The sequence below is a fragment of the Ictalurus furcatus genome, chromosome 2 (assembly GCF_023375685.1).
Source record: "Ictalurus furcatus strain D&B chromosome 2, Billie_1.0, whole genome shotgun sequence".
Classification (NCBI taxonomy): Eukaryota; Metazoa; Chordata; class Actinopteri; order Siluriformes; family Ictaluridae; genus Ictalurus; species Ictalurus furcatus.
Window position 1 is genome coordinate 22,618,024 of NC_071256.1, and position 122,706 is coordinate 22,740,729.

The following is a 122,706-nucleotide window of genomic DNA, read 5'->3' on the forward strand; positions in this document are numbered from 1 at the left end:
AGAGCCACACACAACAGAATCAGTGATGCTTCTGAAGTGTGGTGAAGTCAAATTCAATGTGGCATCAGCATCAAAATAAAGCTGAAAATAGAGGATGTCTTTCACTAGAGCTAGTTAGGCCAGTGTGAGACAGCTTCAGGCAGTTTTTATTTGTGATCATCCGAAACGGAGAGGGCATTTATTAATTATTAATATTACAACATTATGTTTATACATCATTGTGATGGTCTCACAACTGTCTGAGCATCCTGTGGGTGTTTTGTCTTACCTGGTATTAATGCAATCTGAGTATTCTGTGTGTACGTGTGTTTGAGAAAGCTTATCTAATGGGCTGTGGTGAGCTGGGTGTGTGTGTGTGTGTGTGTGTGTATGTGTGTGTGTGTGTGTGTGCACGTGTGTTGTATTGGATGGAGCTGATACAGCTGGGTCACAGCAGGAGGGGAATCACACAGGCCAAACCAGCAGTTGTGGCACCATGATTTTGCAGACACACACACACACTCACACACATTTGTCTTTTTACCCTTGTGAGGACCCCCCATTGACATGATTATTAATGCAGCTAATTAATGCTATGCTAAACCTTAACTTAACCCTAACGTTAACTTCAGGAACCAAAATGAAACCTCTGGATCTTGCAGTTTTTTTTTGTTTTTGTTTTTTAAATAAAATCTGCATTTTTTTTTATTAATAAAAAGGCAGTTTTCCTCAAGGAGACCAGCCAAATGACCCTACAAAGTCGAAACTATCAGACATTCCTATACTTGTGTGGACATTTGGTCCCCACAAGATATAAAAACACCCAGCTACACACACACATACACACACAACACGGGTATGCTGGCTCAGCATACTCATACCACTGCACTAGCTGCCAAACGCACGGTCACCAGCAGTTCACTGCTGGACTCCATCCACCCCACTGCACCTGTGTCTATCTGACTGTGCCATTTTCACACACCCTGCATGTGCAAATGTGGGCATACAATTGTATAGAGGACATCTGTAAAACCGGCTAAGCAAGCTGATCTTCCTTTTCGTACTAGTAGTACAAAAAGAGGAGAGGACTCTACAGTGGGCCGTGCTACACAGTAATTCCCCAATGTAATCCAATAAAAAGCTGCCCCAGAGATGACCTGAACCCTGTTGCTGTCAACAAAAAAAGCATTCACCACAACCAAACAGGAGGATACAGCAACTAGTTAACCTAAATATAGCACAGAGAAAGAATATAGAGATAGTGTATATAGAGAAAGAAGCATAGTGGTACCATCAGGATGAGTATCCGTTCTTGTGTGCCACTTTTATAAGACAATGCCATAAGATCTTGGGCAGTTTCTGTGGCAGACTATGCAATATCAGTTATGTTCATGGGTGCTGCAAGTCATATTATAATGAATTATAACTTAAGATTTTCTTATGACAGTTTTTTGTTTTATGGAGACTTTGGGTGTGTGTGTGTTTGGGGGATTGTGAGAGTAAACAAAACATGCCAATGCTTTGAAGGATGTGAACTGGAACAGAGTAATGTTATTCAATTGCGAATCTGTTTTTAGAGGATTTAAACCTAACATGGTGAACAAATTATATAATAGAATTCAGGCAATTTTATTGGGGTTATCTCATACAGTGTGGCAAGTAATAATCTGGAAAGACCTTTGTAATATCACAGTCTAAAACTGGATTTAAAGAGAAGCGAATCAGTAAATGAATCACATGAAAATGTATCACATGAAAAGGAATTACATGTAAATGAATCATATGAAAATGAATAAATAAATTAAAAGGCAAAAGAAATGTGCCTTTTAATACTTAAAAAAAAAAAAAAAGATTTTCTTATGACAGTGCTATGATGCATTAAAGTGATGACAATTTACTACTGATGACTTAGATGTGCACTGTAGCAGCAAGCACATTCCAACATTTTGGTACAGATATTTGGCACTGCCAGAACTTAAAAAGATGCTAAATAAGCTTGCAGTGAGAAAGTTTTTAAGCCACTAAGGCACCAATGCTGATTTGTGTCTGTGACAGCATCAACATTATGAAAATCATACACTGTAAAGCAACCTTAACTCGCCTGTATTATTAAGCCAGTAGGACGTAAAAACTTTGGTCTTGTAGTCAAGGATTAAATTAGGGCGGCAACTAACGATTATTTTGATAATGGATTTATCTGTCGATTATTTCTTCAATTAATCGAGTAGCTGGATTAAAAGGCCAATTTTTATTTTCTGTATTTCTTCAAGAAAAACAGACTTTATTTCATATTCTGCCCGATGTTGGGCAGAATATGTGGGCTATGCTATACAAGGATTTGAAATATATTATATATATATATATATATATATATATATATATATATATATATATATATATATATATATAAACATTATATTTTGAAAACAAAAAAAAACAACTGATTGTCCACAAGCTTTAAAGCAGAAGTTAAATCACTATATTAAAAATGCTATAAAAAAAAAAAAAAAAAAGAGAAAAAAAAGAAAAACAAAAGCAAAAGCACAAACTAAGTGCTAACTGGTAGAGGTTGAATTCTGCAGTAACACATTCAGTCTTCTGAAGTAACATGTTACTTTATTCTGTAAATTTATGACACTTCTTACATTTATATACAATTACATGCTCTAACCCCATTACAGTTACAGCTTTCATAAAAACTCAATTACTGTTGTTTCTAAAAATAGCTAAATATAGCATCAAACAACATATTTGATCAAAATGAATATTTTAGTCAGAGTTATTGCGGTTCTATTGCGCGCTGTTTGATTGACGTGCATGTGTGACTCACGCTCATGCATTGAAGTTTAACGGAAACTCACTCGCTGTCAGGACAAGTCTTTATGTAAAATGGAAATACTGGCATGAATTTCTAACATTTACAGATAAGGATATAAAGGTAAAAATGTCATTTCTGCACTGAAGAAAACATGTCTGGAACACATTAAACAGCAAACGCATCTGTCGCAGCATCTGACATGACAAGCCACGTTAATACACTTATGAGTTTGTTTGACATGCTTAATATAAAACATTCTCATGTTTTGAACAACCTGGATCATGCACTCTTCCCACAGCAGCTCGCTCTGTGACCTCCGCTGTTTTTCGGATGTGTTTTATTCATAGAAATGCATTTTTCACCATCGTGAAGTGACGTCACTGACGGGGGTATCCACAGTGACATCACAGACCCAACTAATCAATAATGAAATTTGTTGTAGATTATTTTAATTATCAATTATTAACGATTTTATCGATTGGTTGTTGCAGCCCTAGATTAAATAAAACTGGATGCATTCAGGGTGGCACGGTGGCACCACCACTGTCTCACAGTGCCAGGGTCTGCCTGAGGGATACTGAGCTCTGGTTACTGTCTGTGAAGTGTTTCGCATGTTCTGCCCATGTCCGAATGGGTTTCCTCCCAATTGCCCTTAGGTGTGAATGAATGTGTAAATGTGTGTGTGTGTGTGTGTATGTGTATGTGTATGTGTGTGTGTGTGTGTGTGTGTGTGTGTGTGTGAGAATGGTGCCCTGCAATGGACTGGCATTCCATCCAAGGTGTATTCCTGCCTCACGGCCAATGTGTATAGACTCACCAAAATCCTGACCTGGATAAAGCACACACACACACACACACACACACACACACACACACACACATAGACACACACACACATTCATTCACACCTAAGGGCAATTGGGAGGAAACCAGAGGAAACCCAATCGGACATGGGCAGAACATGCAAAACTCTTCAGAGACAGTAACCAGAAAAACAGTTATTAGAAGTGAGTGAATGAGTGAGAGTGGACAGTCAGTTGCATAAACAATAAGTAGGCATAGACGAGTCCGAGTCATTTGCAGCAACAGTAAGATGAGACACATATAAATCTGATATACTCAAGGTAACCTGGAATAAAATGCATTTTATCGGCTATTGCTACATATTACCTGTATATTATCTGTATATTACTGCTTATTATTATTCAAAGAAACAGCTCACACAGTTCATGTATCTTTAGACTGGACATTAGAAATTGTGGTGTATTCAGGTACAAATCTAATGCATGGAATGATACACACCTAACTATGAGGCCTACTACAAACAGTTACATCGTTCTTATTTACTCTAGGTTCGGTCTCCACAAGACATCACTTCACACTGTAGTATTCCAGAAAAGTAGAATTCTAACCTGCGATTAAAACCTCCATTTATAATTAATTTTCTCCGCCATGATGGATTTGCCATTGACAACATTGTGGCAGCGTGTGTGGATTTCATAAGACTGGAAATATATTAATTCTCCAGTGTAACTAAACAGCAACAATGTAACTCTTTCACTTCCACTTGAGTGACTATAAAGGGCTCGTGAAAGTAAAGGAACTTTAAACTTGAATAAAAAAAAAAATTAAATTGCCGTTATTAACCGCTCATCTGCATAACCGATACAGGCTGAGAAAATGGTGCAGCATATTAGAAGCTCAAATTTTACAAGCCATGAAAAAATTTTAAAAATTACTATATTATATATATATATATATATATATATATATATATATATATACATACATATATATATATATATATATATATATATATATATATATATATATATATATATATATAGGCCCATTCTGCAGGCAGGGAAACTGCTTTTTCCAAACACCGAACACCCTCTCGACAAGACCTCTTGCTACAATGTGAAAGGTGTTGTTTCTCAGCTGGTGTTGAAGGATTCAGTAGGGGGGTCATCAGGTAGACACGACATGGGTATTCATTGTCACCTACTAGGTGGCCCTGAAATGCATGTCTTTCAAGAAGAGTGCAGAGGTGGTTGTTATCAAAGATCCTGCTGTCATGTGTAGATCCTGGCCATTTAGCTACAATGTTGGTGATTTGGGCCTTCTCATGAACACACAACTTGAACGTTGATGGAACAACAGTCCTTTCTGTTGTGAAACAGCTCTCCATTTTCTCCACCTAAGTTTTGAATGGGAATGTGAGTACAGTCAATTGCTCCTATAACTCCTGTAAAACCAGCTCGTCTATATGTTCTATATATCTTGCAGATGTTTCTCTTGTTGGGGCAAATCTTAAAAACTGATTTTTCAAGGCTGCAATTGCCCACGATATTCTTCCAACAATTCGGTTCACAGTTGATTTATGTACTCCAAAGAGGTCCCCATCCACCATTTGGAAACGACCAGTAGCGTAAAAGCGCAAGGCTATTAAAAGCTGGAGCATGGATGATATGGCTGCATTTCGGTCACTGCCATGTCTAACTGAAGGGTTTTTTTTTTGTTTGTTTGTTTGTTTGTTTTTTTTATCTAAATCACAGTTTCCTTGCTGAATGGGTACCTGTTTGAAAATTCAGCACCATCATAAAACACAACAGTTTTGAGATGGTCCCTTATTTTTTTACGAGGAACTCTTTCATTTTCTCCATGCCACCAAATAAGTGCTGCCATATGGACAATATAAACCTCCTCAATAGCAAGTTTAAATGTAATCCCTAACTGAAATTTAAATCTGAGTTTAAAGTGATGGAGCAACAAGATTAATCCAGGTTTATTGTGAAATTAAATCCAGGATTAAAGTGATGGTTTAAATGTAAACCTGCTTATTTTTAAACAAGGTTTAAGTTTGGTGCAACAGAATTAGATTAAATTTGATTAGATAAACCTTCATTTAATCTAGATTTAAGCTTAATCCTTATTGGTAAAACCTACCCTAATATTCTTTTTAAGGGATGTACTGATCCAATGTTGAGTATACATATCAAGGCTCATACTTGCATGACTCAGCACAGATCTTGCATTGAACACTGGACAACACTTACATTAAAGTGTGCCACCATCACACTTCTGATATTTTACAGAATGTGGCAACAAAAGCTGTCAGAGAGTCAGATTATTAAGACATTGTTGCAGCACCTTGTCCTTATCAATTCCAGCAGGTAATTTCTCCTCATTTGAAATGACTCTGAGAAAGGAATCTTCATATTTATTGTTCAAAGAGCTCTATGATTAGCATGCTTCTCTGCTATTAGATCTGACAAATACCCACTTCAATAGCAGTTCTCCAATAGTAAATATATTCATTTGATGCAAAAAAGCAAATAAATTCAAAGGCAGTTTTTTTCTCCTGGATGGATTCATTCTTTGAAAGAGAACTTATTTCTGCAATTTTAAACCAACCAACAAACATTGTTAGCATTGTTACATGTGAAAATTCCTTTTGAGTGTGTAATGATAACCACTTGCTGAGCCCTTAGGTATATAGGTACACCTGATCACTGAAACTGGACAGTTGAAGATTGGGAAAAGACCAATTTTCTTTTCAATTTCACCTGTTCCATTTTGGTGAGCCTGCACCTACTGTAGCCTCAGATTCTTGTTCTTGGCGGGCAGGAGTTTAACACAATGTGTTATTCTTCTGTTGTAGCCCATCCACCTCAAGGTTCAAATGTTTAATGTGTTCTGAGATGCTTTTCTGCTCACCATGGCTGTAAAGAATGGTTACTTAGAGTTACTATAACCTTTCTGTCAGGTGGAACCAGTCTGGCCATTCTCCTCTGACCTCTCTCATCAACAAGGTGCTTCCACCCACAGAACTGTCACTCAATGTTTTTCCCCCCACACTATTCTGTGTAAACTTTTGTGCATGAAAATCCCAGGAGATCACCATTCTGAAAGACTCAGTCCAGCCCTTTTGCAGTACCAAAACTCATGCACAATCAAAGTCACTGAGATAACATTTTCCTCAATCTCAAGTTTGATGTGAACATGAAGCCCTTGCCCTGCACTTGTACGAGTTTATGCATTGTGTTGCTGCCACATGATTGGCTGATTTGATAATTGCATGAATGAGCAGTTGTACAGGTTTTCCTTATAAAGTGGCTGGTGAGTGTATTTTGGTCAAGGTTTAGTATATATAAAGACTATTACAAATACACCAATTCAGATTTTTATGTTTTCAATACAATCACAACATGGTGTCAGAATTTCCGTCCTGTGTTCAATGCATGAAATCCAATACCCATACTCCGCAATGGATTGGTACAACCCTAAAAACAGCCCCTTAAATGGCCTTTTATTTCAATGCAATGACAAGAAAAAAGCTTTTATCCATTCAGTAGAAGTTGGTGGGGCGAACTGCTTTCTCTTACCCCAGAGAAGAACTAATGCATTTCCTCTCCTAAATGTTTTTCTCTCATTTGTGGCTGCTCAGTTAAGGGTGCAGGGGCTCAAGGGACCAGTGCTGAGGGGTCTGGGGAGGTGAAGACACTGTCTTTTGCAGGCGCAAGCTGAATTTTTATGAATCACCAGGAAGAACGCTGACAAATCAGGGCTGATTACTTGCAGAGGAGAGACATCACACCCACAGGAAAATACAAAGCGCTGAGTGAGGTTGTTGAGTGTAGAGAGAGAGAGAGAGATTAAGAGAGAGAGAGAGACAGTTAGAAGCAGCCTTGTGAAAAATGCACCCTCGACACATTTGGAGGTGCTCAGAAAGAGGAGTGGGATGAAAAACCCTGATCTCAGCAAGGACCACAACCAAGGCACCAATTAAAGAGCTATGAAGTTCAACTAACATAACCAGAGCCATCATTTTCCTACTTTCAGACTCTTTCACTTTCTTGTAAATCTCAGAGACAATTTAGGACTGTCGAGGTCTAAAGATATACAAATAATCATGAAACTGTAAATATACATTCACTGGCCACTTTATTAGGAACACATGTACACTTGCTCATTCATGCAGTTTTCTGATCAGCCAATCATCTGGCAGCAGCACAATGCATAAAGCCATGCAGATGCAGGTCAAGAGCTTCAGTTGATGTTCACATCGAACATCAGAACGAAGAAAAAGGGTGATCTGTGACTTTAATCACGGCATGGTTGTTGGTATCAGATGGTCTGCTTTGAGTATTTAAAAAACTGCTGATCTCCTGGGATTTTCACACACATCAGAGTCTCTAGAGTTTGCACAGAATTGGGTGAAAACCAAAAACACTGAATGAGCGACAGTTCTGTGGTTGGAAACATCAGGAAAATGGCCAGAGTGGTTCGAGCTGCCAGGAAGGGTATAGTAATTAATGTAATCACTTTTTACAACCGCGGTGAGCAGAAAAGCATTTCAGCATGTACAAAACATCACTCCTTGAGGTGGATGCAGAAGACCACATTGGGTTCCAGTCCTGTCAACCACAATAAGGAATCTGAGCACAGACTCACCCAAACTGGACAGTTGAAGCGTAAAAAAAAAAAAAAAAAATCACCTGGTCTTTTTCCAAGCTTCGACTGTCCAGTTTCTGTGGGTCTGTGCTCATTAATTGCCTCAGATTCCTGTTCTTGGCTGACAGGAGTGGAACCCAATATGGTCTTCTACTGCTATAGCTCATCCACCTCAGGGTTTGATGTATTGTACATTCTAAGATGCTTTTCTGCTCACCACAGTTGTAAAGAGTGATTATTTTAGTGACAGCTCAGACCAGTTTGGTCATCCTCCTCTGATCTCTCTCATCAACAAGGTGTTTCAGCCTGCAGAACCTCTGCTCACAGGATGTTTTTTGCACAATTCTGTGAAAACTCTAGAGACTGTTGTGTGTGAAATTCCCAGGAGATCAGCAGTTTATGAAATACTCATACCAGCCCATCTGTTACCAAGAATCATGCCACAGTTAAAGTCACAGAGATCACATATTCCCCCATTCTGATGTTTGATTTGAACATTGGCTGAAGCTCTTGACTAGTATCTGCATGATTTTATGCACTGTGCTGCTGCCACATGATTAGCTGAGTGGATAACTGCATAAATAAACAGGTGTTCTTATTAAAGTGGACAGTGAGTGTATGTCATCATTACTAAGCTATCAGGACTGCTGTAGCCTTGGACCTTTGTCAGGAGTTAATAACTGTGCCTCCAAGTGTCCTTTAAAAACACATGACCCTGGACCTGTACTATCTTACATATAAATCTTATAGTTACTACTCGACATTTCAAAATCACCTGGATGAATGAAAATCCTTATAGGCACATATTCTCTTGTTATCCTTGTGTCCAATTATGTAAACTAGATAAATATTGATATCAAAACATATTGCTATGAACACCTTGGATGACGTCTGGGGGACTCCTGCGTGCCCCAGTGTTGTCACATTATAAAAGTTGTTTAATAAAGCTTTCTAAGAAGTAATAAAGACCATGCTAAATTATCATGCTGATCTTTTGGTGCTAAAACAAGTAAAATGATTTGAACTGCATTCAGAGGCAGTAAAAATATGAGACTAATCAGCAGAAATCATCCTGAAATCAACATAGCCTAACTTTTTTTTTTTTTCCTCTGTTGCAACCTTGTCAGCTGCTAAGCTTCAGAAACCAGTTCTACATGAATAATTTCAGAACTCCAAGAAAACTCAGCTTGCTAATTAAGACGGACCATCAGCAATCGCTTAGGCAACTTTCTGTATTTAATTTCATGCATGATCCGTACCTGATATTAATGTGAAATCCAGCCCTCCCCTTTCTGTACATCCATCAGATGCTGAAGGAACAAAAAAAAAACAACAACTCACATACACACACCAGCAATGACATTCGAATCTAATCATCTCCCCCTTCAGTAGACTGAAGTCAATTATCAAACAAGCTGCGTGTGTTGAGCGCCATTTAACTGCGAATTAAAAATCAGGCTCTGCTGATGCCTGCCGGGGTAAGGGAGGAAGGCTGGCATCAATTTATGTTTCGAAGTAAACACTAAGTGCTAGAAAGGCAGGGAAGCCATCAAGTAGCAGGTATTCAGAGCGTGAAATAAGAGTGATAGAAAGAGAGGGAGGAAATTATACAATCGTTTCGCATGGCAGAAAAAGGGAGCAATGATGGCCCATTATCAGGGAATCAAATAAAATTTGTATCTCCCTCATTCATTACATGTGGAACTGACGGGAGTGTAAATGTCAGGGTACCACCAGTATTGTTTATTTGTAAATTAGAGTTTTTAGGCATAGCAGGTTCCACAGGTACAGCATTCACACACAAGCTGTGTGGGTGAAGGGGATTAGTTGTTTGAGGCACAGACTTTCAAGGAGGGGCTTTGTTTGAGAAGACATTTCTTCTTTCTGTGAAAATTGGCACACATGCCTTATTCAGTAATGACCTTTGGGTCCAACATCAAACATTTGATATAGTTATAAAAGATCAGTTAAAAAAAAATTTGTAGTAGCTAGTGCCCTCCACATAAGAAAGAGACCCTTTCCTTTTAGAGACCAAATGAAGACTTGAACCTTCTGCATATATGCCTGAAATTAGTGGGAGTCGCTCCTTTAATATCTAGCTACTGTTTTAAAGTAAAGGTGCAGGTCTTGCTGGTAATAAAATGCTGAACTAGCCAACGTAACCTAGTGCATTGTGATAACCTCCAGATTCTCAAGTGCAGTGAGATATGAGGCTTTTACAACACCTTTTTTTAATATTCTGCCTCAAGCAACGGATTGAGAGCAAACAGACCTGGCAAAGAAATCTCTGCTTTCAACCCACACGCTGGCAAAATGGTCTACATGTACCACAGCTCTACTTTGAGGAGAAAAGTACATTTGGTTAGCCACAATAAACTGCGATCACATATTACTTTGGGAAGCTCAGCTACTCCACTATTTTATTCTTGATCGGCTTTAGTGCTATATTTTATGTGATTAGTGGAACAACCTTCTGAGATTAGTAGAACAACAGTCATAGTCATAGCTGTTTTTACAATCACAAATTGTCTCTTTAAGATATCTTGTATCTTAAAGAGTATCTGTAAGATACAATTTAATAGCATTTAATCAGATTAAAAGTGGGAGAGCTTGGAAAAACTGTCCTCCAAACAGCAAGATTAAGGATAAATGCTGGCTTGTCAGTGTATATGTTTCTTAATTATGAAGAATGGGAAAATTTAAAACTGTTAAAATAATATACATGTATTATGCCGTTATTAATTATAGCCTAATTATAAAGAGTCTTAGGCAAGTAACCTTCAAAAACACAGAAATAATCTATCAATCACATACACATGTGGTAAGAAAATGGTTCTTAAAATTGTTCTAAAAGCCATTAATCACTTCCTTCAGTAGTAAGTAATCTATTAATAATAAATGACACTAACTAGGGATTTGAAGGGTTCCAAAATGTTAAGAAACGGTTTCATGATTTTTTTTTTTTTAAAAAAAACTGAACCTATAACATTATGTAAATTAAAAGCAAATCACTTCACATATGCTGCAAAATTGTTAAAGAGAACAGAAGGAAAATGAACACAAGTGAAGCATCCTTGCAAATCCAGCATCTGCAGCTAAAGCACATACGACTCCACAGGGCGAAGCACTGAAAGTCCACACTTGCAGTGAGTTTCATCATCAGCATCTCCCTCCCAACACCCCCTTAAAATTCTTTTTCTTTCACTTTTTTTTTCTTCCTCTTCATGGCTTTAGCTCTAGGCTCTCCCAATTCTCTATGCAGATTGCTTTTGAGGACATGCCCCACCCCCTCTAAACAAACACAATATCTCAAGGACTCTCTGTGGTCTAGTAACTTATAAACATGCTGCAACAGCCATCCAAGATATATTCTCTGTGTGCTCAACTCTTTCTCCTGGTTTCATCAACTCCCCCCGCACATCCCCCCACCCCTTATCTATCTGCCTGAGCACACCTTATCCAATGAGCATCAAGAAACTGGAACAACATATAGGCCTATACACACATGATGCAATAGGATTGGTCAAAAGGCAGCCACTTGGATCCGATGGACCATAAATCTCTCAGCCAATGCCCAACATCTATTCAAACCCCCTACCCCCCACCTCCCTCAAATCCAAGTCCACACACACACACACACACACACATGCACACTTCGTTTTCTAGCCACACCACCCCCTGCTGCACGTCGAAGGCCCTCATCTGTTCTTGTTACCTTCTGTGGCAGGAGAAAGAGAAATTACTGAACATGGCCCAGGCCTCCTGACACAAAAGGGTGTCCTTAAAAATGCAAGCATAATACGAGTATGCAGCTGATCTGAGATGAAAGGGCCATTTTATGACTTCCGTGCATCTTGATTTTGGTGCTCAGTTTGAATGATCTTGTTATTCATCACTGGACTGTGAAAGGCACCATTATTTAGACCACAATGCTATGATGGCACCATGGGTTACAAACAATTCCCTTATTTCCTGTCAGGGTCAAAATGTGTAGAGTAAAGCTTAATGTGTGTGTTCCTGAGCTTTTAAGCGCGGCCACAAGCTCAAAATAGATTATATTCATCTTAATTGAGAGGGATGCAAAGTGATGGGAGTTAATGCAGCTACTGAGAGTCTGTGGTCACCAGAGAGAGAGAGAGAGAGAGAGAGAGAGAAAGAGAGAGGCTGCTGCTCTTAAATGTTTTATGATTATCATATTCCTAAGAGTAAACACAGACTCAGTGGACAAAAAAGGGACATGATGCCCATCGTTATAGTAACCTTCAGTAGCCTGTCACTTTTGATTTACAACAGGAAGCATGTGAATGTGGCATGAACGCAATCATTTAGGAAAAGGAAGGACGCATAGTAACTAAAAATCCAAATGCATTCTAACAGGTCTTCTCCATTTGTTTATAAAACGAAGCCAGTAGCGCGTGACCACACACAATCAGCCGCTTGTACAAATCGAGGGAAAATAAAGCACCAGGTCGCACCAAATATTCACCATATACACTGAGCTGATCGATAATGGACGAATCGCAGGTTTTGAGACAGCTGATAGACATCGATCCCCCTCGTTAATTCCTGATCGTTATGATGAATCAGCAAACGGAACAAAAACAAAAAAAGAAGGAGAAGCTCGCAGCCTCTGAAACAATGGAATCCGATCGGAGTGTAAATCGCTGATTAACCTTCAGCTGATCACATCGGGAAGAACGGAAAACGCCATGGCAATATCTGACACAACTACCCGTGTCCTTCCCCCCCCCCCCCCCCACACACACACACACACACACACACCATAATCTGACAAACACCTGATTAAAGCAGCTACCGGTCAAGCTCAGCTTTCTGTATTTTTAACCCCGAATAAAGCAAGAGGCAGCCTACCTGATGGCGCTCTTTATAAACAGGAGCGTCGATTGGATTTGATGAAACAGCAGCGCTCGTGTGCTGCGCGTGTGCATGAGCTAGCAAACTAACGCGCCGATCCGGTTACACATTTCTCTCGACCACGAGCCCCCTAGCTGTCACTACACACGCTCGTGATTTCGATTCCAGAGCAGATGCACTTCGCCGCCTCCCGCCCGCTCGCGCTGAACGAATGGATAAAGGGAATCCCCCGCAACCTCCTGCAACTGCTACAGTACCCAGCTCCGTAAATCCTGTCGCTTCCAAATGGAAGCGCTTCGTTTAGGGATGAATCAGCTACATTTAGTGAAGCAGGTGGAACGCGCGCGCGGCAGCTGGGTATAGATGGCAGCGCGCGTGCACACTCAGCAGTTAACAATGCGCCGCTTCTTCTTCTGCTTCTTCTTTCGATGTGCGACTTGGTTTGACTCACCCGCGTGAGAGAAGATGCTCCAGTAGTCTGACTCCCGGCTCTGGGGAGAAATGGGAGACACCAGGTCCGCTCGGGATGCCAAGCGCGTGCATATGATGTGTTGTCTTTTTTTTCTTCTTCTTTCTTTCTTTTTTTTTGATGGAGACCCGTTGTTGTCCCTCTTGCTGATTTCCCTTTCTCTTGTTTCGATGCCAGACGTCATATGATGTTTGGTCACGTGGGTTCATTCATGAAAGACTATACGCACCCGGCTAATTTAAAGGAGTGAATAGTAGAGCAAACAGACACCAGACCGTTCACATCAGTCAGTTCATGCTGTCATTGCGTGGTGGAAATACGGAAGCCGTGCAGTGTTGCGTTCATACTAGAGAGTGGAATTTCTGTTAGGCTAAGCAAATATGAATCAGCATGCTTTTCTGAAGTGCCTTGTTGTTCGGTCGAGACTTAAAACTTGAATGTGAAAAATCATGGTATTCACAGCATCGAAATACATTCACCGGCCATTTTAATAGGAACAGCTGTGCACCTGTTCATTCATCCAATTATCCAGTCAGCCAATCGTGTGGCAGCAGCGCGTGAGCTTCATGATTTGATGCACTGAGTTGCTGCTAAATCATTGTCTGATTGGATAATTGCATGAATGAGCATGTGTACAGGTGTTCCTATTGAGTGTAATACTCCCAACACATCTGTATTTATTTGTTTTAAATGAACCTAAATGAATAGGATGAACTCAGGTGCATACTGGGACATAAAGTAGCCTAAATTGGGGCAGTTTGAAGTATGAAGTTGACCTGGTAAGTGAAAGGTAAAACTTGTGTTCACCCCTTGCAGTGGAATTGCTTGATAGAAATAATATGACTTAATTCACATATAAGGGGTTGTAGATATCATTAAACAGAAATTTGACCTCAAAAAGCTTGGGTTAGGAAAAATGTGGGGGTTTTTTCATAATGTTATAATATTGTCTTGGTTATTTTTATATTTTATATATTTATAATGCACACATAGAATGTGCTACTGTAACAAAATAGCATAAAATTAGTTCAAATCATATTAAAACCACTGACAGGTGAAGTTAATAACATTGATTATCTCGTTACAGTGGCACCTGTCAAGGGGTGGGATATATTAGGCAGAAAGTAATCAATGAGTTCTCAAAGGTAATGTGTAAAATGAGAGAAAATGGGCAAGCATAAGGATCTGAGCGACTTTGACAAGGGCCAAATTGTGATGGTTGGTCAACTGGGTCAGAGCATCTCCAAAACGCCAGGTCTTGTGGGATGTTCCTGGTATGCAGTGCTTAGTACCTACAAAAAGTGGTCCAAGGAAGGACTACTAGTGAACAGGCGGCAGGGTCATGAGCATCCAAGGCTAGCCCATCTGGTCCAATCCCACAGAAGAGCTTCTGCAGCAAACATTCCTGAAGAAGGTAATGCTGGCTATGATAGAAAGGTGTCAGAACATCGTAGCTTGCTGTGGATGGGGCTGCGTAGCAGCAGACCAGTCAGAGTGCCCATGCTGACCCCTATCCACCGCCAAAAGCACCTACAATGGGTACACAAGCATCAGAACTGGACCATGGAGCAATGGAAGAAGTTGGGCTGGTCTGATAAATCATGTTTTCTTTTACATAATGTGTATGGCTGCGTCACCTGGGGAAGAGATGGCACCAGGATGCACTATGGGAAGAAGGCAAGCTGGCAGAGGCAGTGTGATGCTCTGGGCTATGTTCTGCTCAGAAACCTTGTTAATTTAGCATGTACCACCTACCTAAACATTGTTGCAGACCAAGTACACCCCTTCATGGCAATAGTGTTCCCTAATGGCAGTGGCCTCTTTCAGTAGGATAATGCTTCCTGCCACACTGCAAAAATCGTTCAGTAATGCTTTGAGGAACATGACAAAGAGTTCAAGATGACTTGGCCCCCAAATTCCCCAGACCTCAATCCAATCGAGCATCTGTGGGACATGCTGGACAAACAAGTCTGATCCATGGAGGCCCCAACTTGCAGCTCACAGGACATAAAGGATCTGTTGCTAATGTCTTGGTGCCTTTTGAAATTTATACATTTTATATACATATTTATTTTATAAACATATTTTATATTTTATTTTCCAGATATTCCATGATTGATTTTCCATGGACATGGTTTGGTAATTTAGTACAGCGCAGTTTTGGTTAATTGGGACAGACTTAAAATACAATAAGTGGAGAGAGTAAAAGTGAATTATTATAATGGATGCATGAATCAATGCATGAAGCATAGGGATAACGTAAACTGGGAAATAGAGAAAGATACTTAGGCCTAAAACTTAGTGTGCAGAGAGATTTTTACTGTGTACTATATCCATTTAATTTTTGATATTGATGGGAAGGTTTTTTAAAATCATGTATTATGCTGCTTTCAGTGGGAATTTTTTAACTGTGCTGTTTACTTAATCTGTTTATACTGATTTTTAATTTAATTTAATTTAATTTAATTTAATTTTTATTTATTTATTTATTACTTAATTTATTGTTTGTTTTTAGAAAATACTGGTTATGAATTTGGAAAATACTAAAGATTTTCTGAACCCTGTTAATGTTGCCAATGCTGTAAGAAATGAATTATACAAAGTTACTTAGGCCAACATTTTTAATATTTAGTAAATTTTAGTCTGCAGTGTTACTACAATATTAGAATAGGTTGATGAATTTGGAGATGTTTTTCAAGCCTTGTTATTGAAGTTTGATTTATTTAATGATCTGGTAAGTTTGACTACATTCACTTGTGCAAAAATCTGTTTTGTGTGGTTGAGTTTTCACATACTTACATAAATTTAGTTTTGGATATCTCTTGTGCCTATTGAACCTTGAAATTAAATGTGTATTCTTTTGATCATTAGTCAAAAAAAAAAACAACACAAACATGTTTTTTAGACCTTAGCAAATAGACCTACATTCAACCATTCATTCTGTTTAGTAAAATGTTATTTTATTTTTTTTTCATATGTAAAATAAGAAAATTTATGAATGTCACCATTAGCTGCACAAAAAAGAAACACACACATTTTATAAAATTATGCTAAAAAGGCTTAATATAAAAATGAATATAATATAATATAAAAATGAAGAGTACATAAATCAGATTTCCTTTATATTCTTTTGCATAAGCTTAATATTTGATTGACTACATCCTGTTTCGGAAGGACATTCAACACTAAAAATAAACTAACACAATGCAAATGTTAAAGGGTACTTTATTACAGTACATCAAATACATAACTATTCTGCAATAAAACTACATGTTATCTACTCCTTAATACAAAATCTATATTTTAATTAGGCTATACAAAAGATAATCCTATGTTTCCAGTATAAATGCTGCATTTCTGAGGGTTACCTATCATGTCTCAAGACAGAAATCCAGGAAACATCCTTGAAAAAAAACAATCATCAAAACCATCATCAAACAATCCATTTTACAGAATGCTCATAAAAAGTAAACATTTTAAGAAGGAAGAGTATTGCAGTCATGATAAGCTTATATCTTAATATGGGGTAAAGCATTAATGACCAACACTGTCAGCAAGGCTACAAGTAAAAAACAACAACACAACTGTATCAACAGACAGAAGAAGCACACATTATCATACATGTACATTGACAGACCCTTTAATCCTAGCAATCTTTTCAAATCTGTTGCTGAATAGTTGATGGTTAAGTTCTTTGTTCAAGGGCCCAATCATGGCTCTCTCACAATGCTAAAATGCAGAATCTTCATCAAAACTTATGACTCATTTCCACATCTCATTTTAAAGAACACTAAAAGGCTCTTTGTTTTCCATGCATCATGGAATTGAAGTAAAACATTCTTGACTAGATATTGATATTAAAATATTACCAAAATTCCATGGCCATTATTAAGAGTTCAGTTTGCATGGATGTCATTTTGTTTGCTAAAACATTATAATTCACTGAATATAAGGATATTTCTGTAATGAGTTTGTTCATTTCCTTGTTTTTCAGCGAACTATAGCCTCTCGTTGGGTTAGAATTTCACTACTTTCTTTCTGTGACGTTGTATGCTACAGGACCTCTGAATGTAAAGCCTAGATAGAAGGTGACATTCTCATTGCCATGGGGCACTGAGTGTACATAAAGAGGATGAACCGGGAACTTTTTCATCTTCGGGCCCTCAAGGTACACAGTTCCATCCTCAGTCCAGCCAGTCACACGTTTGAGCACTCCAGCAATTTCTGGCGTTTTCCACAATTCCCCTCTGAACCATTTCATACGCTTTTCTGAAACTGTTGGAAGTTTTGTGAGACTTTCAATCTTACTCTTGTGGACAAATTTATCATATCCAACTCCATTTCCCAGGAAGAAGTGGGTGTAAATCCTCCTCCTTCTGTGAGGGATATCCTTCATTTTGGTCCAGTATGTTTGCTGGAGGAATCTGAGTGTAGACAAAACGATTTCATATTTGTCTTCCTTTTCACGATCAGTGTCATGCTCCTCTGGCCAAAACAACAAGACGCATAAAAACAGAGCACTTGACAGGCATCTTGACTTGTCATGAGGGAAAAGGTGGCTGAGTTTTTGCAGATCACTTAGGGCAGCCAGTTTAGGTGACCTGGCTGAGACTGCGCTTAAAGCAAAATGTGATGCTATGTAGTTGACCAGATCTATTTGATGCATTTTGGCACACATTGGATTCTTTGGATATAGTGAAATTATGTCCTCCAAAATTTTGACCTTGTCCTTTTCTTTCTGGTCAAGGATGGAAAAGACTGTTGTGATGTTTCCCCCACCAAGCCTGTAAATAATCATGCGTTTAATGAAAGGAGTCATATTAGCTGGATTAGATTGAAATTGACTAGGCACTGTGCTGAGGGAAGCCTCGCTGAAAAACTTGCCATAAACAGAAGACTTGGTTACCAACCAATGCTTTGGGTGAGTTACTGTCATCTCACAGCTTACAGAGGTTTCTTCCTCATCTGTATTTAAGTCTGTCTGGAAATAACTCAAATCTTCTGATACCCACTCCAATGCTCCCCGCATTGTGGCCTGAAGTTGTTTTATTTTGCAGTGAAAGTGTTCCCATGGTTTTTCAACCTCTTGGGGTATGTGGTCTGTGAGAAGATATTTCAGACATTCAGAACGACCATCATACTTGTTTGAAAACACTTGAAGTGAAGAAATTAACTTCAACAAGCTGCATCCCACTTCTACAACTGCAAAGAATCCTGAATTGTTCATTGATTCAGTATCTGCAACTGCTGCCTTCTCACATTCTTGGAAGCATTCAATGGCTTTAAGTGCTGTTTCAATTGCATCTGCTGTGTTCTCTGCTGTTTTGCGAGTCTTTTCCATGGCTTTGCATTTCGTTGTGAACCATCTTCTGTACACCTGGCCTTTGGTGTCAAGAATGTAGGAGTTGTTAGGCATTTTTTGTGCTGCAATGTCTGCCCAACGTACTGCATCTTCAAATCTCTCATGTCTATAACTGAGACGAGCTAGCTGCTGAGCAAATAATGCATCCTTGTTGAATCTTTTGTATGCTTCATTGAGAAGCTCAATTGCTTTTTCTGGCTTTTCATTTTCTCTTACATGTTCAATGAGGGGAGAGAAAAAGCTGTCCGATTCATCACCTTTGCTAATCCTGTAGCGTCTCATGAACAATGCACGAAGGAACTTCATGTAATCTTCTTTCCCAAATCTGTGTTCAAAGAGTACATCATTGTGGAGAAGATCAAGTGCAAGGTCACTTTGTTGTTGTCTGTCAACTGTCAAAAGCTGATGGAGAATTTCCTTTGCAACAAGTGGATGAATGATTCTGATTGATTTAATGTGGGTCCTTTCATCTCTCAAATGTATAAAGACCAGTTTAGCCTGCTCACTCAGACAACCCTCAAATGCATGTTGTCGAAATCTGTCCACGTGGATGGATAAAGGAAGAAGGGCTTCACAATGTGACTGAGAAATGAAAGAGTTCTGAACATAGGTGTTGAGCAGAGCTACATAGCGAGTGAGTTGAGTAACAACAGATGCATGATCAATGTCTTGTAGTAAATGCCTTACAAATTGCTTTACATATTCGGCAATGATCTGATGTTCAAATTCCTCACTCATCAAAATGAATGTCAGGATGAACTCTGGCTGGAACTGTCGCTCAAGTTTTCGCCGTTTACCTGCAAATTGTCTTTTCTCTTCTACTGAAAGTTTGTGAGTCACTGAGACATTTAGTAGGGGTGACCCCTTACACAGTTTCTCTGGAGTGTAGGATCGTCTACAGCTGAGAAGAATGAAGCATGGTATTCCCTGTGCAATTTTCTTGGTGTAGACAGCTACTTCTAATTCATTCTTCAAGTCTTCCAAATACTCTTTGTCACAATCCTCAACAAGTAAGAGTACAGGTAAGCATTTCTGTGGATCCTTTTCCTCATACTCCCGAAGTTTAACAGCATGCTCTGCAACTGTGCCAGCAGAGTAAGATGATTTCACCACTGCACACCTTAGCTCCTTTCTTTGGTTCCAAAGAACCTGCCTTGCTACTGTACTTCCACCACTGCCCGGATGATGGTATATATTGATGTTATCAATGGGCATCTGATCTAAACTCCATTTTAGAATGTCCCCCAGACGACTGGTCACTTCATGGTAAGCATCTCTTTGAATCATCTCCCCAACAAACTTTTTCTCTGCGAGCCAAAAGTTCATCCATGTCACTTTTCCTCCAAGGTAAAACTGTCTCTCAATTTCTTCTTTCTCCGAGTCAATAAACTCGGGACTGGTGTCGTCACACTGGTTGACACCTAAAATCTCCAAGGAACACATCCTTTCCTCCTCACATGTCTCAAGACAGCATTCCCCTTTGACATAAACAGCTAAGTGCTTGGTTGTACGGGTGGTGTTTGTCTGGACTCTCTGGAGAGTTGCATTGATGTGGCTCATTTTCATCCCTATGACACTTGAAAGGTTTACAGTTTCACTGTCACAGGATCCAAGAGCAAATGCCTCCCATTTTTGAAAGTTCTCCACTGATTCTGAGATGCATATGATGTCTTCATGACCCTCCATGTCAGTGAAAAACTCATAAAATGTGTTCAGAAGAGGTGTCTCAACAGGAGAGGTGAGAAGGAAGATCACAAGAAATGTTCCTTTGGGTAAGATATCCTTGCAGATCACTGAAACACAATCCTTGAGGAATGTCCTCCTTGTTTTAGACCAAGTATTTTCATCACAAGGAATCTCATTACCTTTGAAATCACTTCGTCCATTACAAAATATCCAACTTATTTGTTCAAACAAATGGAGGTGGCTCTCAAATTCTCTGATGCTCATGCCACTTGGAATTTTGTAGTTTTGCATGAAATGAAGGTTCACTGCGTGGTGCTTAACATATTCATGACATAACCCAGACACCATGGAATCTGGGTCAAAGTCAAAAACACAGAATATCTTCATGTTTAGTAAGAAACCAATGTGGTTTAGATCTTCCTTTGGAAACTTGTTTGTGACAAGTATGTACCATTTCTCCTTTTCCATTAGTTTCTTCCCACTTGTTACAAGCATGATGAGTTTTCTTCCAAGGTCTTGGCAAAGGCCTGGGCTTGTGAAACAGTGTGCTTGCTCTGCTTCTTCTCTTTGAGCATCTCTGACATGGACTACTTGGTAAAATTCATTTGTTTCAACAACTGGTTCTGTTTTGGAGCCAACTCTGCGATAAATTGTTCCTTTTTCATATTCAACTTTATTGGACTTCTCTTTGAAGTTGGGCAAGCGGACAGAAAAAACCCTATTCCGCACGATGCTCACGGAAGGTACAATGTCAACTTCAACTACATAGTGTTGATCTGTGCTATTTGGGTCAACTACCAGAATGAACTCAGGTGGTCGAATACACTGCCTTACAAGCTCACTGTCAGAGATTGAGAAACTCCTTTCAATGTGGTCCAGCGCATCAACATACATGTCCTTTTCCTTAATGGGAATGCCAATGATTTCACCATGCACATAGCCAGAATTTTCCCGACTGTCCATTATACCAAAGTGTATTGTGCCATTTGATCTAATGTTTATGCATCCCATGGCAAATTTTAAAACTTCCCTTGCCAGCTTTGCTTGAAGTCTTTGGCGGTCTAAAGTAGCAGCAGTAGTAAATGCCTTGTACTCATGACATGGTGTTATAAGATCAATGACACCTGTTTCAGGGTGAAGAACATTGTGCTTCACATATGTATAGTCAATACCCGTTTTACCAAAAGGTCGTGGCTTTGAATCCCTTTTTGTTGTTGGAACAATCAAAGAATCCTCTTTCTCTCCTTTCTGTGGACTGCTTGTTATTGAGATAGTCTTGGTGGATGTTGCTCCTTGATCATCGTTTTCAGCAGTCCTTTCAGGTGTATTATTCTTCTGCTTTTGGGCCTTTTGTAAAGTTATAACTAACTCATTTCTTTTCTTAATTATCAGAAGTGCTGGGCCAGATTTCATTCCAGTCTCTTTTTTCAGAAATTCCTCTGTGAGTTCAAGGAGTATTTGGCCATCTACTTCCTCTTCATTAAGTTTTTTTATGTAATTTTCTTTCACTCCTATTGAGGTTAACCAGTTGCTTACCATGGACTCTGTCCATTTTTCAACTGGAGTGCTGTAAAGGTCTTCTGTAGGGAAATAATAAATCAAATCACAACAAGGTCTGACCAAAAGCTTTTTCCAAAGAAATGCTTATTCTCAAATCTTAATACTTGCCCATTATCTCTTCTGCACAGTCAGTATGCTCCAAGATTCACCTCAAGGCACCTAAAATATAATATATAGATAATATACAGTTACATAATATATTATACAAAAAATATACAGTATAATTGGTTATATAAAATAGGTATCTTTTAAAATTTTGATGTGACACAGTAGTGGACTATATCCATGCTTAATCCTGATTAATGATCAGTCCATCAGCTAGATGCTTGTATTATGAACAATTCATTTCATCCTATTGTTCATTAGTTTAAGTGAACTGGAGTTTTTGAGTTTTGGGTTGTTATTTAATATACATTTCAGCAAAACTAAGAGATTTGTTTTTCATTACTTTTTCATATTTTTTCTTGTTGCTCTTACTTGTAGAACAATGGGCCTCATTTATCAAGCTGGTTACGAATGGATTTATTTGTAAATTGTTCATAGGAGTATTTACATTTGGTAATTTGGTATTAATTAAAATGTTGTAATTTCAGAAAACCTTTTGTATACTCCTAGGTGTGTAACTAATGTAAACCTCACCTGAACTGCTTCAAATCAAATAATTTGCTACGGGTGTACATTTTATGTGTCCAAGCACAGAAGTTAGACATACTCGAATTTTCCTTCTTTTCTTATTAGTTTGATTCACTATAAATGCTAAAACATGATGGGGAGCAAAGACAGTAGGATGTTGGAGGGCGCATAATCCTCCATGCTACTTGGTGGTGACATGCATTTGCATGATATGACATGAAATCTACCAGTATTGGGCTATCCATCTTTTCCCAGAGAAACCAATAAGCGCCGCTATGATGGTTTCTAACTTGTGTTGTACTGTTATCCTGTTCCTGTTTCTATAGGAACCCTTATTAAAACTGGCTAGAGAGATCGATTAAATTAATTAAACAGAAACATTGGCTGCCACAACAGCAGCAATAAACTAGAAATTCCTGGAAAATACTTGTTTTTTGCACCAAAAAAGTGTCCGGCGCTGCATGCCTTGCATTCTATGCCAAAGATTGACGAGAGGAAAGGAGCATGGCTTGTTGCATTGAAGTTAATATACCATCAAAGAAAGTACATGTGTGCTCTTATCATTTTGCGGACAAACCCCGATCCGGGTCTGTATCTAGGATATGCACCCTCACCGGTTACCAAGCAGCGAAAGCTAATTACCCAAGATGGGTGTTTAGCCTGGCTAACTTTCTGACTGGGCTCTGCCTCTGCTTTCAAAACAATATAGTCACCATGTTTCCTGTACAAAACCTGGTTTGTTTTATTGCTGTGCAGGTAATTATATGCTTCTGTGCTTTTGTAATTTCAGATTTCTTCGCCATCAACGCCTTCAGAGAAAACGACATAGTTAATTATATCAATGAGGCAAACCTCGGGCCTTAGCTTCATGTCATCTGCCCAGTCATTAAACTTTGACTGGAGAGGAAGCACTGTCAAAAGATGCTCAATGCAACACTATAAAGTGTCAGCACTATGGCGCCATATGTTTTTTAAAGCCATTTTCACAAGTTTAACGTCACATTATCAACTAGGAACGTACGCTAATCTGAGTGGAGACTGGAAATGTAAAACAGGCTTCTGGTGTGAGCCAGGCGAGACGTCTGCGTTCAGGAAAAAGGTGGATAGTAAGTAACGTTTACATGTTCAATTTACTATTAAAATTATAGCGCACAAAATTTCCCACTTTCTTATCTTCTCATTTGATTTGTATGGATATATTAGAGAACAGAGAGAAATTATGTAAAACACCACAGGGAAGAGAATCACTTTTTAGTACTTTTATGGGTAGACAAACATAAAACAACTTAAAAACAACTTTTTCCATAAAGTGGCAGGACGTTACAATGCAAACACAGTTTGACTGTTACATGTTCACACTCAGGTTTTTGAACAAACGTGTATTATTGAAGAAATGTTTGTCAAATGGTGGTAGTAGGGAAGAAAAGGCCAGCTATAAGACTAAACCGCACACAAAACTGTGTGGAAAACATTTTTGTTGTTTTTGTTCTTGATGATGATGTTGGTGTTTTCTCATTTCCTCATTAGTAAGACGCTTTAGATAAAAGCATCTGCTAAATGGAAAAAATGTAAATAGGTGTGTGTGTGTGTGTGTGTGTGTGTGTGTGTGTAGAATCATCACACACTAGCAACAGTGACCTCTATGGATAAAGAAACGCCAGATCAGCAAAGAAACAAACAAACAAACAAGAATAGTAATACTGTATAACTAATCATTTAAATAGCTTTCAAAAAGGACTTTCTTCCCTTTAGCGTCTCTAAATATATATATAAACTGAACACATCTGATATCACAGCATTAATTGTAGCCCACTGAAAGACAAAACAAATCCTAAAATGGTCTTTTCTGTTCATTAAGATACGCTTAGCAGTTATAACAGAGAAACTAGACAACAGACAATGCACTTTCCGTCCAATAAACTAATCGCTCTGTCTGTTTCACTCACTGCACAGGATTTTTAAATATATATATATACTTAATTATAATTCACAGACTATTACGCATGTCAAATTATTTTACATGTATTTCTAATATTTTCCACTAAATTGGCTACATGAGCATTTGTGAAGAATCGCTTGTTTTTTCCGTAAGGAAGTGCCTTTTTTTTTTTTTTTAGGTAAAAAGCTAACTGCGAGTTCTGCCAAGTTAACTTTCTCCACAAAAGCTTTGCAGTAGTTTTACAAATAACAGGGAAAAAAACAAAAAAACAACAACAACAACAAACAAAAACGGACTTACTGCAGGTAATAAACTGCAGCGGTTGTTTTTAATGGCGACGTACATTTTCTTCATAAACTCCAACTCCTCTTCCGGTCCATTTGGAGCTGAAACTGTCCGACGGGAGAAAACTGGCTGTTATTCCGTCTCACAATTACATCGCATGATAATCCCACCTTCATCAACAGATTTCTGCGTTTTCTGTAGTTTGATGTAATCTTGTACTGGCGAAGATGAAGGGAGCAAGCTGTATCACGTTTGAAGTCCCGCCCTTTACACAGCGCACTCGGAACTCAAGAAGCAGACTTTCATTTACGTGAAAGTGAAAGTTATTGGCGAAGAGTAACAAGCCTTGAGCTAACCTGCTTCCTCACACCTCCAGGGTTGGGGGTTTGATTTCCACCTCCTCCTGTGTGTTTCCTCCGGGTACTCCAGTTTCCTCCCCCAGTCCAAAGACATGTATTGTAGGCTGATTGGCGTGTCCAAAGTGTCCGTAGTGTATGAATGGGTGTGTGAATGTGTGTGTGTGCCCTGTGATGGATTGGCACCCCATCCAGGGTGTACCCCACCTTCTGCCCGATGCTCCCTGGGATAGGCTCCAGATTCCCCGTGACCCAGTAGGATAAGCGGTATAGAAAATGTATGGATGGGTGTTTTAATCGGGCAGGTGAACATACCAGAAACACTGTTTTCAGTAGGTAATAATAGGGTATATTGCGAGCTATTTATTAGTTAATCAGTTGCTAGGTAGATTAGTTGCTGTAGCCACCTGAATGGGGTCTGAGGCTCCAGGTGTTCTGGAAACAATAGGGGTCTGTCAACTTTTATATATTATATATTATTAGATATTAATATATTATTGCTGGTTATTATTTAATTATTGACTAAATGACTGGTCACCAAACTGAGTGGATAAATAAATAAATAACCTTTAAACAAGCATAAATTATGTCAGTTTGAATGTACTGCAATTTACTAAAAGTAGTAGCAGTATGGGATGGCATGGTGGTGCAGAGGGTAGTACTGCCACCTCCACACTCCAGGATCTGAAGTTCAATACTGAGCTTGGATTCATTCAATTCGATTCAATTTTATTTGTATAGCGCTTTTAATAATGGACACTGTCACAAAGCAGCTTTATGGAAATATGTCAATTAAAAATTTATAAATGAGCAAGCCAGAGCGAAGAGTGGCAAGGAAAAACTCCCTGAGATAATATAAGGAAGAGGAACCAGACTCAAAAGATGACCCTTCCTCATCTTGGTGACAATGAATAGTACAATTATAAATAGTTCCCTTCTATAACTGTGTACTACATGGTCAAAAAGTGCAATTGTGTAATCAGGAAATTCATTATAGTTTTCAGATGAAGTCTATTTTTTTGAAGTTATCAATTGTTCACTGATGGAGACTTGAGTGCAAAACTGTTTGTGGCAGTTGCAGTCGTAAAGCTATCATAGCAATTGCAGTCCAAAGGTTTGTAAATGGTACAATCGTCAGTAAACTCATTGATCTTTAGACTGTCCTTGTGAGGTCATCATCAGCAACAGTGATTTTCAAGTGATGAGTACTCAACTAGAAGTTGGGCATCAGGGAGGATCAGGCAGGTCCAGTGAGCAGAAGCGGTGTAACGTGTAACTCGTGTAGGATTACTGTCTGTGAAGAGTTTCACATCTTCTCCCTGCTTTTGTGTGCATTTTCTCGAGGTTTTCCATTTTCCTTCCACTGTCCAAAAAACAAACAAAGAAACAAAAAACCCATGCAGGTTGGTGGCTATGCTAAATTACCCCCCCTTCCGCCCCCCACCCCCCACCACCCCACTAGGTGTGAATGATTGCCCAGTAATTGACTGGCGTCCAATCCTGGGTGAATTCTCCTGTCTTGTGCCAAGTGTTCCCATGATAGGCTTTAGATCTACCACAACTCCGAGCAGGATAAATCAGTTGCTGAAGATGAATGAATGAATGAATAGTGAAAGTATTTTGAATCTCTTTAAATGTTAACACAGTGTAATCGATTTGACTTCTGTTGGTGGAAAGTTCACAAATAAAACCCTACTGTTAGTTCTGGCAATCAGTTGCATTCCACTACACTCACTTCGCAAGGAAGACACACATCTTGCATACATCAAGAGACAATCCCTTCAGTCCTGCTGAATTTTTTCACCTGAGAAGTGAAGTGTATCTCAGGTCCATCACAGGGCACCATGCACACTTACTACAACATCCAGACACTCATCAAGATGCATTATAATAATCTAACTAGAGGTATCAAAAGCACAATCTAGTATGTCTGCATCATGTTACACACACACACAATAAATAAATAAATAAATAAACAAACAAACAAACAAACATACATACACATACACACACACACAGCAGTGTTTTCTAGATGAAAAAATGCTGTTCTAGTTTATGAGTTTCAAATGAGAGTCTGGAGTTAATAAGGTCTTTCACTGCAGCACACGATGTAACTGAAAGGCCATCCAGAGTTCCTACATAATCAGAAAGCTTACTTCTAGATGCCTGTGGCACTAGTAGAAGTATTTTTCCTTACACATTCATTAACTTAACTTAGGCTGGTGTCTGTCACCTGGTTTTGCTAAAAACATGCAGCTGTGTCATCAGCATAGCAGTGGAAGCTAATACCATGTTCATATTTAAAATAAATAAATAAATGAATAAGTTCACCCAGAGGTACCATATTGGAAAAAGTAGGCCCTAGAACTGGAATAAGTTTGACCATACTGAAATATTGAGGATGCTTTACTACCTCTACCACTAATTCAGCAACCACTGATGCAGCATTCCACTGCTGCATCTGAATGTTAGGGCCCATGGTACACAGGCCATGTACAGTCTTCAGTGACAATTGCTCTGCAAATGGTGTTTATCTTCCAAGATCATAAGATCTTGGCCTTTCTTCAGGGCTTGCTGAACAACAGCAAGTTGCAGTCTACCTTGAGGGTGCATGTGGAAGATATGACAACACACTGCAGCAGCATAGAGGTCATCTCTCTGGGGTTCTATAGACTTATTACTGGTATTCTACAGGGTGCAAGGCAACACCTTCTCCCACTATGCCCTGCAACGGACACCCCCCTTGCGTTGTCTTCGGAAATGGCCTTCCTGCTAGCAATCACTTTAGATAAGAAAGTTGACCATTGTATGTTCTGGCAATAAGCTTGCTTTATATGAATTTGTAACCAAATATCTCTGGAGTTTGTAGCCTTCAGTGATAGTGAGCCAGCAAAACACTGCTTGATGCGTGTCTTGTACAATTTTATTTGCAGCAGATGGCAGGCATTAGATGTTTAGATAACCTGGTTTCTAAACGTTGGTTTACATTTAGGGAAAAATGACTACATATTGAAATCTGTTGTGATTTTTTTCTGTTGTCACCTTTGGTTATTTGTTGGTTTATAGATGTTGGTGAGGACCACACAGTTGTTATTTTGGCCCTGATAAATAAAAACAGAAAATTGAAGGAGGCTGTACTTTCTTTTCCCCAACACTGTATAGCCAGACTTTCACTGGTTCAGTTTCAGACATTAGGTTGAAAATGCTTTATTTAGGAGTTGAGCATTGTACAATAGCAGCTTTTAACAATAAAAAAAAAGAGATTTAATCATGTTCTTGGAATTCTTTCAACTTGTGTAAAATAAAAATAAAAATTAAATAAATTAATATACCCCATGGACATTCACAAACAAATTTGTACATATAAAGTTAAATGTGTGGCTATTGTTCCCATTTAATGCATTAAAACCGGGAGAATATGGTCTACAATTAATTTTGGACCTGCATTCACTTAATCTGTGCTTGAAAGTGGCCCAAGTGTGCATACATTCAATGGCAGGGGAGGGAATGAGAACTAATTTGACTACTTGATCTATATTCTTTAGACCTGATAACTGTTTTTGTAAAAGTCACATATAAAAATTTCTGTCTAAAATGTTTTAACGGCCATAGATAAAATTAAAAAGAACATTTGATTTATATCAGTTATGTAATGTGTCGACATATAAACTGTACAACATAATTTGCCATGACAGCTGATAAGCTATGATGATAAAAACGGAAATGCATATCATAATATGAATATTCCAGTTCCCTTTGGATACAACTGAGGTCAGCAGCAGCATAGCAACAGGCAGGAACGGTTATCTTCCCCTGACTTCACACAGCCAAGACACAGAACAGCGGGTTTAAAAAGGCACACTGGCCACACTGACTGATTATCACCAATCAAGATATGTACAAAAAAAAAAAAAAAAAAAAATATATATATATATATATATATATATATATATATATATATATATATATATATATATATATATATATATATATATATATATATATATTTATATTTAACAGGAAGGTCTCTGACTGACTAATCACTGACATTACACAGTAGAATAACTCTTGGCAACTTTAAGAGATCAATACAAATAGTCCTCACCTCATGCATGTGCAAGCATCACAGTTTCAGCCTTTACAAAAGAGTTGTTATAATAATAATAAAAAAAATCTTCAGCTTCTTATTATAATACCATGGTCCAAATACCAGGATCAAATCCAGTCTAGCCTAGCTTCACCAGGAACTAGGCAGCTCTGAAAAGAGCCATTTTCTCTTAAATGGGTAAGGCACTTTGAGATGGGATGGCACCTCACCTAAGTAACACAGCTCGGGCACTGCAGGCCTGGACTGTACCAACTCAGAGAGATGTGTCCATTCAGAATAGAAAAACCACCGACCCCATTCTTCTATAGCGCAGTGTCTTCTTTTCTGGATGGCATGGAGAAGGCATTTTGCTCCTGCTGCACATGCTCAGTGTGTACAGGCAATATTGGAGAATCTGATGGTTGGGAAAAATTTGCGTCTAATGGCAGTTCTGTGGGTTCTGAATGTGTGGCTGTAGATGGGACGTCTTGACTTGACTCTGGGGGTTTGGGCTCAGGCTGTGTGTTAATGGTCCGTGAAGGCAACTCTGAGCTGTGGTAGTAGGGCAGAAATGGGCGCTCGTGGGCACACAACCGCATGGCTATGTGTGTGTGGAGCAGCAGCTGGGGAAAGCGGGATGTGAAGTAGGAGATAAAGTCATCTGGAATGGAGCCCAGTGTCTCCCTAACCTCCTCAGGTAACTCACGGTAATGGTGCTTCTGTTGAAGAAAAGAAAAAAAAAAAAAAGCAAAATTTGCTTAAGAGGAATGTGTTAATGATGAGTCTTTATTAGTCACATATACATTACAGCACAGTGAAATTCTTTTTTTCTTCGCATATCCCAACATGTTAGGAGGTTGGGGTCAGAGAGCAGGGTCAGCCATGATATGGCACCCATGGAGCAGAGAGGGTGAAGGGCCTTGCTCAAGGGCCTAATGTACAGTACATTGCAAAAGTATTCACCCCCTTGGCATGTTTCCTATTTTGTTGCATTACAATCTGTAATTTAAATGGATTTTTATTTGGATTTCATGTAATGGACACAAAATAGTCCAAATTGGTGAAGTGAAATGGAAAAAGAAAAAAAAATTTTTTTAAAAAGCCGTACACTCCACATAGTTGGGCTTTACGGAAGAGTGGCGAGAAAAAAAGCCATTGCTTAAAGAAAAAAAAATAAGCAAACACGTTTGCTGTTCACCAAAAGGCATGTGGGAGACTCCCCAAACATATGGAAGAAGGTACTTTGGTCAGATGAGCTTTTTGGGCATCAAGGAAAAATGCTATGTCTGGCACAAACTCAACACCTCTCATCACCCTGAGAACACCATCCCCACAGTGAAGCATGGTGGTGGCAGCATTATGACATGGGGATGTTTTCCCATCGGCAATGATTGGGAAACTGGTCAGAATTGAAGGAATGATGGATGGTACTAAATACAGGGAAATTCTTGAAGGAAACCTGTTTGAAACGGAGGTTCACCTTCCAGCAGGACAATGGTTGCTAAAGCAACACTCAAGTGGTTTAAGGGGAAACATTTAAATGTCTTGGAATGTCCTAGTCAAAGCCCAGACCTCAATCTAATTGAGAATCTGTGGTATGACTTAAAGACTGCTGTACACCAGCGGAACCCATCCAACTTGAAGGAGCTGGAGCAGTTTTGCCTTGAAGAATCGGCAAAAATCCCAGTGGCTAGATGTTCCAAGCTTATAGAGACGTACCCCAAGAGACTTGCAGCTGTAATTGCTGCAAAAGGTGGCTATACAAAGTATTGACTTTGGAGGAGGTGAATAGTTATGCACATTCAAGTTTTCTGTTTTTTTTTTCTTATTTCTTGTATGTTTCACAATAAAAAATATTTTGCATCTTCAAAGTGGTAGGCATTTTGTGTAAATCAAATGATACAAACCCCCAAAAAATTCATTTTAATTCCAGGTTGTAAGGCAACAAAATATGAAAAATGCCAAGAGGGGTGAATAATTTCACAAGGCACTGTTAAGTGATGATGAAAGCTATCTTGATAAAAGTTACAGTTACAGGAAATAAATAATGTTATGCAAATAAACACAGTTGCATTCTCAATTGTGTGCTGTTAGCCATGAAAGAATTTGTCAAAGATTCCTTTACTCTGAAATTAAAAATGACAAATAATGTATTTACACAGGGGTGATAAAAAGCAATAAAGTAAAGGAATACAATTATTCTGCTTGTTTTTTATTTGTACACATGAGCAATGGAAATGCAGGTCCCCAGTAGGTATGTAAAAGCAGACTCGCCTTGTTTCTCATGGCACGCAGAAGATCTCGAACAGAGCCGCCTTTGTAGGAGCGAAATTTGCGGAGATCTGTAAAAGGAATGCTACGATAAGTTTACAATAAAATATTTTCACAGGAAAGATTCTGCAAATACCAGCAAAGACGGGTCTACTAAAGACTTACTGTGGACAGATACATATTTACAATTAATTCATGTAACATCATTTCATTTATCAAGAGTAAAGCAATGCACAGGGGTAAGAAGTACCATGCATAACTAGAAATGCCTAATCTCAAACCCACACCTGTTTAGAAATGCCTAATCTCAAACCCACACCTGTTTAGAAATGCCTAATCTCAAACCCACACCTGTTTAGAAATGCCTAATCTCAAACCCACACCTGTTTAGAAATGCCTAATCTCAAACCCACACCTGTTTGTAAAGGCACTGTTATATGCTCCCTCCAGTCTCCTTTCACCACGACCCGCCCTCCTCTTTCCAACTGCCTCACGATTGGTCCATCTAGTGGCTCCTTCTCTATCCGGTCACTCACGTCCTAGGAGAAAGAGATGGCCTAATGTCATGCATTGGGTTTACGTTCCAATGAGTGCCATAAAATATCAATATTCATAGCACCAGATCTTCTGTATTAACAAATCAGTAATCTTATCAATTCTGTATCAATCCTACTAAATATGGTCCTTTACATTGTAATGTAGTTTGAACATCTAAAATGAGCTCTTTCCCCTTTAAACATATTTTTTATATAAAATTTATGAAAGTAAGATGCAAAGTCTGCAGAAAAACACTGTCAAGTTCTCCAAGATGCTGATTTCCTTATATATTCCTATAGAAATGTGGATTGTGGAATGAATTCGTTAAACAGAAAGAAAAAAAAAAACCCAAACAAACATTGATCTAGTAACATATCTTGCAAGAAGAAAATCTCCCTGAAATTTACCTTGCTGTTGCTCCACTGAAAATCCTTTTGTAATTATTCAGCACATTCCACATTCCTAAAGAGAATAAAATGTTGCACTGGTTTTGCTGTTCAGTACCTGAAAGAACTGCAGCTGTTTTTCAAGGCTCCAGAAAAAGGGATGCTTGAGCACACGTTCTGCTGACGGCCTCTTCTCGGGCTCCATGCTCAGCATCTGCTCTATCAGGTTCATGGCCACTATGTCTTCTGCAAAAGACCAAAGTTCATCTCTTGATGCAATCATAGAACACGATTTTCTTTGTTGAGAGTACAGAATTTAACCTCATTTATCATAATGACTTCTTGTTTATTTCGATGAGCAAAAGTAATGAATATGCACAGGAAATGATAGCCATACCATGCTTGTCTGGCTGCAAGTGATCTAGTGAATAGACTCCCAGGAGAATGTTAGCTTGCCGCTGCAGGGACTTTCCAAATGGATGACAGCCCTGCGACACCACGTAGTAAAACACACAGCCGGCAGAAAAGATGTCCACTTTGCATGTCTGGAAATGAGAAAAGCCATGGATGACTGAAGTTAGTCATTATATTACATGACTTTATACCACAGTGCTCCAGAATGCTTAATTCTGATTGGTCAGAAAGTGTTGGTCAGTCTTATATAACAGCAGCTCTGTCTGTAGCTCTGGCTTCAAGGTATATGTTAATGTGCTTATTCTCTTGCGAAACCATTTCTGTAGTAATGACTTACAAAGGGACCTTCAACATAAACGGACTAAAAAAAAAAATGTGTGCGATATGATGAAAGTTTTCTGTGAGGAGACGTTTACTTGGCATTTTTGAAAAGACTCTCCATTGTCAATTTTCTAACAGTAAGAAGTAAAGCTGTAACTAAGCATTCCACCACAGGACAGACAGCTTTGTTCTTTCTCGGTAACATGACAAGATGTTTTTTTTTTTTTTTGTCTTAACTTCAAGAGAGAGAAAGAGAGAGGCTGGTAAGGGATCAACTGATCCCTGAACAGGATCTAAAGTGTTATGTGGACAGGTAAAAATATACGTTGTGTTGAGCTTGTAATAGTTGGTGATATTTGCGGTACAAGTGGTATAAGAGGAACAAAACACTTAAATGAAATATAAAACATACAACATGCTGGCACTGTAAAATAACCCTGAAGGTGGTACATGTCATTTTAAATATAGTAGTATTAGTCATAATTCTAAGTGCCTGAACTTGCTTGACTGGCTTTTAATTGCACACACAATTGACACTTGTGTGTGTGTGTGTATAAATAATCATCATAAAACATATCTTCAGATGTGACTAGCAGTCATTTATAATGCAAACCAAAATACAAGTGGAATTTATGCTGACACTGCACTATGAAAACACCTTGTACTTAGTAAATAAGAAATTCTCATTCGGATTCTAGCCTTGAATAAAATTTCTACCACAAGTAAAGTTCAGACACTTCCAGTACTCCTGAAAGCATACCAGACCAGTGTCTATCTGCAGCCCTCTAATGACCTAGAGACATAGGTGCATCTCCAAAATCTCCATCTGTTCAAGTCCATAACGATGTGGTAACACCCCTAAAACTTCCCCCTTATATACACTGAACTTTATCTAAAATCATAATATATAATCATGTCATGTAGCGGGAAATGAAAGTGTTTGTAAATGAATAAACACATATGTGGCTTTTCTGGCTTCTATCGCATGTGTAAGTGAACTGTGTTGTAAATACACGTGGCCCAACATCGTCTAAAAATTAAGTGGTGTCATGCGTCAGCAATCCCCAATTTTGTTGATCACTCATAGAACAGATACACTACATTAGGTTAAAAAATGCTGGCAAAGTATTGTGTATTGTATTGTACTTGGCCTGCTTACTGCACCTGGTGCCACAGACTTGGTATCTGTTTGAAGGTATTCTCTGGCCAATATTCAAATCTGATACAAATGTGTTTGCCATCACTCACTGGGTTGTGCTTGGCATCTTCACTAAGAACTTCAGGTGCTATCCACCCCTCAGTGCCAGGAACACCAGACCTCCTGCTGAAACTGTGTCTGCCTGCAGCCAGTTTCTTACACAGACCAAAGTCCGAGATCATGGCACGAACACGCCCATGGGCATTCGGCATGGATACCAGGATGTTGTGTGGCTTCAGATCTCTGTGAACTACAGAAAAACAAAGGACGAGTCTAGAGGAAGTAAAACCTAGAATTTACTGCATCACACCCGCATAAACATGAAAATTCCAGGTCACACAAGAAATCTGAAAGTAAATGGTATTTAAATGGTAAAACACTGAATATAACTTAAAATACACATAGCAAGATATAATCTATTACCTTATTCCTGAATGTTCACTGATACAGTTGTTTTACAAGTTTCATTTTATTCTAAAATACTTTTTTTTTTAAAAAAAAAAGGAAAACACAAGATTCCGTAAAATTTAATTCACAGAAATAAACCAAGTTGATCATAAAAGCAATGCTGCATGTCATATGATCATACAAGGAGCAGCAGTAATATTCAATTTATTCAGTTGTATTTGGCATCTACAATACAGGTGCCTCTAAAAAAAAAAATTATATCATGGACAAGTTCATTTATTTCCATAATTCAATTCAAAAAGTGGACCTTTCATGTATTCTAGATTCATTACACAAAGAAACCTTTTTTTTGTTTTAATCTTGATGATTACGACTTACAGCTCATGGAAATAAAAAAATCCAGTATCTCAGAATTTATAATATAACGTGCGCACACACACACACACACATACACCCCCCTAGAGCCAATCTACTATTTAATGTTCTAAGATTTATAAGTATGGAGCTGAATTTAAGGGACAGAATGCGAACAGAATTCCGTAGCACACTTGAACAGCCGTACACAGTGAACTGAGGACACACTCTCTAAAAAAAAACTCTGCACTAATTAATCAGCTCGATTTACTTTATTAGTACCTATATTGAGTGAATGCAGATGTGCCAGGCCAGACATGGTTTGCTGCAGCAAGATCACTGGTTCCAGCCCATGGCGATTAAAATCCTTCTGCTCTACATACTGCAAAGAAAAATAGAACATTTGTATATAATGCAAACACATTACAAGTTGCCTAAATTCAATCCTAGTGACAAATTATACTAGAGTTTCAAACTAACATAATTTAACCATATCTGATCATGTAGCCGGAGGCAAAATACATCTTTATATTGCATTACGGTGATGGAGAGAATGCTCTTCCATTCTATATACTATCTATGAAAATATTCACAATTTATATAAGTAGCAAATTATTTTGTAACAATGCCTGTTCTCTGCTGCATTATATACGTGTTATAAACATTCATAAACATGCATCAAGGATATAGATTTTATATATATATAAAAAACTGTCTACTCAATATGTTTAACTCTAGTGTAATGTATAATGTAGACAGTCTGTACAGGAAAAGCTGCGGCTTTTTTCAATATTTGCGATGCAACTTGCAGGGTTTGCTTGTGCTTTTTTTTTGTTGCAGAACACTACTTGAATTGGTGAAATTGCATTTGCACCAAATTCTTTGCAGTCTTTTGCAGTGATGTTTGTTGGTAAATGCATCCTCTTAGCTGTACTCATGTTTGACAGAATTGCAGAGGGCTTTGGCTGAATGCATGTTGTGATGACATCACATGACGCATCTTGGCCCAAATCTGTAGAACATCTGTGGTAATTTTTGAAAAATTGCAAGCTCCTGGGAATATTGTGGAGTTTGCTTGATTGTGCGTTAATTTCTGCGATTGAAAAATCGCGAAATCCTGGAGGAACTGTCTAGATTTTGTCCATAAGCTTTGTGCCTCCCCTTTGTCTCATGACCTAACCCAGATCATTCTTTAAATTATAAAAGTTATATAAAGTGCCCTTTAAACAGATACTCTAAGAGTAATGCAATGTGTGCTACACCTCCTGCAGAGTAGCGCTACACAGCTCGATAGCGATGTACTGGAACTGGCGGTCACGCTCCGTGCAAAAGTAGCGGATGACGTTGGGGTGTTCGTCCGACTCACGCAGCAGCTGCACCTCCCGGTCCGCAAAGCTAAAGCATTCTGGGAGAATTCTCTTCACAGCCACTTGCCGATTATCAAAATGACCCCTGGCAAAGAAAAAGCAGAAGCTTAAACATAAGGTTACAGTGCATACACTTCTCAAAACATCATAGTCAGAAATTACCTGTATACAATGGTGCCCTCTGCACCATGTCCCAGAACACTCCTGGGATTAAAGGTGATGTTTCCAACTCGAACAATGTTGGACTCGTCCTCTGAAGAGAGGAAACAAGATTCCGCCAAGTCAGATAAAATCACAAAAATTGAAGACTGTAATCAACCTCAAAGCATTCACACATATACAGATGTATCAAAGCTCATTTAAGATAATTAAAGTGTTTGGATAAGACGGATCACTGCAGATGCACGCAATGTGTGAGTCATGCTCACCTGCATCCTCGTGCTCAGCTGCAGAACCCCCTGGTTCAGAATGAGACAGGTTGGAATGATTGGAAGCACGTGGCGTGGCATTAGCGCTGCTTTGGCCAGAGCTCTCAGCACGGCCACGTGCCACCTCCAGGAAATCACCGTCTGGCAGCAGGTCGCCGGGTGGCTGGAAGAGCAGCTGCTGTCTCTGTAGGAGCTCCAACTTCTCCTCCATTTGCCTCTGGAACTGTTGGTGCTGCAGCTGCTGTTGCTTCTGCATGCTCTGCGTGCAGACAGGACATGTGATGATTTAATTTTCACATTTTTACAACAATACAAATATTAAAACATGCATTATTAAATGCAGCAGTTTCCCTACCATAGAAAGGCTTAGGCACAGCGCCTACCTGTTTTTGCGGCACAAATTAAGCTGGAGGAACGTAAAAGGGCATTTGGGCAACATATCAAAATAAATGTAAAAACTACAGTGAGAGTTCTACGTGCTGACAACCCCCCCCCCAAAAAAACAGAGAGGTGGCTTGATCTCAAATGGAAAAGTAAGCTGGCAACTGGAATGACCTACCAATCAACAATCAGTGTTTTGATGAAGGTGTGTGATTGGTGCGTGATAGATGCTCATTGCCAAGCTAATCAAACAGCTGATTGGATATTTCTCTGTACCGACAACTCAGGATGGCAGTTACAGCCATCGACTCGGATAAGCAAGTTGAAAGCCATTGATTACGTAAGCCTCAACAAAGAATAAATGCAGTATAAACTTTTTTTTGTCAGGGAGTAATTCTTGTGGATGTTAACAACAGCAATAGCAGATAGAGAGATTATATAACTAATGTAGCCTATTTTACAACTAAAGAAATCACTAACCGAGATAACTTGCATAGATATTCATGTACTGAATTAAGTCACATTAGCCAGCGAAGCTAGTGAGTTAACGTTACATATTTCAAACTATGGCTTGGTAGCTAAACAAAGTTAGGCTGTGTTCACACACTACATCTGTTTCTGATGATAACCTCTGGTCAAAGCATTTATTCATATACAGTGGTGCTTGAAAGTTTGTTTGGTAGAAGTTTCTAGATTTCTGCATAAATATGACCTAAAACATCACACAAATCCTAAAAGTAGACAAAAAGAACCCAATTCAACAAATGTGACAAAAATATTATACCTGGTCATTTATTTATTGAGGAAAATGATCCAATATTATACATCTGCGAGTGGCAAAAGTATGTAAACCTTTGCTTTTAGTATCTGGTGTGGCCCCCTTGTGCAGCAATAAATGCAACTAAACGTTTCTGGCAACTGTTGATCAGACCTGCGGCTTGGAGGAATTTTAGCCCATTCTTCAGTACAGAACAGCTTGCTTCAGGTTCTTCCACAAAAATTCTTTTGGATTAGGGTCAGCACTTTGACTTGGCCATTCCAAAACAATATCTTTATTCTTCTTTAACCATTCTTCGTTAAATGACTTGCATACCTAGGGTTGTTGTCTTGCTACATGATCCACTTTCTGTTGAGATTCAAACGATGGACAGATATCCTAACATTGTCCTTTACATTTCACTGGTATAATTCAGAACTTATTGATCCATCAATGATAGCAAGCCGTCCTGGCCCAGATGCAGCAAAACCACGATACTCTCACCACCATGTTTCACAGATGGGATAAGGTTCTTATGCTGGAATGCAGTGCTTTCCTTTTCCCAAACATAATGCTTCTAATTTAAATCAAATGTTCTATTTTGGTTTCATCCATCCACAAAACACTTTTCCTGTAGCCTTCTGGTTTGTCCACAGGATCTTTAGCAAACAGAAGTTGGGCAGCAATGTTCTTTTTGGAAAGCAGTACCTTTCACCTTGCAACCCTCCCATGCACACCACTGTTGTGCAGTGTACGGACTATTACACACATTGCTCTTGTAGTGATTTTTATTGGTCGACAGCTCATGAGCAGGGTAACAAAGGTCTTGAAATTCCTCCATTTGGACACAATCTGTCTGACTGTGGCCTGGTGGAGTCCAAACTGTTTAGAGACGGTTTTGCAAGCTTTTCCAGTCTGATGAGCATCAACAACTCTTTTTCTGAGGTCCTCAGAAATTTCCTTTGTTCATGCCATGTTCTTTAAATAAAACAGCGCGCTCACTCACACCTGATTGCCATCCCATTGATTGAAAACACCTGACTCTTATCTCATCTTCAAATTAACTGCTAACCCTGGAGGCTCACATACTTTTTACTTTTGTGTGAAAATCTGATGCTGTTTTAGAGGTCATACTTATGCAGGTATATATATATAAAAAATCACAAACTTTCAAGCACCACTGTAAAAAATACAATGTTTCAAAATACAGTGTAGTGTGTCCCAAAAGAATCTCAGGGCATTTTTGAAAACATGGTCTACTCCATATGATTATTATGTGAAACAGGTGTCGACTGCCTTCAAAAAAAAAAGACATTATGTGTGAACATTACATGTGAATGAAGCCTTCGGTAGCTTCTTCTCTAAACACTTGTGGCTTGTGCGGCATTTCCCACATTTCTGTCCCTGACAGAAATAGTTTTCTCCCCCGCTCCTCCAGTGTAGTGTGAGAACTGGTCGCAGACAGTGATGCAAGTCCTCATGTAGACAGTGATATAGTGCGAGTTGCCATGCCTGCCTACAAAATCTGCATATTTCATTTTTGTAAAATAAGTTGTAGCATATCTTGCCAAAACTTGTGAAGCCTCAGCCTGGGATGTTGGAATGCAAAAGATTCATTGAAGGGCTGTGATATTGCAGTTGAAATAAATGAAGAAATTCTTGGTCTGTCTCCTTTATGTCCTTTGGTTGCATTTTCAAAATAATTACATATGTATTGCATGTTTATTCTTCCTACGTGTACAAGTTAAGGTAACCCACATCTATTGTCATTAAATCACAAACATGCGATTTGGTGAAATGAATAGATTTTTCATTACAAGTACAATAAGTGTTGCCAGCTTTCTTTCACAAATATGGTATGGATAATGGTTGAATACGACATGGAAAAAAAAACCCAGACAGCACCCAAGATCTCTGAAAACCTAGGGAAAATCCTGAAATGGAGTCATTAAAATATCAGATTACAAAATAAACTGATTAGGCCTATGCCACTATGGCATAAGAGTATCCTTGCTAGCAGGATTTTAGACATGTTCAAGCAGACTGACTGCATTTAAAGCTGAATTTGTTGAACTGCCTCCTTACCCAGCATGACCTTTGCAGGCTAACAGCCAAGACAAGGTAACACAAAGTAACATACATTAAAAATGTGGAAATGTCAAATTATGTTACAGCTCACTTTTGGTCAACACACATTTTTCATAATTTTTGGTTGCTTTCAACCAGAGCAATATCTGATGGGTTTTAGGGGCCACCTCACATATATACAAACTACATCTGGCAGTCTTTAGCATACATGGAATGCTGCCATCAAATCCTGCCAAAATGAGGCACAGAAGAAGACACTTTTCTTATGTTATAATATATAACGTAAGTTACATTATACTTGCAAATAAAACGGTTTATGCCTATTTACTGTCTACATGACACAACTAAACTAATAAATCATTTTTAATGTATGTATGCATGTATGTATTTTGGTGAATGTATTCTGGGCTTGGACTACACAAATGTGCACAATTAATTAGTATCTAATCATACATTTTTAACCTGATCTATTTGCAATTTCCAGTAAGAATGTTCTCAAATATAACGCATTTGAATGTCCCAACGGTTTTTTTTTCTTTTTTTTTTTTACCTTGGGGTAAGTGATGATAAAGGCTACCCAGCCAGCTAGGAGGAAAGTGCTGAAGATAATGGTGGCCATGTCTTTAAGCATGGAGTCCACAGGTGCTTCAGAGCGGGTTGAGCGAGGATGCTTCTCCTGGAGAGCATGGACAGGAGGGGGCAAGGGGCTGCTATCCTCCATCCCACTTTCATTCACCTTCTGTTTCAGGGAAAAGAAAAATGAGCAACCACATGAATCAGTGAGTGTATAAGGAAATTCCTGGCAATTTTACTGGCAACTGTTTTTATGCACATTCCCATGTAAAGTAACCCAGTAGAATGAGTTGGCTTTCAAACCAGTGGAACTGCAAGCAAGTTCATTAAAAACGAGCAACGGCACCATCCTCACCTCCTCAATAGTTTGCTCTGTAGCAGGAGGGATGACGTTGCTGTGCTGACGAAGAAAACCTTCTGGAAATTTTTCCAGAATCTTCTTATGAGCCTCAGGCGGAGTCTCGTGATGACCTACAAAAAAAAGACAGAATATGTTTACAAAGTTGGGCCTTATCATTAACATAGAAAGCAAAACCAGGAAGTCCGAACTGCTACCAATGTACATACTTACAACATATAAATATACATCAGTAACATTTACAGTGCTGTTCTCATGCATTAATAATCATGGGCATATATATGAAGTTGCACTGCAAGAATCAAGAAGGGAAAAAAACCAAAAAAAAAAAAAAAACAACAAACAAAACACACAGCCAACCCACATGTACATCCACCAGAGGGCAGTATGACCATGCTGTACTCTGCAAGCATGCCTCTGGGGTAAAGCAAACAATCAGAGACCAGACTAGACATTTCAGACTTGGCATTATTTCCTCTACTACCAGTGTACATTTCACATCTGATTCAATGAAAAGTGGCCACAAAGTGGGCAGAATGAGGTCACTATAAAAAAAAAAAAGTGTTTCGGTCTGCCCAATTTGTCACAGTGGAATGCTTACAAAAGTTAAAAAAACACAAACATTTCCAACAGCATCCACCTGTATACCAGAGTGCCAGCTGCAGTTATAAACCTGCAGTGGTTTTAAGTTTGTTTTCCTTAGTGTCAAGGGTGTAACTGTGCCTATGCAAGCATGGGAGAACAAGCAGCAGAAGTGGGAACTCAGAGCTCCGAATTGTCTTTTATAACCTCAGTGCATTCAAGCTACAAAGTGGGGAAGAACATGGACACCTCCATAAAATCTTGTCCCATGAACATGCAACAAGGTTTTCCATCAATGAAAGAAAGTTAGCCTTGCTTCCCGGCTTTTGACATATGACATAATTGATCAAAAACATCAATAAATATATAAGATACCTATAAGTAGGAGGTAGTTCCTCATATAGTTGACACGGTTCCGCTCCTTCAGAGCCGCATTGAATTTGACACTGGTGCTGGGAGTGATGACACACTCTTGGTCCTCCTCCACACTGCCCTCCTGGCTACTAGGACCCTCCAACATTGGAAAAGTGCTACCACGTGGCTGAGGGGGACACAAATAAAAAAATGTAATATTATTTTTGCACTACTTTAGTCAAATAATGAGTAGTTTATATAACAATATGACAGGATGAAAATGTACATGGTCTTGCGTGTGAGACAAACGCTTTCTCATGTCATGCAGTGTTGGGCAGCAAGCAGCAAAGTTATTTGACTTGATTAACTTGAAAGAAGCTAAACCATTTTTCTTAACCAGTAGTGATGATAAACTGTTGTATATTCTTAGTATACGCAATATATATTTTTAACATGTCTTGTGTGTCAACAGGTCTCTATCCTGCTTTTGGTTCACATTGGAGTTGATCCTAAAACGAGTTGGCATAGGAGAGTCTCAGAGAGCGAAACCGACAGTAGAGATTTATTTTGCACTTATTCTGAATTTGTATAGTCAGTATTTGAACAAATCAGGGCTTGAAATACAGGTAAGACACACGTGAGAAAAGTGTGCCAAGTGAGGAAAAAACTAATTATTGTTAAAATACACCTGATACTAAATTGTTATTTAGCCTTGTGAAGAGAGGGTTCTGTACTGTAGTACGGTACTGTTTATTTAATTGCTGCAAAGCATTAAAATACTTCGTCTATAATACATTATAATACATAATTATTTTTATGTGACATTTGTGAAAATGGTGCTTTAACAAAGCCACATACAACAGCCTGGAAACAGCATGCTGTTCAAACTGCAAAAGATGGGATTCTGAGAACCTTGCATACCTTTTATTTTCAACCCAGTGACTAAACTTTGCTCTGAAAGTGTCCATGGTTTTAAAAGTTTGTTTCCCTGTTGGACTGAAAAGCAGTGTGTGGAAGTGTGTACACACAGAGATACTGATAGCCAGTGAACTTGTAACCACCAAAATGTAAAAAAACAACAACAAAAAACAACAACAAAAAAAACACAACCCAACAACAATATAATTTAGCCGGTTGTTAGTGAGGCTTCTCACTACATTCAACATATTTATCAAGAACACTAATGAACTGGTCCAGCTGTATTGGAATTAGACAAATACTGTGATTTCTCATGTCAAAACTCTTGCTGTAATCTAAACATGGACTTCCACCTGCGTCACCGCAGATAGTCCATGTGGTCCGGAGCCAAATTACAGGCCCAGGGTTGTGAGGAGTGACGCGGTCACTCTGACTATTTGACATAAGCAGGTACATGTGCACAAGAAATATTCACTCCCCTTATTTGCTATTGTTTGTTTTGAACAGAATTTCTCTGCTCCACCGAGTTGCCGTGCGCAGTTTGACCAACTAAACACTGGCCTACCGAAAACTACACTGGAAGTATCCGGACATGTTTTACTCACCACAACAGTAACTCCATCATGCACCAGAGACGGAGATGCATAGAGGCTTGTGGAATACTTTCCCACATAGAGGGTGGACCTGTGGAGGTAAGAAAAAAAATCTCATCATATTTATATTCCAGGATTCTACACAATCTAACCCCCCCCCCTTCGTATTTTATTTGTTTATTTTTTTAACAAAGTATAAGTGTGCTATAAGCACATTTCATGAAAATCAGAATGATGGGATTTCATGGGAAAATTCCTATGACTAGAACATGATGCAGATCTTGCCACATATGGCATGTTTGAGCATTAACCTCCTCAATATTAAGCAATAACTTATGTGTTCTGACAGCCTTAAAAAGACTCAAGATGGGACTTGTGGTACACATCATTACTTCAGTGCAGTGTTAAAATGCTGAAGATTATACCACAAATCCAGTCAGTTTCATTACTTCAAAATTACCCAGATTACTAATTCAGGTCTTTCGTGAACATTTCACGGACAGAGGCCTTTATATTCTCTTATACCACAGGGCGTGTGAATTCTAAAATCCTATTGATCAGGCATGGATTAATTTTCTGTAACAGCATCTGTGACACTTGTTCAAATCAAATCACAGTTTTATATTAAATGCACTTGTTCTGACATTTTATCGATTCTGTAGCAACCGCTCATTCACAGAGACTTGTATGGCTGACACTCCATATAATCCAAAACTAATAATAAGTGGATAAAAACAGTGATCCCATTGAAAACATTCATCACTGATTTTGTGAAGTGTTCTGTAAGGAGACTATATGGAGTCGAGCAGGTTTTCTGGTTCTTGGTAAAAGGACAAGCTGTATGGTTTCTTTTTTTGGTCTTATTAATTTAATCAGAAATTAAAAAAAAAGAGCGAGTCTAATGAGGGGATATAGAGGAGTTTATAGCTGCAATAAGTGATAACAGGAACTAACTTTTGGACATTACATTACAACAGAACATTAAATGTAGATTACGTTAAATTAACTGATGAAAAGTATGATGTGCTGTTTGTTAATGAATTTAAAAAAAAATTGCTGGCAAATTACCTTGGTACAAGAGGAATAAAACACTTTGGAAGGTGCTGTTCATCGAAAATGATCGACTTGGGGGTGGTAATGCACAACAACAACCCATCATTTATTATTTTCCCATAACAGCATATCCCAAAGTGTTTTTATTCCTTACTTATACAAAACCCTTTATAAATTCCTATACCACACAGCACATAGAAAACCAGCCAGAAATAGGGCGGCAACTGAACACTGTATTGAATCATTGAGCATTTAAAAGAAAATTTATGCCCTTTAAATGCAAATCAATAAGGAACGAGGAAAAAAGAAACTTCAAATGGAATCAAGCTTCAAATCATTTCAAGAGGATGGCAAAATGAATGTCTGAAACTGCTTACATGAGTTTGTCCTCGAGCTTCCTCTCTTGAGGGAAAGGATACTTCCATTGTGTGATACGTCCAACCTGGCCTGAGGTGAAAGTAAGGTAGCGCAGTGTCTCCACGGCCACGTTGGTGTGTGGAACCTTGCGCAGTCCCTCACGCTGCCACATGTATACAGCCACCACGGGAGAGTCATAGTTCTGCACCCACTCCACCGCGCCCGTCTCACTGTCTACGGTCACCACCAGGCCATCGCCATTTGAAACAAAGTGGGCCATCTCTGTTGATTAAAAAAAAAAAAGAGGTTAGAAATGAATAACTTATGGTATCTTACTATATTATGCTAGAGCAATATTACAAGATTTGCCAATTCTTCAGAATGACAATTATGTATAAAGTAGAATTTACTTTTTTAAAATCACCACTGCTTAATGCATTTTGTCAGCACTTTCTGTTCTATGTTAATATCACTCACAGACATGGCCCACTATGAAGACAGACAAGAGACTATAAAAGTTGTTTTTATGTGCAAGCATGTACAGTATCAATATCACATTTCTGTCCTACAAGAAATCGAGAGCTTGAATTTAATAAACCAGTAATTGAGGAACAGAGCAGATATTTTTGCTGACTGGCTAGGTCAGAAATACAGATCTGTGGTAATGGCCATACTTTTCCACAGAATTAGGCAGATAAATTAGCAAAAAAGATGGCCAATTATCTTTTTTATTTATTTTTTTAACACGCATGTAAATATCAATGAAATTTAACTAAATAAAGTGGTGACCAAAGCTGTTAAAAAAGCCTGCTTATTCCGCAGTCACCTGGCATTCAAAATTATCAAGAAAAAAAAAAAAAAATTCCCAAACGCTAAAATAAATTACTTAAATATCTTGTGTGTGATGTTAGGAAAGGAAACCACAGCTCATTGCTCAAATATTGGCCAACAATTTTGTTTTAAAAGATGCATATGGATACATAAACTCCTCCTCTGCCTGGGAATTAATACTGATTGAATTACATTGTTCCCCTTAACCTGTATTACTGCATTAGTTAACAAGCTCACACTATGCTATTACATAGAGGCAGGTACCACATTTTAACCTAGTTAGGAAAACAGAACCTGAATCTGGGCAGCATATTGGAGCTTTCACTTGTACGGTAAATAACTTACAATTTTATTATAAGTCCACTCTTGCAGAATGGGCAAAACTAAGCATGTTGTCACAGGTGTGTTCAAATATTTTTGTACACCATTTGTATACACAGCATATTATGTTCGGATAATAAATAAAATTTAAATATATATAAATTATTATTATTTTTCAATATTGTAAACAGATGAAACAGTGATGGAGTCACGGAGAAAGAGCAGGTAATGAATGAATGTCCACGGCAGCTTATTTATGTGCTTTATTCCCTCCTCTGTAGGCTGCCAGATGTCAGAGAGACCAAGCTGACTGTACCTGCCCAGACTTGAGCTGAGCTGAAATTGAACAGCAGGACCCTGTGATTAATTTGGTTTCATTGTGTAGTGTGTACTCTGAAAAGCACCCATTAATAAAAAGGAGGACCAGCTCTGCTCTCTCTACTTCCCCTGTCTCCTGTGTCCTTATCCCCCACCCCATCCACCAGGGTTATCACACCAGAATATGTAAAGAAAAACATTTATTGTGCAATACATGATATTCTTCATGGAACCATTTATGCTAATTAGAAGAATCCAAAATCATACTATACATACCGACCGAAAAGTTAACAGAATGCGAAAATAAGTGGCTCACTGTATTTGGTGTCATCATCTGGAAGTGTGGATGCATAATCAGAGTACGTGGCATTCCACCGCAGTTCTCGACTCTTGGTGTCGTACATGGTGATAGTGTACTCTGAAAATTAAAATTAAAATTAAAAAGAGGAAAAAAGGCCACAATATAATCACTGCTAGGAACACTATACATAACATCAGAGGAAGCTGGCTCTATTAAAAACTTCCTGAGAGAAGAACAGATAGCATAATTTTTAGACTCCAATAAAGGAATTTCAAGAAAATAAAATAAAAAAGCCTTGTTTCTAGGCAGAAGGAGTCTTATTTTTTGTGTAAAAAGAAAACCAAACTTATCAAGCATGTTTTGCATTAGAAAAGTAGTCTTATTTTAAGAACTAATTTTGTCTTAATAAGATATTCCCGCTAATATTAAGCAAGATGTAAACCAGTAACAAGATACAACAGCGATTTGTATAAATTACCAGCAGAGGAACAAGATGGTTTTCCTCATTTTAAAACTAAGACCACTTGCACACTTACATTTTTCAATGAAGCAGCTGTGTGTCCTGGTTATGTTGAAATCCACAATGAACTACATTACCCACAAGCCCCAGCATGTCACATGACCATATCACATGTCCCACTGATTACTCACTGTTCTGTCTTACTCCTATAAGACATTCCAGTTTTTCAGCACCTAACTGTTCATTGCTGTCGTGTTCATGTGTCCTACAGTCTTATAGTCATGCATGTTTTTGCCTTGTGTCCATTATTATGTTTATACTTCTTGTTTTATGTGCCGTTTATTAAGGTCTCATGCTACAGTCTGGCACTCTGACTGTATACAACAGGTGCACAAAAGGTAAAGATGTTAACTGCCCTGAAACAGACCCAACCTTGCTTGAGCAGATAATCTCAGCTGATGTATGCAAGAACTGCTGCTGTAATCATTAAGACTGTCCTTTGCTCATCCCAGGTCTCCTATTAATAATATGTTCATACTGAACATTGATTTAACATGGTACTGTTTGCCTTTGCTCTTCAACTGTAATGATTTATAATCCCACGATCTGTTGACACCCGGAAGAGGATGGATGGCTATCAAGGTTTCTTCCTCATGTAGCCTCAAAATCCTTGCCTCTGGCTCTCTAAGTATTTGTATCTACATTCTTTAAAGCTGCTGTCACAATGTCTATTGTAAAATAAACCTGAATTGAAATGAAATTTTTCCATGACAAGACATGACCCTGGTCTCACCTGTGCGACCTAAGTAAAGCAGCGACGAAGACGCGCACAGTGTCTCAGCAAAAGAGGAGGTGAGAGTTTGCTGCTTTTCTCCTGTCAGCAGATCTACCACATACCACACGTCCTGTTTCTTACCTGGAAGAACAGAAACATGCAGAGTGCACATGTGAGGACAAGATGTGCAGGTTGTGCCACAGCACCAGCTACAAATTACTCATTTACAAACATTTTAGACTTCTCACGGAGCAGTAGGTAGCAAAATAGCAGTCAACTCCAATGACGTGGTCAGACATCTTATGAAAACGGCCTAAGATGCCACGGACACATGCGCACTACTTCCCTCTTCGAAGAAATTTTCTATTTTGACTGCGGTTCACAGCTGCTCTTAGTATAGTTAAAAGGCATTAAAAGGAAATTTAAATGCAGAAAATGTCTCATACAACATTACCTCAAGATATGCGCCCATATTTGTCTTTGTTAAAGACTGTGCACTTTTCCTAAGGACATTATCCACTCTCATCTGGACATAATTCATCCCTGTGTGTTAACACCAAAATAATTTTGAACAAAGTAAAATTTTCTCAGATGTGAAAAGAAACAAATGAGGTAATACAGACAAACAACGTGTATACATCAAAAAGGATACTGATGAGTGAACCAAGTAGACTTCCTGGGGTTGAACTAAACCCCATTATCATTAACTATTTGAGGATCCATAGTGTTTGTTGGGTGGTGGCTTAATCTGCTGAAAATTATGCTTACATTCTCTCTGGGTAGTTAATGGTATACAAGATGGTATATCCCTACAACAGCCACTATATATATATATTGTGGATTAGATCCTTCTTACAGACAAGCACAATGAGGGGTGGGAAGTAATTTGTCCTGCCCATGTTGAACCAAGAGATTATGTTGAACAGTTAATACAGTTTAGAACCAGCCCATCCTGCTACTATGAATAATGTCTGTTTATTCTAACGGCAGGTTGTGCATGGAATGATAGAAAATGTCTGAAGCTGTTGAGATTTATTTAATCAACCTTTCTGACACAGTACGTCAGCGGTATAGGATAATCAAATAAAAAGACAGAGAAGCAAATGTTGGGGACAGCAGTGGAAGAAAAGGGAGCGGTACATGGTCAAAGAGGGATAAACCCAAATGCTGTGTTTATATCTGGGGGAAAACCCACTACCACAAGCAAAAAACTGAAATGCTAATTCTCTGACCACATGCACATTACCTTTGCATGTACCCTATATCTCAGGTGGTAAATAATGATAGCCCAGGGCTATAACTGACAGGAATGTTCATGTTAACTGCTTTTCAAGTCCGCCTGGCCATATGGATTTGCTCTCTTCACAATAGTGTGCTGGTGGCCATTTTTCACCTTAACCACAAGGGATTTTTTCTAAACAAACTGATAGACTAGTGCAGTCATTTGCAAACATGTTAATCTCACCCATATAAAGGATTCCATCAGAACTGCGGCAAGGGGAAGCCTGGACCAGCTCAGGAATGGTGAAGGGCAGTTTCTGTAATGACAAGAATTTTTTTTTATTATTATTATTATCATTGATTAGGTCTCAAACAGCTCAATCTTATATTCGTGCAAAATGTCATTTCCCGTGAATGCCCAGTGACACATGGTTTTTGAGGCCTGCCCAAAAGCCCCACATTACAGTTTAATTTCAGCTTGTGAAACTACATAAGAAAACCAGAACTACTCTTAAAGTAACATTTTTCCACTATAGATTGGAGCTTTCCTCAGAAAAAGGAAGTGTCATTTCTCTCACTTGCTCACTCACCGTCAGTCCCTCATTGTTCTTCCCACCTAGCGAGTACAGGCTTCCATCATTAGGGTCAGGCAGAAACGCAGGTCTGCAAAGAAAAAAAAAAAGACAGATTCTTTTTTTTTTTTTTTATGTGCGGAAATGATTGTACATGATATTGCATACAGGAAGAATCATGCTAAATCAGCGACTTCCTTCAACAGAGTAGTTCCTGTATTCTTTCTTGAACACAAACATACATTGAGAGCAGAAGAGTACTTACTCAGCCACATGGGTTGGGACCTGAAGAACAGGATCTGCATAGGAAAAGAACATAACTGCATTTCAGTTATGTGCAAATTGTATAATCATGGTAGTATTCAAGTCAGCAAGCAGCTACGTAAAGATAAACAATCTGGGGAGTAAAGGACAATAGACAGTGAAGGTACTGAACACTTTACTCTGCTGAGTTCAGACACTGACACTTTGTTATCGTCCTGAAGTTACACCCATATGTCTGGGAGAATTAGTCCATTAGCTGTTCGGCATTCCTGCTGATCTTAGCTGACCGCGAATATTTGCACTCCTTACTATGCGCTTTACATTGAAGCACCACAGCTTAAATATTTGGAAGCTTTATAACTGAAGCGTGGGTTAGAGAGAGATCATAAGCGCGGGGGGGGGGGGGGGGGGGGGGGGGGTGTGGGAGGCGCAGGCAGATACACAGAGAGGGAGAACATTTTTGAATGCTAATAACAGTATGACTTTGGAAATTAAACGTACATGGAAATGTGACCAGACAGTAATCACATAAAATATACAACACACACATCAAACCAGCATAGCTAACTGGGTGAATATAATAGGAAGGGTACACAGGCTCACGACACGTGTACTCACTGCTGCTACTGCACAAACACTGGCTGGTAATAATGCAAACACATAAGGATGGTCCCTGATTTTAAGGCCTGCCCACGATCATGTCCTCCCTGAAAGCCTGTGGATTCCAGCATTATTACATCTTCTGCTTCTTTAGCCAGCAGGTGAGACCTGCTAAGCCAGTGCATCTGGTTACTTGCAATGCAAGTGTCTAAAACACCATATATGCCACACAACATTACTGAAAAGGATTACCACATGCTAACCCGTTGGGCAGAGTAAAAAGTAAAAGGCGGTGGGCATGACAACCGTCCACTGTGTGACCTTGACGGCAGCGTGCTGTCCGTGTCCTACTGGCTGGGTTAATAACTACCAGTGAACAAGTGCGATGGAGAACGTGAACATACATGATGGTGGTGCTGCAGCAACGAGCCCTGGGGAAATTCACTGCTGCAATTAATGCACTAAAAACTGCTGCTCTTAGATGAAAGTGCCCACTCATGAATTTTTAACCCAGACAGGCCAACAGATAAAATGCATACTTAATATGTGAACGATAAGCAACTGTATTTCGGAATCGCAGCATTTCTATCGGCTTCTGCCATTCGGTTAAGATGGAGACCAAAGACCAACTTGAGGAAATGGAATAAAGTCATGAATCGTTTCTTCTTTACATCCTAATAGCGATCCCTAAAACAGATACAAGGGGCAGTGGTGGCTCAACCATTAAGGCTGAGGGTTACTGATCAGAAGGTTAGGGGTTCAAGCCCTAGCACTGCCAAGCTGCCACTGTTGGGCCCTTGAGCAAGGCCCTTAAGCCCCTCTGCTCCAGGGGTGCTGTATCACGGCTGACCGCAGCTTCCTAACAAGCTGGGATATGCAAAGAAAAGAATTTCACTGTGCTGTAATGTGACATATAAAGGATTCTTCTACTCTGGAATTTTTGTTTGTTTGTTTTTGCTGTCCTGAGTCCTCCATGGCAGTCAGCAACAGTCGATACAATGGTAGGCTATAAATGACGGGGAGGAAAAGCACAATCTTAACGAAGAAGGAGATGACAGCAGAGTTATTGATGTAACTCATGGAAGCAATGGCAGGGCAACAGCAAAATTGAATAGTCAAACAAGAGTTAAACTAATCAGGGGAAGACGATTAAAAGTGCAGTAAATAAAAGTGTCCAGAAATGTGTGGGAATGAGAAGAAGGAAGACTGCAGCTTAAACTATTAGTTTAAATTATTTTGCTTGATAGTTCCTGGTACACATTTAACAACTAGACACATGGTACTATGTGCCAGTGTTTTTCACTGCTATGTTTAAATAGAGTTTTATGACAGAATTGAGTTTAACATACAAAAGCCGACAAACTAATTTGTCGGCTAATAAAATAATCAATCCAGGCCAAGGGTGGGAACTCATTTTGGAGTAGGGGGTGCACTAATTAAAAGCTCACAATAAACGGACCGCTCCAATAAATCGAACCATTCGCCATAATAATGCCAAATTATTAATTTTGTAAGTTTTATTAAAATTGGTATTAGTGAGTGTTTTATTCATATGACTACATTAGTCAATTCAGATTTTTTAAAAATAATTTTCCTAATGCTGTAACTTTATACCAATAAATAGAGTACAAACAAATTACTTTAATCTTTAATATAATCTATATAAAGCCTTCACAACAACAACATTCTCATAACTAGGGGTAAAAACAGACTGCTTTTTTTTTTTAGATATACAATCAGCTTGATTGGTTTCATAGTGGCTTCAACCATTACATTTTCTGGGAACAGCCACTTGCTAGAACTATGCGTTGTCCATTTTTCCTGGAACCCTCGGCATTCAGAGTCCACCTTACATTTCTCGAACAAACTTCAATGTGTTGCATAAAGCAGGCCAGTACACACTACTGAGACTGGTTAACAGTGACGAATAATACCTACTAGATAAATTAATAAGTACATATGGGTGTCAATAAACACTGGAAGACCAAAACTAGTAGATTAAAACAAGAAATGTAATTGGGTTCTCCCTCATATTTGAGTAATCATTCTGCAGGGTGATTTTGCACCCTAGGCAGTTAGGAAGCTATCTAGTTCACAAAATATAACTGTTCATACTTTGAAAAAAAATTCACAGTGCAAATTGCCAAAGAATCACCCCAAATACATTGTTCTTGCTACATTGATCCAACTGAAACTTCTGCTTTCTGGTATACCCTCTTCCTTATGCAACTCCCTACTAGTGTGCTCTATGTAATGCAAGTTCTTTTTTGCATATTATTAAAACAGAAGGCAAGAAAAGTTAAAAGGCATCAATTCTAATTGGTCAGAGCGTGCTTACCTTCCTTAAGCGTCCATTTAATAGAGCCAGAGCGTTTGCTGACGGCGTGCAGGTTTCCATCCAGAGTGGAAACAAAGAGTAAACTCTCAGGCAGGGAGACGCTGCTGCGACTGCAATGTCCCTGCAGAATAGAGAGGATAAAAAAAATATGCAATCATTACTTAAATGCATCTGTGGCAACCTATCGGGTGCCGCTTTGGTTGAATTCTGGCAAATCAATAAAAAAAGAAGAAAAAAAAATCTGGTTTGAACCAAAATTGGGTTTTCCCTCAACTTTCAGAAACCATAAACAATATATTTCAAGAGAACAATGGGGAAATTATTTTATTTTGCTTGTAATCTTGCCACAAAGGTCATGTTGGGAAAGGAACCAGACAAAAGTGGTAAAGAACCAGTCACTCTGCCTAAAGATGTCTAATAGTGCTTGGACCAGGTTGTTTGACAGCTATGTGCCATAGCAAAACTGACATGCTGGCTGTCAAACCGTCCATGACGCTCCTGCACCATGGTCACAAAGGAATCTTTAAATGTGATTTTCTCTGTATATTACTTTCAGGGGTAACCTGATTTTAAAATACTATAAATTTAAATGTGATTGAAATGTATGTAAAAGAAAAACATCTTTCAGTAAGTGTAGTTTTCGGAAGCAGGAGTAGAAATATCTATATTTCATCATGTGAAGGGTTGTCCTAGGCCACAACATATTTATCTACAAATCATTTTAATTGTCAGATGGAGCCATGCAGAATACTGAGACTAGCAGGGCGTGAAACAGTGGCACATGGCTTAGAGGTTAGCACATTTGTCTTGCACCTCCGGGGTTGGGGATTCGATTCCCACCTCCGCCCTGTGTGCGCAGAGCCCGTGCTTCAGAGGTTTCCTCTGGGTACTCCGGTTTCCTCCTCCAGTCTAAAGACATGTGTTGTAGGCTGATTGGCATTTCTAAATTGTCCGTAGTGTGTGAGAGTCTGTGTGATTGCGCCCTGTGATGGGTTGACAGGGTGTTCCCCGCCTTGTGACCCCAGTTCACTTGGATAGGCTCCAGGCGCCGCACGACCCTGTGTAGGATAAGCGGTACAGAAAATGGATAGATGGATGAAAGAAACTTAATGAAATGACCTACAGAAAATGGGTCATAATTAAGTATAATTAGTAGTAATTATTAGTAAAGACATCCAGAATGTCCTTGACTAAAACTGTAACATATCTCTGCATTATACAATGCTTAAGATATTCAATGACATATGGCATGTGGAGGGCTTTCGACCTCTATTGAATAACACAGCAAGCTCTTCTCTATGGAAGAGCTATTCAAAATGACACAGGGAATTATTCGCATAAAATAAACTAGACTGATGGAGAGTTTTAGCCCTGCACTAAGCCCATACTGTGGTGCCTTCATGGAACAGGCTGGGTGGAATGCACTGGCTGCTAACAACAATGAAGCAATAGTTCTGGTTAGAGGACTAAAATAAAAAATAAGAAAGATGAAATCAGTTTGAGCTTTTGTTGCCCATGTGCTGTGTGGGCTGAGTAGCTTTCAGGCCCATGTGGATGTCAATCCTTCCAAGTTTTCTCTAACTGGCCCTCATGGGGAAAACTGGACATGGTCAGTTGGACATGAGGGAGTACATTTGGCATATCTGGACATCTGGTAGATAAAAGAAGCATCTGTGAGAAACTGATGACTGGATGAAGAAAGACAAAAGAAAAAAAAAAACAACAACATAAAAAACATACTGAATAAAGTGTTTTTTCATTCAGCCTTTAACCAACCAAGTACAGGAAGGGAAACAAAGTAAAATAACAGACATGAACCCAAGAGTAAGATAAGTAAGAAAGGAAAAACATAGCCTGTAGTAAGTGTATCAGGCAGCTCTTATCAGGCCAGGTTTGGGCCAGACAAAGTGAGTTGCGTACATATAAAAAGCCTGTGTTAACCAATACGCCTGATTCATTCTGTGGTTTTGGCACAAAGCAGAAGGGTGGAGTGGCAGAATTGCAGAATGTTCCCAGTTCGCCAGTCTTTGCTTCCTAATATCCACCTGCAACGACTTTCAGACTTACAGTCTTAAACATGTGAAGCAGAGGAGTGGATGAATGGGAAGCAAACATCCCTTAAGGAACATTTCAACAAAAACCCACCAACAGCATAAATCAACTGGGGACTAGTCAGGAGGAGTACATATTTTTGTGTAGCATGAAAAAGAAAGTACTAAGATGAACATAAAGAAGATAACATAATGGTCCCATTTGTAACACATCACATGAAAATACTAGCAGTTCTCTAATGCAATACAGATATACCAAAAATTATGTGGCATACAAGGCAATAGCAGCATTCCTGTGTGAATGTAAGAGAAGCCAAAGAGCTTCTGGTCCCGTCTGGTATTATTAACAAAACAGAAAAAACAAAACAAAAAAAAGGCAAGGAAACAAAAGTATGATTCAAAGGCCCAAATTCCTCTTTGAACCCGGAACAAACAACCAACAACCGTCTTTCTGGCTCAGTATCAGTGTGTGTGTATATATAACTATTAATGAATTTTAAAGTAAATAAAAGATTAACTGAATTTAAAAAAAAAACATTTCAAATAACACAACAAAAATTTTCAAGTGATTATTTTTTCCACTCGAGAGGCCACTCTCGTTCTGTATAATGACAGCGAACCCTTCTCAGCCGCTCCCGCAACAGACGCAACTAGGAAAAACTACGTGTGGATTTTTGCAGATAACTGATAGTTCCAGCAATCAGTTATCAGTGCTGATTAATTGGCAAAAGCAATCAATCTGTTGACTGCTAATAAAAAACTACGGGGCATGCTGTTATGGAAAATAATTAGTGACAGGGTGGCGTGATGCCCTGAAGTTGATCATTTTTCATTCTTTGCTCCCAAGTGTTTTATTCCTCTAATCCCACAGTAATTTGTCAATGCTAACAGTTTTTATTTATTTTAAAAAAATGACAAATTATACTTCAGATTACAGTTAATGCTGTGGAACATCTGCAAAAACAAGCTACTTCCAGTTATCAATTACACTAACAGCTATAAACAATCACCACTTCACCAGGCTCTCTTTTTTCTCTCTTGAAGTTAAGACGACAAAAATGCTGCTTGTCATGCTACCAAAACACTACAAAGCACGTAGCCCTGAAGACATTCCTGTGACAGAAAACTTACACAGCGTTACCTCAAACTGGTACAAAGCACGGACACTGGAGACTCTTTCCAAAAGTGCTAAATAAACTCTCTTCCCAGAAAACTTCACCATTTCAACACACATTTTTAAATCAGCGTATGTGGAGCATCCACCATACAAGTTCCATAACATTACAAAGAGTGCATTAATACAAACCTGTTATTTGTCTTCCAAGAGAACCTATGACCAATCAGATTTGAGAATTCAACAACGCCGCAGTATAAATATATAAACGTACAAAGACATGCAAAACAGTATACTTATTCACGTGGACATTTGTGTAGCTGGTGAAAGAAGAAAATATGTTTTGTTCCACTTCTCTGGATTTGGTGTTATGGCTGCGCGAACAACACACAACACACAACACACACACACACCTGCAACATTTCCCACTCCACTTGCCTCACACAGCCCCAAAGACACTTTGCAGAGAGAACATAATTTATTCACTCCTTCGCTACTGAAAAAGATGAATTCTCACTTTCTGAAGAACAGAGAAGCACCTGCAAGTCCCACAGCTCTCACTGACATCAGCAGACTGCAAATGTCTGTGTTCAGCTCGGTGCAAGTTGAACTGATGCCTAGGGCCTGACTCTGATGATACCCACACTGTCAAAAGTGTTTTTAAAATGCTGGGGTAGACTTTGCGTAACCTCATTGCGTAATACTGTACACACTGGATAGCATGGAACATTTTTGGCAGATCTTTATGTTGTACTGAAACAGGCTCTCTTGACATGGCGCAAACACCCACTAATTTAGCACAATGCTTGGGTACTGGATGCTTCATGGAGCTTGTAATTAGCAAGCCCTGCCCCAATAATTAAGACTACACCAAGCTTGGATCCCTCTTAGTTCATTTTGATTTTTGTCTCAGTAAGAACAATGGCCTGACTGATCCCGAAACAGCACTCTGCTCCGAGTACACCACGCTTATAGACGTTTTTTGAATGCAGGTCTGGATTCCTCTTCAGCTACAGAGAAGTGCACAAAATGGGAAGTGAAAAATGTTTTCAATAGTGGTCAAGAGTTTAAACATCGCCTCAAACAACAAACTATCAGGTATTAAAGATCGTTTTTAAAATCAGTTATGGTCTCCAGTTAGAGAAAATTCAAAAGGAGCTCAGTTATACACGACCAAACTGTTCACAATTTGCAACAAACTATGTGCACTGCGGGTAATAGTAGTATTGTGAAATTTCGTTTCAAGAACATTTAGCCATTTCTGTGATCAGTCTATCACTTTGGGATAACAATCACTAAGACTTGGAGCTGTAACAGGCATCAGATTGAACAGATTTTACACATGGAATGGAAATGAGTGCAAACTACACTGCCACTAAAAAAAAAAAATTAAAAAAATTTAACCCACATAAAACCCAAAGCACAGGTCAATGCAGAATGAAACCGTTTCATATCCTCTAACCTAACTGATACATCACAAATATATATTCAAAAAGGGAAAAGCTTGCAGACCTGCACCTGTCTCACGTGGCAATACTACTATACTCTGCACACTTTGTCTACACAGACTAGTTAACCCGCGATTAGACTTGGCACGGAGGCCTCGGCAGACTGTTTACAGAGCAGCGGCCATGTGCTCGTGAGTGTGAGTCGGACAAGTCATTTCTTATGCAAAGCCATGTGCCGAGATGTTCCACACAGCACATTGCATATTCAGAGAAACCTGGAACGGTCAGTTTTTCCACCACTTGTAATACACAGGCTACATGAGGTCCACCCAGTTCTGCTCCACCAATGTTTGGTCATTTTCCTGCTCTAACACACCTGACTACCAGTTTAAGCACATCAAACTTATAGTCTATGAATAAACCCAAAATCTGCCCATGAAGCCACCATGACATTGTGCTAACTCCAAAACTCTGAGCTATCTCACAAGCTAAGAAAGGATTTTTTTTGTATTCTACATTTATATACGTATAAATGACGCTGACAGCTATCCTTCAACCATTAGACTATTCACTTCCTGTTTTGTGAGAGTAAAACGATGGTGACTGTAATATCTGAAGATTCCTATACAAGCTTCTCCTAGTGAAAGAAGAGGACAGGTCAAAATTATGCCATGAACTCAATATCTGTCTCTAAGTATAACATTGTATTTTTCCAAACAGCCATATCTAAGAGAGCCTGGACCATCAAGGCACACACCAGTCAGCACTCTTCCTCTGTTTGTGTATGTCAGCGTGTCCTCTTTTTCTATGTTTATCTCAGATAATGTGAACTCCACTACATAGTACATTGAGAGCAGTAAGACTGTATCAGTTAATCTGACTCACTGTACTGTGACTCCTGACTTGTGGTTCTTTCTGTTTTCTATATTATACTTGTTACTACAGGAAACGTGCATCATTGTCAGCTGATATTAAAACTACAGACAAGTTACAAAGTGTCTTTGTAAGATGTTGGGCCACCACAAGCTACCAGAACAGCTACACACATGCTTCACACATCTTGTCTCTGGAGGGATCCAGGAGATATTCTCTCAGTTAATGCTTTCAGTTAATGCTTTGACAAGAAGACCCAATCTAAGACATTGGTCCAATAGTTCTGTTGGGTTGAGATCTTTGGGGGTGTATGTTAAGGTCATAGCATGTGATTTATCAGTCCATACAGGATACAGAGTTTTTTTTTTTTGTGTGTGTGTGTGTGTGTGTGTGTGTGTGTGTGTGTGAGTGTGAGAGAGAGAGAGAGAGAGAGAAAGAATGTTGCGGGCCAAAAATGCTTGACTTTGCTGTGGCTTTTTCCCCCCAAATTTTTTCGTGCTCTTTTTGCAGAAAACGATTCGAATTTGGTGAAATTGCAATTGTGCGAAATTGTTTTACACGGTCAATATTCCATGTGTCACTTATCTGCATATGAACGAGGTGTTACACATCTGTATATATTCGTATTCTTATTCATCTGTACATAAAATGAGGTGCTCATAGTGTACATATTACTATCATTATTTTTCTATTCTATTCCTATTTAATGTGTATTTTCTTATCTGTTGTGTGTAGCTGAGTTGCTGTAACGAGGGAATTTCCCCAGTGTGGGATCAACAAACATGATCTTATCGTACACAGTGGTGTTTGTTGGTAAATGAGACTTTTTAGCTGTACTCATGTTCGATGCACGAGAATCGAAGGGGGCTTTGGCTGAATGCACATCGTGACGTCGCACGACACGGCTTGGCCTGAACCTGCTGAAGACCTGTGGTCATTTTTAAAAAACTGCAAACGACTGCGAATATTGCGGAGTGTCCTTGATTTTTGCAGTCGTTTCTACGACCTCAAAATCGCTCGATCTTGGAGGGACTGATTTGCATCATTTCCGTACTCGTCATCCTGGAGAAACGTTTCATCATAGGGTAAAGGTGACCAGTCAGAAGGCCTTGGTATTGATTTGCAGTGACATTTCCATCTAAGAGGATATGTGGACCCACAACCATGCCTGCAAAATAAATAAATGCCCCCACAGAAGAACAAAGTCACCAATGCTTTGTTTAATTAGTCACCCTTCGGTGGATACCAGGATTGGATACAGGCCTGCTTGTAAGTGATGCTCTCGAATAGTCGAATAGAAACGGATAATGTCATAGACTCCAGAAATACAGATAAACCCATTAGTCTACAAGAAGTAGCAAAGAACTTATTGTCAGTGCTCATTTCTTACTAAGCAAATGGCAACATAGACAGAGAGAGAGAATTATTACTGTATATCATACAAGGAGAAGCAGTTTTCCCCCGACTTACAGCATAACAGTGTTTTTTCGATGTAATTCCTTAAATGCCTGATAAAGTGAATTGATTATCTTACATCGGTGATGATTAAAAAGGTCATGATTAACGACATGACAATTACTGGAAAGCTATTCAACGACAATAAACACTAATAAAAAGTCTGTCGTGTTCACCGCCCAGGAAAAGCAGTGAAGTTGTTTATTATATTAGTTCATTATTTCTTGCGCTTAGCAGAATATTTGTTACGACTTTCCCTGAAATGAAATCGGGTGAGATGTGAACGCTTGAACTCTTGCCCATAACACTTTCTTCTCGGAGCTAGCGAGCGTTAGCTGTTAAACAAGTTTTCCAGCTAACGTATAGATGTGGCTTAATGTGCGAGACTTAAGCACGAACAATCTCACAAGAATCTTTTCCTCACATCATAAGCTTAAAAAGAAACCGGCTTTCAGCTATTCCCAATGATGAGATTAATATTAGCAGGCTAGCAATAAATGGCAGGTATTTTTAACGTTAACACACACGAGAGACCAGCTTTCTTTCCAACACTCTCCTCATTGTGGTTAGTTAACAAACTCTTCTAAAAGGATTTATGGCTATACATTTAAAATAACGTATATATTTTCTGTTTGTGTTCTTTTTAATTCCGCACAGATAGAGCACAACTGCTTAGCTTACTAGCCTCGGCTATATCCAAAACCGCACACTAACTTTCTTTTACTAAGTAGTGCACAGGTCAGATGTTCAACTAGCATAATACTGAGCATACTCATTAGTACACTAGTATGTAGCGCTGAAAACAGTACTAAATATCTAACGCTTATATTATTGTTATCGCCAGTTTACTTACCACTAACAGCAGGGTATTGAACAGCGCAATATAAATGCACCACACAAGGGCCCTGCTACACACACCCCAGTCCATCTTCCACAACGCAAAACCAGTTCACATAGAACTAATTCAACACTTCGACGGTTCAATATATAAATCTATATATATTTTTCCCCCGAAGATTACTTCGACGCTAACTATAAAGACGTATTATCGTCCATGCCGCTCGGTTTACTCCTCGCCAGCTGGCACTATTAACCCGAATACATTTTCCAGACAGTACGCATGCGCACAAACGTTGCGGGCTGGCCTTGGATGTAAGTTCCGCTTACACCGGAAATCGCTCTGTTAACTTCAGTAGGCTGTTGATCGTGTGTGCGAGACAAAAGAGTAGGAAAAAAAGCTACACGCGGGCGCGGTTCTCCTCCACTATAAATCAAAGAAATGATTTTATCTTTGTGCACAGATTGCGTTTCTAAATCCGTGCTTGGAAACGCGAACATAGACTCAGATTATATTCCTGAAATGACGTGATGCACGCGAGGACACGTGGACGGGGTAAGTAGTATATTTATTTATATATATATATATATATATATATATATATATATATATATATATATATATATATATATATTATATTTTAAATCTGCGGATACTTAGTAACATTTTGCGTTTTGTGATTTATTGACTGTGTATGGCTTACCATCTTGTCTTTTTAATATTATGTTGTAGGTTTGTATTGGAAGTTGAAACGTGCTGTTGAAAGCTGCATGGGAAGTGTGCAGTGCATGGTTCAACTTCCGGGATAGGGTAAGCCTTTAAGTTATTTATAGATTTTTTTGTTAAAAAAAAAGATGTTCCAAATCTATTTTAGCAGTTGGTATTTGACCATAAATAGGTTGTAACGTAAGCATCTTTCACTGATTATTCGATTGAATTTTTTTTTTCCACTACAGGAAAAGATGTGAAGCTTAAAAGAAAGTCTATATAAAGAACCATGTTCTGGTCTAAAGGCTGAGAATATATAGATGTATCTGCAGCCTTCTTTGGATTGATCTAATTGAAGACTTCTGGTTAACAGTAAGTTCAACGTCTGTTAGATTGAAATAAATGTTGTACAGTTGTGCTTTTAATATGTGTCTAATGTAACTTTTTTTTTTTTTGTCTTTGTAGGGTTGACTGAACTTGTAGACAAAAAGTGATCAATCTGATGCTTCTTCAATAAACCATAAACTACATGACCAATCGCTTTGGCTTCTGTCTTTTATCATGTTTGGTGGCACTGTCTTTGAACCTTTGAAGCCCTCCTCATGGCTCCATAGGCCAAGCAACAGTGCAAAATTAAAGGCTTGTTATAACTGGGGCTTCTTTGCATCACACCCCAAGTTGCTCTTTTAAATGCAAGCTACAATTGTTTCTCCAAAATAAACATGGTAGAGAAAGTAGTATTAAAGTAAAAACACGAAGTAATTTTACCAAAAGCATTTATACATCCCCACACATCACCATTGTCACAGTATGGCTGAACACAATCACTTAAAACGGCAATCATTTTCACAAAGTGCAAAAAGTATGCTGAGCCGTTGACATAGAGAAGCACACAGATCATTTTACATTGGACTGATTTCCACAAACAATGGCACAGCAGTATTGTGGTGGGTGTTTTCAAGTTAGCGCAACTGGACATAGTACTTTGACATCTTTGTAATGAACTATGAAGTGTGTTGAGGAAAGCAACTGAAACAGATGTGATCATCATTAGATAACTGATTACCAGTCCTGTTGGGTTATTTTTCTTGTAACCGTGGATCTGTTTCTCTGTCATACTCTGTGCTGGTAACCAATACCTAGAGATCTTTGTTATGGAATTATATTTACAGTATAGGAACCTCTGCTTCTTCTATAACTATGTTTACATGCCCATCAATATTCTGATATTAATTGTAATTTGGTAATATTCTAATTAGTATTGAGTCATGTACAGGCTGCAATCCGACTGCCTGATTCAAATTAAGACAATATTCTGATTCCCACCCCTGGAATATTCCTGTTTTACTCTGAAATGTCTTGCATGTAAACTCCTTATTCAGAAAATACACTGAAAGGAGAGGTGTATGTGCATGCTCAGTCTGCAAGGAATTGTGGGTGCTAACATATGATTTGCTGTAGGCTAGGTGTTTAGGAATGGCAACTCAGGCATACTTAAAACAACCCTGTATACAGGAATATTCCAATGCCTGTGCGCATATAAATGTCATATTCGGAATATGGCTGCAACCTGAACATAGACCTTAAACGGAATTTGGTGTGCATGTAAACGTAGTCAGTGGGTCTTGCAGTGGTGGACATCAGGAATTTTCAAATCCAGTCCAGGAAGTTCATTGCACTGAAGTTTCAGATTTTTGCTGCTAAAAAGTTACCGTATTATAATGGTAGGTTAGATGAGCTTGTGAGCTTGATCAAGAGTGTTTGAAGGAGTTAAATCTTGCATTACAGTGGGTGTTCAGGACTAAAGTTGAAAATCCTTGGTCTGTCCTTCAGTCATATCTGCAAATGTGGCTGCAGACTTTCAGTCCACCCAAATAGGAGCCACACCTATTCACTGATTGGAGATCAGCAGCTTAAACAAATGAAACAAGAAGCGTAACTTATGCTTGGTTGGAATGGAAACCTGCAGTCATACCAGCCTTTTGCAGTTAAGATTGAACAGCCCTGGTCTACATGTTCAATCAAATCTTTAAAGAATAGTTACAACTAATAGTATGAAACAACGCAGTTTTAGTCAACACAAACTGACACAACATTAAAAACAAATTTTAGAATCTTTGTAAATCTTGAAATCACATCAACAAAATAATCACATCATCATAACAAACCCCATAAATTGATATGATCAGGCAATGACTTATACATTCAGATGGCTTCTCCATAGTTCACAATGGCATATAAGTCCATGGTAAAGACAGTTCCAGAAAAGTTATGGTTAAGAAGTCAAAGTCTACAGAGAGCGCCTTGTTTGTATGTACTTGATTAGCCAGCTTGATTTAGTGCCACTTCTGGGGCAGATGGGGTATTAGCTGGTGTCCTTCAACACAGTGAAATTGATCTACTTGCATAATTGTATAGACACAGATGACTCAGGCAGCAAAGAGCGTTGTGAAGGTTGGCGTCTGTATGGTATTGGTTATCCTTGAGAAAGCACATTTGCACAAAGCAATTGATAATCATGGCATACACAAAATTCCACAAACATACTTTCACTAGTTTACATTATTGAAAGAATGCTGAAAGTGGCACACACTCAATTAGGACCATTTTAAAATATCCTATCAAAAGCCACTAGCAGGGACAGGATTTGAAAGGAGTGGCATGGGATTCTTTCAGTTGGCCTTCCACACTGGCTTGCAAAGGAATGAGATAAAAAGCTTCTAACACACCAGTTACCTTCAGTAGTATAGTACCTATCACACAAAAGTAGCTTTTAGCTGCAAACAAATACTCTCATCAGACACTTGATTAGGAACACCTGCACATTCATACAATTATCAAATCAACCAATCACGTGACGGCAGCACAACCAAAAAAAAAAAAAATCATCCAGATAAAGGTGAAGAATTTCACTTCTTGGCTGACGAGTAGAGCCCAATGTGCTCTTCTGTTGTTGTACCCATCTACCTTAAGGTTTGAGTTGTTGTGAGTTCTGAGATACCTTTCTGCTCACCATGGTTGTACAGTGTGGTAATTTGAGTATTCTTCCTCTCCTTACAGTAGTCTTCCTGCCAGCTCAAACCTGTCTGGCCATTCTTCTCTGACCTCTCTCAACAACAAGGTGTTTCTGCCCACAGAAATGCAGCTCACTTTGTTTTTTTTCCCCCTCAACATTTTGTGTAACCTTAAGAGACTGTTGTGTGTGAAAATCCCAGGAGATCTGCAATTTCTGAAACACTTAAACTAGCCTATCTGGCACCAACAACCATGCCATGTTCAAAGTCACCGAGATCACATTTTTCCCAGTATGATGTTTGATGTGAACAACTGAAGCGTTTGATCTGTATGTGCATGATTTTATTCACTGCTGCTGCCACATGATTGGCTGATTGAATAGTTGCAAGAATGAGCAGGTGTTTCTAATAAAGTGGTCTGTAAATGTATAAGAGGTCTCCAACCCAGATGTTTGCCGTAGCCATAGCTGATTTTAATCCAAGGTTAACACTGCCAGAACTGCCTCTGCATGTAAAGCATTATTCAGCAGAATTTAACTCAGTTCAAGGTCTAATACAAATGCATTGGTCTACTACTATGCATTTAGACACACTCATGTTTCCAACTAATCTTCATTTAAGAACATAATATGACAAGTGCCCTTGGTTGACTCCCCAAAGTCTCAAACGAGACTTTTATCAGCTTTCAAAAGTCATCCGCAGTTTGTTCAAGGTCCAAGGGAGCCACATCTTTCAAGGCATCGGTTGTCACAGTAGCTAAGTTCATGCTGGACCGTGTGTCCATGGCTGAGTGCATGATGGGTAACCACACGTCGTCCATATTTGGCATGACAAATATTTTCTGTGATGGGTAACAGAAGAGAAGATATGCTCAGATGGGAAAGTAACATTGTAAGACATTCAGTGAGTTCCATGTTGCTGAATGAACAGCATATAAATCTACAGTGGAATTGTTTTTGCACTATTGAAATGAATACAAACAAAGAAAATTGAAATGTTATTATATGTTTAATATATACAAGGAACAACTCAAGTTTGTGTCTAGAGAAAATCTAATTCAGTGTAGACCAATGACACACACACACAATATATATATATATATATATATATATGTGGCTGTACCAGGGATTCAAAAGTAAAGCCAAAATGTCTCTGAGGCCCTCTAGTGGCTGGCAGCAGTGCAGATTTTAACCCCGTCTATTACCATGTTAGTCAATAGGAAAGGACCTAAACTTATTTTTTAAGTGACATCCATCCATCCATCCATCCATCCATCCATCCATCCATCTTCTACCGCTTACTCCTTCTTCAGGGTCGCGGGGGAACCTGGAGCCTATCCCAGGGAACATCGGGCACAAGGCGGGGTACACCCTAGACAGGGTGCCAGTCCATCGCAGGGCACAATCACAAACATACTCACACACCCATTCATACACTACGGGCACTTTAGACATGCCAATCAGCCTACCTTGCATGTCTTTGGACTGGGGGAGGAAACCGGAGTACCCGGAGTTTTTAAGTGACATCTCTAAAATATTTTAGGAATAGTGTTCTGTCTTCTTTACTTATTCAGTTGGCCCTGTTATCTACCATAATATACTCCTTACAATAAATGCATTTTATAGGAGTTTTTTGTTAAGTAAAAGGGTGTGGTTTATGAGGTGATTGAGAGTCTTAGACATGGACAGTTGAGCCTCACGAATGCATACATACTTTCCAACATGCACATAAAGCTCTTGACATTTCTGTAGCAAAGCCATGTCCTGTTCTAACGGACCCTCAGTGGTGAGTTTTCCAGTATGCTCCTCACTTTGTTTAAGCTAGCTTATTGTACTGATATTATAACTAGTAAACCAATGTGATTAAACAAAGCGATGGCATAAACCAAGTCAGCTAACACTAGCTAAATTTCATAACAATTAATTGACATTATGACCTTAGATAACACTTGAAGTAGCTTGGTAAGATTACTTTTTAAACAAACTCCACCAACAGAACAAGCGTAAAAAAGTGTGCATTTTTCTATTCAGATGGGTAACTTACTGCAGGTGTCTGAGCTAGACAACATATAGGCTAGAAAACAGCCTACTTTATTGCACAATTACACACTTAAGGCTGGTCTTATGGATCACAGATTAAGCCTGGAAATAATAGGCTGATAATCCAAGCAAATGTAAGTGGTAAGTGAATTCTTCTTGGAAAAAAATATTTTCTTATTTTTTCCTTTGTTGTTTTTCAGTAGCTTACAAACAACCTGAATACTCTTCTCAGCTTATTTATGGAATCCCCCCAAAAGTTATTAATAGGGTAAACAATATTACTAAATACATACAATGATGACAAGGTAAATAAAAATAAATAAATAAAATGCTTTTAATTAAGTCTTAAAATGTCAAACAGTCTATAAAAAGACATTTAACTTAACTTTATTTTGCTCTTCAAGGTATCTTTTACTTTACTTTTTACTTTTCATCTTCACTTAATTGTATTTGATCAGTTCCAGCACATATTTAGTCTGGAATACATGCAACATTTCCTATTTTCATTACTTCTTATATGATAATAAGAGGGGTATGTCCAAACCTCTCCAGGTGTTATTATCTGATGGTTAATGCAGACTAGAGCAACTGAAAGTGTCAGTGTTGACCATATTGTCTTTGTCCAGCCTGTTGCTGCTTGACCACACCATGCTTTCATCAATGTCAACATCATTTAAAGGCACCTAGAATATTTTCAGTATCTACTTCAACCTGTTGATGAGTTTTAAATGTAATAACATGATACATTTTGTAGCCCCAAAAGGAAAGACTGGGAGATTTTTCTTCTGAAATACTTTTATAAATTGATACTTAAATGGTTCCCTTGCAATACCATGCAATACGTTATGCTCCCCATAATAGATCCGCGTCTCCTCGCAGCGATGTAGTGGTGAAGTGCAGTTGTCGGACATGCCTTTGTCTAGCACAAATGGGTGTTCCATTCCTACTGTGTGATCTATTTATTTTTTGAGAGAATATTTAATCGGATATTGTGCAGTACCTCAATCTGATAAGCAAAAAAACCTAGCATAGATGCTGTCAGGGGTGCTTCTAAGATTGGGAGACCAAGGGAGTACAAACACATTAACAGTATGGCCCACATAAGGATATACATCTACTTATATTACAGTACATGTAAATTTCAGAAAAGTGACTGCATGAATTAGAAAAGTGAATTATTTTTTTCCCACATGTCTCCTGAATGTTCAATATTTGCATCCAAAGGACATCTTTACATGGTGCAAAACAAGTTTATATGGCATTATTATTGAGGTCCTTTCAATGTTGTACACAGAAAAGTCCGTGTATCTTCATATAGATAAAGACATTCAGCTCTGCATGTTTTTATTTTATTTTATTGACCCTGCCACATTTGTTTATGTTCTTGATAATGAAAACTCTCTCCGCTAGTAAACTGACTTTCCTGAAATACATCAACCCAACTAAAATATAGTCTCCTTGATGTTATTTTATTTTATGGCTTAAATATGGTGGCACTATTCCTCAACTATAATAATTGAGCACTTCTTGTGCACAGTGATTAGTCAATGATGCATTAGATATTCCCCAGGTAAATAAGACATGTCCTAGCATTCCTTATTTTTCATTTCCTAAGAAATTAGGAAATGCCTAAACATGTGCAGGGACCCATGAGAACTATAAAGTTATTTTTAATTTATTTGAAACTTTAGCAAATGAATAAAATATACTAATATTTTTAACTCACTATAATCAATGTTTGTATTCATTTATATTTTTAACTCATTAGATAACATATTAATGACTGTTATTTTAGATGGGGTCATAGTGAAAATACGGTGCCTTGCATAAATATTCACACCTGTTGAGCATTTCCACATTTTGTAGTGTGGTAACCTGAAACTAAAACAGATTTTTCTGTCATGAATTAACACAATACTGAAGTTGGGGCCTCTTGTTGACTTTTGGTGGATGGCCTACTCTAGGCAGATCCGTGGTGCCATATTCTTTAAATTCTTTTAAATAATGGATGTTCAAAGATTGGGATCTTTTTTTAAATAAGCAAAATGTGATTGATACTTTTCCATAACTGTCATAACAGACTTGTTTTGATAGTTCCTTGGTTTTTAGGATACTGTGTTTAGATATGTTCCCAAACAAGCTCTGGGGCCTTCCATCAACTGATGAATTTGTACTGAGATCATGTGACACTTTATCAGCACACAGATGACTCTATTCAACCAATTATATGTCTTTTGATGGCACCCGATTGTACCAGAGCTAATTTAGGGGTTATGTAGAAATAGTGGTGAATACTTATCTTATTACAACATCTTTTATATCCCACTTCAATATTACGGGATATTTTGTGTAGATTCATGACATATAATCTCAATTAAATCCATTTCAGTTGTCAGGTTCTAACACTATATAATGTGACTAAAGTTCAAGAGTGTGAATACTTATGCAAGCCAATCTATTAGAGGTATATTCCAGGAAGGTCCAGGAAATATTGGAAGTCACTGAAAGTATAAAATGTCTTTGTCTTTATAGGTGTCTTTGACGTTCTAATTTGAGACAATTTACATGTAAAACAATTACAAAAGCTTGTACATTAACCTGATGATCCAGTCTGTCATAGCAATAGCATAAAACATTTTTCAGCCACATCTAAAAAAGGGAAATTCATTGAACCTGGCAGTACCTGAAACTCCTGATCCAGTTTCTTCTCAATCCAGTCAGTGACATGGGCAAAAGTGACCTCCCTCTCACCAAGCTTAGGTCGGGCTTTCAGCTCAAGGTGAGGAGGCCTTCTGAAGCCATACCTGTAGACAAAAGAGCACCTGACAATCTCACTATCCAGTCACCAAGTCACCAAATCTACAATTACATGCCACCCATGCCAACAGACTATTTGGAAGATGTACAAGAAGAATGCCTTTTCTTCTAACCTCAAAAGTAAGCACTTGGAGTTTTCTAGACATTCATGAATGAGACAAAAATAGAGCTTTTTGGCAACAAATTCAATTAAGGTGGGTTTGGCTTGAAAAGAAGTATGGTTATACAGATAAGAAACTAATCCCCATTGTAAAGGATCTGTGATGTTGTGGGACTGCTTTTTCGCCAAAGGCCCTGGAAACCCTAATAGGATGCATGGCATCATGGACCACATGAACTACCAATAGATTCTAAGTGAAAATCCGACAGCCTCCGCCAAGAAACTACAGATGGGTCATGCTTGGATCTTCCAGCAAGACAATGAGCTAAAACCTGCACCAAAATCCACACACAAGCCACAGATTCAAGCTTTTGACATGCCTATCCCAGTCCCCCAATCTAAACCCCATTCAAAACCTGTGTGATGAGCTGAAGAAGAGCACCACAAGAGATGATATATGACCCTGGAGGATCTGGAGAGATGGTGTATTGAGGAGTCTCTTTATTCTATTATACCATCAAACATTACAGGTAAAAACTCTTATGTGCTGTTATTTTGGTTGGACAAAGTATTTTTTGTGCCAGTACAGGGGTGCCAGTAAATGTGCCACACATTTTTGTTAAAAAAAAAATATGTTTCATTAGTCAATTTTGTCTTCAATTAAAAGTTAGGTAGCTCTCACATTTTTAGTGTGAGATTAAACAAATCAAGAAGATCAAAATAAACCCATCTTTAGCAAGCATGTCAATAATTCTGGAGCTGACTGTACATAGTCTTCAAAAGTCCATATTCTGTTCATACTTATTAATGGATGTACTCTGTATTTATAGTTAATTACAACTTTTAAAATCACCTTTTTGTTTCATAATTTATAAAGATACTTTCATTTCTCTCATGTCAAAATGACCTAAATGTAATTTGTGTAATATGAATGATTTTTTAAAATTATGCTTCATTCGAGAAATTAAGTCAATTATGAAATTTCTTGCTTGTAATGCTTACAAACAATGCATGTTAAACATTTTTTGCATTCCTCCACTACTGTTAAAATTTTAATGCGTTACTTTGATTGAAACAGAACAAAATGGTTAAATAACTTGGTCTTTAAGTCCCATAGACTACCTGCAGCGGCCATCGAAAGTAAATGTTACAAGGCAAGAGCCGTTTTTTTTGTAAAGGTCAACACTCATGATAAACAAAAAACAAAAACAACAACAACAACAACAACCACCCCACTGCATTAACCTCATACCATATTCTGTCTGTAGGGGGAGGTGGAATGTTGATGGCCAGCACGCCTTGGCACTCTTGCACTTCCACAGTGAGGAGAAGAGGAGTATTGGACATCTCCTCCATCTTCTTCTTTATGAACTCTGTCTCAGTGGCCTTCTGAAAATACTTTGACTTTGCGATCTTGTCTACGAAGCGCATGATCTTGCTCGGCCGGTGTCCTCCGACAAAACTGCAGAATAATGTGAGAAAGCATATAGACGGTCAGGTTCATTACTAACTTTTTATATTTATTGTTTGCAGAAGTTGATAGAGCTGTAGAGCGAAGACAAAGACAAAGAGACAGACAATCTACATGTATATATTGGAAGAGGAATCAACTGAAGCATATACTGTAGCTGAACAGATTATGTGTTGAACAGTCTGGCAGTCCATGACTTTCTGGTTACTAGCATAGAAATGTAACCACAGATCTTCTGCACACCAGAATTATTTCCTATTGGCACAAGCAACAACTTTCTGTACAGCATTTCGTTACAGATTGAGAGTTTTTACTAAATAAAGTGGGTCAATGCGAGTATGTGATTAATGTCTCATATTAACTTCATATAATTATTGTGTTTCCAAAAGACAACAGTAATACCTCCTAATGTGAACTCTGCATTTACACTCACCCCTCTGTCCCCGGCATTTCAGGTACTTCTGTTGGATCCTCCTCATCAGATGATCCAGCACTGGACGACTCCTCGTCGCTGTCGGCCAGGCAGTATGTACGTGGTCTGGGCCTAACAAACACACACACAGTTTTTTTGTTTTTTTCTATTCCTTTGGTCATTTCCTTTTCTGGGTCTGGATCCATTTGCTAAAAATGCCTGATTAGTGCACACATCTGCACCTTCTGTAGCTAGCAACTAGTAGCTAGCAACTAGTATACCTAGGCTATGCAGGAGAAGCATGGATATTAAACATTTAGTTACTACATACTCCAGGGCTACTAGATATTTTACTGATGATTTTCAAGCATTTGAGTTATCGTGTAACACGAGTTACAGTGGTGCACCATCTCGGTCATGGTTATAGCTTATATTATTAATTGGTGCAGTATAATAATGAAACTGAGATATCAGGAGATGGGCAGAATGCAGGCTTGACTCACCAATAACAGAACAGATCCATCATGTCCATATGGGGCAGGAAAGAGAAGAGAAGAGAGAGAGAGAGAAAGGCAAGAAAGATACATGCACAAAAAATGTTAGTTAAAAGCAATACTTTTACAGTAAGGCAGACTAAAAGATTAATTTATTAAGGCCTTGGCTTTTTTTTTTTTTTTTTTTTTTTAAATGGTGCCTGAAACTAGGGAGAGTGAAAATACACACACACAAGCAAAATAAAAAGCAAAAATAGAAAATGCAAATTTTCATAATATTAAAACCTTTAGACTCATTTCCCATGTAAAATAAGACTGTAGAAATTATAAATAATTCAGTGCATAGTACTGACCTTTTTGAACAACATCAGTAGTTTTTGTTTCTTTTCCCACATATTCGCTGCTAACTGTATAGTCACATAACAGATATGTGCAATACATTGCCACTCCAAAACTTCTTACATGCCATTCCACACTCCTTACCCCTCTTTTCCTTGTTCTCCACAGCTCTCTCCCTCCTTCCCAAGCCTGGCCAGATTCATCTTGGTCTCCAGCGTCATCAGGAAAGAACCAGTGTATGAGATCTCCAAGTCAAACCACAGACCTACAGGGGAAGTAAATGGTCTGCACTTATATAGCACTTTTTAAACTTAGTGGTTAAATGTACTTATATAGCGCTTTACACTGGTTCTCATTCACCCATTCACACACACACTCACACACCAATGGTAGCAGAGCTGCCATGCAAGGCGTTAGCTTGCCATCGGGAGCAACTTGGGGTTCAGTGTCTTGCTCAAGGACACTTCGGCATGTGGAGTCATGAGGGTCATCGATTCACCGACCCTACGATTAGTGGTTCACAGGATGAATAATCAAGACTAATTCACTAAGTGCTCCCATGCTGCACTTTATTTTTTTTTTGCTAATTCCCAGCCAATAGGTAGCGCTCCCGTGTCACACACTACCAATTGGGTCTAAAACAAGGCTAAAACATTCTCCAAAACATGTGAAGTCAGCTCATGTTTTCAACTTGCTGCTCACACTACAAACCAGTGCAGCTGAACATACTCGTAGTAAAGTGCTAACTTCCCTCTTGTGCATACATGAACTCATAGAAACCCATGATTGGCTAGTGTCACTGTGATTGACAAAGGAGAGAGTAATGTCATCCCTCCAACCCAGAGAGTTAGGGCTAATTCTGCTTCCAGCCACAGATGGCTGTGACATTGTCAGAGTTCGAGCTCATGATCTCCAAACGCTTTCTTCTTGCGCCACTCAGGAGCCCTCTAACAACACTGCAATGAGACTACATCGTTATCACAAGTATCAACTTTGCAACTTTGTAATTGTGATAATGAAGCACTGGATTCTGCAACACTGAATTCTAGACTATATATCATGAATTAATAACACTACAGTCAATGCATATCGAATGATGAAGCCCTTTCCTATGAAGATACAAGTTCAGCTTGGTTCTCTAGTAAAACCTTCTTGGGCAAAGTAGATGCTTTGCTATTGAGAACTTACACTGCTGCTCCTTGGGGTCTGTTCTAATTGTGGCAAAACTTCCCTCCCCCTGAGCCTGCAAAAGGTCAGTTCTCAGATGCTGTCAGTGCCTCTGAGCCAATCAGAACTGATCCTTTGAGCTCTGTGGGCAGCAAGAGATAAGTTCACCATCTCAGCAGGAGCATGGCTACAGCCTCTCACATTCTCAATATAGGTTGGAAGTGCACACTGCAGGAAATGGTCACAGCCTAATCCTGCCATAAAGAACATTGCTAAGGGCTACTTTTCAAACCTGGCAGAATAATTTCAGTTATCCCAGGCTACATGAGTCACATAGCTGGGTAGATTTAGACTGCATTACAAAATGTTATTATGTCATTCTCAAGTGTCTCTTCATTCTGGTTTTAAAGTAAAAAGAATTCCATATGAGGATACCAATTTGTGTCTGGATTGTAGTGTTGATTAAGTGTTAATTACTATTGTTAAAATGTCTGGTCAAGTCTCTGGTAGTACGCTTTTCATTAAATTTGGACAGTTAGGACAATTAGGACAGTCTCAGCTACCTTCACAACAATTTTGGTGTACACCACTAAGCCCTCTAGCGCCACCAATATGGCAAAAAACTACTCAATAGAATGTCATAGAGGCATGGTTCCACTTTTGTCTGATTCTTTGGGCCAAGCCGAGTTCACTGGACAATTGAATGATGTTCCAATATTTTACATTTTTTTCAAAAACAGTTTTTTCACTTCTTTTCCGACTAATTTTGTCCAATCATCACCAAATTTGGCATGCAGCATTGTGACACCAGCAAAAAAAAATTTGTTTCTCTAAATTTTCATATACAGGATGGTTTGCACATAACAAGCAAACAAGTTTGCTGGCAAAACTGCCAAACAGGAAGTGAGTTCGCATCTCACCAAACTTGGTGGATCACTGAAGGATCTCATCCTAGGGATCTCCAAAAAGATTTGTCTAATTTCACCTCTAGGTGGTAGTATAATTCATAAATTTGTAAAATTGCTTGCAACAACACATCAACATTCTTGTTTTTCTTGAGTCGCTTAAAAATTTGAGCATTCTTGATTTAGAAATTTGTGATTTTTCAAACAGGAAGTCAGTCTTTTTGAATTTTAACAAAAACATTTTTTTTGGGAGATGAACCCGTCAATCCATCACTAAGGGGTGGGGACACAAAGTGCTTGGCCCCCTTAATTGCAGCAGCTCATTCTGGCATTGTGGCAAATAAAGACCTGTTGATTAGGTTCTCATGTACCAAATACTTGTACACGATTGATTGGAATTGCTTGGATGTTTGCACATACAAACCATTCAATCCATACAAATCTATCTACAGTGGAATCAAGCGCAAGTCAAAGGCTTACCTTGATGGTCCACTGATGGTTTGGAGGCCTTAAGAATCTTGGGAATAGCCATGCCCATGTCCAGCTCAGTCAGTGTCAGCTCGTTCATGAAGTACGGCAGCTTTAATTTTAAAATACCAGTTTTAGCATCAAAACACCTAAATGCCTAAAAAAAACCTCAAGAAAACAAGGGCTGAAAAACATACCCGGATTTTACTCAGTTTCATTTGGATCTTTTTGGAGACCATATCAGCCCAGTACTTCTCCCTGAGGAAGTCCCAGAAGATGCGGCCCAGTAGGGCGTTGACCCAGGCCTCAGACTCAGCCTCTGTGCCAGGACCTGCTGGGAACTGGAAGCAAGCCCAGATGGAAATTATTTGCATGAGCTCATGAACAGTGCTTGCAGAACAAAATAGATTAGTTGGCACATTGAAATACCACATCACAAACTGAATAAATAATGCTGAAAGCTTGGATACTTTTCAGCTTTGGGCCTTGAGTCATCCATACTACAAATGGTGTAACTGTAACAGAATGTTCAAGATTCCTTAAATAACCAAGGCCTTCAACAGGACCAAGGAGCACCAGATCAGGCTTCAGGTAAATGTTGGGTTGATAACTGTCACAAAAAGATATGTACATATAGTGGATATAAAAAAAAAAGTTTACACACCCCTGTTAAAATTGCAGATTTTTGTGACCAAGATAAAGCATGTCAGATCTTTTTCCTCCTTTAATGTGATATAGCAACCCACAAAATTCAAGTTAAAACAAACAGGAAAAGTTTTAGGGGAAAAAGAAGAAAAACAAAAAACTAGCATAAGTGTACACACCCTTTTATAATGGGACATGTGACTTCGCTTAGAATTAACCAATCACATTCAAACTCATGTTCAAAAGTAATTATCATACACCTGTCATCAATGAAGTGATTCTGATTAACCCCAAATATAGACGAGTTGTTTCTGAGGATTTTCTTGACATCTTCCTGGATTCATCAGACTGCTGAAGCCCCGGTCCACAAAGAGTTTACAAAGCATGTATAGGATCTCATTGTCGAAAGGTATTGATCAGGACAGGGGTACAAATTAATTTCCAAACCTTTTTTTGTGTGCATTTTTACATTATAAAAACCTAAAATATTAACGTGGTATGTAGACATTTTATATACACTCTATATAATAAAGAATATACTGAATGCAGTTGTATGATTGGTATGCAAGCTTGGCCTGTGTTTATGGACAAGTCTGTTCACAAAAATGATAAATAATTTGTGAGGTCAGTTTGTGCACTACAAAATTTGTGATCATTTGGGTTAACTGTAGATGGGATTTGTCCATGTGGTGATCTGTACCTTCGTTGCGCTCCTCGGACTGCTATCAGTACTGTGAAGAGGGCTGGGATTTGGGCTCCCTGAAGAGTGGCTGATATATTTAGCCATGTAGACATTGTAGTCCAGTACTTTTTGTTTGATGTCCTTCTGCCGTGGTTTAGGCTGTATCACGTCATCTAGACTGCCCTGACTACTGCTGCAACTGTGAGACAAAGCGCCTGCTTGGCTGCTCCCACTGCTGTAGGAGGGGAGGAAAGCTGTGGATGGAGAGAACATCCAAACTTATGTACATAAACCAGATACGCAGGAAGGAAAACAGCAGAGAGTAATCCGTTAACTCCATAGAAGTAATCAGCAATTGTAGGACCCTATATTGTTTTAGCTTGATGTTCTATTTTAGCGCGATCAGGGCCGTTTCTTCCTATAAGTGGTATAAGCAGTTGCTTAGGGCCCCTGGACCACCAGGGGGTAACATGATTTTTTGAAATAGATATTGAAAAAATTTATGTTACTATCTTTTGGCAAAAGTTTATGAATCAGGCAGTCACCGGGGACCCTTCAAAATGTATGAAAAATAATAGAAGCTTCAATTTACATTACTAAATTAGTAATTATTAATGAAGTGGCGGTCAGGCAGAAATTATTTGATTTACTTGATTTGTCTGCTTTCTTGGTTCCACTCGGTGAAATGGAAAAGGTTAGTGGCTAACTAGCTAGCTAACAAGTAAGAAGACTTAGATAGTATACAGTATCTTGTTTAACTGTTTTTACTTTAAGTTGTCCCTGCCCCCAAATGTTCAGAAGCGGCCCTGAGAATGATCGTGGACATTCACTCAGGCTCTAGTCTTACATGCATTCAGGCCAGAGGGTTTCCTGATCTCAGCCTTGAGCCTGGAGGCTAGCAGCATCCTCCTGAACCATTCTTCCTTCTCTCTTCCTGTCCTCCCGAACAAGTACAGGATAGGGTCTGTGGGGCGCTTGGTGTCCTCACTACCCACTACCCCCTCAGTCCTTTCACCTGAAGCAAGGACTTTCTCATCCTCAGATTCAGTTTGGTCCCCCTTTGACATGAAGTCATCCTGTTTGGCCAGCTCAATGCAAATGGGATATTTTTTGTTCCACACACGTTTTCTGGCCAGGCTGTGGGGCACCAGGTAAATCTGTGGGACCAACCACAATTAGTTTTTCTTACCATCATCTGTCTTGTGTTTTATGAGCAGAATAGGCAGCTAGTATTATATGATGCTCTTGTTACATCATTTGCAACTAAAATTGCTCACCTGAAGCAACAAATGAATGTTCTCAATATGCGATCTTTTAAAAAGGTCAATTATACTACAAAACCAACCAACAAGTTAACCAAAAATCACAAATGCCAGCTGTGATCAGTGCAAAATTAATGATTAATGGCAGCAAAAACCTTCTTAGCTATGTTAGCTGCACAGAAGGTGTAATTGGTGTCCCACCTTGCTGTTGGTCAGGTCGTAGATCTTCTGGCTGATGTATGTGATGTCTGATTTGGGCTCATTGAAGGTGGCACGGCGGGGAACATTGCGGTTGGGTTTGGAGAGACGTAGCACAGAGCCTTCAAGACGCACATATACTGAATGGGTAAGCGTGGCATGGTAGGCCTCTGGGTCATAGCTGTAAATCTCGTTCATCCAACCCTTAACATAGCAAATATCACAAAAGGTTATCATGTATAGAGTTAAGTTAACGTCAAGGTAGTTTTGAAATCGGCTCAGGTTTGTGCATTTAGATGAGGCTGTTTTGTCATGGATATGAACGGTTATTGAATGAATATAAAAAAACTGCATAAATATTTATTTACTTGTTATTATTCTATTTAGACTTCATGGAAGAGATCAGATTAGATAGTAAGATGTGAAAAAGTCAGATCTTACTTTGAAGCATGCTAAAATATAAAATAGGCAACTTCTTTGGCATATGGGCATAAAAGGCATATGCCTGTTTTTGTTAAGCCTTTGTTTACAGGAATTACTGTTGTTAGTTACCACTTCAGTGCTAAAACATACTATACTGACACGTAAGGAATATGACTGAATGCATTTCTTTGCTGTTGTGGTAGTCTATAGCAGAGTTAATATCAAGCTTACATCTTGCACCTTCCTTGGTAATTTTTAAAGATGTTATGATGGATTAACATTTTTAATACCGTCCCAGCCTAGTGGCAGTCAAATTATTTAACTGAAATCTCTACTCTGAAACACATTAAATATTTTAAATTAAATATGTTAAATATAAGATATCATGTGCTTAGCAATTTTGTTGCTAATTTTTGGTTGGTGCTGTATTTTTGTTATCCCTGTTAGAAGTTAGAGGTTGTCAGCCATGCTGATGTGAAAGGAGAACGTTGCTAGCACAGTTAAAGTGGCATTTTAATAAGAGAAAAAAATGTAAATGATGTCAAACATAAGGGATAATGGTCAAGTTTCACTGTCACTTCCTCCTAAAAACACAAGCGCATAGACATTCAATGTCATATTAATGTGAAATTCAATGTAGAAGAACAATGTAGTGGAAACAGCAAACGTTAAACAGAATGCAAAGTGCTGTTGTGGCTTTGAAAGAGCAAGGAAGTAAAAGGAAGGGAAATATTAACATGAAGATAAATTAAAGGTTGAAAAAAGGTAACGAGCAACAACACTGGCTGAGACACTTGGCTTGTGCACCTCAGCCAGTGTTGCTGCTTGCCACCTTTTTCCATTGACGATGAAATGTTTAAAAAAAAAAAAAAAAAAAAGACCAAGAGACTGAGAGGAGGGTGGTGCAGAAACTCTTCAGCATCATGGAAACACTGCTCACCCACTCCACAACACAGTACTATAACACCATACACCACAGGAGACCTTTTCTCCCACTGGTAATCAAACTACAGGGAGAAGTTATCTAAAGCCCATGTACAAATTCTATTTTATTTTCAGATGAACAATACTGTGCAAAAGTACATGTAAAGAAATGCTTTCAAGTAAAGGTGCCTTCAAAAATAATGAAATTAAACATTTCTACATAAAAAGAAATACTATAAAGTTTTTCCTGCCAATTTAGCCAATTGACTTTACGTTGTGCCTAACAATGCCCTCATCAATGATAAAATTACTGTAAACACATGTGCCCTCTTATGGCTTACTGCTTTAGTAAAAAACATACAAGTTTGCTGTACTGGTGCATCTCTTTCTGCATGACAACTTAAAATATTATTTTATGCTCACAGGTAATACATTTTTTTTTTTACAAAATCGAGCAGAATAATAGGTCACATAGTGCATGACAGATAAACTTAGGCAGCACAACAGCTGGATAAGGTCATGCTGTGTGCTATTAACATCCTGATTGTAAAAGCAGACAAAATATAGTACTAGGACCTACCTTATAGATGATTGGCTCTTTGATGTCTAGAGGCACCCCATTCCAGCGTTCTCTCTTACATCGTCTGAAGCGAGGTCCCCAAGAAGAACTACGTGGAGCTGACAGCCACACCACCAATATTGCTAACATGAAGCCTGCAGCTACTCCAAGCAAAACACCACCTATGTATGTGGGCAATGGCAAAACAAAGTAGCCGTACACAACAGAAATGAGAAGGATGAGACCATTATGTGGTATGGTCGGAGGCACTTCTTCCTCCTCCTCCTCCTCCTCCTCCTCCTCACCCCCCTCAGTTGGTTCTTCGCTGCATGCTGTGCTACCCAGCTGGAGGTGGGCCGAGTTGCCAAGGTCACCATCGGCTTCCGTGTCTGTGCAGAGTTCGAAATCTTCACTGTAGAGCTCACAGAACTCTTCATCTTCCTGCCTGGCCAAGGCTGACATAAAGCACCTGTCCAGGCCTAGTGAGGGTGACTTAAATATAACATTGGTGGCTATCCCTGGTGGACTGTCACCCTCAAAGTCATCTTCCTCTTTGATGCAATAGTCAGTTTTGCTTTCCAGGTGGCCATTGAGGGCTGTAAGACTACAGAGCTCTGAGGTGCTAGATGAGAGACTTTTAGGATGTTGGGCTCCCCACGCTGTCCCAGTTGTTGAACCTCCACTAGCAGTACTTCCTCCTTCCTCACCAATAATCTTGCTAAGCAGCTGCAGGGGTTCACACATTACCTCGGAGAGACGCCGCTTGGTATCTTCAATGCGTGCTTCAACTTCCTGTACCTTGAAGAAGGAACGACCATCAGGTGAAGCAATGGGCGAGGATGGCGCTGTTTTAGAGTCACCACTGGCAGTGGCAGTGACACGAGGTTGGGTAAAAGGTTTGAAGAGGTGTAGGTTACGACGGGAATCAGGGGGCCGGTGTGCTGGGGTTTCCTGTTCAAGACGGGCTGTGTCAGTGGACAAAGATTTGACTAGAGTCTTCATCAGATGTCTGTGTCGCATAGGCTGAGGGGCAGTTGCTGAAGGGACACCTTCACGAGGCTCCACCTCAGTGGAGAGAGACCTCACGAGGCTGAGGAATGGCCTTGAGTGCACAGCTGTGGCCTTGACTGGAGACGAAGTGGAAGAGGCAGAGTAAGTGGCAGGTGGAGGGAGTTGGGTCCAGTGCTCTGAGGGCCAGGAGGAGCTAGAAGGGCTACAAGTGGAAGAGGAGCCAAGGCTTGTGAATAATGGCTGGATGGCTAAGGCTGAGCTTTGGGTATGGGTGACCACCGAAGATGATGATGTCATAGCAGAAGACACGGGGGGCACACCTGAACCTAGTCCTGTTCCTGTGCCTTCAAACAGCAACTCCTCGCTGGCCTCCAAAGCTGTGACTATGCCCTGATCATCCCCTTCCAGACCAGATGTGGACACAGCCAACTTGTAGAGCTCTTCATCCTCCTCTTCCTCCTCCTTGCCCTGGGATGAGAAATGGATGGTGATTGTGTCACGGGAGAGTGAGCGTTGCACATGTAGTTTTGGACCTGAGGATGGCCGGAGAAATGAGGATGACGAGGAAGGTAGGTGGCTGGGTGTGTCCACATTGCTGCCTCCCTGACTGGTCATGGCAGCACTCCAGAAGGCTCAGAGCCTGTGGTCAAAAGGAAAGGAAGCCATATGAAAACAAATTTTAAGTCCTGGCAGATATCACAAATACCACCAGCAATCTCAATCTTATAATCAGAGTACCGTGTAATACAAATTCATATGGGGTTTTCAAAACAGCAAGACAATTTTTCTAAAAAACAAAACAAAAAACAAAACAGAACCCATCATATATAAAGAACAGGCCTCCAACACTGAAAATGAGAAGAAAACATTTTTGCAACCTAATGAACAAAAAACTGTAAAAGGCACTGAGGCCAAGAATCCAAATGGAGAACCCTGAGGCTCTCATCCATTACAGTTAATCAAAGTGGATGGCTGTGCAATCTACTGTCATCTCAAGACTAGACACAGTGTGCCTGTAAAATTGAATAAAGAGAAACCAAGAAGTTGTTACACGTAACAATGCATTTAATATTATTAGAGTGCCACAACAATTGATCACAATTGCCACAGCAATTGGGACAATTCAACAAATAAGTTGTAATGTGCCCTCCTCCACTTGAAGTGATTCCCTCCTCCTTCAAAAGACTACACCCGACATAGTAAGAAATCTGAGGTCACGGTCCTTGACCTACACCTAAAACCAACCCAAAACTACAGCAGTAATTAAACATTACTTTTGTTGAAATGAACAACATAAAAATATAATCTAATACAGTTTATGATCATATTTTTGTGATATTTCTCATTAAATTTACTTTCTTTGAGGTCTGGAAGAGCTTCATAGCAGAGAGAAAAACATTAGAACTCTTATCAAAGAGGATAAATGAAAGAATAGCTATTTTGCTTTATATGTGTGAAATAGGAAGAGAGAAAGAGGAAGAGAGTGATACTATATTTATTTATTTATTTTTGCATTTTTGAAGTTTGGGCCAAATAGTTAATCAGCAAGCATACTGTGGAGAACTACATTTTGCTTGATGATTTTTAAATAAAGGAATCCCCAGTCCAAGCCATATCTGCAAAGAATGTTTTAAATTCCTAATGGTTGTTAGGTCATTGCTACATGTTTAAATAAGGTCTATGTTTACACATGACTGCCTGTTCAGCCTACAGTGAAATAGAATAATAACTGATTTGGGATCCGGGGTGGCACAGCAGTAGTGAACTAAAATGTATTGAACCATTACTTTAACTGTAGCGTTATTGTATCTGACCATATACTACATATCATGACGTGTATTGTATCATCTGAAAGAGGGCGATTCACAACCCTACCTACGATAACTAACTCTACAGTACCTTGGTCTTCCCAGTCACAGAACTCTATAGGAGCAGAAGTTGTAGGGTAAAACAGTTCAACGTTGTACTATTCCTGGTTGCTGCAATGCAAAATTTCTCAAAAGACTATGAATTATATTAGCAAGCATGCCTGTCCTAGTCTAACATTATAGCTCATCTCAGTTTTGGAAAGTTAAAGCCCCTTACAGCTCTTACAGTTACAGCCTCTTAAGTCTTTATTTCCGTTAATACTTACAAATCCACTAAACATATCATTCATCAAGTCAAATCAAATCAAATCTCATCTAAATCAAGTCAAATCCAGTACCTTGTTCTGGTGTGAAGGTGATTAAAAATCATGGGTGCTTAGCCCCTCATCTGTGCAGGGTTAAAAACATATATAATGTGTGTGTGGGTGTGTGTATATATATATATATATATATATATATATATATATATATATATATATATATATATATTTATATATGTGTGTGTGTGTATATATATATATATATATATATATATATATATATATATATATATATATGTGTGTGTGTGTGTGTGTATATATATATATATATATATATATATATATATATATATATATATATATATATATATATATATATATATAAAAATATATATATATATGAGTGTGAGTAATGTAACATATCATAATGTACACACTATCATACATGCATACATACTCTTACCATCCTTTTTTTTTTTTTTTTTAAGAACACCTGCACACTGGCACATTCATGCAAAACAATGCAAAAACATCATGCAGATACAGGTAAAGAACTTAAGTTAATGTTCACATCAAACATCAGAATGCAGAAAAAATATGACCTCTGTGACTTTGATTTGATTCTGTGTAAACTCTAGAGACTGTTGTGTGTGAAAATCCCAGGAGATCAGTAGTTTCTGAAATAATCAAATCAGCCCATCTGGCACCAACAACCATGCCACAGTTAAAGTCACAGAGATCACACTTTTTCTTCATTCTGATGTTTGATGTGAACATTAACTGAAGCTCTTGACCTGTATTTGCATGATTTTATGCATTGTGTTGCTGCCACATGATTGGCAGATTAGATAACTGCATGAATGTGCAGGTGTTCCTAACAAAATGGACAGTGAGTGTACATGCATACGTACATATATACATACATACATTCATACATCAATTGCTGTCCACTGCACAATATACATAATATAGACAAAATATCAATATAAACCTGAGTAATACAAAAAATGAGTGGTTTCAGTTGGTAGTGTGCAGTGAACCATTACACGGCAGTGGCAATAAGGTGCAGAATGAAATGATTGGTCATCTTGAGTGGGAACTGAGTGGAGATTGAGAGGGTGTGAGTGGAACTGTCCATGAAGTTTCTTGAAATACATGCAAAGCAAATGCTTATGCATTGAATAGTTACTGGCTTTCAACAGCCTGATGGCCAAAACTAACTGGTTCTAGACCCGATGCAGTGGTAGTGTCTGCTAGATCGCAACAGTGAGAACAGGCTGTGGTTTGGGTTGGCTGAAGTCACATATGATACTTTGCCTCAATCAGCATTTTCAAGAAAGAGGGAAGCCCACCTCAATTACATACTGAACTGTCCATACCAGAATCAGCACAACTTTGTGCTTGAGGGTGCTGTATTTCCCAAACCAGGAGATTATGTAGCCAGTCAGGATGCTTGTGAAAATACAGGTCTCAATTGTAGAATCTGAGGTTAAAAGGTTGCATACAAAAGGCAAAAGAGACACCTTATTTCTTCTTCTTTCTTGTGCCTTCTTTAACACATATTCAAGGTGCACAGTCCATGTAAAGTCCTTAGTGATATGTACACCAAGGAACTTAAAGCTGCTGGCCCTCTCAGTGGTAGTCCCATTAACCTCTGCCATTCCCCAAATAAAGTCTGTGACCAGCCTTTCGAAGCACCTGCTTATTAGGGTTTAAGGCAACAGGGTGTCAGTCATTTAGACAGGTTGAATTAGCAGTCTTTGACTGATACAGGGACAATAGTGGACAATTTGAAGACAATTTGGACATTGGAACTACCAACAGGGAGAGAGAGAGGTTGTAAATATCCCCAAACCAACATGAAGTCCAGGGAGCTGTCTGTGGGAGAAAATCAAGCCATTTTGAAGCTGAGAAAAGAGAGAAAATCAGAGCCCACAAGCAGTCAGCATAATCAATACAACAATTTGGGATGTCCTGAAAAAGAAAGAAACCACTGGTGTACTAACAACCAGACATCAACCCAAAAACAACAGTCAGAGACATCACCAACAACCTTCACAGGGCAGGGTTGAAGGTTTCACAAAAGTTCTCTAACCAACATCTGCCAAAGTGATTGAAAGGCCAAAGTGTGGAGAAGAAAGGATCTGCTCATGATCTAAAACATACAATCTCATCTGTGAAACATGGTGAAGCTAGTGTCATGGTTTGGGCTTGCACAGCTGCTTCTGGAACAGGCTCACTAATCTTTTTTAACTCATGAGGGTAGCAGCAGAATGAATTCAGAAGTCTACAGAAACATGCAACCTAATTTGGAGAAATTCATCATGCAGCAAGACAATGACCCAAAACACACTGCCAACACAACAAAAGGATTTAATCAGGAGAAAAACTGGAAAGTTTTAGACTGCTCAAGTTAATCACCAGACCTTAACCCAAATGAACACGCATTTCACCTCCTGAAGAGACTGAAGGGCGAAACCCCCCAAAACAAACAACAATTGAAAGACACTGTGGTACAAGTCTCAATTAAAAGTCTATAAAAGACTATATGCACATAAACTTCTGCTCACCTAAAGATTGGATGGTCTGTCACCAAAGGTGCCATGTTTTAAGTTGCTTAATGCATCTAGATGTAAATATCCACAAATGAAAGCTGAAATTCTGATATATTGTTTCATATTCATCTTTTAATCTCAGACCCAAATGTCTTCAGTATATAGCAAAAACAAAAGAATTGGCCTTGCATTTCTAATACTTTTGGAGGGGACTATACATATTTCACCCTTTTGACATGTAATCAAGCGTGCTCGATTATGTCTCCTAATAACAACAGAAAAAAAAACTTCACCACATCAATTAGGATAAAAATTACCCTGCTAAACAACAACCTGTTTTTATTATTAGTCTTAGATTACTTACAGCATCTGCCATATTATATAAACAATTTAATATGGTTATACCTTTAATTCTAGAAACAATAACATTAAAAGGAGCACATTTATATTAACATTCATGTTTCAGCAAAAAACAACTGGGGCTGTTAAATAAAATAAAATATGAAAATGCACCCCCAGGATGCCTTCCATAAATGTTAGCTACATACATCTGTCATTTCAACAATTATACGTTTGTCCTTGTTAAACCACACCAGATTTTTTTTTTTAAATCTGTGTACTATTAACCTTAGATTACATGGAACATCTGCCACACTTTAACAAATGACACATATCAATCATGTTACAGGTGCAACTACTGACAGAGCCGTGCTATTATCGAAAACGAATGCACACCTTCCGATTTAAAAATTCAATCTGCTGTGCTGTGGTATCAAAGGAATATGACTAAAAAAATCAAGATATTCAGGGTCTCGTCTCCATTCCTTCTTGCACTGCTGTACTGAATAAGACAGCTCTTTTAAACTGTCAATTTGTGTTAATTGTGTTTAAGGGAACATGCAGTGCCAGGTAGAAGCCTTACTGTATGACTTAAAAGAGTCTGCAAGGACATTCCTACAGACCTAAAATTCGATTTGCCATTTACTTGTAACAGGAAAAGCCACAGCAATTTTCAGAATGACATGATTACAAGCGTCCGTAGTGGAACGCAAAAGAGCCAAGTCAAGTAGACTTCTCATCATTCTTCTCATCAGACAGATGTAATGTTAGGAATGAAACACCGTTCCTCCTTATACCATAAACTATACAATGAACTATACAGTAAACACTAAACTATAGAGAGCAAACTCTATTGCACAGTAGTAATTTGATTATAAACTCTGTTAATAGACTCGAGCGGCAATACGAACGTGTTCAGTGACTCACGCATGTGAATTTTGTAAATTAAAAGAGGTAAGAGTAAGAGAGGACTGAAGAGGTCACAGGACCCAAAGGTCTAAGAGTAGGCGGTTTTTAGTTTCATGTGGGTGGGCACGGCTGGACAGATATGAAGCGTGGTGGACAGTGAAAAAAAAAAAAAGGCCACTTAACTTTGAAGTGTACTGGGTGTTCATGCAGCACTCAACACGTTTGCCGTGTTCATCCATTCATCATGCTTTATTCTCGTTACATCATCCATCCATCCATCTTCTATACCGCTTATCCTTTTCAGGGTCACGGGGAACCTGGAGCCTATCCCAGGGAGCATCGGGCACAAGGCAGGGTACACCCTGGATAGGGTGCCAATCCATCGCAGGGCACAATCACATACACACTCACGCACCCATTCATACACTACGGACACTTTAGACATGCCAATCAACCTACCATGCATGTCTTTGGACTGGGGGAGGAAACCGGAGTACCCAGAGGAACGGGGAGAACATGCAAACTCCGCACACACAGGGCCACGGTGGGAATTGATCCCCCGACCCTGGAAGTGTGAGGCGAATGTGCTAACCACTAAGCCACCTCACTTTACATTTAAATGAGTAATTTGTTTATGTTTACGGAAACAGAACCAACTTACTTCATTAGTTTAAAAACAAAAATAATAACTGAGGGAGCATTTTACAGCAATCCAACGATCACCAGGGCGATTTATCAAGGAGGACTTGTCACATGGGCCTACAAGTGCGTTCAAGAGACTGTAAGAGATCGTGTGTGTGTGAGGTAGACATGGTTAGACAGATAGACTGTCCACAGGAGCCGCTTCTACAGGCACTAATGCAGCACGATAACACCCACACACACCCACAGGAGTATGAGTGAGACAGGATCATTCTACATGCAGACAGATAGAGTTCTGTAGGAGAAATACAGCAAGAAGCTCAAACTCTGCAGCGGAAGTCCCCATTTCTGTGGCGTGAGATGCGAAAAATAGATACTAAATCCTGTGATTCAGCATGTGCTAAGAATAGAATTGGGATATGGAAAGAAGAGAAAGTGGCCATGCAGAGAGGCAAGAGACTTAACCATAAAACGTGGGCGATTGAGAAAAAACATGGAAAGAATAGATCAGCACGAGAAAGAATAACAGAATGATGACGCAAGTAATCAGGGGAGCAGGTTAAACAGCTCCCACAGGCACTAGTCATCTCCCTCTGTCTCTATTTCTATGAAACATCAATTTAAAAGCGAATTCAAGCAAAGCCTGATACACATACTGTACATCAGCAGCAGAACTAAGGCAAAGCTTGACCTGGGCCAAACTACTGAAATTTATCATTTTAACATATCCAACATATAGATAGGAATTGCTATCTATAGAAAAGATTAATGAGATTAATGTTGATTAAACAGAAACATTTACCACACCCAGACAAAGCTTCTATTTATTTATTTATTTTACACAGAGCACATGTGCATCCACAGTCACACTGAAGGACCTGGTCATTATATTAGGATTCCAAAAGATAAGGTCAAGATGGCAAATCTTTTTTTTTTTCATTGTCCATTATTTATTTTGTGATATTTTAAATTCCTGAACTCTTTTTACCAGAGGCCAAAAAAATGGAATATCTTCCTCTTTTGAGAGTGCCTGTGTTCATAAATGTTCAGCAATTATTTGTGAAATTACAATCCACAGTAGTGGTTAATGGCTCATATCAAGTTAGAATTTGCAGTTTTTCTTAAGTATTTTTTAAACCTAGTCTACTATATTTAAATACGGTGTTTTACTATCAAAAAAGTATCCTGACCAATATTATAACTGACTAGAGGTGATAAAATAAATTACTTGTTTATGCTGGTTGAAAATGTCTGATAAGTAGATTTCCACTAATACATAAGAGTAATGGACACACAGATATTGGAAATCTAGATGCCCCATTAGCCACTGTTGCTAACTATTTCATACATCTAACTCCATGCCAGATTATCAGGGGCAAGAATCTCTAATACATCGCAAGTCTATTGGCGAGCTGCAGCCCTGCCCTGATAGAATTGTCTCTCTCAGTTTATGCTCAACAGGATTTTAGGAAATATGTTTTGTTACAGACATATCTTTTGCATATGGCAGGTGATGTAGTTATAAGTACACATGCACTGCTAATAATTTTATTGATTCTAACTGATGGTAATTTGGGCAGAGCAGTGTGATATAGGTTAATGTTAATGCCTGGTCAACAGAAATTATGTTTTAGTGTTTTACTTCTGCTGATGCTAAAACGAAGTTAAAACTAAGTTACTAAGTTGGACAGTACCTGCCGATAACCGATTAATGAACCGGACAACCGGAACATTGATTCTGAATGAGAACATAACACTCAAAGTAAAATATTGCTGAACTTTATTACAAAAATAAACAGTACTGACTGTACCATGAAAATTTACTGTACTTTTTAAATGAAATAAATATAGAAATATTAATATATATTAACGGTTAATAAATATTTAAGCAAATAAAAGATATACATACTACAAACTGAACTAAAAAGTAACATTCCAAATAACAAATAAAACATCCAACTTGAATCAATAACACTTCAAATAACACAACAAAATTTGTCAGTGAGGGTTTTTATTTCACCTCTAGAGGCCGCTCTCATACTGTATAATGACAGCAGACCCTTCTCAGCCGCTCCCGCAACGGGCGCAACAGGGAAAAACTGTCTATGTGGATTTTTGCTGATAACCGATAGTTCCAACAAACTTGGATGTAAAACAACATATTCATCCATCCATCCCTTCATTTTCTATACCGCTTATCCTACTGGGCCACGGGGAACCTGGAGCCTATCCCAGGTAGCATGGGGCACAAGGCGGTGTACACCCTGGACAAGGTGCCAATCCATCACAGGGCACAATCACATAAACATTCACACACCCATTCATACACTATGGCCATTCTGGACATGCCAATCAGCCTACCATACATGTCTTTGGACAGGGAGAGGAAACCAGAGTACCCGGAGGAAACCCCTGCAGCACGGAGAGAACACGCAAACTCTACACACACAGGGCAGCGGCGGGAATCGAACCTCCAACAATGGAGGTGTGAGGCGAACATGCTAAACTTACCTCACCAACCTGTCTTATCTACTGCATACATTTCCTCAAACCATGAAATCGCATTGTGTGAACTTTCCCCTGCAAAAAGCATCAATGACACTTACATCAAGATGCTGCAGTGTGTCTGCATTTTTGCAAAAATCTTTAAGTTCATCATTAAGGTCACATTCCACAATTTGGAAAGTGGCCTCCACCAAGCAGGCACCACAGCTAACACACCAGTTTTAACCCAGTGGAGTATCTAGGCTTCCTATATCCAAGGGTGGAGGCATGAAAGCGCAACACTCACCCAACTAGCATGAGCTGGCACATCAGAACAAACTATGCAGCTCACTACTGCAGAACTTCCCAGGTACCTACAATTGTTCAACTCAGTTCTTAGTCATAACCATGCCATGACAGCATATTTCACTTCCTGTTTGTTAACAGATCATCATCCATAAGTAGGCATATTATATAAGGCTACAAAGAACAAGGCATATTTAGCAATTGGTATAGGAGGAGGATGTTGGTAGTTAAGCATTCATGATAGCCCTTTAATAGCTGCCTGGGGAGCTGTGCTGAGATACAGTTTAATAGTGTAATGTCCTTAACCAGGAAACTCCCAATGAAATTTTAAGCACATATATTAGTAACGCACTCTACATAGAACGAATAAAAAGCACTCCAGCAGTATGGTGCAGTATTTGTTTAAGTAATAATAAAATAAAATAAATAATAAAAAAAGAGATTACAGGTGATGAAAAAATGTCCAGAACAATATAGGCAGTGTTGCCAGGTGCATTCTTTTACTGCAATTGCGTACTATGTTTAAGTTCCCACTGTGGTTTTTGAAACAGGCAAGATTAGTTTTGTTTGCATACTCTGCAAGAGAGAGAATTCAATATATTAAAAAAAACCCACCTTAGATCATATGGTTTCTGGTATAATTACTGGAACTTGTATAGTCCAATAGTGTGCAGTCTAAACCAGAAATAGATATTTTTTTAAGTAGCAGGACAATTCAATCCAGTGCTCAATTTTCATCTCCTGAAAGGACACTAAGAATCCTTATTAGATCGATGCAATAACACCTCTCAATCTGAACGGATATTTTATAAATGAGAAAACCCCACTAGAATCCCACAGGCATCCCACTAGGAGACTGGAAAGAAAAGAAAGAAATCTAGCTGTCAGCTAGTACGGCCAATGTAATACTGTTTCAGATCAGGCAACTAAAAAAGGCCAAGGACTCAAGGTTAATCAACTCCCAAAGGTAGATTTCCAGCTCCATGGTCCTGAAATCCTGGCTCCTTACCAGTAAATAAGCCAGCTAAGGTTTCCTATAACAAATGAAAAACTATCCGAGCACTATACTGGAGGACACAGGGAAATGCAGTGACTAAAATCACAGTACTGAATAAATCCAGCAAAGCCATGACAGAGCTTGCACTTCAGGGATCACATGTGGAAAAGTTACTCTTTGGTAAAATAGAAACACTCAGTGAAATCACTGTTTTGACAAATATCACCTTTCAGCAAATGCAAAGCAGTGGTATTATTAAGAGTTTATGCATATGTAGTAGAACAGGAGTTCAAAAGATCAAGCAGGCATTAAAAAACAAAAACAATAAGCCGCTCAAGGCTATGCATTACAGTGATTTTATTATGGATACGGGTGTTCTTAGGCATGACACAAAGCAAAGTGCCTAAAAAGCCCTAGCCATGATAAAACCCTTGTAAAGCATGGCCTCAAGTGGTTTCTGCTTCTATAAAATGGTGACAAAGACTATATGATAAAATACACACATATGCAATAAATAATTACATTTATTATTAATAATATTTGGACTAAACAATTCTTCCACCACACAATGTGAGCTATGGTGTAACACACAAATGATAGTCAAATCATTTTCTTTTACATACAATAATTATAAAAGTTAAAAGCATGATGCAGCATTCGCTAATAAATTAAAAACTGTAATTGTTGGCAAATCACTGTGGTAGGCTGTAAATGTTGAAAAAAAATCAGCCATAACATTAAAACCACTGACGACTGACATGAATAACATTGAATATCTCGTTACAGTGGCACCTGTTGAGGGATGGGATATATTAGGCAGCAAGTGAACAGTCAGTTCTCGAAGTTGATGTGTTGGAAGCTGGAAAAATGGGCAAGCGTAAGGATCTGAGCAACTTTGAAAAGGGCCAAATTGTAATGGCTACATGACTGGGTCAGAGCATCTCCAAAAATGGCAGGTCTTATGGGGTGTTCCTGGTATGCAGTGGATATTACCTACCAAAAGTGGTCCAAGGAAGGACAACCGGTGAACCGGCGAAAGGGTCAGGCGCAGAGTTGGGTGTAACTAACTCTGTAATCTAATGACTTTTTCTGATAATGCAATAATGTAACGCATCACATTTTCAGTTTATGTAATTTTATTAGTCACTCATTTCAATAAAATTGTGTTACTTGCGTTACAAATTTATTGTTAAGAAAACAATATTAAGTAAAATGCATTTTTAAAATAAATCACGTTTAGCCCTGAATAATTCTCCACTTGAAGCGGTTTGTCACGACGTAACTGAAAGGAAAGATAATGTATTTTGCATGGCACTGTAGCAGCTAAACCCATACAATGATAGCTTAGCTGTGCCTCCCCTTGGCTAGCGACGAGCCTATAGGAAAGATTTATATTTTATCGGTCTGGTAGTTCTACAAACAGTAACAACACCCGAGGCAAGTTTTATGATAAATCCAACTTTTTCTGATCATGTCGTGCATTGATGTGCGCTAAAATTACTGAAAGAACTATGAGTTCTTTCACCTATAGGTTTGATGGGTTTTGAAAGTAATGTGAAAGTAATTAGTAATCTGATTACTTTTTACATGCAGTAATCAATGTGATCAGATTACAATTTTAAAGTAGTAATTAGTAATCTGTAGTGGATTACTTTTTTTGAGTAACTTACACTGGTCATGGGTGCCCAAGGTGCATTGATACATGTGTGGAGCAAAGGCTAGCCCGTCTGGTCCAATCCCACAGAAGAGCAACACATCAACTTCATGAACTGACTATTGACTTGCTGCATAATATATCCCACCCTTTTAACAGGTGCCATTGTAACAAGATAATCAATGTCATTCACTTCACGTCTCAGTGGTTTTTATGTTACAGCTGATCAGTGTATAGAAACATACAGTCCCCTCCAAAAGTATTGGAACAGCAAGGGCGATTCTACTGTTTTCACTATACATTTAAGCCTGAGACAACAGATCAGAATTTCAGCTTTGTACGATTTCTACGATTATATAAACTGCAGTGTCCCTCACTAATAATAGTAGATGCAGTAAAAGGTTTCCAGAGAAACTGGACAAATTTCAGACAAAAGCCCTTTATCAGCTGTGCAAGAAAAGTGCTGTGTATGTGAGTGGTATGCAGTATGACTGTAAGATAACAAATAAATATTTAGACCAACAGTCAAACCTCAGCACATGATTTCAGCCCATGTGTGGTCAGCCAGGCACCGGATCAATACGAGTTCAGATTGCTGGCAAGGACACTCACCTTGAGACTTCAGCAGCATTCAATCTGCCCCTGCAACTGTGTCCGCAGTGGGCCACAACACTGTCATGCCTCATGGTTTCCACCATCCTATAAAGCAGCAAATACAATAATGAAAAGATTACAACCAAATCCACTTGGATACTTGAACACTGAAATTACATATGCAGGTGCATATATGTGTCAATCAGAAATTAAATACGGCGCAACTTAAAGCAACAGTAAATGCTAATGTACTCTGATGTTAAATTCATTGTATACCGTTTTTGGTACATCCTCATGGGGATTCAACATTTGAAAGTACATTACGTATAAATGAGTTGATGATCAGGCACATTAAACATGCAATGTACAGTTATATATAGTAGGTTTTCAATTAAAATTTAAAAAGCTAGAATTCTTACTGCTTACTGGTACACTATTCAAGAGTTAAGGGGAGATGTGAGATGGCTCCAGTCAGCCAGGAACAGGGATCTGGGGCTACAGTTGTCACAGGCTCACCAAAACTGGACAGTTGAAAATTGGAAAATGTTGCCTGGGCTGATCAATCTCGATTTCTGATGCGTCATGTAGATGGTTGAGTCAGAATTTGGTTTCAACAGCATGAATACATGGAACATCGTGTTTACATTGTGTAAAGGTGTGGGGAATGTTTGTTAGCATACACTGGGCCCCTCAATACCCGTTGAGCCTTGTTTCAAAACCACAATTTTGTATGGAGAAAGGTATGTGAAAAAGACTGTGTCGCTGATGGACGAATCTGGGTTTGGTGGATGCCAGGAGAATAGTATCTTTTTCGCTACCTGGAATGTACACTCATTGAGCACTTTAGAGTATTAGCGCTTTATACAGTACACCTACAGATCTGGGCAATTATCTAATCAGCCAATCGTGTGAAAGCAGTGCAGTGCATAAAATCATGCAGATACGGGCCAGGAGCTTCGGGCAATGTTCACATCAACCATCAGAATGGTGAAAAAATGTGATCTCAGTGATTTTGACCATGGCATGATTGTTGGAGCCAGACAGGCTGGTATGAGTATTTCTATAACTGCTAATTTCCTGGGATTTTCACACACAACAGTCTTTAGAGTTTACTCAGAATGGTGCAATAAAGAAAAAACATCCAGTGAGCATCAGTTCTGCATACAGAAATTGATGGGAGAGGTCAATGGAGAATGGAGAGACTGGTTTGAGCTGACAGAAAGGCTACAGTAACTCAGACAGCCACTCTGTACAATTGTAGTGAGTAGAAAAGCATCTCAGAATGCACAAACACATCAAACCTTGAGGAGGATGGGCAACAGCAGAAGACCTCATTGGGTTTCACTTCTGTCAGTCAAGAACTGAAAGCTGAGGCTGCAGTAGGCACAGGCTCACCAAAACTGCACAGTTAAAGACTAGAAAAATTTAGCCTGATTTGATGAATCTCTATATTCAGAATTTGGAACCAACTGCATGAATCTATGAACCCAACCTGCCTTGTGTCAACAATCCAGGATGGTGGAGGTGGTGTAATGTTGTGAGGAATGCTTTCTTGGCACATTTTGGGCCCGTTAATGCCAATCAATCATCGCTTGAACGCCACAGCCTATTTGAGTATTGTTGCTGATCATGTGCATCACTTCATGGCCACAATTTACCCATCTTCTATTGTCTACTTCTAGCACAATAATGCACCATGTCACAAAGGAAAAGTCTCAAACTGATTTCATGAACATTAATTCTGAAATGACATGTTTATGTTCTTCAGGTGCCTTCCCAATCACCTGATCTGAATCCAATAGAATGCCTTTGAGATGTAGTTGAACAGAGATTGGCAGCATGAAAATGCACCTGAAAAATGTCAACATGGACCAGAATCTCAAAGGAATGCTTCCAACATTTGAGTTTTGAGAGCGTATGGAGGTCTGATTCTTACTGCTGACGTGGTTTGCATCTTGTGGTATGGCCTCTAGACTTCTGCTCTCGAAGTCTTCTTTGAATGGTGGATTGTGATCGTTTCACCCCTGCCCTATGGAGGTTGTTGATGTTACTGACTGTTGGTTTTGTTTTGTTCTTCACAGCTCTAACAATGTTTGTCATTCGCTGTTGTTGTTTTCCTTGGTCGACCCATACGGTGTCTGTTGCTCGGTACACCACTGGTTTCTTTCCTTTTCAGAACATTCCAAATTGTTGCACTGGCTATGCTCAATGTTTTTGCAAGGCCTCTGATTAATTTTCCTGCTCTTTTCTCAGCTTCAAAATGGCTTGCTTTTCTCCCATAGACATCTCTCTGATCTTCATGTTGGCATATCCTTTTGAACAACAAATGCGGTATTCCCAGGTGAAACTCAAGGCTAAAACCAAGAGTAGATGTTCAGAGCTATTTATTGTTTAAACAATCATTCTAACAAGACACACCTGGGTAACAAGAAACACCTGTCATTCACATTTTCCAAAATTTTTGCTTGCCTACAATTTGTGTGGTCTGATACAAAATGTGCTGTGTTGTATGTCATTTAACACATCTACATATAAATATCAGGAAAGAAAGAAATAAGGAAACTCTCTTCTCATATTCATCTTTTGATCTCAAACCTAAATGTCTTCGGTCTACAGCAAAAACAATTGAATTGACCTTGCCGTTCCAATAGTTTCAGAGTTGAGTTCTGGGTTGTGCCAGCTACAGAAGAACAACTACACTCTACTAAAAGTAGAAGCATTGCACTGGATTTGTTTTGGTCACCGTAGGAAGGACTTTATTTAGGTCTCTTCACAGACTAGATAAATCAGTGGTTCTCAGACCTTCGGAAACCACTACACTTTGCAATTTCCTTGATCAAACTCTTCATTCTCCAAATCAGCTAATTATTAAGCCATGCATGAGTTGAATGAGGCATGCTAGAACAAGAAAATGAAAACATTTTCTAGGATATTGTGCCGGGGTCTCATAGGACTGGAAATAAGGACCACTGGGATAAACAGCACAAGAAGCACATGTTTTAAAGCATGATCATCAGAGAACACACTCTAAAAAGCAACTGATGATACATTTTAAGCAATCTCGGAAAATAGCAAATGTCTCTGGCTAGAATAGATACTGATGTAGGTCAAATACATTTAAGAAGCATTTTTTATGAATAATGAGCATAATGTTGTTATTAGCAGCATTAACAACAGAAACATGATATTACACATTAAATAACGATTACACTTCCTAATGTGTACAATTAGGACCTTACTGCACAATTATTTCATGAACGTTATTTAAACGTGTACAATAAGATTTTGTCTACTATATTTGTGACCTTTCCACAGGCAGAACAAATTTAGTCCAAGTTCACAGTATTTATACGTTTGAGGTTTGGATTAAAGCCATTCAATTAAACAGACCAGTCAAAGAGGCTACTACCTCAGTAATAAATCTAACTTCGATAATGGTGTTTTTCACCACTCTAATTTTTTTTTTTTTTTTTTTTTTTAAAGATTCACTGTTCACCCAGCTATATTCCACAGACACCTGGGGGGTCTCAGGGTCTTCTCTGAGAACCACTGCTCTAAATCACTGCATTGCAATCAATCAAGAAATTCTTATTTGTATGGTTTGTTCTAATGGTACCTGAACCTTTACTGGGCCTGTGCATGAATCAAAAAGAAAACCGAGGCATTGATTACAAACCTCAAATAAATAAATAAATAAATAAAAATCAGGGTCTAGAACTGTAATAGCTCACGTTTCATCACAGTAAATAGATCAGTGTCGGCTTCTTTATGCATTGCTTATTTCACCAAAAGGATCCCAATAATGTTTAATGAAACTCATATATACCCAATTCAGGGCTTGCATCGTAACAGGTTTTAATAAAAACACCAGAAATGGATTAATAATCGACTGATCTAAATGCATTTGCAGAGAAAATTGATCAAAGCGCTCGGGCTTTGATGATTTCACCCGCATTGTTGTTGTTGGTTTTTTGTTGTTGTTTTTTTTTTAGTCCCTGAAAGAGAAAGGACTCCATAAATTACCCGGATAACACATGCAGCGAATCTGGAGATCAAATATATCGTTTCTGATTCAGCCGATTAATCAGACTCGTAACGACCACGTCCATCCAAGAGGACTGACTGATGGATGGATGGACGGATGGATAAATGCATGGATGGATTTCTTATGTACGCCTGACGAATGGGCGTGAGCGCAATCTCACCATTCGATGTATTCATTTCGTCTTTTTTCGTTTCATAAAACCCCGTCACGTCGTCTCATTCACTCTCCTGTCATTCGATTCGCCTTCCCTGATTAATCGGGCGTCGTGTCGAACCATTTCTGTCTACAGAAGCGAAATGACAGCAGCTCAAGGAAGCAAAATCGGAGAGAATAAACGGATTCGTTCCTCTAAGGCGAAACTAATCGAAAACGGATCTGTAGGATGTGAGTGCACCAGCGTTCACACGCTCGACACTCGATTAAGTGCGCAGCGTCCAGGGCGTGTGTTTATGTTTGTGGAAGGAACGCCACCACAGAGCACACGCGCCCCCTGCTGTCAGAGAAGGGAAACTACAACAATCAAGAGTTTTCTTTACACTTCGCGTGAAGTTATTTGGGGGGACATGGTGGCTTAGTGGCTAGCATAATTCCCTTACACCTCCAGGGTTTGGGGTCGATTCCCTGTATGTGCAGAGCCTGCATGATCTCCCTGTGCTTCGGGGGTTTCCTCCAGGCACACTGGTTTCCTCCCCAGTCCAAAGATATGTGTTGATTGGCATCTCTAAAGTGTGTAAGTGTGTGTGCAACACACGACTTGTGCCCCAAGTCCCCTGGGATAGGCTCCAGGCTTCCCACAGTACAGCTTGACAAAAAATGGATGGATGGATGAACTTATGTGTTAGTTACCCTAACCCTAGCTCTGTCAGCTCTGCTGTAATAGCCTAAACAGCATAAAATAGTCTCTTTTTTTAATATCCATGCCATTTAAAAGAGTTAATAATTTACATGAACCAGTGTCAGGATGTATTTATTGATAGAGACTTCAAAGCACTTCTGTAAGTCGTTCTAGATCATCTAGATCGTCTGCCAAATGCCATAAATGTAAATGTCAGTGTCAATAAATTACATTCAAGAAAACACTGAGATTTTTTAAAATGCTTTTTATATTTATTCTTTGCGCAAGAGGTTTCCTAAGAAGGATCGGTGGTTAATTCAGAATTCCCATTCAAGGAAAAAAGCCACCCAGATAGCAAGATGACTTTGATTCATTGTTGAAATTCCATCAGAATCATCAGTTTGGTTGAGGTTGAGTATTCAGTGCTAAATAATATTGAGTCTGTGTTGATAATTCATTGCTTTTCAGTGTTGAAAGACAAACAGTGAATCGATGTTGATTTTTGGTCAGCTTCATTTCCCCACTGGTGGGGCTTAGATTTAATGTCAGTCCATCAATCCACAACGCAAATCAATTGCGTGCATTTCCGTGAAATTTTGTGAGTATATTCATGCTCCTCAGAAGATGAATCCTGTTAATTTTGGGACCTCACGAACCTTCCCTCTAGTTAACAAATATTGATTTTTTTTTTGTCTATCTTGATCTATTTTTCATCGTTGAAATAACATTATTTCAGGGTGCAAACCTAATGAAAAATCAATGTTAAATTTCAGCATTTCAACATTGATTCAATGATAGTTTGGTTGATGCATTAGCACTGATTCAATGTTGATTCAGTGTTGGTCTGCTATCTGGGCTGTATAACCACTACTAACTTGCTAAATGCAGTATGATGTCCCAGTGTGTAGCTTTGCCACCTCATAACTTTCGTAATCTAATATGAGTCCATGGTTTGATCCTGAGCTCACATTACTGCCTGTATGTTCTTCCCAAGTCTGTGTGGCTTTCCTCTGATCTCTCTGGTTTCCTCCCACCTCCCAAAAACATGCCAGTAGCCAGGTGGACTGGCTACTCTAAATTGCCCCTAGATGCAAGTGTGTGAATGTGTGCATGGTGCCTTTGGTATGGACTGGCCTCCAATTCTTCCTACCTCGTGTCCTGTGTTCACGGCATAGCCTCTGGATCAACTGCAGCACTGACCAGCATACATTTTTTCCCTAAATGATAGTATGAACAGCCCAGGAACTAATTCTGCCCCAAAACCAACAACCTGCTGGACAGTTTCATGTTACAGAATAATATGAGGAGATAATGGACTTTCACTTATATAAACTTTAAGATCTTTAAGATCAGTACAGTCACAATTATCACTCAGCAAGTAACAGAAGAGAAAAGAGATTTGGATTTTCATATATTGTGATAAAATTTTGTACAAAACAAGGTAACATCATTCAACAAGATAACAACTTGATAACCACTTTTTATTACAGCTTTAAGTTATTTTTTTTTTGCTTTTTTTTCACCAAACTTGGTAGCATTCTTCTGTCATCTAAATGTGCAGTCCATTACAATTACAGCAAAGTCTCAGATAATCTTACATCCTTAAAAAAATATTTACATTTGAAATGAAGAATATAACAGTAATGCAGCAGCAGTATTGTTGATATTTAGAGCAGAGGTCAAATATCACAGAGTTAATGCAGGAAAACCCATATTAAGCTGGAGTTAAAATCAGCAAACTCAATACAATCCAGCCTCTCCATTCAGTGTTCCTTCCAAAGCCACACCCACCAAACACACACACACACACACACACACACACACACATATATATATATATATATATATATATATATATATATATATATATATATATATATATATACTGTCTAAGATAGCACCATATCTATAAGCAAAATAAGCTCATCTACAATCTCAGAGCTTTAGAGTCCCATAGAATGAATGTAATTTTTTAAATGATTACATTATGAACCATTTCGAAGATCGACTAGTTTTACCTCAGAGCCGCAGAAGAACTTTGCTTGCATTAAAAGAATTCTGACTTGTGATTATTGCTAGTACTGTTATTATTCCTTTTATCACAGTATGTGACATTAGTGTATAGTAAATATGCAAATCATATGCACACCATAGAGTAAAGTATTCAGTTTCAAAACCTGTAGTTGAACTAAGTATATGTACATGTTTAAGATAGTCTTCAGGGATTTTCGGACTGTCACAGGAGACATTTGGGAGTGTGTCATATGAACGAGCTATGATGTATTTAGTGCTCTGATGCTCTAAGCTGTCCAATACTGCCACCAGGTGGTTATTGTAGGGTCAGACACCGATATTATAACTAGCAGTGATGCTGCAAAGCGTGATGATACAAGCACTTGAGAGACATGGCATGTCAGATTGAGCATAATAACATTTTACAATCTTTCTGACACACACACACACACACACACACACACACACACTTTTATATTTACATTTCCCCCCATGTACTTGTATCAAGAACATATTCATATTACACTACAATCTCAGTGTAGCAGCTGTTTTTTTTTTTGTTTGTTTTTTTTGCAGAGGTGGTGGAAGTATAAAAATGCCTTACTCAAATACAAATGTATCATCTATAAAATTACTTTCTAATAATAAATATTCTACAAAAAGATGTGCATGCACACATACTTACAAAATTCTCAAGTATGTAAAGGAATTGGTGTTGAATTGTATGTGGTCATTTAAAAAAATATTTTATTATATGCAATATATCTGATAAAACTAATAAAAATATATACTACTAAAAATATACTACTAAATATCTACTATAAATTTTACTACTAGAAAATCAGATCCATTTGCACTATTCCTAATATATGTAAATGCTTCCTTTGTTAGCTATGTATCTTTACTTTTTTTATGTTAGCATTCTGTTATTTCAGCAAGTTTGTTAAATACTTGTAAAATGGCATGCTAGCTGTGATTATGCCTAATGCAGGTCATTTTTGGCCATCACTGATTGTACTAAGCTGTTAAATATTATCAGTAAGGTGGGATTGGCAGTTGTTTGTGGTACAAAGGGATAGTGAAGAGTGGTGGTAGAAAGCAGTATGTGGTGGTCATTATCTCCTTCAGCATGTTGATTGTGGTCTAGTCCAGTGTTTCCCAACCGGGCTGTGAGATGAGAGCAGGCCTGCCATGTAAACATCCTTCAAACATTTCTAAAATGCTAAAATGTGTATAAAACATTTAATATATCTATATGATAAATATCTGATGTCTGAAATAATAACACAGACACAGAAATAATATATATATATATATATATATATATATATATATATATATATATATATATATATATATATACACACAGTATCTCACAAAAGTGAGTACACCCCTCACATTTTTGTAAATATTCGATTATATCTTTTCATGTGACAACACTGAAGAAATGACACTTTGCTACAATGTAAAGTAGTGAGTGTACAGCTTGTGTGACAGTGTAAATTTGCTGTCCCCTCAAAATAACTCAACACATAGCCATTAATGTCTAAACCGCTGGCAACAAAAGTGAGTACACCCCTAAGTGTAATGCCCACATTGGGCCCAATTAGCCATTTTCCCTCCCAGTGTCATGTGAGTTGTTAGTGTTACAAGGTCTCAGGTGTGAATGGGGAGCAGGTGTGTTAAATTTGGTGTCATCTCTCTCACACTCCCTCATACTGGTCACTGGACGTTCAACATGGCACCTCATGGCAAAGAACTCTCTGAGGATCTGAAAAAAAGAATTGTTGCTCTACATAAAGATGGCCTAGGCTATAAGCTATAGGCTATTCCAGTGCTGGAAAATAATGGTGGCCACACAAAATATTGACACTTTGGGCCCAATCTGGACATTTTCACTTAGGGGTGTACTCACTTTTGTTGCCAGCGGCTTAGACATTAATGTGTCAAAGTGTCATTTCTTCAGTGTTGTCACATGAAAAGATATAATCAAATATTTACAAAAATGTGAGCGGTGTATTCACTTTTGTGAGATACTGTATATAATTCCCTCCCCCTCGACCGCCCCTTGCTGACCCGTCAGCAGCACAACATCAGTATGCTTCAGTATCAGTATGTGTGTTTTATCCTAATAATTAGCGTGACGATGCGTATGTAGTGCAAAAGAATATGGACAGATTTCTTAAAAGAAAGGCTCCAGATGCTTCTGGACCATCAACTTAATTCTCATGAAGCTAAAGCCTTGTTTATACTTCGGCGAGCCTCCACTGACTGCGCGCGCACCTTCCCAAACGGACGAGGCGTTTATACTTGACGCGCTCACCGTTGTAATATTCTTTTAAACGAAAGGGGGCGACTCGGAGTAATTGTCCTATAACCCCCCCCCCCCCCCCCCCCCCCCCCAAAAAAAAAAAATCAGCTTTGCCTTTATTCTTTCAACAGTATGAACAAAGCATACATCGAAATCACTATTTTTAAAACCTTTCCATGAATTTTGTGCCATCTGGCTATCTCTATGGTCCCGCATGGATGGATCATAGAGATGCCTGTACAACCTTTCGGCAAGAGTCGCCTTGAGGTCATTCATTTCCGGATCCGGCTCGGCGCGGCAAGTTACAAAAAATGCCATGCACACCGCCACGCGAAACGAGGCCGCGCGCACTCCACGCGCTCGACCGCCCAGTCCGCGATGACGTCATTTTTATTTATTTTTTTTTACCGCGCGCTATTAACATACAGGCGCTATTGCGGACGCGTCGAGTATAAACCAGGCTTAACGCTGTCTAGCATTAGTGTTTGTGTAGGGTACCACAATTTTTTTTTTTTAATTTTCAAAGGTTGCCTTGACTGTAAAAAGGCTGGGAAACGCTGGTCTAGTCTGATACAGTACATCTAAAATGCAGGCCAAACCTTTAAGCAATGAGACTAGTGACTACTCCAAGACCAGAGACCAAGATCATTAGATCAAGACTCCAATTCTCCAAAAAGAATGGAGAGCATTCAAACCTACTGTGCTGCTATTCCTGTGATGAATGCTGTGCGACATTACTGTAAAACGGTCTGGAGTAGAACAGGCACTACAGTGCCACCTTGTGGAGATAATGTATACTCAGAAAATATTAACTGTAAAATGAGCTGCTTTACACCTGTGACATGCATAACTACATGGTAACATTTTACAAGACATATTACTGTTTAATCACACCAGATTAATAATGCCCCTGTGGAAAAGAAAGACACAACACTTGCTATGAAGTCCCTATTTAGAGTACTGATAAAGTCTTAGGCACCGTTTTTTTTTTAAATACAAATTTTTATCTTAGATCTTTATTTGATGTCTTCTGCTTTAATGGTTTGCACGTATATAGTGCTTTTACCCAAAGCGCTTTACATTGTGTCTCATTCAGCCATTCACACATACACACACACACACACACACACACACACACACGCACCAGTGGTAGCAGAGCTGCCAAGCAAGGCGCTAACTTGCCTTCGGGAGCAACTTGGGGTTCAGTGTCTTGCCCAAGGACACTTCGACATGTGGACCAGGAATCGAACCGCCAACCCCACGAATAGTGGACAACCCGCTCTACCACCTGAGCATCAGTAAAATAAATTTTTAGATTTCCTATAACTATAACAATTACAAATTTTTCTAATTAAATTAAATTTTAAATGAAAAGTAAATCATTTAAATAAAATTAAATTGTATGCCACTAAAGAAAGTAATATATTACATAATAGACCACTTTTCAGACAAAAAAACAACAACAAACCAAAACCATAATGAAGTCTTTCGGGTTTTACTTGCAAAATCAGAAGTAAGTGTGACAGTCAAAGCCCCCAAAAGCACTGTCAAAGATGCTTGGCAGATTTTAAGCATCTTGTTCTCCAAGATGCTTAAAATGCACTGGATTTTAAGGATTTGCTCATTCAGCCACAAGAGCATTAGTGAGGTCAGGCACTGATACAGCATACAAAGACATTCTAGGCAACTGTGTGGTTCCAATTTTATGGCAACAGCTTGGGAAGGCCTGCATATGGATGTGATGTGCAGGTGCCCACATACTTTTGGCCATATAGTGTATACAGTGCATCCGGAAAGTATTCACAGCACTTCACTTTTTCCACATTTTGTTATGTTACAACCTTATTCCAAAATCAATTAAATTCATTATTTTCTTCAAAATTCTACAAACAATACCCCATAATGACAACCTGAAAGAAGTTTGTTTGAAATCTTTGCAAATTCATTAAAAATAAAAACCAAAAAAAAGCACATGTACATAAGTATTCACAGCCTTTGCCATGACACTCAAAATTGAGCTCAGGTGCATCCTGTTTCCACTGATCATCCTTGAGATGTTTCTACAACTTGATTGGAGTCCACCTGTGGTAAATTCAGTTGATTGGACATGATTTGGAAAGGCACACACCTGTCTATATAAGGTCCCACAGTTAGCAATGCATGTCAGAGCACAAACCAAGCCATGAAGTCCAAGGAATTGTCTGTAGACCTCCGAGACAGTTTTGTATTGAGGCACAGATCTGGGGAAGGGTACAGAAACATTTCTGCAGCATTGAAGGTCCCAATGAGCACAGTGGCCTCCATCATCTGTAAATGGAAGAAGTTTGGAACCAGCAGGACTCTTCCTAGAGCTGGCCATCCGGCCAACTGAGTGATCGAGGGAGAAGGGCCTTAGTCAGGGAGGTGACCAAAAACCCGATGGTCACTCTGACAGAGCTCCAGCATGTCTCTGTGGAGAGAGGAGAACCTTCCAGAAGAACAACCATCTCTTCAGAACTCCATCAATCAGGCCTGTATGGCAGAGTGGCCAGACAGAAGCCACTCCTCAGTAAAAGGCACATGACTGCCCGCCTGGAGTTTGCCAAAAGGCACCTAGATAAAGATTGAACTCTTTGGCCTGAATGGCAAGCGTCATGTCTGGAGGAAACCAGACACCAATCATCACCTGGCCAATACCATCCCTACAGTGAAGCATGGTGGTGGCAGCATCATGCTGTGGGGATGTTTTTCAGCAGCAGGAACTGGGAGACTAGTCAGGATCGAAGGAAAGATGAATGCAGCAATGTACAGAGACATCCTTGATGAAAACCTGCTCCAGAGCTCTGGACCCAAGACTGGGGCGAAGGTTCATCTTCCAACAGGACAAGAACCCTAAGCACACAGCCAAGATAACAAAGGAGTGGCTACAGGACAACTCTTTGAATGTCCTTGAGTGGCCCAGCCAGAGTCCAGACTTGAACCTGATTTAACATATCTGGAGAGATCTGAAAATGGCTGTGCACCAACGCTCCCCATCCAACCTGATGGAGCTTGAGAGGTCCTGCAAAGAAGAATGGGATAAACTTCCCAAAAATAGGTGTGCCAAGTTTGTAGCATCATACTCAAAAAGACTTGAGGCTGTAATTGGTGCCAAAGGTGCTTCAAGAAAGTATTGAGCAAAGGCTGTGAAGTGCTTTTTTCGTTTTTTTATTTTCAATAAATTTGCAAAGATTTCAAACAAACTTCTTTCACGTTGTTGTTATGGGGTATTGTTTGTAGAATTTTGAGGAAAATAATGAATTTAATCCATTTTGGAATAAGGCTGTAACATAACAAAATGTGGGAAAAGTGAAGCGCTGTGAATACTTTCCGGATGCACTGTATATAATTACAACTGTGATTATAATTCTTTGGTAATCATTTGGCAACTAAACAGGAATGAAGCATTTCCATATTACATTACAAAAGTAAACATATTAGTGCCTTACAACTTATAATGAGGAACAGCTTAACATTCATGTGAAGCATTCAGCAATTATATTACCTATACTGTTTTAAAACTGTTAATAAATATTAAAGTCACTTTATAACTATTTGTAGATCATAATTCATTATAAAAGTTGTGTAGTACACCACATGCCATTATAATGAGTAGTAATTGTGACACTTGCATTGCAGTGTGATTCTATCCAGGAATTATTAGTAGCACATTATTAGAGCTTTTAAGCCTACAGACTTAATCTCACCACAGTACCTTGTACACCGATCAGCCATAACATTAAAACGACTGACAGGTGAAATGAATAACATTGATTATCTTGTAACGATGACATCTGTCAAGTGGTGGGATATATTAGTCAGCAAGTGAACTGTCAGTTCTCAAAGTTGATGTGTTGGAAGCAGGACAAATGGGCAACCGTAAGGATCTGAGTGACTTTGACAAGGGCCAAACTATGATGGCTAGATGACTGGGTCGTCTCCAAAACGGCAGGTCTTGTGGGGTGTTCCCAGTATGCAGTGGTTAGTACCTACCAAAAGTGGTTCAAGCAAGGACAGCCAGTGAACCATGGAACAATGGAAGAAGGTGGCCTGTCTGATGAATCACATTTTCTTTTACATCCTGTGAACAGCATTGTGCGTGTGAGTCACTTACCCGAGGAAGACATGGCACCAGGATGCACCATGGGATGAAGGCAAGCCGGCAGAGGCAGTGTGATGATCTGGGTAATGTTCTGCTGGGAAACCTTCTGTCCTGGCATTCAAGTGGATGTTACTTTGACATGTACCAACTACCTAAACATTGTTGCAGACCAAGTACACCCCTTCATGGTAATGGTATTCCCTAAAGCCTCTTTCAGCAGGATAATGCTCCCTGCCACACTGCAAAAATTGTTCAGGAATAGTTTGAGGAACATGACAAAGAGTTCAAGGTGTTGACTTGGCTTCCAAATTCCCCAGACCTCAATCCAACTGAGCATCTGTGGGATGTGCTGGACAAACAAGTCCAATTCATGGAGGCCCCACTTCATAACTTACAGGACTTAAAGGATCTGCTGCTAACGTCTTGGTGCCAGATACCACAGAACACTTTCAGCGGTCTTGTGGAGTCTGTGCCTCGGCAGGTCAGAGCTGTTTTGGAGGCACAAGGGGGATCTATACAATATTAGGCATATAATATTGGATTTAATGTTATGGCTAATCTGTGTATATAGTACAAATTTATATGTACAGTTCAGTAAGTGTATTAGTTGTCACAACTTCCCCTTTAAGCAGTGTGCTGAAGAGCATGTGAATGCACACTGCCGTGCAAGGTGCGCGAGCACCTGCTTTTCGTTGTTGACATTCGTGACATTTAGACACGTGCATTTGTTATGTTTTCTGTTCTGTCATTGGCTATTGTTTCACGTGTGTCTGAATTGCCCTCAGCCATCAGCTATTACGATGCTGATTAGGTTTGTATATATACTGCGCGCCTCCCAGCACACAGCGCGGAATATTAGATAGAGTAGTTTGGATAGATTAGATAAGATATAGTATTGTAGATTAGTTAAGAGTCCTTATGATAGATAACCAGTCATAGTTCGTTTCATGTTTCATGTTTCATGTTTAGATTCGTTTGTTTAGTTCACGCTGGTTTCTCCGCTCCCAGTTCATAGTCATTGTTTATGTTTCATGTTTTGTGTCTCGACCCTGTTTTCCGTGACCACGACCTTGATTCCTGCCTTGCCCCGTGTATGCCTGTTTGCCGATCGCCTGACCTCTTGCATGTGTGTGGATTACGTTTTGGATCACGTTTTGGATTTTCCTGCCTGTGTCTCTCCTAAATAAAACCTGTTCAAACTGCGTTTGCATCCGTCATATCTCCGTTACGTCACGAAACGTGACATTAGTGAGGTCGAGCAAGCTTGTTTTAAATTAGACTACACTTTAATTGCTGTAATTCATTTTAATCAATGAACCCTAATTATATATCATCTTAATTACCCACTGAGATGTGTCACTGTTATCCTATGTACTGTATGTACACAGTGTCAAATGCGAAGGCTGAAAGGTCAGTGTAAAGATTAAAGAAAAAAGAACAGAACAGGTCATTCAATGTTGAATAAAATGTGTTTGCTGAAAAACAGATCTAAAAGAGCAGGGTATTTGTCTTGTCATGTTTGAATATTATATCCATGGCAACCTGGGATGTAAATAAGAATTTATTCATTCATTGTTGTGAGTCACAATTTGAGTTCAGGATGTACTGAGCGTACATGACAACTAGCAAATGGGAGAAGACATGTTAAAGACAGCACCATTAGAAGAAAATGAAGATAGGACCATCCGTCATTTGCTTGAGATGAAGGGGAGAGGGAGTGAAAGAGAGTTAATAATTGATGTGGACCTGGTCACACTGGCTCCTGCTGATTCACAAAAGACATTTAGCAGTGATTGAGATCAAAGCTGTTCAGTCTCCTGCTGCTAAGCTGAAAGGCGAAACTAGCAATCGCCTTCTTTCTCGCTCTAATAGTGTCCCTTTTATGAAGTTAATAAACTGCACATTTCAGTCAAACTACATCAGTACAAATGGCTCTGGGATCTAATAAGTTGAAAGTAGAGAGCCACCTCTATCTCCCTCTTTGAACTGAACCACTGAGTGTGTTGTCTCTGTGTGTGTGTGTGTGTGTGTGTGTGTGTGTGTGTATATACATGGATGTGCGTTAGTTGGGGGATAGATCAAAGCCATCTAGTGGTGTGTTAAAATCAGGAGGCTACACACTTTGCTTCATTTGCTACCTAAAAAGAATAAAGACCCACAATTCACTGGCCATGGACTTTGCAGGTGCTTCCTTTCCAACCATTCCGAGTAGGAGTAACGCTGCAAAGTGGAGATGTGTGTTATAGAAGTCGAGGCTTTTCTAATGAGGCCAATCTTTGTTGTACATAACCTTTTGATCTTTTGCACTAAGAACAGATGAGAGGGTTTAGAAAAGGGAGACAAGGAGAGCGAGAGAGAGAGAGAGAGAGAGAGAGAGAGAGAGAGAGAGAGATGATGAGACACTCTTTTTAAGGTGTTACCCTCCCATCATTCATTATTGTATGATTGTATGATTGTATTGGATCCTTAATGAAAATTTCTATTCATCTCACCAAGTGTTCTGTGGAAAGTTACAATGTTTTAGTAGCTGCAGTTGTTATTGTTGTTTTGAGTTGAATATTGTGCTATAACAGCATGTCCTGAAGTGTTTTATTCCTCATATACAGTGCCCTCCACTAATTTTGCCACCCTGGAAAAATATGAGCAAAGAAGGCTGTGAAAAATTGTCTTTATTGTTTAATCTTTTGATCTTTTCTTTAAATAATTCACAAAAATTCTCTGCTCTCATGGATATCAAACAATAGCAAACACAACACAGGTTTTCAAAAAAAAAAAAAACTTTGTTAAATATATGTGTGGCACATGATTTTTTTCCTCCCCATTTATAGTTGTGGAACATCTGCAAGACAACTTCCTGCTATCACATACATTATGGCCAGCCTCTCTTTTTTCTCCCTCGTTCCTGAAATTTAATTTGTCATGTTGCTTAGAAACAAAGCGAAAACACCTTTGTCCTGAAGTCTCCGATAGTGGAAAACCTGTTAAAAAGCACTGACACTGTTGACCCCTTCCATAAATATGAAATAAACATCACCTTACAAAAACCTTCACCAAATCGAGGATTATACTGTACAGTTTTTTTGTTAAATAACACCTATTTTAATCTTTATCATTAGCCTTAAAGCTTATTGTGGATTGTCCATAATACAAGCCCCTGTGGATGAGCTGTTACTGTAGAAATGGTGACGTATTAGAATGAGTGCTTTAATAGAAACCTGTGATTTGAATTGCAGACAGAACTACTGTCAGGGCTGCTGTTATAGAAAATTTATTAAATTAAATTAATTAATCAATCAGATTCAAGAGTTCAGCAGTTATATTGTGCTATATTGGCTCAGGTGGTAGAGCGGGTTGTCCACTAATCATAGGGTTGGCGGTTCAATTCCCAGCCCACGTGACTCCACATGCCAAAGTGTCCTTGGGCAAGACACTGAACCCCAAGTTGCCCCTGATGGCAGGCTAGCGCCTTGCATGGCAGCTCTGCTACCATTAGTGTGTGTGTGTGTGAGTGTGTGTGAACGGGTGAATGAGAACCAGTGTAAAGCGCTTTGTAGAACTGCTAAGGTTAAAAAAGCACTATATTAGTGCAGACCATTTAATATGCTGCAAAATATAAGGGGAGTAGTAGTTAGTAAAAGTAGTTACTGTGATTGCATAATGACACAGAATTGATTGGAAGAAAACATTTCACCCTTGTAGTCTTCAGCATTAGTTTATGTCATGCATGTTTCATGTAGAGTGATACTACTATTATACCGTCAATGTATGAGTAGTTTCCACAAAATTCAGGTACAGTTTGTATATATAGTGTATGTACACCAGAGACCAAGCAAGGCCCAAACTATTATCCATGGCTGTTGACTGCACAGCTATGTTGGATAAAGGTTCTGTAACAATGCTGCATGTTGAGTATTGCTAATAGAACGTGTCAATATTGGAGTATGTGGATCAACGTGCTATATTACTAAACCTCCTCTGAAAAACCATAGGTGGACTGCAGAGGCAGTGTAATATCTGTGTATTGTGTATATGAGTGTGAACATAGAGCAGCAGCCAATGATTAGCTTTATTACAAGCATGAGTGCTGATGATGTCAGGATTGGAGTTGGACAGACCAACAAAACTCCAGAGCCAAGAACTGATAGGAGAGTACAAAGTATGCTTTGTCATGTGTTGTCATGTGTATGTGAAAATTTCATATGAACAAGACATTTAGGGTGCTTCTTTCACACTTTCGTAGATCACACAACACACACTATAACCACAACAATGTTAACTAACTAGCCTAGATTACTATTACTTTTAGATTTATTATTAGCAGCAATTATGATTAAATAAAGATTGTTTTAACTCTGGTGATAAGGAGGTTGTTGCCGTAAGTACTATTATTTAAGACAGACAGAGAGAGAGAGAGAGAGAGAGAGAGAGAGAGAGAGACTTACTTTATTACAATAATCTTGAAAGGCGCTAATAAATCTGGAGTTGACAGAGTGTAGCAGAAGTGCGCTGGGTCTGCAGCTATCTCTTTCTTTATTTCCTCTATTTTGTGTTGTTGTTGTTGTTGATGATGAGAATATTTCAAAGCACTCTACACTGTGTATATATCATACAGAGTGTTGTCTGTGTGTGGGCACCTCTGTGAAAGTCCATCCTCTCAGAGGAATGTCAGAGAGACAAAAGTGGTAGATAATTACACATGGGGGCCATTGATGAATATTAAAACATGGCTTTCACATTAGTAATATGTCAAAGTTACACTACATTATATTTGTAGTCAGTCATGCATTTGTAGTATTTACAATTGACAGGATTACACTGGGAAAATAATTACACATAGCCTAGTTCTAACATGCAAAACAATGGCTTTACTTTGTTTGGCTGGAATTCAACATTGTTTTTTGATGTGGTAATAATGTTCTTAGGACACAAAGCCCAGCTGAGTACCTCAGAGAGAACAGATTTCATGCCTGCATGTGTGGGCCTGAATTTGGTGCATAGACATAATAGTGTTATAATAGTTGGTTACAAACAAACACATATACAACAAATAAGATGTACAAGATTTATGAATCTAAGCTGATTCTTAATGTTAATGCTTATGTTTAGATGTAGTTTTGTGTAGATGTAGTATACTAGGCGGCACAGTAACAAAAAGGATAGAGTTGCTGTCTGTGTGGAGTTTCACATTTTCACTGAGTGTCTACATGGGGTTCCACTGGGTTCTCCAGTTTCCTCCCAATGTCCAAAAACACGCCAGGATTGGCTATGTCAAATTGCCCGAAGGTGTGAATGAATGTGTGTGTGTGTGTGTGTGTGTGTGTGAAAATGGTGCCCTGTGATGGACTGGTGTTCCCACCTTATGCCCAGTGTTCCAGGTAGGCTCCACAACCCTGACCAGATTACTGAAGATGAATGAATGAATGAAGTTTATCAGACTGTACAACATGTCTTGATTTTGCTTTTAGACTGAATTTTCTTGCTTTGGCAAAATACAGCAAATACTTTGTGTGCACAAAATAAAACATTTCATAGCCTCTTCAGGGCTCAGTAATTATCCATCCCTCCATCCATCTAAATACTGTATAAAATCCTTGAAAGGCCACATGTATTTTAAATTAAAACATGTACATATTTTAGCATATTATTGACACAAAATAATAATATCCATCCATCCATCCATCTTCTATACAGCTTTATCCTTTTCAGGGTCACGGGGAACCTGGAGCCTATCCCAGGGAGCATCGGGCACAAGGCGGGGTACACCCTGGACAGGGTGCCAATCCATCGCAGGGCACAATCACATACACACTCACACACCCATTCATATACTATGGACACTTCGGACATGCCAATCAGCCTACCATGCATGTGTTTGGACTGGGGGAGGAAACCGGAGTACCAGGAGGAAACTCCCGTAGCACGGGGAGAACATGCAAACTCCGCACACACAGGGCCAAAATAATAATATATATATGGATATATGATGTGTCTATCTGTGTATCTATCTACATAACAAGCAAAGCAGTAATACATGTAATCACATGTGAAACATTCTTAACTCTCTTACTGAAACCTCATTTAGGTTATGCTATTCTCTACAAGTTGATACGGTAGTGCTTGAAAGTTGTTCTATATTTCTGCATAAATATGACGTAAAACATCATCAAAAGTTCTAAAGTCCTAAAAGTAGATAAAAAGAACCCAATTAAAGAAATGAGAGAAAAATATTATAATTGGTATTTATTGAGGAAAATGATCCAATAGCTCATATCTGCGAGTGGGAAAATTATGGGAACCTTTGCTTTCAGTATCTGGTGTGACCTCCTCGTGCAGCAATAACTGCAGCTAAACATTTCTGGTAACTGTTGATCAGTCCTGCACATCGTCTTGGAGGAATTTTAACCCATTCCTCAGTACAGAACAGCTTCAAATCTGGGATGTTGGTGTGTTTCCTCATATGAACTGCTTCTTTCAGGTCCTTCCACAACATTTCTATTTGATTAAGGTCAGCATATTGATTTGGCCATTCCAAAACATTAACTTTATTCTTCTTTAACCATTCTTTGTTAGAACGACTTGTGTGCTTAGGGTAGCTGACCTGCTGCATGACCCACTTTCTCTTGAGATTCAGTTCATAGACAGATTTCCTGACATTTTCCTTTAGATTTCACTGGTATAATTCAGAATTCATTGTTCCATCAATGATGACAAGCAGTCCTTGCCCAGATGCAGGAAAACAGGCCCAAACCATGATACTACCACCATCATGTTTCATAGATGGGATAAGGTTCTTGTGCTGGAATTCAGTGTTTTCCTTTCTCCAAACATAACGCTTCTCATTTACACCAAGAATTCTATTTTGGTCTCATCCATCCACAAAACATTTTTGCAATAGCTTTCTGGCTTGTGATATATAGCAAAATGCAGACGGGCAGTGATTTTATTTTTGGAGAGCAGTGGCTTTCTCCTTGCAACCCTGCCGTGCACACCATTGTTGTTCAGTGTTCTCCGGATGGTGGACTCATGAACATTAACATTTGCCAATGTAAGAGAGGCCTTTAGTTGCTTAGAAGTTACCCTGGCTCCTTTGTGACCTTGTGGACTATTACACATCTTGCTCTTGGAGTGATCTTTGTCGGTCGACCACTACTGGGGAGGGTAACAATGGTTTTGAGTTTCCTCCATTTGTACACAATCTGTCTGACTGTGGATTGGAGGAGTCCAAACTCTTTAAAGATGGTTTTGTAACCTTTTCCAGCCTGATGAGCGTCAACAACTCTTTTTCCGAGGTTCTCAGAAATCTCCTTTGTTCGTGTCATGATACACTTTTACAAGCATGTGTTGTGAAGATCAAACTCTGATAGATCCCTGTTCTTTAAATAAAACATGGTGCTCACTCACACCTGATTGTCAACTTATGGATTGAAAACACCTGGCTCTAATTTCATCTTTAAATTAACTGGTAATCCTAGATTTTCACATACTTTTGTCACTCACAGATATGTAATATTGGATCATTTTCCTTAAGAAATAAATGACCAAGTATAATATTTTTTTGTCTCATTTGTTTAATTGGGTTCTCTTGATCTACTTTTAGGACTTGTGTGAAAATCTAATGATGTTTTACATTATATTTATACAGATATACAGAAAATTCTCAAGTGTTCACAAACTTTCAAGCACCACTGTGTTGCTATTACCTGACTTGAATTTCCCATTTGGTCTGCTTGTTAATGAAGTTGAATGGCCCTACCCTACATCTTCTCTCACTCTACCATCCACATTTCTAACACACTAGCACGTCTCCAACATTTCCAAATGCGAAATGATAAACCACTCTCTCCATTCTCCATTTTTTCTTTTTATTAAAGACATAAACAGACACATGGGGCTTTTCTGATAGCTACCACTCCAACTTAGAATGTTGAACCCAGAGCTGCAGGGGACTACTGGGGCTCCCGTTCATGAACCGGGTGAAAAAGCTCCCACATTGGCTTTGAAAAGCTGCACTCCCACCATACAGCAGGATTAGATTCCACATTGTGAGTTCCCATGGAACAAACAGGGGTGAGAGCTGGGCTTTCTGGGTTAGGCTTTTCCCCTCCCTCCAAACCCCCCCAAAGGGCTTTAGAGAGGAGGGTACAGAGAGAGGCAGCCTTGCTGGGTCTCTGGAGAAAGACTTCGTTCTCAGCATGGCTGCTCCACATTAGAGGAAAAAGCTAGCACAGTGAAGCTATTCAACTCTCTCACCCCTGCGTACACACACAAACTCTCTTTTTTCTCTCTCTTTCTTTTTTGCTTACTCACTTTCACTTTCTTCTCTCCATCTTCTTTTGGCCTTCCGTTCTCTCGGATAAGCTCTGAAGTAAGGAGGTATGGAAAGTTCCCTCTTTGCCCTCCGCCTCTGATCCAGATGTGTCATGTTCCATGTGGTGTCGAATCAGAATGTTTTGACAAGCCACAAATATCTCAAGAATAAATCATGTGATTTAAGAAAAGAATAAACAGTATGTTAAAGGTTGGGATTTCAAATATTTAAACGTTTATTCAGCATCAAAGTGAGGTAATACACTTCAAAGCTGAATCTGTCTCTGAAGACTTAATTAGGTTCTAATTCTCAAGATGAGATATTTTTTTGCATCAGATGTCTTTTTGATTTTAATTATTATTCCCAGAAAGAGCAGCAATGGCCAGTAGATGCTATGAAAGCAAAGAGGGCAAGTGGACACAACACAAGGGATAGAAGAGTTACCAGGGGGTCTTTGAAACCAACCGTGATTGTCAGTAAGTGCAGATCATGTGATCTAGTACAGCTTCCAATCAACTGGAGCGGGTGATTCATTAAAACTTGGGTCGTGAAACAGCCTCAAAGCAGGCCATGGGGAGTGTGAGGAAAACTAAAAGACTGTTTGGATCTGCATCTCATTACTTGGTGAGTATAGAGAAAGCATGGAGATTTTAGGTGAACCCTGCACTCCTGCTGGAATACAGCCTTTCCTTTAGACCAGAAGATAAAAAGCTCCATGGGGAAAAGAACAATAGAGTTAGTTAGTTAGTTAGTGGCATCAAATTGTACATTTTATCTGTGCCACTGATGTTAGATGTTCATGAGAAATTACCGGGAATTTTTTGTTTATTTTTGTTTTTTTTATTATGAATTACTTTTTTGCACTTCATCTCTTTCTTGATATTTATTTTTCTGTAAATAGAAAATATATTTTTTAAAGTGACTGGAAACATATCATGCTGTATTTATGCATGTTAATAATTTCTGTCAAAAAACACACATTATACCTCAAAAAGACATATTTGACCCATGATCATATATACACTAAGTGACTCAGTGCATCTGTTGTCCGAATGAAACATGTACCTTAAATTGTACTCCTTCAGTATGTGTTCCAAATTAAAATACATGTACTTTGTTTTCTTCTTTCCTATTTCAAGCACTGTCAGAGAAATGGATGGGAAACAATTGATGTTACATTGGATCTCATTACTATAGCACTTACACATGTGGGGCTGTTAACCACATGTAAGCATTTCCAGAAACAGCCATGAGAACGGGAAGAGGGGATGGGTGTGTATCAGTCAAACAGGAAAGTCTGAGTGGGACAGATGGGAGAGAAAGAACAGGGGAAAGGAAGAAATGTGGGAACTGTTATAGCAGTGAGGATCAAAATGGGGCTCGGGGGAGAAGAGAATTTAAAAGGGGGGTGGCAGCGCTGTAACTGCTGCAAAAGCACAGCTAATCCTGTACAGGTGTGCACAAGCGTGTTACTGATAGAAGAGATTGAAAGTGTGTGTGTGTGTGTGTGTGTGTGTGTGTGTGTTCTAAACACATCTGAACACATCTGTTTATTATTCCTACACCCTTTGCAGGTGCAAAAAAATCACCCTTCGACTTGCTCCTCACTAAGCACTCTGGACTCATTCAGGGCTGATATCTACATGCACACAGCATGAAAACATATGTTTTAAAAACGCAAGACCCATCTGATATGCATTCCTCACTCTCATAACTACAAATCTTCCTAGTTTTAGTGTAGTTCTGCATTATGGGTTAATAATAATAATAATAATAATAATAATAATAATAATAATAAGCTAGAAGGTTAAGAGGCCAGTCCATGCTAATCCTAGAAGTACCAGTATTATTATTATGTTCCAATAATTATTCTTCTTGGTATTATTACTATTTTAAGAACATAAGAATATTTGAAGAACATTCAGTATATACAAAAATGATTCAGACACTCAAAATACTCCTGCACTCTCACATCATCATCACAATCTGTACAGATTGGAAAGTTTTAAAAGTTAATACATTAATAACAAGAAATTTAGTCAACATAACAGTACTAACTATCAGTAGCAAATCAATTATTATTTCCTCACCAATGTAGAGATGTAAAGATCGGTGAAGTGAAGAGACAAAAATGAGGCTTGCGTTTAAACTCCATGAGTGACTTTTACCTCAGGTGATGAAACAAACCTATGTGGATGATGCTGATCGAATTAAGAACTCATTTCCGGTTGTATATACACTGTACAGTATATATGTGATTTGTTAGTTTATAAATGTGATTTCTTTTTCCCTTTTCTACTTTTGGGGGTAAAACCAGATAACCAGATTATAAAATGATGTAACTTTACTTGTGGGTGACATACTAAAGAGAAATATATTTCAGTTCAGGAAATACTGTAGTTTTCAGAACTATATATAGTAGAAAATGACAAACTTTGACAGGCTTTCCCAGGCTGCCATACATATATGTATTCTGTATATAACACTATAGGACTGTCCTGATTTCTCAGAAACCAGAGTAAAGTGATAACATTCATCAAACTGTCAGTAAAGGGAAAACTGATAGGTAGATCTACTTTATCAACAGAAGCCAGCAAAGCACAAATACTGTGAGTGCACTTTGTATCACAGTGCGTTGTATGTGTGACTCACTGTCAATCAGACACAGTTTAATGGAACGGAATTGGCACAGACATAAAAGCGACATGAAACTGAAAGGAATATGGCATCTGGGGCAGGAGATGAGAGAGACGAAACAAGCGGGGGGGTGGACAGTGCAGAAAGGAGATCACAAATCTGGATACAAGGGATGAGAGCAGGGGGAAGAAACGTAGGACAGGGAAGTGAGAGAGGAGTAGTGAGGAGACAGTGGGGGGAGCAAAAATAATGATGAACAACAAAGCAGAGAAGAGGAAAAGGAGGAGAGGAACAAGGACAGATGTTAGACTACATACTGAGGCAAAAAGAAAGAAAGATGTGGGACTTCACAGTCTCTCATAAAAGATGATTGTGTGCACTTTACTGCCATTTTTTGTGGGACAGGAGATTGCAATGGCTAAGATAAAGAATGACACTTTCTCATTGCCTGCTGTTTTTACAGGGGTGTTAAACATCCATGCACAAATATACAACAGTGTGTTAAATGCCAAAATGTCAAAAAGCAAATGCATGAACCAAATTCTCTGTACAGTATAGTTATTACAGCAATACGGATGCATATGAGATGAAGTGGCACTAACTATCACTAACTATCAGGGAACTTTCTCTCACTGTCTGTCTGTCACTCTCTCTCTCTCTCTCTCCCTCTCTCTCTCTCTATCTCTCTCCTATAGGTGTGCTCTTTCATCCGTTGAAGGAATTTCCCTGCTGAAGGGATCAAAGCAGCAGCAGGACAGCAGGTGTGAAGACAACAGAAAACAGAAGTGAAGGAGGAGCTGCAGGAAGGAGAGAGAGAGAGAGAGAGAGAGAGAGTGAGTGAGAGAGAGAGAGAGAGAGAGAGAGAGAGAGAGAGAGAGAGAGAGAGAGAGATCTTCTATACTGAGAACTTACTGTGTTGGTTAGTGGAGTGTAAGTACTGTACTCTGAAAACAAATTATGTCAAGGTAAGAACAGTGAGTGACCATGTCATACATGCAGTAAATGTGCGCACGCACACACACACACACACACACACACACACAAAATCAATTTCAAATCAATTTTAAATGAATACTCAATTTCCATTTCTTTATTTACAATTTTACAACTTCAAAATTTCTATCCATCGTGTAAGTCAATGTCAAGTCATCTTTTGACAAGTTTCCCACTGAGACAAGAAGATAAAACACATTTACTCAAAACTTACTGGTAATGAAAGGGCAGTCGATAACATGGTGTAGAGTTGGTAGGGATGGTAAGAAGACATCACTACCAACTCTCTATAGACATTTTGGGCCTTTAATGGAGGATAAAAGAGAGTTTTGCCTTGGGTTAGAAGTGTTAGAGGCAAAACTTCCCACCTGCTCCTGAAAGAAATCAGAATAATCCTGTCTGCTTTTTGCATATGCAATATTTAATGGAGTTGGTTCTGTTTCAACTCTCTAATGGAGTTCCCAATAGAGAGACAGCCCAAAATATAACCAATTAGTAATTTCAAAAAAGTGACCCTGATCAGGATAAAGTATTTACTGAGGATGAATGAATGAATGTCCTCCAGATTCAGCACAAGCCTGTCATACATTAGAAGATTGTTTGAACTTCATTGTTACCCAATCAAGAGAGGAACAGAGGTTATGGATGAAGTGTAAGTAGGTTGCTAGCTGACTTGGTTATAATAGTAGCAGAAAAGCAGTACTGTGTGTGTGTGTGTGTGTGTGTGTGTGTGTGTGTGTGTGTGTGTGTGTGTTTTGCACACTAATTTTACATGTGCGTGTAGTGGCTGACTATTAGCAAATATACTAGTATGCATCATATCTGTATCTATATTCGAATTTAAACCCCATCTGGGCATGGATTAACCTAGAAGGGTTTTTTTTTATCCTGCTCATGCAGTTATTATTTTTTGTTTGTACCAACCTGTGACATATTCTAACAACAATAGTTGATTCTTTTTTCACAAAATATATGCCTAGAAAAACTAGTAGCCTAACTGAAACCACTGTGACCCAGACCAGGCAGTTACATTTGGTCTTTGTTTGTCCCGCAAGCTTCATATCTGACCACTTGAATGTTTTTACTTGCGTCTTGTGGGATCCCAGTTGTGATGCACACAACCCAGATGCCATGTGAACCTTTCTCTCATTAGAACACATTATCTTTTCAATTCAACTACTGTATTCGTATTCAGTTACATCCCTAGTAAAAGCCTGTACAGCCTGTTCATATTTAAATCACTAATGGAGTGCATGGCCTCAGTGTTGAAGCTGTTTATTTTGCAAAATTACCCATAAAGGCTGAAGGAATGCTCCCACACACTTACCGTATGTGACTATTTCAACCAAATTCAAAACTACAACCAAATCACTCAAACAGTAAAGGTCTTGAGACAGACGTGACAAAACTGATCTTATCTCACTTAAGCAGTAATTTAAAGTTACTGCATAACCTTAACCACAAATTGCTTGCTCAGTAAAAAGTAGTTCTATCTCTACAAGTATGAATAATATGCATTTGGAGATTTTCTGTTAATTTACAAATGCCTTGGACTGATACTGTTCATGAAAGTGCCTCAGGTAACCTGAATCACGACAGATATATGTGCATTTTCTAAATCCCAAGCTCATACATATACAACATTGTGAATTCAGTGCTCTGACACTCAAAAAATGGGCCATTTGAAAATGGAGAGTGTTCAACACAGGTTTGGTCCCAAGAGAGCAGGGAGAAAGTGATACAGGCGGCTCTGGGAACTTTTTAGTGTTGCCAAGTAAAGAGTAAAGTCCCTCTCAAATCAAGTCTCCCTCACAGATCAAAGCTGTGCTCAGCAAACTGTCTGCCTCAACTGTTAGACTTCTAACTTGTGGGTCTTCAGTGCACAGGTTTTACATCAGGGCAAAACCTCAACGTGAGTGAGTGCATCAACAAATCATTTTCACACACTTTCACACACAGGAAAGTTTGTTAAAGTACATCCCCCCCAGTGACTACTTCCCCACCCATTCCTGATTTCCTCCCTAATTTAGTCTTGGCCAATTCCCACCACCAGTGTATACTATAATACTATAATACACTATAATACGACAGCTACCAATCTGGGAAGGTGAAGGATATCATTTGCTTTCACTGAGACATGTGAAGTCTGTGAACCTTTATAACTGTTGCTCTTGCTGTGTCACGGGGCAGTGTATCACACGCGGATAAAAGCTATTCACCTCCATCTGCATGAATGAGCTCACAGGCAGCATGATTGGCTAGTGTTCCTGTGAGTGACAGGGTAGAGAGTATGTCACCTCTCCCTCCCTAAAAACACAGTAGTTTGTTTTATCATATCATCAAAAATGTATGTTTTGAGGAGTCCAAGAGAGCAGAATTAGCTATGTAAACTATATAATAAACTATAACTGTTTATCTGGACACATTAACTAACATGCAGTTTTGAATTTGCCATACTTTCCTTTAGTAAACTTAGAACTATAGAAGGGTGCCACCTTGAGCTGCCAGAACAGTTTCAATAAGTCTTCTACAGTTAAGTTTGTGGAACTGTACCGGAGGGATGAAAACTATTTCCAAAAGATACTCCCTTAATTGATAGTTGTTCCCATGGAGTTCAATTGGGTTGAGATCTGGTGACTGATTTACATCATTTTCATACTCATGATAAGATAAAAGCAATCAGTAGTAATAACTTTGTATATATTTTCTTCCCTCTAAAGGTAGCAGTGGACCGAAATGGCCGCAAAACCTCACAGTGTAATTGAGCCATTGGGCTTTTCTTTGACACCTGTTTGGATTTCATGTGACACTGACAGATTTAAACCAAATATTAGACTCATGGATGGCTGGAAAAAGTGGATGGTCAAAATAGCAAAGATGTAAAAAATGACATTAGCAAAACTCTTTGTGATGTTCTTAAGACATTGGTGAGAGAAGCATGTGGAGAAACCTTGGACACTGTGGCCCTGAGGCTGTGTAAAACAAGTTAAAAAATGATATGAACCATCAACAGCCAACCAATCAGGAAAAGGATGTGTCTTTTTACTTGCCTTTTTATTATGTCTGACAGTCCAAAATGTGATTTTCTGAAAAATGTAAACACATTTTAATGGTGGTCTCAGTGATTTTTAAGTGAGAACACATTTCGTAATATTTGGTAATGTTCTCCTTGCATCTTATAGACACACAAACACACACAAAACTAGCCAAGATCTGTGCAGGCTGTGTCTTTACATCTCAATAACATTCCACACACCTTCTGCTGATTGGGAAGATGTTGACAAAATGTTGTTTTGGATCATAGTTTATGCATGTTCTTAATATTCTACTCTTTATACCTCAGGACAAGTTAGATTATTTATTTATTTGCTGACTGTAGGCAGTGAGGTGTTATTACCTAAACGATGCTCCAAAAACGTAAGTTATGTAATCAAACTTAAGTAAACCTGCATGAAGGGAACTTGCACTAAATCTGCACATTACTTAGAGAGAGTGTGGAGATTTAAGAAATTATCACCAAGAGGGGGTGCTGGCTTACAACACTGATAGATTTAAATCAAATTCTTTATACTCAAGGATAACTTTTGGGCTGATGTCTTCCAGATTAGCAAATGAGGTTGTTGCAATGTTGTTGATGTTGTACAGATGAGCATGTAGAAAACTAGCGGTCTATGTGGCCCTCAGCTCTGTAAATATGATTTTAAAAAAATGATGTGGAGCAACATAATAATTCCTTGGCTTTATATTGCACTTTTCTAGGCACTCAAAGTGTTTTACATAGGATTTGGGGGGGAGGGGGGGGGGGGTTTCTCCTCAACCACCACCAGTGTTAGCATTCACCTGGATGATGCGACTGCAGCCATAGTGCACCAGAACGCCCACCATACACCAGCTATTAGTGGAGAGGAGGGAGTGATGTAGCCAATTCAGAGATGGAGATAATTAGGGGGCCATGATAGATAAGGGCCAATGGTGGGAAACCAGGTGAGAGCTGCAGGGAGATATGACCATAACTGGCATAACATTTAACCAATCAAGAGAAGAAGGTGTCTTTACTTGACTGATAGTCATGTCTGACAGTCCAATACGCTCCATACTTTGCACTAGCATTCAGGTAGCAAGTGTTTTTGGAGGCATGGCATTGAAGAGAACACTGGAGAGAGGAGCTTTATTTGGTTGAGTATCAAAACAACTATCCTGAGCTAACTTTCATC

General features: G+C 38.9%; 4 protein-coding genes, 1 long non-coding RNA gene and 1 other non-coding gene across 9 annotated transcripts in view; 2 read left to right on the top strand and 4 right to left on the bottom strand.

The window, feature by feature from the left end:
- The window catches only part of LOC128625320 (transcription factor MafG-like), a 4,054-nt gene extending 1,979 nt beyond the window's left edge, over positions 1-2,075 (bottom strand). The window contains exon 1 of the mRNA XM_053653535.1: positions 1-2,075. This exon is cut by the window's left edge and continues 1,238 nt beyond it. The gene's annotated coding sequence lies outside the window, so the exon portion shown is untranslated.
- A 14,730-nt stretch (positions 2,076-16,805) lies between these two features.
- Positions 16,806-25,776, bottom strand: samd9l (sterile alpha motif domain containing 9 like). Of its 2 annotated transcripts, none has more exons than XM_053653479.1 (3): positions 25,122-25,776; positions 22,315-22,365; positions 16,806-22,226 (listed from the first exon to the last, which is right to left on the bottom strand). In XM_053653479.1, exons 2-3 carry the CDS (start codon positions 22,316-22,318, stop codon positions 17,626-17,628), a joined length of 4,605 nt encoding a protein of 1,534 aa, XP_053509454.1. In that variant the 5' UTR covers positions 22,319-22,365; positions 25,122-25,776; the 3' UTR covers positions 16,806-17,625. The 2 variants fall into 2 exon arrangements, with proteins under 2 accessions (XP_053509454.1, XP_053509447.1); XM_053653472.1 differs by having other exon boundaries at positions 25,079-25,775.
- A 3,636-nt stretch (positions 25,777-29,412) lies between these two features.
- LOC128625304 (serine/threonine-protein kinase/endoribonuclease IRE1-like) lies at positions 29,413-61,228 on the bottom strand. Its single transcript, XM_053653508.1, has 22 exons — positions 61,000-61,228; positions 53,206-53,326; positions 50,269-50,302; positions 50,022-50,094; positions 49,676-49,748; positions 48,229-48,351; positions 46,991-47,092; positions 45,225-45,486; positions 43,807-43,885; positions 42,305-42,470; positions 41,345-41,460; positions 40,967-41,155; positions 37,191-37,449; positions 36,925-37,015; positions 36,658-36,847; positions 35,678-35,777; positions 34,684-34,883; positions 33,098-33,245; positions 32,819-32,946; positions 32,193-32,316; positions 31,781-31,848; positions 29,413-30,225 (listed from the first exon to the last, which is right to left on the bottom strand). Exons 1-22 carry the CDS (start codon positions 61,072-61,074, stop codon positions 29,830-29,832), a joined length of 3,117 nt encoding a protein of 1,038 aa, XP_053509483.1. The 5' UTR covers positions 61,075-61,228; the 3' UTR covers positions 29,413-29,829.
- On the top strand, positions 59,713-62,225 carry LOC128625334 (uncharacterized). 2 transcript variants are annotated; one of them, XR_008388909.1, is made up of 5 exons: positions 59,713-59,960; positions 61,448-61,539; positions 61,717-61,794; positions 61,941-62,064; positions 62,158-62,225. It is a non-coding gene; the product is annotated as an uncharacterized LOC128625334 (long non-coding RNA). The 2 variants fall into 2 exon arrangements; XR_008388908.1 differs by lacking the exon at positions 59,713-59,960 and having other exon boundaries at positions 61,259-61,539.
- A 36-nt stretch (positions 62,226-62,261) lies between these two features.
- LOC128604577 (small nucleolar RNA SNORA50) lies at positions 62,262-62,397 on the top strand. Its single transcript, XR_008385201.1, has one exon. It is a non-coding gene; the product is annotated as a small nucleolar RNA SNORA50 (small nucleolar RNA).
- A 75-nt stretch (positions 62,398-62,472) lies between these two features.
- tex2 (testis expressed 2) lies at positions 62,473-97,523 on the bottom strand. Of its 2 annotated transcripts, XM_053653491.1 has the most exons (13): positions 97,436-97,523; positions 93,249-93,335; positions 79,633-81,262; positions 77,709-77,909; positions 77,093-77,402; positions 76,264-76,499; positions 75,116-75,259; positions 74,931-75,030; positions 72,523-72,643; positions 71,567-71,671; positions 70,915-71,124; positions 69,429-69,549; positions 62,473-65,547 (listed from the first exon to the last, which is right to left on the bottom strand). In XM_053653491.1, the coding sequence occupies exons 3-13, from the start codon at positions 81,235-81,237 to the stop codon at positions 65,392-65,394; spliced, it is 3,309 nt and encodes a 1,102-aa protein (XP_053509466.1). In that variant the 5' UTR covers positions 81,238-81,262; positions 93,249-93,335; positions 97,436-97,523; the 3' UTR covers positions 62,473-65,391. The 2 variants fall into 2 exon arrangements, with proteins under 2 accessions (XP_053509466.1, XP_053509474.1); XM_053653499.1 differs by lacking the exons at positions 93,249-93,335; positions 97,436-97,523 and having other exon boundaries at positions 79,633-81,989.
- Positions 97,524-122,706: the final 25,183 nt, after the last annotated feature.

Bases quoted from the DNA above. Each gene is read 5' to 3' on its own strand.
- tex2 (XM_053653491.1), bottom strand. From the start codon at position 81,237: ATGACCAGTCAGGGAGGCAGCAATGTGGACACACCCAGCCACCTACCT. The intron at 77,910-79,632 runs GTAGGTCCTAGT...TGCTATGTTAAG, and splicing joins AAGAGCCAATCATCTATAAG to GGTTGGATGAACGAGATTTA. The intron at 71,672-72,522 runs GTAAGGAGTGTG...TGTTAGGCCCAG, and splicing joins GGAGAACAAGGAAAAGAGGG to ACCACGTACATACTGCCTGG.
- LOC128625304 (XM_053653508.1), bottom strand. From the start codon at position 61,074: ATGGACTGGGGTGTGTGTAGCAGGGCCCTTGTGTGGTGCATTTATATT. The intron at 50,303-53,205 runs GTAAGCACGCTC...TTTCCTATGCAG, and splicing joins TAAATGGACGCTTAAGGAAG to ATCCTGTTCTTCAGGTCCCA. The intron at 34,884-35,677 runs GTACTAATAAAG...GTTTTTCTGTAG, and splicing joins TCTGCATTCACTCAATATAG to TTCACAGAGATCTGAAGCCA.